The sequence below is a fragment of the Calliopsis andreniformis genome, chromosome 9, assembly GCF_051401765.1.
Source record: "Calliopsis andreniformis isolate RMS-2024a chromosome 9, iyCalAndr_principal, whole genome shotgun sequence".
In the NCBI taxonomy this organism is placed as follows: Eukaryota; Metazoa; Arthropoda; class Insecta; order Hymenoptera; family Andrenidae; genus Calliopsis; species Calliopsis andreniformis.
Genome location: NC_135070.1, coordinates 15,760,378 through 15,904,556, shown reverse-complemented (window position 1 = coordinate 15,904,556; position 144,179 = coordinate 15,760,378). Strand labels below are relative to the sequence as shown.

Below are 144,179 nucleotides of genomic sequence, written 5' to 3'. Positions count from 1 at the left end.
TGATATTTCAGAATGGAAGAGAACCGAAACGCAAAAATGTTCGTTTAGATACTAATAATGTTTTGCAATATCGCATTTCTATTATGATCTCACGTAAAAATTTAAACACGTGAAATTATTACTTTAAAATTAATTTCCTCGATTTTCTAAGGGGTTTGGAGTATTTCATGAAACATAAAAGACCGACTATAGGTATATACAGTACGACTCCATTCAAGAAGGCATCACCTGAAACCTCCCACCATTTCTCCCTCCTTCAAAAATATCTTTCCCCATCACCATGAGATCCGACGCACCCAAATCAATCGCAAGAGGCGCCTATCACCGTAAAGCAGTCATCTTTACGCGCAGGTACCCAGGAACCATACAGTGGAAGCATATTTATGACATCAAGGGATCTCATAAAACAGGCAACAGGTTACGCCTCCTAGGTCCAGGCTAATCTTCTATCTCTCAAAACCGTCTGCGCATCTGATCGCCATAAAAACGCAGTCGTAGAACCACGAGCCCCAGGACACATTGTCCAGCTTCCCCCGCAGGGACAACTTTAATCAAATCTTGAACCGTTAATTCCACTAAATCGCCGTCTCTCTCCTTCTTCTCGTAGGTCTGTGTCTTTCTCACCGCCTGGCGCACAGGTCGGTCAGAAACAAATGCCAATGTCTTACAGGCGGCCAGTACACGAGAAATTTTATTCAACTTCGCTGCGCCAGCGAGGAGAAGGCAAGTACTCTTGTTCGACGAGCAGGCTCGATCCACTCTGGTCGCCGGACTTATGGTTAGGTCGGCTTACAACCGGATCGGATCGATTCCCCGTGACACGTATGGCGGTGTCGCGCGTGCATTATACAGGGTGTTTCTTAATACGCGGGAAGTATCGTGACAGTGAATACAAGGGTCGAAAATAATAAAAGAACTCGGTACCGACACGTGTCCCGCGCGACTGTAATAGCTAAGAGAAATTAGTGAACTACAAGGCAAACGAGTTGCTACACAGGAATATTTGTACGAGGGACAATATACAATTAGCATAAAAATGTTACTCATTGGTATTAGACTATGAATCACCAGACTGAGTTATAGGGTTAGTGGATTGAAATTAAGTACTAGTCCAACCAGGAATTGCGAAATAAATTCGTTTTAATACTAGCAAATTTAAAAACAGTAAATATTCACCAAATTTACATAATTTTATACACATACCCCTCAACTCACGTAAGTCCCAAAGTCAACCTCCCATGTCCCCCCAAAAATCCTTCAGATATCACCTCATCCATCCAAAGTTAGTCAACACCTACCTCCAACATCTCTCCTCGGGCTATAAAAAAGCAATTGTCCATACACAACACGTCACATTTAACCCAGCTCCTAAATCCCTCGGCACGCCACTTCCCTCGCAGTAAGGAACACCCTGTAGAGCCGCGTCGCGTCTCGATCGAGGAGCGGGCAGCAGGACAAGGCCCAAGTTTAGAATTCCCGTGGATCGTAATACCCAGCGACGACGAAGCCCGGCGAAACCGTTACTGAGAAGTCGTTAAGCCTCGTCGTTAAGTCGATTATCCGCAGCCCTTGACGACGAGGATCTCGCATCGAGTTTCCTCGCCCCGACAGGGCCTTGGCCACGTTTATCTGGGTTGGCGACGTGTCACATTAGCTACGTTATCCAGGATCCCGCCGACGTTGGGTCCCTCGTAGATCCAGTTTTATCGATCGTGTTACGATAAAACGCGTTTTCGCGTCGGGAGCGTTTTCTGCGGCCGTTTCGCGACGTTAATCCACACGCACGTCGCCTGGGACCGCGATTATGAATTTATGGGCCCGGAACCAAGAGGGAATTTGTCGATCGGTAACGTACGACGATCGAGTAAAAAGTACACGATAGCCGGCACAACCTGGCCGCCCGATGATTCATGATGGTACTTGTCGCGCTGGACTTGTTTAATGCGTCATTAGCCGTCGAATGGTAAGAGTTCGCCTTTTTAATCGGCGTCGTAAAATAAAGGAACGCGGCGCGGTGACAGCAGAGGAATTTTTATTCCTTTGGCACATGGGTTTAACGTGGACCTTTGAGAAAGCGAATGAAATGGCTGGATTGAGTTGCCTGGTGTAGAAGTTTGTGAGTACAAGTTAACACTGGAAATGGGTAGGCTTTCGTGTGATAATTGCTTGGGTATCGTATTATGAACGGCTTGCGTGGTTCTTGATCGAGTTCGGAGAATTAAAGTGTATTAAGATATCGCTAGAATGAGATAGAATATTACACTCATGAATTATTACTAGTAGGGTTGTTTCGATTCATGCTCGATGGGGCACTGATGTTTCCTCGGATCTTTTCTCAGTCTGTACCTGGTCCTCGCCTTTGAAAATACAAACTCGAGGTTCTATATCGAAATTTCGGAAAATGAGGACACACATAATAATAATCTCACATTATTCAGTACGAAAACCTTCTCTACTAAAGGAAAATATAACTATAATCAAAACCAAAACCCTCGATTCTTCTCTGAACTTCCACTTTTCATCCACCTAGCATAGAAAGAGGAAGCAATAAAGAAATAGAAGCTAGGTGTCTTAAATCCCGCTGATATCATAAAGCATGAGAAGAAGTTTCCCTTTGGGACAGATACTGAAACATATATGCCTTGTCATAAATTCGAAAGAAAAAGAGTTGCGAGGACCTTGCGTACGAGCTGATGGGGCCCACCACCTGTCTCCAGCAGTGGCACTCGAGCTGTAATTGCCGAAGAGGGTCCGTCGTAATCGTCGTCACTGTCGCGACCGTCGTTGTACTCGTCGCTGACGACAAGGGTCGAGGCTCTTCGAGGAAACCTAAGCACCGCGACAGCAGCTCGTTCAAGTGGCGTAGAGTGTCATCAGCGGTTTGCAACGGCGACGACAACAGTCGACAGTTTTCGCGAGAACCTTAAAGACCGTCGACAGAACCGACGGACGTGCCATGTTTGCCATTACAAACCGGCACACTCGACCGAGAGGAAAAGGTTTGTCGAGGTTGTTCCTCGTCTCCGTGAGACATCCTGCCGTTAATGGCGAAGACCGGCCATCGGTGGCTGTCCCTCCAACTGAGGTATGTCGAGCGTAACCACTCGTGAAAATGATAAAGACACACACGATGTGCTCGAAAGTACTTTCCAGGAACAATAAAATTAGAAGAGGCGCGCGTTTAGGACGCCTCGATCCATAAAGCGCTGCGACCAGGAACACGGAGTCGGTTGATGTCTTTATGTAGCGTTATGGACACAGCGAATACGATTATCGGGCTGTCTTGAGACGGGTGAATTCTACTTAGGCTGCTGGAGTCACCAAGGGAACTATAAGTAAGCGAAGAAAGTGTTTTCAGGGAATTCTAGTGGCAAGGTGACTGAATTTGTGAAGTTAATAATGACCAATGATTTCTTAAGGTTGAATAATAGGCTAATATCTCAGTTGAAATGGAAATAAAATAAAGAGCAATATAATAATTTCCAAAAATTAGTAACTGTTTCCAAACTGAAGTCTTAAACTTCATACTCGAGAAAACCCCAGGATTTCCTGGGACGAATGAACAACTTGCATCGCAAGTGTGAAAGAAATTCATTAATGGGACAAAAGGGTGCAATTAATTAAAGCATCAAGTAAACAAGCTGCAGTCCCCGATCTTTGCAGTGGGAAACGTATTTTAACGTTTGAATTTTCGTCGCAGTGGGAGCCAAGCCTGGCCTCAAATGAGCGCTCGTTCTTCAAATACGTACCTGAAGAACTCCCGCTGGTAACATCTGCGAACCACGTAGATCCAGCGTGTTCCGCTGGAACGAAAAAGTACCTGCGCGCATCGCTTCGCGGTACAAAGAATTATGAACACACGCGGCCACAGATAGATAGTTAAAGCGTACCCACGGGATTTTCCTGGCAATGTTGTAGCGTATGGACAAAAGACAGAGTGACCAGACCTAACCCAGACCCTCTCGCAACTGGATGCTGCTCCCACTGCGATCAGGGGTCGTGGCACATGAATATATAACCCTTGGTTAATGTTCTGGCAAAGTAACACAATGTATACAAAGTGTACAATATTATCTATAAATTTTCATAAGTCCCTTAATTTCAGCTTTTTCCTAAAATATGCTATAATCCTCGCGTTTGAATATTTCTTTCTTTCTATAATATTATATCTACTCTCATTCCACATTCCTCTTCACCCAACTCATTTATAACAATTTCCCTCAACTATATGCCCAACAATAAGATCCAATAGACAATCGTGTTCTCCATCTCCTAATGTCAATTAAAATTCTCTTCAAACGCAATACCTCATCCCGCGAATCAGTCCCATCGGCGATCAAGCTCGTAAAAGGAATCGTGGATCGGTCAGCCTCTGAAATCGTTCCGCGAGAAAGTAATTCGCTTCTGTAGTTAGCGTTGCGATCTACAACGATAGGATCTCCCGCACGCTCGCTTTCATCTGCGCCACGTACAGGGGAAACCGAGCTTCCATACGTAGCACGCATGAGGAACAATTACCCGGCTGTTTGTTGGGGACCGCTGCCAGTAAATCGACGCCACGAATCGCTGCCGTGTTAGCGAGGTTTCAAGCGATTAGCTGGCTCGCGCTGCTCGCGGAGCCAGCGTGTAACCGATGAAACCTTTCCACGAAACCGTACCCTCGGTACACGGATGTGTATCAGTATCGAGGACCCCCTGGCGCATATCGACCAGCCACCGCTATGTCGACACACCATTGTACGGCTCTGATCTCGTGGAATCGGCATGTAATTAGCTGAGTATATTACCAGCTGAGCAATGAGTGTTGCACGCTAATGTGCCTCCAATGTCCTCGGTCATTCATCCCTTCCGCCCGCTTCGACGATGGGGGACCGCTATCGGCTGAGGATTAGCTTTTAGAGCTGGAGTGCTGGGTTCTGGTGTAAGTGTGGCAAGTAGAGGAAGTGTCAAACAGTACCTGTATCTCAGTCAATTTTGAGAGTAACTTACTTAACATCCTGGATCAGCTAAGGTGTAGTCCAGGGCTTTTGGGACCTTAGACCAGCCAAGAATGTCCAGGTTGTCCTCTCCTAGGGTCGCTTAGGGCCAATCGAAGGCTCCAGTGCGAGCAAGAAATTCGTGATTGTCTAGGATTACTTATGACATCGCGAGAAACATGAGGAACCAACGAAATAAGTTCTTGAGTGGTGGAAATTGCGAGATTAATCGAACGAAGACTGATCGTGTGTTACATTTTCAATAAAAACATTTATCAGCAAAATTCTTTAAATATGTATTCTATGATCAAAGCTAACATTAAGATGTCGTATGTACAGATAAAATTTCAGTAATAAAAATTTCTCTTTTAGGTCTCACTAAGTCTGATCTACACATCTTAATCTCCTAGCTGATCAGAATGATAGGTCTACCCTATACTTCCTTGATACTACTATCTACAAATACCTACAGACCATACGAGCTTGTGACGATAAGATCACGAACTAAAAATTTACTGTCATTCTTATATGTAATAACATACAGTGTGATTTATACGACGCTCTTGCGTGCACTCCTTCCATCGTTTACTGCCAGTTTTGCTCGGCGTAGATCCAAGGTTGGAGTTACGAGAATCGTTCGCGGATTTTTGCTAGGGAATGTTTACTGCACTCGCAGCGTTTCACCTTTGCGTTTTACTGTTGCCTTGGCATTCTTTTATTGACAAGAAAGTACGCAGTTTTCCGAGGAATTTTATATGCGGGAGATTATCATCGCTGGGAGATTTTTGCGAAGAAGAATTTTAATTTGCTGTTAAGTGAAATGTGTGAGACAACTTATATTGCTTTTTATTCATATTTTTCAACTCTCAGAAACGTACTCTTTGCTGAAGAAAAAATGTTATATTTATAAACTCACCTACTTTCGCTATTTTTGTAAGTGATACTGATCAATACTCAATCGATCCCCCAATCATAAATGATTAAACAGAAGAGCAGAAGAATATCACTCTATTTTCTCTAGAGTCTGCGGTGCTTCATTGAAGCTACTTCGATTCTAAACATTTAACAAAATAGATCATTTTTCATCCTCGGATTAGTCTGCGGCCCTGGAAGACAGACCTGCATACCTGCTAAAGGAGCCCATGGCGTCGTGCACGAGATTATCCTGCCTAGTTTGCCGCGTCGCGGGACCCTATAATGCTGTCAGAAGAAGTTAACAACCAGATGACCCGCAGAGACGATGACGAACGTGATGAGCAAAATAATCGTCCGCATCGATAAACCGAGTAATCCAGACGGAGGCTGAAGGGAGTACCTTTGGCAAGGTTAACTCTCATCAAGGACACATTAGGGAAGGACTCGATAGACGTCCCGCGGGGAAAGAGTGAGAACATGCTGCTACTGACAAGGAGAACTAGCATCGATCAACTTCACGTTCGTCTAGGATTAGTCTCTCAGGATCCAATCGACGTGGATAATCGATAAAAAAGCAGATGTCGAGTCATTCGATATCGTTTGTCCAAGCTCTGTAACCTGTTGACGTCGCAAGCACGAAAAGTAATTTACCATTAACGAGACGAGGAACTACTGTATTGACGACGTAATGGCAACTTTTTAGTCCTCTACTTCTCAATTCTAAAAATCTGTATAAAATTAACTCTGAGCAATTCTACTTGCGAAATGTTTAAACAATGTTTAAACAATCATTTTTTCGGAAATATCCATTTTTCGTAAATTATGCTTCGTTGGATTGATTTCACAGTTTCAATTACTGCCTCCCCCCACCTTCAGAAAGATATAAATACCCTTGAAAGACGACGAATTTCTCAATCGCTCCGGAGACACCGGAGGGTGCGGATCGTCCTGTCGATCCCCTGGACTACCCCTGGACTGTCCCTGTCCCTGTCCCTGCCCCTGCCCCTGCCCCTGCCCCTGCCCCTGCCCCTGCCCCTGCCCCTGCCCCTGCCCCTGCCCCTGCCCTTACACCTACCCTTGCCCTACCCCTGCCCTTACACCTACCCCTACCCTTACACCTACCTCTGCCCTTACACCTACCCCTGCCCTACCCCTGGTGAGTTTTAATCAAATTTTAAATGTAGTCCTACTTTTACCCCTACTTTGTATATACCCTACCGCATCTCGTCCCCTAATATTAGTATTATCTCTTTATTTGTGTTTAAGTACACAACACCGACACATCATAATGATTCTACAGTAATACACTATAATATTAACACCAGAAGAGTCAAGGATTAAAGAACCACAATAATTTTACTCACATTAAACAGAGACTTGGCGAGGTTTCTACACAACCTCTATCAAATGAACGCCAGAGGCCCCAGAAACTAATTTCTCGCTCGTATATTTGTCAGTGTTAGAATGAATCTTAATACGTCCGAGTAAATCACTATCTACAAGGCGGGGTCTCAAACGATGTATCAAATTTTGCCACGCTTTCACTTGCCGCTTTCTACAATGTTGCTGCCCGTCTTGTTTCGTCTGTAACAGGAGACATGAACGCTAAGTGATCGACGATCGACACTTATCGGCCGGAACAATCTTAAGGAAGTGCACCTGCTGAATCAAGGTCATGGACTGTGAATCGAGCTAATTCAGTTCCGCCCTTTCTCTCGAAAGAGAGCTAGTCAACAATCCTCTCTCCGCGCGCGAGCTTAATGAGTGGCGATCCAGGGCCCCTCGCTACAGAGACTTTTACTCGCTGACTTTTCAGCAATTAACGGTAGTTTCTCTAACTTGCATTACGCCTGCCAGTGATCAATCTTCGTGAAGCTCGGTGCACTGCTCAGCGGTTCCTGTTGTTGCCAACTGTATTTCTTTTTCTATTTTAAAACCTCAGCTTTGTTGAGAGAAGCATAGCGTTACGTAAACACCGCCGAGGAAGAGTTAATAAGAAAGCCTCTAAAGTGCATCCACCGAAGTGAATTCACGAGGATTGCATCAAAGAGTCTATAGTTCACCACTGAATAGGGTCTAATTACCTCTACTCTCCAGCAATGACCTTCCCTTTATCTTCAGCGTCTCTCATTCCGCGATTTGTGTCTGAGTACCTTCCTTTCGCTTAAAACTTGCGGTGGTTGGTAATGACCAATCAGCGGACTGACTGATAGGGTAATCAGTCAATGATGTGGTCAGGCTCGGACAAAGGAAAGTATTTTTTGAGGGACAACTTCGATAGGCAATAACAGGTACGTGCGAAAATAGATGATGGTGATTATTAAAACTTGTACAAAATGTGTGAACAACGAATGTAGTTAAGACCTACTGGTTCGAAGAATAAATAAATTAAATATAAGGAATTAAAGGATTGTGTGAGATACGTTGCAATGTATCACTGTTAATAATCCTCTTTGTCAGATTCTGCTTATACACAAGCCAGTGATGGACAGCATTAAAAGTGGAGGCATTAGCGATCACTCTGCTCGGTGTTCCCGCGCGCGTGCACGCGTGAACGAGCTGGAATTCTAAGAATCGGTTCTTGACATTCACGACCGACGCATTTCTTGCGCCGCAATGCCAACCGATTATGTGGCAGTGCAATCGATCTCCATCACTATGCATCTCCGTTCTCACAGGTTCGCGTAACGTAACCTTTCGCATCGATGAAGAAAATAGCCCGACTACTTATAAAAAGTGGCGTAACGGGTCAGAGTTTGCCATATTTTCACACCAGTATGGGTACTAGACAGGCAGTTAAAACAGCAGCTAGAAAATGATGAGATTAAAAGCAAGGTAGCCTATGAGAACAACGAGAAGAAACAGTGAAGCAAGAATGAAGGTACCGTAAATATTGGTATGCGATTTGGTGCTCGCGGAAGAGAACCGCGAGATCCAAAATGGTGGAGAGCGTGTAGCGGAACGTACGATGCTCTTCAAGGCCGTGTTAGACCTTCACCTCTTGATATGAGAGCGCGTTCGAAGGCTCGGCTGAATGTAGCCTGGAACTTGCCAACCGTACACACCCGAGTACTTAAGGCATACTTGACCCCAGCGACACCGGTGAATCAACTATACGAACAGCCATGGTAGTACTCCAGTTCATGAGATCTTTTTTTAAACTGATATTTCCTTGTAGAGTTTTCTTAAACCTCGAAAATTATAACATTTTTTCTTTTTCGAAGAAGGAAAATTGTTATTAGATATTATATCCTACTTTTTGTGTCTTACTAGTGACACACTTATTCTACTTCTGCAATGGCTATTCATTAAGCCTCTTCAAAATTTTTATTAAAATATTGTCTATTGCTCTTTTAATGCACTTGCAGTGATCTTACTTGTGCAGATAGGGAGCAGAAAAAAGCTGGACAAAAGAAAATTCGTGGATGGTAAAACGTTGCCAAGAGCACTAATCGTCTGGGACCACCTACCATCTCGTGATTTCATAATCAACGCTCGCGGCACGAGGATACGCAGCGCGGTCTGCGTGCGCCATTATCTTTGGCGTTCGAGTTTCAATTAGTTTGCAGCAGTACCTTACGAGAACGACCTCGTGCCGCGGGAATACAAATGAAATATCTCTGATTAATGTTTAAAAAGAATCGCCTACTTTATTGCTACATAGTTAGCCTCAGGTTATACTTTTTAAGGTAACCAGTTTGGAAAGATCGAGAACTGAGTTTGAATATTATAGGCTCTCTGAAATTATAGAGTAATTAGGGCACTACTAGGCATTGATTTCTTTCTGTGTAACCAATTTGTAGATATTCAAGAAATACTGAAGAAATACTGTTGAAGTACTCAAGCCTTTAAGACACCTATTCACACATTCAGTTACTTCGATCAAGTCCTTCGATCAAGAGTTCTCAGAGAGAAAGAAATGTTTTTCCAAGATGTATGCATTTTCAAGAAAAAATGCAAACATGCATTTCTAGTTGCATCGAAAGGTCAGTCCATTATCTCCTCTCGGATTAGAGAAGATTTCATTAACACCTGCTTCGTCGTGCATGCACAGCTAAGGGAATAAAACGTGTTTGATTTCTGTTTTTCAATTCCCCGAGTTAATGTCAAGATGTCAGTGCACACGGTCGACTGGTCACGCAAAATGCCTGCTAATTATCGTGATCACCGACATACGTCTATCCGCGGTATGCTCGCTCATAACTGATGTCTGATACAGTCATACGGTTGGCAAGCTTCACGCACAATTTCCCTTACGTTTACAAATTGGGGTCGTTGCAAAATATACCCTGATCAAACGCCAGCCACGGCATTCTTTCTCGATGATCCGACCTCCAACGCTACTGCTTTTGATTCCTTCCATCGTTTTCAAAATTTCGACATTCGTATGGAATCCCTTACATATATGTATACTAAGAAATTGAAGAATAGAATAAAATAGAAGAGCACTCAAAAGAAAACCAATGATATCTCAAGAAGTGGATATCTCAAAGAAATCCAAACTCTCACAAGATAGTAGATCCAGTCTAAACCTAGTCTTCATCACTACCTTACCACGCCGTTTAAAGGCACACCTGTGCAAGGCATTTCAAGAATAACTCGAACCTATCTGTAGCTTCCCTTTCACTCCTCGCCACTCGCCCCTGCGTTACCACCGACAGGGCGCACTTGAAGACGCAAGAAAATTCCCTGACTCCTGTGACTCCTGTGCGCAACCGGTGCCGCAAAAAAACTGTCGGTTCGGTTCTCGATAACTACCGTGCACGCTGGTGGTTACGCCGTCAGAAAGGGAAGCGGAGGGCTGGCGAGAGTCGTGAAATGGAGAGGATGCCTACTGGAAATACGAAGAAGGAGGGAGGAAAGAGACGGGACCAGGAGAGACCCTTCCTCCTAGTTGGTCCACATTAATTAACCTGCTCTCTTAATTGCGCGGCTTGTTTATTACATGGCCACGGCCATTTGTCGACGGTTGGCTTGGCCAGGCTGCTGCACCGCATAAAGCTATTATCCGCTCTCTCTACTGTGCTCCCTGCGTCCGGCGCACATATGTATATCGATTCCGCAGAGACCGCTGCAATCTACATACGGAGAGGGTGCATTCCTGTGCCCCCGATCCCGCCAAACGAAGGATATTTATTTGTCTCGAATCGTTGGCGTGTTTTCGGCCATGATACATGACCAGTGCTAATGAACCGAACGTTTTGCTGGGCTCGTTTCAACCCCCTCTGCCTCGGTATTATGCCGAGGAAATATTGAACACTCGTTTACATAATTTTTCTGATTAGCAAGTGCGGTGCAGGAGGAGTTGTAATTGCTGTATCCATTGGATGCAGGCGCTGTACTTTTTTCGTACTGGAAGTACATATTTGTTTGAGTACTTGATTTAATTTTGCTGTTAATGAGTATTAGACTCGCTGCTAGCTAAAAGAAATACTTGAAGAAGGAATATTTAAATATCTCAATTATTACCAGCTACCAGGTATCAAGAGAACATCTGCATAAATTGCAATTATATCTACAAAACTCCAAACTGCATCGTGTTAAGCTGTCTTCAGAGAACCACACCCTATAAACTTAAACACCTCTAAAGGGAAACACCTCTTTAATTTACACAGTGATTCCAAGCTTCTCGCCAGGCAGTTCACGCACATATATTTATCCCATATCTCGTGATTATAGAATTCCATTTCTCAATTATCCCAGGACTTCGGAGCCATTAAAACCTGCCTTAGGTGATTATGCAAATGGCGACGCAAAAATCGAGTAAAACTTTCGCCTTCTCGAGACAGTTCCCAGGCTCGGCTTATTTCGCTACGCAGACGACCAGGGTCCAATAACGACGACGAAATCGGCAGAAAAGGACGAGGGCCCAGAAGACGCGGCGCAGGTGCACATGTCTAATGAAGCAATCGCGGACAGGAAGGCCCCTGCGTTCGACTCCTCCTTTCCCCTCGAAATGCAGCCACGAATCACAGTAGACTGCGAGGTTCGTGAACTAACTTTCACGATTCACGAATGAAAAACGATTCTGGATCGGGGGAAGAAAGTGGCGGGCCAAGGTCAGAAAGTGCTGATGAATCAACGACGTGAATCGCTAATTAAGGCACGGTGGCAATTAGTAATTATAGTAGCCTCGATCGACGCCGGCAGCTCCAATCAGAGGGGCCACTTTCTGCAGGCCACCTTCGAATCGAGCCTTCTGTGCCCGTGGTGTTATCATAAGTCGAGTTTTTCATTGACGCCGGTAGCTGTGGGTCGAAACCGGTCCATGGAGGTCGAACCACGAAGACCAGCGACGACAGGGGCCACAGAAACGAGGGATCAAAGGAGAGACGACGGAGACGATCTTATTTCTTCGGTGACAATTCCATCCATAATCGGAGGGTACACGCTACTGGTGTTCAACGTGGAATTATTTCCAGAAGTTTTAATGCGCCATCAAGTGATTTAAAAAAAATAGTGTCTAGTACCTAATAGAAAAGGGATTCAATTGCAATAGCTTTTGTCTTAAAGATTGGAAAATTAAACCAGAAGTTCAAGAAAGAATTTATGGGTTCAATAGTTTGAGAAAAATAATGTGATAGAGTTGACCAGCAAGGATATATTTACGTACTTTATCATACAAAATGCCATCACAAGAACACAGTAGACAGAAAGAGGGACAGATAAAAGGAGAAGAGACAACTCCACTGTGTTACAGAGCAACGACGGCCTCGTGTGTTTCAACCAAGGCCTGACCATAAAATGCTGAAATGCTCGGGGTAGAACGACACGCGATATTCTGTCCTTTACGCCACGGCATATACATATATTCTTTAGCATCGGGACGAGTATCACCTGAGAGGAAGCTCGTCGATCAGTCCCCGACCGAACCGAAACCATGCACGACTTACGAGGCAGAACTGGTTCGTGGAAAACGCCTGTTTTTGAACAGCGTGTTTCGAAGGATATTTCGTGATGCCAGATACGAGTCGAGTTCTTCGAGACTGGGAATATTAAATGTGACTCATGCGAAGATGTTATTACTTCTTTGAGGAAGAAGAAGGATAAATTAGAGGGTTCGAATTGGAACTGACAATAAGTGATAAAAGTTATATATAGAGAAACATGTTGGGAATTGATATTTTTTCCTTTTTTCGGTGATCTACTTGTGCTTAATACATTGACATACGTTACGAGCACAAGCGTCTACTGAAAAGTTTTTACAGAAAAAAGATCGCTGAGAAATCAAGTGGGTCCATCGAAGAGCAAAAAAGCAGGTCTGAATAAAAATCCCCGAGAAACAGAGAGGACCGAAAGTGCTATGTACCGTATCCGAAAACAAACGACCTCTGATATCACCCTTCTGCAGAAGGGATAAGAATGAAGAAGAGGATTTAGGGAGAAATGGATCGCTCTGGATCGTGTCTCGTGCGAACTTCGAGAGAGTGGACGAAAGAGAGGGCAAAGGTAAAGAAGAAAGGAAACGGTGAAATGGAAAGAGACAAGTATCGAGTTACGAGAGCCGAACCTATTTTCGGTCGGCAAAATGCAAGCAGAACGATAGTCCCGTGATGCATCGCGGCATATGGCGTAAATCAAGCAGCTGCGACGACTGATTCCAGTGGTACCAACCCACGCTCGCATTATATCAGCCAGAGAGGCATATTTATTACCCCAGGCCGCTTAGATTGGAACAAATGCTGCGTTGCCGCAGACCCATCCGTACAAGCCACAGATAAGTCACTGAATTTTGTGTTTCAATGTTGCCTGTGCTCCTATCATCTTGTGATCCACGATCACTCTCTAAAATTCTGATGAGGGATTTAAAAATCACAGTTTACAAAAATTGCAACAAAACACTAAGCTTAAAGTTTCAGCTACAGAACACACGAGAGTCCTAGGCCAAAAGTAATCTGAATAAATTAAAACTCCTTTAGACCTATTACTAAATTCTCTCAAAAATTAATCCACGAGGAAAATTCTTAACCAACGACTTTCATAAATAAAAAATATATAGAATTAAAGCAAATTTGTATTAAGACCCAGAAAAGAACAATCGCTTTTTAATAGTATCTACATGAACACCTCATTTGCTGCGCGAGGAAAGCGCTAGCTCGTTCTCCTAGCTATATCAAAGAACACTCCAGAGGGATACACACCTCGTGCAAGTTTCATACGTGTGAACTCATATTGATAATAATGCATAGAGACGCGTATATGGACACGTGCATACAATAACGCGACGTGGCCTGGGGGCACAAGGAAGTCGAGATTTGTGGTACCAAGAAGCCATGATTGCCGTGGACCTCGCTGCCACGTTCATTACCGATCGCGCCATTAATCTGGGACGATCTGATGGCTCGCAGGCCAGTAAATATGTGGAACGATAACATCGGCGACTTAACATTCGTTCCACGGATCGGAGAGTACTGGTCCTCAGCTTTTCATACCAGGAACGACTCATCCTACCGGTGATCAACCTTCCAAGGATTGCTACTCCAAGAGAAAATCACTATCACTCGACTGCTCTGACTGGTAGTTCCTTAAAAATATTATTATATACGATTAAATCCATCTACCCCTCTATGCAATTCAAAATAGACGTATGTAAACCTCATATTACCAGATACAACTCTAGTTTCCTATTGAATTGGTATTGAAACTTTAATGAAGCTGAAACTAAGCAGACTACAATGAAAGAAAAGTTGAGGAAGTCATTCAATTAAAGGACTAGGTGGTGATATAAGAATTAGAAAAAGGTATAATAGTGACAGACTTTGTGAAAAAAGAGAAATTTAAAATGCCAAACCACAAAATCGTCACACGCTGATCTTGCCCAGGAGGAAAATAGGAAAGTCCGCGCAAAGTGGGTGTCATCGTGTATTCGCGAAGGCATTCGGACTTAGGTCAGAGTAATTAGATACCCCTGGAAATACGTTAGGTCCTGACCAGGCAGAGATCCCTCCGCGAGACTTTATACAAGAGCACGAGAAGCGTTTTGTACTCTTAGGGAATAAGCGATATTGGCTTACGAGATTGGGAAAGCGATAGCCTTGCCCACGGAGCACCAACTCCCCTTGTACTAGCTCTCACAAAGAACGCTTGTGCGTACACCGAGAGAGCCCGCTGTCCCGTGTACCAACAATCGTACGCATAATTCATAACTGGAAACTGTATTATTCTCGTTGTCCAAATGAAGTCGAAAGCATCTTATTCAGACATGCGCGTGTGCTGTTTTGGCCGACTCAGGTGGAGAGACCGAAACGATTACGAGATTAGGCGTACTCGTTACAGTCGACACGAATATCTCAATGATATTAAGTGTTACCGTATGAAATATGTTCTGTGGTCACGCACACGCGACACGATGAAAAGTGCGCGTTTTCCCTCGATCAACGTTTAACGTAGTCAGAGAAGAATTTCGAACGGATAAACAAGAATTATTAACATATTTATTGACTAATCCAGTCTGCGTGAAATGTAGAGATAAATGCTGGAATTTATTGGCAAATTTGCCATTTGATTTACTTCGAAAAAGTACATGAACGACGTGTTGACTTTGATACAGACTGGAAGAATTATGTTATCGAGTGAATCGAATAAAAGTTTAAATAAAATTATTCAAATTGTGATAGGCTGCCCCCTTCTCCTTGTGACATATAAGGACACCAGAAAGTCGAAGCACAGGTATATAGAAAATACTCCTACACTTGAAGACAGGTTTAAATGATGAGATCTGTAACTTGGAAGCAACTGGCACTAAATTCACCACTCCACTTCATCTCAAAAATCAACTGACAAGCAACCAAAACAAGAACCAGACTTCTGGATCATAAAACTCCCCTCTCTCCAATTGAACACCAACTGTAAATTCTTCAGACTCAACTAATCTGGAAGACGACACCTGTACCAGCATCCAAATCTCTTTTGCAAGAAGATTCTTGCCGCACGTCCAACAAGAAATCGACAGACAGGACTTACGCGCAAGCTAATATAACCCGATGAGCCTGAGTATGTCCCAGGAACGGGTACCCAATACGTTCAAGCCCGAAGTATCGGTCAAACAAATATCTGCAACATCGACTTGTAACAGATACTGATACTACATGCTAGAGAACACAGGGCACAATCCAGCTTTCCGCGCCACACGCACGCAGCCTATGTTTACGATACGTCCTGCACCCAGTCCGCCCCTTTCCCCCCGTAAAAGGGAACGGGGTATCGCGATACGCGGGGCAATTAAATCCCCGGGACAATAATTAACTCCCGGTCGTCGTAGGCGCCTCTGATGCACGGGGAATTGGAAAACGGGCTCTCGATCCGGTCGAGAGCGGGCATGAACGATTACGAGCGGGTACGCGAGCAGGGCGACAAGCGCGGCCGCGCGCCGCGGAATTATTGGCGAATTTGCATCTTAATGGAACTACCTACCTACCTACCCGTAGCATGCGGCCCACGTCATAACTCCTCGCCGCTGTTCGCTACCGTCCACGCCAAAGAGAAAAACGACGCCTCTGAAAATAGCCCCGCCGAGATACGACGGCGGCGCACTGTTTTACACGAAACACGCCGTTTTACACGGACGAGCAGGTCGCCTGGCCGTGCCGGGCCGGTGTCATTGTTCGTTGGTTCCGCGCGATCGGTTGGAACGCGGAAAATAGACCAGTCGCGAGGCTTCTCGGAGACTGGGGAGATGGCCTCTTGGAAACGGTTTAATCCATTACCTGACGCGGTACCCATTTGGGAATGGAAACACGGGTTTTCCTTCTATAGGCAGGCCGCAGTTTCATGTGGGTATACGTATGCTACATGGGTGGCTGAATAGGGGGACACGGTGTTCGACATGATTCCAAGAAATGTGGTAATGGAAAAGAGGGTAGGTTGGGTTTATTAGTGGTTGCGAGAGGTTTTGTACGTGATTCGTGCAGATAGGTGTTACGATTTCCTTTGAAGGGCTTCCGACTAGAGAGCAACAAGTGGAATCCTCAATTTTTTATACCCCTGTTTTGAACACATGGTCAGTAAACAATATGAATACTTAAATATTTGAATATTTGAAAATTTGAATATTTGAATATTCGAAATTTTGAATATTTGAATATTTGAATATTTGAATATTTGAATATTTGAATATTTGAATATTTGAATATTTGAACATTAATTGATACAAGGTAAAAACTTCAATGATTCAATACACATTGTAGAAGATGATGTGTTCAGATGGCGCCTGCTGTCATGCTTTACATACAGATCTTCCCTAAACGCATACTGAAACTACAGACATGTAGACGGAGTATTCACTGAAACATGAATTTGGAGTTTCTACTACAATATAATAGAAGGAAATAAAACTTGAGTTACGAATAGATCTATGAATAGCCAGCTTTCATTAGCACAGGTGCCAAGAATTCAAAGGAAAGAAAATGACCTTAGTTACCAGATGACTAAATACAAGTTCATAATGCGAAATGAGCAGGAAGCACGCTGATGAATAATACCTTCGGAATAAGCTGCCAGACGGAAGTGATCAACTGGTCACTTCACCGATTCAGGATTACAGAGGGCTGATTATCCAACAAAACGCTAAGAACTTTCCATTCAAACTCCAATGAGTTTTCATTCATATAGCCAAGGCAATTCATCTGAATATTCATTAAGAATTTATCAAACATTGATGATCTCATCAACAAGTACACGCAACTCTCACTATTCTACATATACCTTCGATACTCTGAAATACACTAAGATTACACTCCAAGAAACCGACATACCAAACCATCCACGACACACCTTAAGGTTAAAGATCCACACCTCAAGATTACTAGAAACTGTGCCTCCTCGGACCAAAGCAAATTATCCCGTCGAGTCATCCACCCAGGAAACGGTCACTTGAGGAGACACATCCATATTTCTCCAATCCCAACAGATTGAAAAAGTTGACAAACTTACAATAGGGGGGGAGCACTTATATTCCAGAATTCCCGAGTAGTCTGGCGCGTCTCGTTCTCAGTCTCCCGTGGTGCAAGAGGGGAAAATTCCGAAATAGAAATGCAGGAGAAACGAGCCAGGGAACCGAGAGACTATTTCGGGTGAGGTCAGAGGCTGAGGTCAGTCTATAAGGCCTGGTCAGCCTCCCACGAGTCCTGGAACCCCGCCAAGCGCGACACCCACGCGAACCAAGGCGAACAGAAACCTGCGGGAACTCGAGCAGCGTGCGTTTCGTGGATCATGATCTACGAGATCCGGCCGCGGCCGGGAATTCATCTTGGTACCAGCGGCCGCTTACCGTGTTCACCTATGCAATTTGTCGAAACGTCCGCGTTATTCTATAAATAACCCTCCATGTACATCGCTCATTAGAAAATAATGTTGGCCGTGCGTTGAGCGGACCGCGGAACATCCAGCTAACGATTACGAATTAGCGGAGGAAAGTGAATGCAAACGGTGGAATTGAAACTCGATATGCGTGTCACGCGGGGATCACTCTTGGCTCCGTTTCGTTTGCGTGCCAAGGGTCACCGCTTTCGATCCCCTCGCCTTTTCACCGCCGATCCGCTCCGACGGATTCCTAGGGAAGAAAGCAGAAAGATCGAGACGCGGGAACCGAGATAGGGGACTGCAATTAGCCGCGGTCCCCATTGACGGCCGAAACCAGGAACCTATCCGCGGCCTGTTCCCTCGGAGATAGTGGATCGATATTCGCGGCATTTCGCAGATCACGATCTACCGAATAGCAGGGGATCCAGGCAACGCTCGCGTGTCTACCATCGGCACGTGGGAGAGTGCAAAAGGTAAAGCACATCGACTCGCCCAGCTCGGGGATACGACAAAGCCTCTATAGAGGCCGATTGAAACGCCCTGTACGCTTCCAAGCGTACCCCGCGAAAGAATTTACTGCTACGTCGCGGTGAAATATGGTAATAGCTGTTACATGGCAGATATTAGCAACGATTACCTCTCGCGCCACCGGCTCCGTGTGTATAGAAATTTCCATCGCCTTCTGCGGGGTCGCTTTAACGAGACGTGAGTAACGACGATATTTTGCCGTTACGAAATGCGAAACACTCGATACGCTGGAATAATTCAGCGATAATGCCGGGAGGAAATTTGTTCTAGTTTTAGAGGATCGAAAACTTTACCCTCGAGGCGGTGTGAGTATCGTCTTTAAACGGTTTCGTGGAAGAGACATTTGCATGATGACCGAGTTATGTTCGACATTTCGCACTGAAGTGTGTGGAATTAGGGACTAATGTGAGTGTCGAGAAAGAGAAAATTACTAGTACGATTATTTCTTATTTTATGTTTATCGATACAGTATGATTTAATCTGTAGTTCATGTCGTGGAATCAATTATCGAGACTTGAAGTAGTAATACGAGAAATAAAAAATGGGAAATAAAATTGATTTCTAATTTAAAATACTTACGTGAAAATAACCATTGAAACGCAGCAATAATACTTCGGAAAAATTTTCCAATAGCTTTCAAACCTTGCCCAACATTTATTCTCTAGAGGCACCTTTAGCCATCAAACGTTTCTAAGCGATAAAAGCACACGGAATTGAAAGTGGTATCCGATTCCAAAGGGGATCGTGACACGGCCAAGAAACCGAGGATTTTCCTTCGAGGTATTACCGAACGCTATTCCATTGGGTTTCGAGCGCGAAGGCGACACCATTCGTTGGAGTTCGGCCAAGAAAAAGAGGGTGGCGTGGGTGACTCGCGTGAGCAAAGCGAGCTGACCCGAACTCGTCGCATGAGACTCGACCTCGCTCCTCTCCTCTCTAACCATCCGCCAGTCGTTCACTGAAAATAACCTCTGGCTGCCTCGTTTGACGTCACCGTCGATCCAATTCAACCACCCTCCCACCCACCCCCCGTCGTTTCGACGATTTTACGGCGCGATGAAAGCACAATTAACTCGGTTGCATCCTTCGCATTGCACGAAATCTGGATCTGCGATGGTATTTAAGGCGAATCTATACGAGGCAGTTCCGAACGACGACAGGAGCCGCTAAGTACTCCGCTGACAATGCACATATGTATGCCGGTTAACTCGATGTCGCTTGTACCGAATGTATTATGGACGCTGTCGGTGTAAAACTCCTGTAAAACGACGCCACGAGTGGCTCGCATTTAGCACGAACCGATGCTATTATCGCATAGTTTGAATTTCGACGTTGTTCGCGGTGGCAAACATTGAGTCATCGTTAAGATAAAGTGCTCGAGGCCCTCGCTATTTCAGATTTTAGGGTACTCTTCAAACACCTCTTCCCATTATTCGCAGATTTTTAAATTTCTAGATTTCCAAATCTTTCAAGAACCTAACATTCTAGTTCTCAGTATTTCGTAATCATCAACCACTTGTTCTCGTGTAAGCCAACTGTAACCAGAACACAATAGATAGTGTCTGTCCCGGAAGAAAGGTGAAATTTCAGGACAAGGAAAAGGGACATGAAGGGTCGGGGCTAGAATCGACACAGGCGTGTATCCGCGGAGAGAGGAACGAGATCGACACGGCGATCGTTCCCGTACCGAGGTCAAACGGATAGCGCAATTTCAGCCTAATGCTCCTACACGACCACGATCGGAATCGATAGCGATTTGTCGAGGGAAAGATGGCATGAGATACGTGACGGTGCTCTCGGCGAATCAAGGTACACAGAGGCCACGAGAACGGAGGAAATTGGAGAAACGAAGAGAAATCGAGTAAAACGGTCGCTGAATGATTGAATCAACGCGTGATCGGTTGCCTACTCTCAGGGAACCAGCTACATCATTTAATAAGACGTAAAAGCAGCTGATTTAAAGCAACAAGTTATACTTGTCAGGAAAATTAGGAGAAATCAGTACGGTTCAATGATGGATAGACAGAAGGTTTAGAACCACTCTTCGATTAATAAAGAAAGTAGCGATGTATAGGATTTTCAGGACATCAGTTCCAGAGCCTAAAGCCTAGGGAGGAGTAGCATCGTCGGTCCTTTGTTAACTCTATGGCTAGAAACGCGTAGTTAGTTAAGTGCTTATAGAAAGGGTCGCTATACATGTCAATAAATAATTGCTCTACTAGCGTACGGTGATGGCGTTCGAGTTCCGGGCTGGTTAATTAACGAGGCGGTTTACGACGTATATCGCGAACGTCACTAAAATGTACCTTCATTACCGGCCAGCGGCGTATCTGAGCGTGATCTGGACCATGTACGAGCGGATAAAGCCGGTGCAGAACATGAAAAATTGGTTAAAAAGCGGTGCCTTTTATAAGGCGGTCCATGCACGCCGCCAGTCAGTCTGATACTGAATGGCGGAATCTACTGCCACTTCTACTTCATTTTTAAGTAGGTGCAGTAATCTATCGGAAGACGCTTTTTCTTCGCTGCTTAACAGGCCTGTTTCTTCTGAGGAATTTATAATCACAGGGACAAGCACTAATTAACATGCGTCTAAAAGTTAATTTATAAAATTACGTTCAAGTAGGTACATCCTTCAATAAAATATAGGGACATCTCAGAAAATAAGAAGTTGAGACATTAACTAGTTAAGTGAAAAGAGAATATCTATCATAATCTTGTTTTTGTAGATTCATAAATAACTAGAATGTCTAACATTTTACTGTTTTATATAACTTAATTTTCTGAATAAGTAAAAAGAATTTGGCTATAAATATTTCAACCCGAACCGCTGTTACAGTTCTTCAGTCGAGTATATAATCAAAGAGTAAAATACATAGACAAATAAGGAATGCATGCACCGTGTCACGAATAAGGTTTCTAATTAGCATCCTTCAAACAGTACATCACCTCGAATTGAGCAACGGCATTACGGCCGCGTAACACGCAAATGAGCAAATGTAACATTAAAGATTCGACCAGCAATGCTATTCACTATTGGCTCGATTAATTAAACAAGATCCACTTGACTTCACAGAGATCTATGCATCGGTAGCAATGTAGCAATGAACCGTCAGCTGATCAACGTTCATGATATCTCCTTCGCCGTTTCCAATGCGATTTACCAGCATTTCGCTCGACGAATCTACCTCGAAATTAGTATTTTACGAACGATCTCAAGACAAATTGCCGGCGGGCTTGCTGCAGGTATCTACTTAATTAATATACCAGAGAGCGTTTTGTCCTAGCCACGAGTACGTTCTATCAAACCGTAACGGCCCGTCGCTGAACATTTCAATTAATTAAATAGCAAACGTGACCACCCACCGGTTTATCTAGCAGCGATCTGAATCAGCTTTTAAACCGTACACGTGTGGTGATTCGCAACTTTCGATGCAAAGGTCACTTAAAGCGCATAAGCGAATTAATACACGCTATATATCGCGGAGACAAATTATGCTACACCGCGTTGGCATTAGGATAGTCAACTAATACGTGCGACAGGCTATATTTCGACAGTTTAATGGTTTCGCGGGTCCGCTTAATGGTAGGCGTTCCAATTAATTAGAGTACGAAGGCGACCACCTGGCAGCGCGCGAACAGAGATAATTCGGAGCGACTTAGTCGTATCAAAAGTCGAGGGAAAGTTGGTTGGGATTAGAAGGTATTTGATTATCTATTGTGGTAGGATTTGGAGGTAACGAAAAACATGGAAATCAATCCATTTTGAATATTTGAACTTTTAAGTTTTTGAATTTTTGAATATTTGAATATTTGAATATTTGAATATTTGAATATTTGAATATTTGAATATTTGAATATTTGAATATTTGAATATTTGAATATTTGAATATTTGAATATTTGAATATTTGAATATTCGAATATTTGAATATTTGAACATTTGAATACTTTTCTCTACATTTAAAGGTTTTGTACATTTTTTCTCAAAAAGCAAGGAAATTGAAACTTCAATTGTAGGTCTCGACTAACAATAACAAAGATTAAAAGTTACAGTCCTCACAGCTATATCCCCACGACCCTTAACCTTCCAATCTCCTTTGTATTTTCAGAACGGAAGCACCTTTCAATTTCACCATAACAGATTAAGTGCTTCCCCCCATAAAAGCACTTCGCCATCTAAGAACCTAAACCTATCCGCACAACCGAATGGCATTTATGCAATGCTGTCTACGCTACGCAATCGGTCGAGACTCGAAATATCGTAGAGCACGTTATGTGCCCTACGATTAACCGTATCCTCGTAAATCAAGGTGTATCGAAGATAAACGAATGTCTGCATTGTCTCCGTCCATACCACGGATACACGTTCTCGTTTTCAGCCTTACCACCAAGGTAAGGAGCATATGCCTGGCGTCACGCACACCTGCACGCATCCCAATACGTACACGGCGACGGCGGATTCACGCGATACCGATTTCATGTACACCGGCAATCGTATAGATCACGGCAATTAATCTAAGCCCGTGAACGGGCCGCTCGAGTTTCACGAGAAGAAATTTACATCAGCGCCAGCGTTAGCCGCTCCTTGCGCGCTCGCGGCACTTTGCACCCGGAGATCGAAAAAAATCGATAAGGAAATCGCTATTGTAATTAACGGTGTCGATGCAATTCCAGACGATTTATACGGATTTTGCTGGATCGGCAATTAGTCGCGCTCACTGAATATGTCCTGCGCAGGACGTTCGTTTCTCCCACGATTCGCGCGAACTCTAGGAACCCTGACACTGGCTAAATCCATACAATTCAAACTAAGTGTCGGTAATTACATTTCGTTCAGTCCTAAAGAATTTGGCGCTGGTGTAACTCCAGTAGAACGAATGGGTACGATAATCAGTGTTTTGTGTCGGTTCCTACTGTTACAGGCAAATATCTCTGCCAAAGGGTGGACGCCAAGACAATCTATACTCAGTCACAGGGCTTCCTCCTCCTATTCTCTGTAGATTGACTGGCACAAGATTGACAGTTACGCGTATTAAAGGATTCAATTGTATTGTGGATCCAAGGCGGCTATGTAATCAATGCAACCACGGACACAATTATATCAGCGGTATGCAATCAATGCAACTGGACAACGTTGCATCCGTAGCGTGCAATCAGTGCAATCGTAAACAAGGTTGCATCCGCAACATGTGTTCTCGATTGGGAAACGCATGGAAAACCATGAAGCCCTACACTTATCATCAATCACAAACAGAGGAGGCTAATCAAATTTCCTGTAATCTGTTACTGGCATACTCTCTCAGCGGCAATCGCTATCAGAGTAGCGAGGATTAGCACGAATGGCAGTAGATATCTAGTAGCCGCGCATAGTATCAAACGGACAGACTCTTGAATATTTAGCATCGCGCGTGTCGAGGAAACAGGATATTCGTTCGGTCGCGTAGCCACAACTTTGCTCAGCGATAATCTTATCGGGATGCAAAAACTAATAGCGGAGTACTACGTACGATAACCAGAACGTAAATCGTGTAAACGAGCCGAATAGAAAAACGCGACGCTTACGGTCGACCACATCTGGAGGTACAAGAATATTATTAATAAAATGGCGGATTTTTCGAACGATCGCGATCGTTCGATCTCGCAATTACTTACACGACCCTGGCTGGCGAGAATATCGACGGCACACGGACACCAGTGCCACCTGAGACACAGAAATCGACGGTTGCAAGGGGACTGGTGCAACTGCATTCTCAGCGGTGCTTGGGTCGAAAGAACGCACGTGCTAGATGAGAGCCTCCGCGAACACCTTTTTCTCGCGTGGCTCTCGAAGTGTCACTTTCGGTTCGACACACTTTCGATTGGATATCAAAAGGGGAACGCCTGCCGGCGGCGAGCTGAGATTGTGGGCGGTGACCAAGCAGACAAGAATTCACCCACCGACGCTGTTTTCGTAGAGGCTGTTGAAGTTAGGAAAGTGAGTGAAGTGGAATAGAATAATAAGGCACTGGTGTTACATGTAGTTTAGGATGCAAGCTGATTCTTGGGGAAGCTGAATGCAATTTCAGACTGAGATCCCACAGATTGGAAACAGAGATTTTGTGAACTGACGTTATGGAAATCTCGTAAGTGGCAATTTCCTCAAACGCTTAACCCAACAGGCTAGTTTCAGCTTCGATTCATGCTACATTTTATGTATCCTTGTGATATCAACAGAATGCAAGTTCACGCACGGGTACTTATTCTCGCGACGCGGAATCATTAATTTCCCAGTCTTATTTTCTGTTTGGTACGTTCATGTACAGATTTCAGAGTGATCATATTACAGAAAAACGCGTCAATATTTCATGTCACCACTTCGGGCCAGTTGGAAACGTTACTGATAAATGAAAGTCATTTGTCATTTAAGATCGATCCTTTAATTGATGAGCTGTTCCAGGGATGCGGGTTTAGTCGTAAATAAGCGAAGGTAGTTAATTAGATATGGTGAATACACGGTGATCTCAGCCCCCCAATTAGTCGTTTTATTTTGCAAAACATTCCTCGTGGATGGAAAAATCCTGACGATTTGTGGAGCATTTCTCCACTCGTTTCGCTGTCATATAAATTTAGAAAACAACTGTCTATTTATAACGTAGGGACCGCGACGATTGAACTTGCGCTTTTACCTCCTGAAACAAGTCGTTTCAACAAAACGGATTTCGTTTTAATGGCCAATTACTGCCACCGCAGGATAAATGGCAGTGACATTAGGACTGATTATTTCGACACGATTTAGGAAATTAGCTACGATTACGCGTCGATTTGCTGGAAATTGAACGGAGTGATAAATTGATACGGAACTCCTTTTAGAGAAGATATTGGTACAAGACCCAATTGGTGACGTCTCCTTTTCCTTGGGCACTATGTCAGTTAGTAGGACTACGACTGGATTGCTGCTGAGTGGTGGGAATATATTACAAGACTTCTAATGTCATGTAACAGCTCATCTGAAACTGCAGATTTCGAGAAAATTTGTATGATCAATAGAAAAGTAGATACCTTGAAAAAGAATAATTCAAAAATTTGAGCTAAATCTTCGATAAATTTGAATCAAATCAACCCCACATGAAGAAATATCAGAACACTACTAATAAACCTCTAATTATCAACTCTACTTTGTTCCACGCAAACCAAGAACAAAAGCAAACGAAACGAAACCTACCACGAAATACATAGTAGAGACAGAGATTATCTCAAGATTAAAAGACACTGTAGCCCGCAAATAGGCCTCCAACACGATCTCCGCGACGCAGCCTGTGAATCATCCTGTACATCCCTGTTATTTCAATGTACACGCTGAACTATTTCGCCCCGGAGCGGTTTCGATTGGCCTGAATCGAGGAGTAGGGACGATTCGTGGCTCGCATAAACGCGACACGAGCCAGAAACACGTACCTCGGTTATCCCGTCGCATTAAGGCCACGCATAACCGTACAATATTGCCAGCATTCAGCGCAAAGGTGACTCGACGAATGCACCTGCAGCAAGCGAGCACGGGCGAACGGAGGAGACAGCGACGAGAGGGCCCACGATCCTCCCGAGCGTGTCCCGCGCCGTTCTCTCCCTCTGGCGTAAGGGCGCGCGTGGGCAGGCGTGAAATACTGCCGCACGACCAACATTTTATAGGTGGAAACGAGGCACGAGGTGGGCCGAGGTCGGGGCCCCGGCAGACCGATTAAAAGTACGAACACGGGGCCCAGGGGTGATAATTAATTCACGGCACTGTGCACGCCAGACGGTTTATCCGTGCGATCCGGATGGCTCGCTCTTTTTCGTTCCCCCCTCGCCACGAGCAGCTGCTGCTCCTTTTCGTCGTGTCTCCCTGCTAAGCGAGGATTTAAGGGTACGGTTCACCGAGCCGTCAATGGCTCTGCTTTTAATTGCACGGATCGTCGATCTTGATTATACTCGCGGAAAAGAATGTCGCCCCAGGGTCGCCGTTCCCGGTCCACTGCTCCGCGAGACGTCTCGTGCTGCTCACGATATTATATCCCTCGGGGGTACTTCGCTTCGGAATAATCGGGGGAATTGAGGTTTTACTCTTTGCATTTCCCTGGAGCTGTGGAAGAGAGGTGGTGAAGACGGAGACAAAGTTGGGATATTTGCTGTCGAACTCTGGTGTGACTTGTGTTGGAATCCTACAGAGTGATCGGTTTATTTGGAAACTCTTCGAATGTTGACAGCATTTATTCTAAATGATGTTAGCATTGTAAGTGCTGCTAATACCTATTAGAGGATGTTCAGTTAAATTGATCACCCTGTATAGGAGTATGGAGAATATTGACATTGGTAGATTGGATGTTAAGCAAATAGGATTCCAACTGGCGTTAAATTTGTGAAAGTGATATTATAGTAATATGATATGATAGTAGGTACAACAATTCGAGAGTTCCATTTAATCACATCTATCACGTCCATGTCGAACATTCAATTTTCGTCCAAGGACCACTCATCCCCCTCCGTCCAAAAACTTTCCCATGCTGTACCCCCAAAGGAGCACTAAATTACTTCGAAAATCGCTTAACCTCTCTCCCAGCTCTGAATCCTCGACGTAAATCGAAGGGGCTTGAACTGAGAGCCGTTTCATTGATCGCGGTCCCATTAACAAATTCTTTAAGTGAATTCCACGGTGGTAATTAAAGTCGAGACGAAGTTCTTTCTTGCAGGAGCAAGTCGGTCGCATCGCGACTGTGAGCAGATCAATCACTGGCCGCACGAATCGACTTTTTTTCGTTTCGGGAAGACGCACCGAGGCCCCGGGAGCGGCTCAGGATGCAAACGAGGATTCGTCTCGCCTCGGCCAGAAGCAGAAGCAGCGGCAATTGGATTCGCCGATTCCTTTTCGCTAATGAAGGAATCGTCGGTTCGACTTTGTAATTAACCCACCATGGGCACGACGACCACGTCAATGAAACTCTCGTTACAGATATACCGGACCGAGAGACTGGCTTCTTCTTCTTCCGTACGCTTCGCTCCTCCCTTGCTCTATCTCCTTCTCATTCTCATTCTACCGTTTCCTTCTTCACCCCGCGCTCCTCGTCGCTCTGTTCGCGGCTCTCAGATCGTGGCTCTCGGCACGGCCACGTCGCAGAAAGTAATTACAATAATGAATGTTTATTTTCGCAATCAGCTCAACCGCGGTAGGTAGACTTATACCATTCCGTAAGGTAACTTCTTGACTCTCTTTCTCAACCCCTGCGGCAAGGTGGTCCCTTGCCTCTTCGTCGGAGGCGAATCGACGTGACTCGCTGATCTGTGTACGCGCGGTTCGCTCTGCCGCTTGTCGATTTCGTTTTGCACTGCGATCTTGACAGATGGTCGAATGTATTGCCAATCTTCGATACCTTGACAAGGACACTGTATTACCACGGTGACTCTCGCGCGACCTTTTCATGTTCTTCACACCCCCTCATTTATTGAAGTATATGTTAATAGAAGAACCAATAGCCTTCGAGGTTCAGAGGTTCAGTTTCTATTATATTTTGTATCAGCAATATGTAAGTCTAATATACCCTAATATATCCGTCGGTAATTGATACCGCCTATCAAATTCCCAATTAACATCCCTCTCGCAGGATCTCCGCACTGAATAAATTACGCCAGCTTCCGCTCTCCAAAATTCTTGCTCCAATACAGTAAAAAATCGCCGAAGGGACCAGAAAATGAAGAAGTAAGAAATCATGTCCCCCGGGAGAGGTAGACGATAACTTGCAGGCAGAGTCCAAGATAGATCGCGAAATCAATTTTTGAATGAATTTACGAAATCACTTCTGCAAACGAATATCCGGCTTTTTTGCCTGCTGGAGATTTACGTGATTACTTATCTGCGGGTTCGCCTCGTTCGACGCTGTAGGACGCGACTTCTGGCCATTTATCCCTGCCGATCGCCGACGTATGTAAATTTACAGAGCCGTTAATTGCGGCGAACTTCTTTTGGGGCCCTTTCGAGCCAGAAAAACCGCCGACTCGTTGCTCCAAGGCATGCGCCGCCACTTATGCCCCCGTGTACCCGCTGCTACGCGTACTCGTGCAAGAAGTATCTGTATTCAGATATCCACGTTAATAGGGGATCGGAGCGATATGTTTGGAACACGATCGGGCTGAACGCAACAGCTGATTTTTCATTGATTAACTCGTTCTTTAGACTCGTATCCCTTTTGCTCAAACATTAGTTTCTGTTCCATGCGCACAGAATGATACTTATTAACGTAAAGAATAGAGAAATCGGTAAAGGATTGCAGAATATTAAGGTGTCTGTGAATGTTGAACAAAACTAAAACTTAAGTTATGGAAAAAGGAACAGACTATTATAAGATCAAATTTTTGAAAACTTAAAACAGTTTAAATTAAATTTTAGGGAATTTGATATTTAATAGACACCATTAACTATAAAAGAATCACTTCACTGACTTCATTTCTTACTCTTAATATACTCTTAAGGACTCTAATTATAGAGTTGAAAACTAAAGTAAAAGACTGCATCTTCCTTAATCATTAAAAAACCAGCCACTCATCCAAAAACGATAATTAGCAGCATTGAAGCGCAATATTATGCTTATCATCCGAATACGACATTGCAAAGGCGGCTTCTACTGATTTCAGAATCGGTGGCGACCTTATCATCCTCATCAACGATCAGCGCGTATATTCGAGAGTATCCATTACAGGCGGCAACCGTTTTGCGTTCCCAGCTATGCAATTGTATCGATAAAACAAAAGCGGCCTATCGAAGGTACTGTTCCATTAATGGTCACCCGTTCCCTTTCTTGCTTCTGTTACGCGATAATCCGCAGAGACGGCGCTATCCTGGCATTATCCTTTTGCATCCATTAGCGAGAGGGGGTAAACTAAGAAACTGTAGCGGCGGCGCAATCAAAAAACCACCATATGTTCCATGCGCGGTGTCGGAGTCGCGTCGCCGTTAAGCGGGAAATTTATGCCGAGGCGGGACAAAGCCCTTTGTTCGAAAATCCTGCTCGAACTTCAGGGAATCCCGTCAGTTATCGCCAGGTTTCATTATCTTTTTGGAGATCTGCGGTATTTCTAAGCATGAATTATTCGGATTAAAAAGTGTCTTTTTAATAAATAATAGAAGTGGAATAGGAGACTTAGGTGTCCTAGATAAATGATCTATACCCTTTTTGAATTATTTTCTGTTTCCTTTTTTTGACTTTAGTAAAAATTGAAATTATTTGATATTATTTATATAGTGTTTTTCCAGGTTTGATATAAAGTCTTCTTATGAGACGTAAGATCTTAAGAACCGTCTATAAAAAATTGGTGATAAGTTCGTATAGCTTTAAAGAACTTATCACGCTCAAAATATCGCATATCTTAATGCATCTTAATGCATTCACAGCGATTCAAAATCCCACAAAAAACACGCCGAAAGACAGTTCCGCGATACATCTGTAGCGGAACGTTAAATATGATGTGTGTCGGATAATTCCATTGAATACATTCGTTCGCAAACTCAGATACCTATCTGTGTTTCACTTTCCCTTTATATTACCTACATCGTACATTTCCTTTCATATTTATTTATGCTTTCGCGCGAGATCCCAGCCTTACAATTTGCTCTATCCTACCACGATTCATGTTCACCCCTCCCGCCATTGTTCTCGTTCGTACTGTTCCAATTACCACGAAAACCTAACTATAACTAGCATCGACCATGTTGTCTGTTAAAAGACAGCCGATAATCAACTCAGCTGTTAATTAAAATTCCTCTCGACTGCAGTGATCGATCTATTGATCATAGTAGCACGAGCGAAACGGTCTTTAGTCCATGATCGAACAGCAGATCGAAATATTTAAGGAACTCGTGTTTCTGATTATCGTTCACGGTTGATTCGATGTCGGCTCATTGAGGAAATGGAAATGGCAGGGAGCAACGAGGCGATTCTAAACGTCAAAATACTCGAGCAAGTTGCCAGGACGAGATCAGACGCTGTTCGTTCGTGTCGTTGCAAGCTCCATTAGGCGGGAGCGAGGAGAGAAGGCTACCAGTAGTGCACCTCTGCGCTAGGCAATATGCATTTGAACCAGTTGCACCGGGCTGGCGAGGTCGGGGTGAACGCCCAACGCCTTTAAAGAGAGCACGCAGATGCGATAGGATGCGCCTCGCCCTGCTTCTTCTATTGCCTCCAACCTAAGGGTGCGTTTCCACCGGAATTATGCATTTCACTGCAAGTGAATATATTGGTGATTGCACTCTTCAAGGGATCCTGATGAATTCTTGTTTTTGAAGCTGTGTTTCATGAAGCTAACGCTAATTCAGAGGAGCTTTGAAAAATCTGAAACACGTTCGTACATATTTTACTCAGTGAATATGTTTGTCTCTGACCATCAGCAGCGAAAAAATACAAGTAGCTAATGACGAAAAGGAATTTGGTCGCTAATGAAGACTTCACCATATTTGCCACAAGAAAATGAGTACAGTCTCTTCAATGTCCATGCTGATTACTAAATATAAATGAGATCCTCAGAATGTCAGTAACTAAAAAGGGTAGGAAGATTAAGATATCTCAATATTCCTGCACTTTATATTAAACATTAAGCACTGTCTCTTTAAAAGGAAACGATGTTACATTACCACACCTGTTCTTGGACTGATGTAAAAAAATCCAACACCTAAATTATACCACAAAAAATTCAAACACTTTTGTCTACATTTCAAATTACCTAAAATTACAATATCTTATACTCCATATAATAAAACCTTACCAGAATACCAAGTCTACCAAACCGCAGAATCCTCAACGCGTTACTCGCTTTCCAAACCCCAAATGCTACAAAACCCTTCCACTCGTCGTGGGTGTAAAAACGTAAAAGGAAGAGGGAACCAGGAACGAATGAAACGATATCGATGAACGCGAGTCGCGTCGCCATGTATCACGCGAAATTATCCTCGGAATAATCTGATGCTCGGTAACAAGAAGAAACCGAACGGCTGAGCAGGATGCACGCACAAATGCGCCGGTGCATGAGGAGAGGATGCAACCGTACAGGTGGGCGGTAATAAAATGAATTATAATGATGCACGATGGATCAGGATATTACCTACGCGCGTCCACGCTTCGTGGATGACTGACCAGTGGGAATGTGCCCTAACACGTTGCATCCGATTCTTCTCGGCCGCCAGAGACACATATCGCGCATCGGGCACCGCGATTCGCGATGCTCTCGGCTCGATGCGAGATTAATGGAGGATATCACCGACCAGCGCGCGCTTCAATCAACCAAATTGGCGAGCACATCAACCTGACGTTGCACATTCGTGCTGAGAGCACGGGGTCGAAGAGACGATGGATCCCTAGGTCGCTGAATCCCTAGACGGTTACGTAAGTTCGTACGCTTAGCTGGGCGAAACCCCGTAGAAAATCTGACAAGTGGCCTCCCATGATCTATGTCCTTCTGTGACTCGTACATATTTGCAGTGGAAAACTCTGAAGGTGAGTGATAGAGAGAATATGGGCGGCCTAAAGCAGAGGACTTGTAAACGGTTTAATTGTGAGCAACTAATTGGATCTATAAACCGCCGCGCAAAGTAAATCTCGGATGTGGAGCGAAAAACCGCAACAGACATCCGTGAGTACAGACCTCGTTACCATATCACACCGCTGATAAAACCGTGTTCTGTGATAACGATGGACGAGTGTCGTTCGTTCTACCGCTGACTACAAATGTGGAGGCGTAGTGTGCGCCAACCTTTTAAGAATGAATCAACGTGTCGACAAGTATTTCTAAGATGTCAGCTCGTAAAACTTGAGGAACATTACTATGTTAGTTCTAGCAAGAAGAAACGATATTTCCATAAATAGTTCCATACGATACACTGTGACAGGACTCAGTACAGGTTCTTTCTCATTTTATCGAGAAAAAATTGCCAACTATATTTTGCATAAAATTATAGCATGGAAACAATTTTGATTGTACCTCCACAGTGACTATCGCATACTGACCAACCATGCTCATATACATACATTATAAGCACTTGGATGAATGAGCTAAGACTAATCTCAGAACTAGTCAAGCGAGATCTAAGCGAGGGAATGAATGAATCTAATTGAAAATTAAAGGCCTGATAATTCATTCAAGTAGAATACAGAACCACGTAACACACTAACAAGAAAAACCAGTAGAATCAACAACAGAGTATACTGCTACAGAGGCGCGAAATTCAAACCCATGCCACAGAGATCCACCTAACAGAGAAATCCACGAGTGAAGTGTTAAGCAACGTGCCAAGACTCATACACGACCCTATAAGGGAAGGCTGGCCCGAGGAGGTGCGTGCAAGAAAGGAGCGGATTCACTTTTCAGCGTCAACAAACTTTCGTTCGGAATGGCAAAAGCACGGGTTCGGCAGAGGCACTCGTAATCGGCAGAAGCAAAAAGCAGCCGGGTCGAGCTATTTTCTTAAACACGTCTTAAATTCCAGCTAATAATTGAGCAGCTGAACGGCTGGGCGGGGATACTGGAATTATGCAAATCGCGTCAGATCGGGATCGTGTCCCGAGGGCGCGACGTCCACGAAGACCTCGAAGAGAGGGGAGGTGGGGTGGGGCTGGGGGTAGAGACGCATCAGGTAAAGAGGAAGAACAAGAAAAGGAGGCGAGGAGGGGAGAAAGAAGGGGCACGAAGAGGAGCACGAAGAAACGGAGCGAGGAACGAAGGAGCAACGAGAGCGTACATCACCGAGAGAAGGAGCACGGAGAAGGAGACTCGCCCCATTGTGATTGCTATACCCAGGGGCAGAATGTTCCTCCGGTGTGTGCCGTCTCATGCCGACCCGCAACCAAACCCGAGCCACTCTCATCCTACCGTTCCTCCGTTCGGTTCGCTCGTCCGTTCGTTCCTCGTCCCAGCAACGAAGCAACAGGTTGCACAACCTTCCACCTGCCCCTCTTGTTTGCCGGCCACCATACATACAGAACATCCACCATCGTCCCCTTTTGTACCAGCAGCACCGAAAGAGGCTGCTGACTACCGGCGCATCGACCACGGGTAGCACACCGTGTACCAAAAGTGTTCGACATGCTGGAGAAAAAGAGAACCTCCCCATCGAGCGCACCGTGATATTAGGCGTCCTCGTATGATGGATAATGAGAGGCCCGATAACGGGGGATATATTAATGGCGGGCAAGAATGTTAAGCACTTCTATTAAGCCCCCTCTCAGGCGTCCCCTGGGATGGGGTTTATGGATTGAATTTTTTAATTCGCGGTAGCGGGTGAAATAGGGAGCAATTTTCGCTAATACGTTCGATACTTTGGCCCAGGACCGCGCTATTTGAAATTGATTCGAAGGTGGGACCTTGCGATTGCTTTAGTGCTGATGATTGAAGGTTTAGAGGCTTTTTATTGGTCTGCAGTTGTGTTGTAATCGGGTATCCGTGTGAGATAGGATCGTTGGGTTATTGTTTTATGGTAGTATTAAATAACTCGCATTCGAGTTGCGCAATTAGAGGTGGAGAGGTTTGCGATAAAAGTAGGTGTAGATTGCGGCGTTTTAGCGATTGAAGGGGAAGAGACTGTTCGAGATACGCAAGAATGCTCCTATTGCATATGTGACTAAAAAGTGTGTACAAATTTCTGTAATATCTTTACATATTGCATAACTTTTTATCCTAAGATTCTCAGTCGCTAATTTACTCCAATTTCTTCTCTCGTCCACTTACCACATTTACCACGTTTCTATCGCAATAAACATCGAGCATCCCTTATCTAACAATTTCATCAGAAACGACCCGATGACTGATTGCACTATCACGCAACTCGCAGACACGAAAAAAAACCTCGTGTCATCACAGTAATCGGTTCGGTGGAATTCCAGCGATCGATCGAGCCATTCAACGAGTGCAACGCAAACACGGCCGTCTTTCTTGTCAATCGAGCTTTCCGTTGTCGATACGCACGCGAACGCGTCGCGATACACGATACGGGATCGTCCAACTAGAAAACGAGCACTACGAAGACGCCGAAGTAGAGGGAAAAACGACTGAGCGCCATTCGAGCCACGATCAGATACGATTTGATTTCCCGGCTATCACGCGTTCGCTGCATTTCCTGGAAGACCTGATAAGCCTTCTTTCTCGATCCACACACGGCTATCAAGGTAATGACGCACCGGGATAAGCGACGCGACGGCCGATAAAGCTTCCCGGCTCACGAGATTACTTCACGCTCTCCTAGCTTTTCTACCGCGATCGTAAATTACCGATGTTACCATAAAATCCGCAGACCCATCGCAGGGTGGACCCGCGGCGCAACAAGAAAACTCCTCAAGCGCACCTGTCGTCACGACCGCGAGTCGAATGAAAATATCGCGTCTGCGGAGCCGCGGAGAGGACGAAGAACCTACGCTCGCACGTGTCAGCGTTGGTCTCGAGAAATCAAAAAATGTCCAGTGGATTGGTGCCTTCAGCGAGAAATTATTCACCCGTAAGAACCACTCGCGACGGCACGGGGCGCGAGAGGGGGCGAGAAATCATCCTAGCTGGGCAAGAAACACGTAAAGCGAGCGAGCGAGCGGTTATGACGTTCCAGCCGAGCGCGGCGGATTTTTTGCGGCGCATCGAAGCACGACGAGGAGCGTCAACGGTGACGGAAGTCCTTCCCGCTAAATAGAAGAGGTGGACGTCGGTGCTCGAGCAAACGAGATTTACGTTGCAAAAGTGTCGGGCGTCGTGTAGCCTGGACCTCCGCAATGAAGAAACCACCACCACCGATCGGCCGCGCGCCCGACTCTGCGCCCTGCCCCGCTCCCCTTTTCCCTCCCCCTCGCCCTCCCTTTGCCCTGAAAATAAGAAGGAACGACGACACACGCCGGTCTCGGAACGAGATCGACGCACGCTGCTTCGGCTCTTGGTGTACGCGGTGAAGGCGTGGTCGGTGGACAAGATCGCATCTTCGTGGAACAAGAAGAGAGAAAAAGAGAGGGACGAGGAGTCAGGGAGAGAGGGCTCGGGGGAGAAAGAGAAGGTAAGAGGGATCTGCATGGCGGGGAATGCGAATATAAGAGGCAGCAGATGGTAAGGGGGCCGCGGAGGACGAGGACACCGGAGCCAATCCTGGAAATTGGAACGAGCGAGCGCAAAGGTAGGTGGGTCGGTGCACCATTCCGATGTAGACATTATAGCGAAGGTGTATTCGTCGGCCGTTCTGCACACGGCCAGGACAGACGTTCCGTGTCTCGCGCGCGCGATATCAGCCGCGGCGCACGGAGCAGAGGTCACAGATAAAAGGCCAAGATAAGAGTACCTAGGACGCAGGTGAACCAAGTGTAAGCGAGTCGATAACCGACCGCTATCTTATCTGCCCGCTCCGCTTCGATATACACCGTGCCTTGCCCGATAGACCATCGGGCTAGATTCTACGCCTCTACGATCGCGGAGGACTATAACATTGATCCTGTCTGATCCTAACGATCATCGTTTCGTCCACTTCCAGACACCGAACGCGTTTATGGACAGAACGAAGGGAATCTATGAAGCTGGACAATGATAGGACCGAATACGATGCGATAATTCTTGAGATTGTTACGAGCAACCACCGATTGGTAGATCGTACGGAAAATGGAGGAAGTTATGCTTGGCGATAGAGAAACTCTGACTTCGATTATGGGCTTGAAGGGAATGAGAAATTCGAGGGGAGACGTTACCTATACGTACTAGGTAGAGATCGGTGAAAGTATTTGGTTCGCTGATTCTGAGAAATCCTCGCGGAATTCTTGACTAAGTATGGACGTGAGAGATATGGAGGTTTATTTGATGATTATGAGCTTATAGCATTGGAAAGGTTGTACAGTCGTAGGCACAGTTCGAAACTGATTCTGTTATTTGATGTTACTGATCTAATTTCAAGAGTCTACTATTTTTTTAGTTGAATTTTGTAATTTCTTTTAAATTGAATAATATATACAATCTCCCTTGAGTGTATTACGATCCTGTACAGTGTAGTTCATCATTGTATATCTATACTCCAAAAAATAAGTCCACAGATAGTTTTAGAGAAGCCACCACTCTAAAGTCACAAGTATACCTTTGCAAGCTACCCTACAAAATTAAGAACTCCACTATGCAAATCGAAATATACATCTCCCGCATAAAACAAGACCAGCGATCAATACTGCAACTCATTTTCGAGCAGCATATCACATTCGAGAAACGTAACGTCACCGTCACAATCATATCTCCACCAACTCAATGAGTAATCAGAAACTGGACTCTGCACGTTTGTCAAACAACGAAGCAAATCACCGTCGAATCAATTACAAAGTAAAATGACCGTAATGAACCCAAATCTCCAGAAGCGAAAACCAGCATCGTCACTTCTAGTCACGAATTCTATGCAAGAGGCGTTCACCAAAATAACCTTTTCACCAGAACGTACACGAACGGTACGATCACGTATTCACGTCGAGTTCTGCTATCAACAGCCTGTACTTCCGCTAGTAGCCTCTGCTCGCGTAACCTTACGGCACGCGTTACATAAAATAATAACACACATCCTAACCAGCAACGCGTGACGCGTTAACACTTACCACTCCCGCCGCATCGAGCCATCGATCCGCTGAGATCGATCGAATTTAATGAAATTACAATACCCACGTGCACCCGAAGCCAGGCGCTACGCGAGCCGGCTCCGACTGACGCAAAAAAGTCAACAACCGAGCAAAGGTGGCAGCCATTGACAAAACACCGGGAGCATTGAAAGGCTCGGCATTCCAGCGGAGAAATAACAATTTTCGTGCTCCGAGGTGCTCGACAACTGACACAGATAGCCAACGGCCGAAGGCCGCCCCGCGTACCTTTCACGCTCCAAAACAATCGGCCACGCGGGGAATTCCGGGAAACGCGAAAGAACTTGGTCAACAGAGAGAAGAGAGGGGAAGGACAAAAGAGGACTCACCGGATCGATTCGAAGGCTCCTGTCGACTCGGCGACCTCGACGAATCCTCAGACCGTGTCACCGCTGGGTCCTCTCATTTCCCCCGTGTCACACGCGACAGCCACGGCGAGGTCCACACGCGCGCACTCCACACGGAACCTGAGAGCAGCGGGCCACGTGAACGACGGTCGCGAGAGGAGCAGACGCACGTGACGCGGTTCCCGTCGGCTAGATCTCCCAGCAGAGCGGAGGTTCGTCGGCGCCACGCGAGACGCGATTGTCGTCGCACGCGCGAAATCCCACTGACTACGTGCCAGTCACACGACCCGCCGGCGTGCCACGATTTCGAAGGTGCGCACGGATAACGAGCGGTGCACGCCACGAGCCGATCATCGGTCTGGCGGTAAACAAAACGCGAGAGCTGCGAATCGTTCTTCTTTCCAATCGCTGGCGGCCGAGGCCGCGAGTTACGCACGCTCTTCTATCTGAACGAAGCCGTACGAGCACATCCGAGAACCGTCATGTCGCGAGTATGGTTTGTGGCTCTTTCCATCGACTGCACATAGCACACGCGTTACTATGAAGTATTGCCACCACTGGGACCAGGGGAGCTGAGGAGATTCTGTGGAGGTGTTGAGGAGATTTGGAGAACGCTGAGTGACACACTGATCAAGTGGAGTCCTGAGTAGGTTCAGACAGAGGAAATGTTGAAGAGATTTAGATGATGTAGAAGCGTCTACAGTAGACCACTAGTGTTCTACACTTCTGTGTAGGCTCAAGTAGAGGATTGACGCTCCCCTGGCTGCGTTGAGTAGATATAGAATATATAGAGTTGATCTCTAAGTAGACATAGAGTAGACCAGTCGTGCTGTTCAGACTTGCGTAGATTGAAATAGCAGCTCCAATCCTCTCTGGCTATGCAGTGACGATCTAGAAGACATATCGATCCCCTCTGTCCGTCACACGCACTGCCTCATCAATGACTGACGTTTTTGCCAGACTCCCCTAGGGGTTGTAAACACTAGCAATCGAACGTCCTCGAGGCACCGCCTAATCCCGACCCAGTAGTCAGTAAACAGTAATGAACAGAGCTGGTGTCGTTCACCTTTTAATCGCTGGGCGTGTCGAGGCGTAAATGATCTCTATCATCAGGCTGATCGGTACCATCGCTCGTAACTAGTAGTAAAGGGAGCGGTGCAAAAACACGGCGACGCGATTATTGCACCTGGCCACGACTGCGCTTGCTTGTCTGCTGAACGACGTTTCCTGCCTCGATTTCAAGCCCGACAGGGAGGACGATACTTAGGTGCTAGATCGTAAAAATCGTCCAAGGCCTTTTCGATTCAGCAAGGAAGAGGACACGCGAGGCGGAGCGTGCACCTAGAGCGCGTATCGATTTATGAGCGGTCGTCGCGAACGGCGGTGTAAACAAAGCGATTCTGTCGCGCTGACTGCCTCGCGCGTCGGCCGTGTTCGATGTGTACAGGTCAAACAAGCACACGATGTACCGCTCATACGAAACTTTACGAACTCTTCCGAGCAGCGGGACACGAGGCGCACCGACGCTCGATTTGATTTCGCGCGGGCCCGCGTTACGTCGCGCGGCAATTACACTCTGATTAGAGCCAGCCTAATGCAATTATTTCGGAAGGCTGGCCCGCCAGCCAGCCACCCGATGTGAATTAGCTGCTACAACCGTGTCGGAGGGAAGAGTTTGTTTGATCGAGGCGGCTTTAATTATAGAACCGGCTGAATATGACGCGGTGCGCGCCGATCCAAGAAATGACGCCGAAGATTAGGCAGCCCGGCGCTCGCGGAAGCGGAACCGCACGAACGCGACCGAACGTCGACGGGAATTATTTTGGCGCGGACTGGATTATTTGAACTGTCAAAATAGCTCTGATTCATGGATCTGCCGACCTTTGTTTCGCGCATCTCTCGCTCTGATTCGCGTTGCCCGTGGTTTGCCGCTGGGAGGGGGCGTCAACGAGGTATACGAATGATTTATTCGACCGTGTTTCGAGCAGAAACAGGGAAACTGTGCGCGGGATTTCGTAAGCGTAACGGTTGGCTAACGCGGTCACCTGTCAGAGGGATTCGCTAAATAATAATGCTAATTGGATGTCGTGGAGAAGAATGCTTCACGTATGTGGGAATTTGGTGATTTAGTATGATTATTGTAAAGTGAAGTGATATTCAATTTGCTGAAGAGGTGGGGAAAATATTGGATGAAACTTTGGTTGATTCACTACTAGTGAGGTAATAATATTAAGTGCAATGCTCTTAAACATTACAGAATTCAATTATTTTATAACTGTGAAAAATAATAAGTAATTAATTTGGTCATAAATTATGGCGGCAATAATTCTATTAAATTAGCCAAGAGTTAAGGGAAATAGAGAGTTATGCAAAAATTGAATAGCGGTATACTCGAAAAAGTTTAAATCATAGACAACCTCACATTACATTCTAGTACATATTGAACCTCGATTAACATCGATCGCTATAGTTTCACTGAATTCCATCTTTTTCTATAATCCTACCAAAAAGATGAAAAACCCAAATTCCTTAGCAATCGACTTCAACTTCGGAATACCCACTTCGCAGTGGAATGTGAAAATGAAACACTGTACTGGCAGACAGTTGCAGATGAATATCCGTTAGAATAGCTGCGATAATTCATGAAAAGGAACGATTCGACGCTTTACAGGAATATAAAGAGAAGAGTGTAAAGAACGTCGATAAATGGAATTTAAAAAAGGCGAATAACCTATGTTCGTAAGCCGGAAAGAAAACAGATCATCTGCGCAAAGATGGAGCGTGATACATATGTATGGTCTGCATCGTAATACCGATTAAAGTCGTAAAACATCTTCGACGCCACTGCTGATAGCGTGCAAATGGTGAAATGGTAGGCCATTCGCAATTTAGCGCACGAGGTTCGAGCAACAAAGAGAGAGAAGTTATAAATTATCAACGCTACGGTACGGGCAATTGATTTATCGGATATATATAAATAAAGATACTGCGACCTGTACTTCCTGATACGCAAAGCGTAACGCGATTCTGATACGCCGAACATAGAAGTTTCTGTATACCTTTGAACATTGGCGTGACAATAGGAACATGTGTACATTTGATAAATTTGATCGATTAAACGAGTGAGATTAGGAGAAATCTGATTTAGTATTTCCATTTGGGGTGGTGGGGAGTAAAGAATGCTAAATCATTAAAAGCTCTAATCTTCTAAACTATTTTAACTTCATGAAATACTTATGTGTCTTAAAGCTATGTTGTCTTGTAAAAGAAGTGAAACTTTGGAACACCTAGGCATTCAAATATAATTTCTTGCATAATGCCTTTCCATCTCGTAAATTTGAAAAAATTTCGATCAGCCTTACATGGAACACTACTGGTACCGGAAGTACAGCAGCTCTCGAGTCTCAATTCGCGGACCAGCAAAAATGCACAACAGTAGTAATAAATTATTCACCATTCAGACACTTTTCATTCGTACCTCTCCCCGCTGCACGTGCTCGTTACAAGAATGTTGAACAGAATCGATTAATCATCGACATGACTGTTAGAAATCTTCATCGCAAGTAGACCGTTTGTGTGTGCGTGCCACCAGAAACGCTTGTCAAGAGTTCAAAATGTTTCCAGCCACGTTCCAGCAAAACATTCGCGCGAAAGAAGGTAACAAGAATAAATCACCAAATATTTAGGATTCGATGTTCCATTGCGCGCGCGCGCTCAAATTGCCAGCCGTTAGCCGAGATCTGAATTGCCGGTTAACACCGATTGTCGTGTCAGGAAGGCGATGCATGAGCGTGTAAAAATTAACTTCGCCAGCGTACTACGGTAGTTACAGTATACCGAGCAACGACTGGCGATAGTCATTCAGAGTGGATTGCCGCTGGGATACTCAATCATCACGAAACACTGAATCATTCCGAATGTTGCTGGACTGGTATTAGCCGAGGAGATTTCAGATGTGGAGTGTATCGAACGCAAAAGGTAATAGCGGCTTTTTCATTTATTGTCAGCGCAAAGGCCACTAAAAACGATACTCCCTGCTTTTTATTAGTTTTCCTATAATGGAGTGGTATTACCAGAAGATTCTGCACCTAGAATTATCCATCATCTGTATTTTTAAGTTTCTGACATCTTAATGAGAAACAGTAATTTTTGCCTACAGTATTTTAGTCTAGTTTTGAAACACCCTGTATAACTCATTCCAGAGACTGTTTCTTTTGCCTAATCCTGTTTCTAACATCTGTATTATACGGAAGTCTGAAAAATACGAGCAATCAAATTACCTAAAATGATCTAGCACTTATTTGAAACAGATTCTGCTCCAGAAAGATTGCGATCTTGTTCGTACTAAATAATGAACAGAATATCAAAGATTAAATAAACATTTCACGCTAATGTACTAATATTTATACCGAATATCGAACACGTATAGCGCGTTTCGTTTTTCATTACATGTGACTTAGCGATCCATAAACTCATTTCCATAAGACTGTCTTCCAACTATATTATGACTGCGGTACATTAACACACGAATGTCTAATTCAGCCAGGAATTTTCGCAGTGGAATCAAATTGGTACAAGTGCTGTTGCGCCTATCGCCAGCCGCGAAAGAAAAAGTTGATCGTGTGATAGTAGTAGTGGCATAGCTATGGGCAGCCATGCGGAATGGTGGCAGAAACGACTTCCACGTTTTCACGTTCCCAACGATGGTAGCGATAGATCGAATCGTACCACTGTTATTGTATGCATTATGCGTCGCTACGATCCGCCCCCTAACACGTTCTTTTGCAATCTTGCCGAGTGGACATGTGAAAAAGACGTAGATTATTTTAATCAGAAGTTGATACCTATACGTTAAAAGCGCACCGATGAAGATAATGATAATTTGCGGCAATCGAACCTATTTACACTATCGCGAACTCAATCTGAATTGCCTGGTAAGTAATGCTGTGAAGCTCGTTTATGAGAATCAACCATTTCGTTTCTCTCTGAACTGTCCTGACTATATCCCATCCGAAATCAACTCACGATTTAAATCCTCCAGGTGGCAGGACTCTCACAAGGCTGAACAAGCTCGTTCATTGTTGCGAGTGTGCACAGGGTGCCTTGCCGTGTATACGGTCGCTGAGTGAATTCGAAAATCACGTACTCTGGTAGATGTTGGTCTCGCTGTCGGGAACATGCGAAGCGTTGTCCGTGTGATGGCCGATCGGTGGAAAGGCTGTCGTTCGCGCCTCGTAAAATGGACACGATAGGCACGCAACGGGGCTAGGCCTTCTTTAAGCTACTTAAATATCGTTATCGACTTCTAACGGTCCCCTCTGCAGCTGCCTTCCAGCCTCACCGTCGAGGGAATCGGACGCACACGTGTACGATAAAACAAACAGAACGTGCAATTCGTTCGTTTGCATATACGGACGCTGCCTGTGAAAACCATAGGCAACACGCTTGCGATAAAATCTCCACGACAAAAGCCTCCGAACGGCTGCGTCAAGGCGCAGGCTGGGCTCCAGCGAAATAGGTGAGATTTTCGCGGAGAAAAACTTGTATTTTAAATGAAAAAAATATGGAGACTGCGATTGGAAAGTGCGGCCTCCTTTCACGCGAACCTTCACTCCTTCACATGTTACTTTGACCACTTAGCGAGGTAGCCTTCTTCGTTCGGTTTTGATGTTAAATTATTGATGACTCTAACATTACTTATGGGCCTGACTGAACCTAAGTTTTTGTCAAGAAATAGTGTTGAAGTAAATTAACGCGATACGTGGTATTTATAGAAACGTTTCAAGATCTATAGAAGGGATCCACCGTGTTTTCTAGACTCTGTTAATACAAATAGCCCAGCTCACGTTTTATCTTGCATGGATTTTGTCATTCTAAGATTATTTCTTCGGCAAAGAACTAAATCTCTAGTTTATGATGGAAATTGGAGTAACAGGTTGGAATATGGAGACCCAGAGACATGTTCTGGAAGCGTTATTCAAGCATTCATGGACGAAGATGAGGAGAAGGTCCTGCGTCGCCAAACGAGTTTGAAGCTGGCCGGTTGAGATGCATAAATAAATATTAACCGGAGTGGCCAACGGAGATGCGTAGATATATCGATTTATCTCAATGTCAATGCTCCTCTGCTCGCTCCGGTTACATTTATTAGGGTCATTAACATCCGATAGACGTGGAAGATTATCAGAACCTTCATATGGCCTGTCATTCGATCAATGGCTACCTTCCTGACAGCAGCTCGTATCTTCATCGACCAGCATTCAGTGTATCACTCGTCGGAGCATAAGGTCTAGCTACGAGGCTGGTATGCTATGAACGAAATAATGGCACCTGCATAATTTGCATAGCTGCTCCAAGTCATTAAGCGAGGGCTTCTGTAAAAGCTTATGTCCCATCAGCATCAGGGATTGGCTGCAGCATTCAATATGCAGTTACAAACCTATGCTTCACCATTGATTACATATGGATCATTTTTAAAATTCCTTCCCATGTATAGATATTTACAGAACTGGATTCTGTTGAATTAATCCAAAGAGGAGGAGCTAGTGCTCGAGATGATATCGAAGAGGATTCATTATTCTAGTTCAAAGTTCATAAATAATACACTTTTACATATATTCACTTCGTGAATATCCATTTTCAGTAATAAATTACACACTAGATACCTAAATGCTTAATTAATAGAGACTCTATGAACACGTTCCAGATATATTTAAAATTCAATTTAGTATTCAGACGTAAACTAGTTACGGCGGTGAAGTTAATGGCATATCAAGATTGAAGTTTAAGATCACACGCACCACCTACAGAAAGAAAAATAATCTTTACTCAAGTACTGAACTCACCACCTAGCCAAGACTCATCGTTAACGAAACATTCTACGGTACAGTCGCAATTAACGTGCTCCCCGAGCATAACTCGACGCCACATTAGAACAATCTCGAGCAACGATCGACGTTTCCAAAAACGAGCACGATAAAATCCAGTTTTAACGTTCCCGATCCAGGAAACCCTAATCCTCTCTGCTGTCGCTGTCACTAATCATCGACAGCCGCCCAATTTGAGCGAAGAAACCCCCGGTAAAAAAGCTAACGACCCCGTTCATACGGTCCCGACCGTGGCTTAATCAACGGCGAAACAGAGACAACTAAATTATCGCGGGAATGGATGCGCGGAATCCCGTGGAATTGGAAATCTCTGTGTATACGGCGGATGGTAAACGACGCGGCGCAAGAGTGGCTCGTTCCCCATCGTTGTCCGTAGCCTCCTAATTAAGTTCCGCTCGGTCGAAGCGTTATTAGCGCACCGCGCAATGCGTCGCTGTTAAGAGGGTCGTCTTCGCGGTGCGCCAAGGGGAAGGCGGGTGCCATTAAAGTCGACGCGTTGCGCCGTGGAAAATATCGCGCGACGTCGCATAAATATCGCGAGCGTAAGAGCCAATAATAAAATCGTAAAAGTGGCTCGAAGTTCAAAAGGGAGGACGCGGCTCGGGGGCCTCCTCCGTCCGGTTGAACGGTCGCGCTATTTAAGCCTGGTTCACTTGCTCGCTCGCTAATGGCGCAGCGGCAGCTTTTGCGCGAGAGCGACTCGTTAAGCATCCGCTCTTCCGCCGCTGTCCTCTCTCTCTCTCTCTTTCTCTATGTACCTGCGCGCCACGTAAGGATGCTTACGTATATCCGTGTGTATTTATATACAAGGTGTACCATTTTAATTATACGCCTTCCACGCTGGAATGACGTTGTTAAAAATGGAACTGCATGGGCCTGTCCCGTTTCGCGGCTTCTGACAGCCGAGGCTCGAATGATCGTACGTTTCGAGGCCTGGCACTGGCAATGGCTCACTGTAATGCCACTATGGATATCAATGCGACGGATATTGAATTTATGATTTAAGGACTCTAATCCTGGAGCTCGTGGTTTATGGGGCACTAGTACATTGCGAGGATAATTTAAGTGGAGTGAAAGGATATATGTACGATGTGTCGAGATGGCGGTGGTTGGAGGTGGATGTGCACTTTGAATATTATATGACGTAAAATACTGTTCTAGGGCTATGAATTTTGATTAAAGGTGCTGCGATTATGAGAGCTTAATTAATCAGTTAATCAGTCTCTGTAAATCATCCAAGGATATTCTTCATATCAAATATTCAAAGATGAGTTAGTATTAATTCCACCACGTCAATTAAGTACTCATTAAATTCTACTCATCCACAGCAGACAAATCTTGCATGCACCTTTCGAGTGCCTATCCAATAAACTCCCCCACTCGACAACCTAAACTACATCCTCAAAATTTCATTCCAATTACCAATAACGACTTCCATAAAATTTTGATTAAACCCTCCCCTCTCACATGAAATCTACTCTCACTAGGGCACCTAATGGAAACCCCCGCCGTTAAACAAGTGAATCGCAAAACGACTATAGAGGACCACCCATTCCCCATTGGTTCCCCAGAAATTCAATCGTACCCGGTCACCCCGTATAAATCCATACGTTCAAGAAACACGTGTACAGTAGCGAACACACGCAGAGGAACAGCGATGTGTGTACATGCGACCTCGGCCGCTCCAATTCGCCGTTAATTGGGCGACATTTTCGCCGTGCGCCTTCTTACGCTCCTGGCCTATCTCAACGAGCTTATATCCAGAAGAGCGGGCATAAATTACGGCGATTACCGGCGGCCACTGAGCTACTCCTCCCGGCAGAGCCGATTCGGCTCGCTAATTATCGGCTCCGTATAAATTTCCATCGTTTTCTACCAGCCGTGGCTCGGTGCATCCAACGGATGCCGCCGATAGAGAAATAAATGCCCGCGTTATGGCACCGTCGTTAATACGCCCCTGGTGAGCGTCTTCACGCTTGCATCGCTTTCCGCGCGACCCTGCTTCACGAAACGAACCCTCTCTTCTGGGTAAATGTTAACATCATTCGGTATTAGGAAATCATTTTTTGCTTTCGAAGGTTTAGGAGGAGTGCTCGCATCGTACCCCCATAAAGTAGGAACGGGGCGAGGATTCAAAGCTCTAATAAGGGAAGACTGGAGGCTAGTTTTTTTTCTCTTCTTTTGTTGAATATTACGGACAAAGGAGAAGAAGAAGAGATTAGCTCTTGGTTTATAATTATTTTTTTTTATTTTAGTCTCTCTTAGTCTCTCTTCAGCCCCTGTAATTTTCGAATCCTAATCTCTAAATTTTGCAGAGTCTTCAAGAATTTTATTCAATTTCTTCCTATAGTTCCTACGCTACACTTATGCACTTCGTAGTAGAAATAAAGGGTGTCTAGGTTTAGGCTGGAAAGTTGGTAGAGATTTACTTACACTTTAATTAAATATTCTATGGATAGTAATGGTGGTACATACATTACTGTACCGCAGAGGCACATCAAGATCGGAATTAATTGTGTTTCCCTTACGAGGATTGATGTCCCATCAGCTGCAGTTTGCGTAGACGCAATGCTGATGTGGCAAAGATTTATGTGCAAGGAGTACCTAAACTGATAGTCAACAGATGATTTGCGAATGCTCGAGCAAAAATACAGGCCTATGCTAGACTACTCACTAGAACATAAAATGATGGCACCAATTTAACCCTTAACCACCTATGTCAGATGCAATCTGACAGTCTAAAAAATTGAGTACCTATAACTAAGTACTAGATCTCAAACCCAATAATTTCAATCACCGAATAATTGAACCGACTATCCTTAGCTATCCCCAAGAAAACACTACCGAGTATACGCCTTAACGACGACAGGATATCCACAAGCAACCCAACAGCGCAAAAACTTTATGTCTTCCCCATGTCCTCACTTATCCCTTAACGAAGTTACGAATCCACGAGACTTAACTTCAGTACAACCTCTGTAAGTCCACAGACTCCAACTATCGCCACCACTCAAAGACCACCATTCGAGTCGACCATCCGCAGGTTCCAACAACGGTGACCCACCCAGAAAAAGGATCTCGTCTCCAATCACCAGCGAACTTTCCCGATACGACGCAAAGAGAGGCGAGAGCAAGACAGACAGATTCGTCTTTAGAAAAACGAAGTTACAAAGTATAAAACGATTTCTCGCCAATCGTCGTGCTCGACATAGCTGGCGCGCGCTGCTGCATTAGAAATTCCAGCCGCGATGCGTATCTGGTGGTTTCATTGAAAGCCTGATAGATTTTCTGTCGGTCTCTGTTAGGCGCACTGTCAGCGCGCGGAGCGGCGCGGGCGCAAAAACGTCCGCGACATGCCCGCGGAGGCAGAATTGAGGCAGAAACTCCGGGGATCCTGCGTAACGGCGTCGTTTTTTCCTCCGCGACGATGCCTCGCGGCATATATATCTTGGCCGGCACATAAATTTATCGCGGAGGCTGATCAGCGCTAATAAGACCGCAGCAGGCACGCGCTGTTGGCTGGCATCGTCGCTGGAGCGGCGTGCAACCAGTTTCCCCGATATAAACAGCATTTTTCATCGCTCTTAAAGCGATTCCTCTCGTTCCGGAGTGAGGCCCGGTGGCGGACGAGCCATCGACTCGGCGACGATCGGCTCGCTCGCGAGCAGTAGCCCTCTCGACTCGACAACAAACTCGCTCTTCGTGTCGTTCATTCAAATTGCTCGGTCGAACGGGGACTGATCGACCGAGGAGGGGGCCCACCTCGACGGGCTCCCGTGTACGTGCGAGCGTCGAGCATTCCCCGTAACACCATCCTTCAGCTCGGGCTGCCCGTCTTGATGCCTTTCCGCGGGCAGCAAGCCCGGAGGAGGCGAGAACAGAGCCGCAATTTGCGTAATTGCGATGCCTGCGTCCTGCCCCCTCCCTCGAGCTCGGCTGCCTGGGCCCAGGCGGGAGACGCGATGCTCCCGACCCGTCCCATTCGTGCTTTATAAACGCTTTCGATGGAAATTTCGCAGCTATGCGGCTCCCCAGAGCTAACCGTACGCGGCTCGTGCTACGCCAATTAGCTGCATTCGCGCCTTCGATACCTTTGACGGCTAATGCCTACCCTGGCCAGTGATTTCCGATCTCCCGTCGATTGTAAATCGAGGCCCAGCCGCCGATACACACCGGCCGCGTTTTTCTCCTTCCCCGCGCCCATACCCTCCGTGCATCTCGCTATCTGCATAATGCCGCTCCGATTTACAAGTCGATTTCGCTTTCTATGCGCGACCGAGCCGAGCCACCGACACCAGGATTACGTAAATCACTCGTTCCGCGGGGAACGCTCTTTCCCTACGAGTGTTGATTCTATTCAACGGCCGATTCTACTATGTTCTACAACCGGCTGGCAAATGTAAATTACAAGCTTAACGAGCGGCGGGCTGCCGCGTACGCTCCTTGTAAATCGCGGCTACGTGAGCTTACTCGCGAAATACGGGACACTTAACTGGAGGGGAAATGGGCTCGACGGCGCGACGATATATCACTTTTCCCGCGATTTTCGACGCTTGTGGTTCTGGAGTAGATGGATAGACTGATGCGGTGAGAACGGAGATCTGGGTTTGATGTAATGAGATTGACGGCAGCTCGGGGGAGATTTTGAGATTTGTGTTTATGGAGATGAGGCTTTGGTGCGAGGTCGAGTCAAGTTTCGTTTGAGTTATGTTGGCTAAGTGGTATAGAAGTTCTGAGGGAGGAGTGTTTTATGTTCGGGTAAGTGGTAGTCAGTGACAGTTCTGTCTTGATACTAAGAATACAAGAATTTAATTATTTATACTTGTTTCTGGCCCTCTGGTCGGGTTATTAAATCAATTTTACATCAAACTGATAATAAACTCTGACATAAAATCCAAAACAATATACACTGTTCTCCACTAACTCAGGAAATCGCCGTTCCTACACCTAGGTAATAACGGAAGCCTGATACAAGGGGCTCGCCAACAGGCAATGCATCAGAAGTATTAAAACCAGATCCCAAAGATAACGCAAGAAGAGACTCCTAACAAATCCACGAAGCAGAAATCATATCTCTAAACACACTTCCAGAAACTGTTCCCACTTACAAAGCTAATCAGCGGAATTAGGACAGCCGATAAGATAGCCAAGTTCCGGCGCAAGTGACGCAACCCTCGGCCACAGCCTTATCAAAGCCAAACTCTGGAAACCTAACAATGCACGACGGTTGCAGAAGGTAATCACGAGCGCAGCTTGCAACCGCGCCGCGAAGAATCAATCAAAATTACCGATAGATCGTGACACGAAGGTTCCCCTGTCCGACTCTCGCATTTCCCTGCTGGCCGATCATTGAAAATCATTTCTCGGAACGGTCACGAGCATCGGTGGCCGAGCCCTTTGTATACATCGCGTGCGTGCATGTGCAGGCTGGCAGTCGCACACGCGAGCCGACCGCTGCACTGCAGGCGTGCCCCTCGCAGCATCGTGTGCTGCACCGAGCGCATCCCTGTGTCGGTGCACTCGGGATGCGAGATCAGCAAATCTAAGATCGTGCAACTGGTGTCCAGTGGCGTGTCCGCGGCATACGTTGCCAATGTTCGCCACCGGGGTATGGACAGAGAGGGAAGGCACGAAGAGGTGAATCGAGGTAGGGGGATGGAGCAAGAGAATCGAGGGAAGAGAAAGAGAGAGGCTCGGAGCAGTTGGATGCGAACGAAGAGTGAAGGATGAAGGGGACCGACGGCGAGGATGGAAGAGGGGTCGAAGGAGCAAGAAGGAAGGGAGGAGGTGGAATGCGCGGTTCTCGAAGGAGGAGCTGTCGGCGGTGAAAAATCACGCACCCCGCCACCACTGCCACGGCCAGAGCATCTGCTCTACATACCCTGGCTCTCAACCTCCGCTCATCTTTCGCGCAAAACTCGCCAATAATCGGCTGCACCTGCGCCTCGTTCGCGGATACGCGCGCACCCGCGAGCATACCTCTCCCATTCGACATTGGTTTTTCGATGTTTGCCCGCCGGCTAATATCATTACGCTCCGTTTAGAGGGAACTGGTTCTCTCAATCGGCCGCTGATTCCCCCCGGACCGAAACTGGTATTCAGATTAAATTAACGTTCGCGATATATTCGCGAAACGGATGCGCTGGCGATTCGATGCCGACGGGGCGAACGGGTTTCAACTGGGAGTATAAATGCGCCGGATGATGGATTAATAATTGTGCTAATCAAGAAACCGGACGGTGGACTAGCATGATCGCGATGCTAGCATCCACGGTAGCTTTTCGTTCTTATTAGCGAGTTCGGCAGACGCTTGCCCCCGCGTGAATAATGATCATTATGGAGAGGGTCGATTTGTTAGTGTCCTTGGTGGAGAGATGGAGGGAGGGTTGCCGCGAGGGGGGATGAAAAATCGAGGGATTCGGTTTTATAATAGAACGAATTCATCAATGAGAACCTCGAAGAATCGGCGCGCGGTGTAGCAGAGCAAGATATACGCGCGCTGGCTGGGCTACCGGTCGGTCGGGTCGGGTCGCTGTTCTCCTGTGCTTCATCTCTCTCTTTTGCTCTGTTTTTCTGCGCCTCCTTTCGCCCTCCTCTTTTCACCTTCCTCCAGTATCCCGCTCACTCGCCCTTTCCACCTTCCTCTTTCTCTCTTTCTCCCTCTCGTGGAGCGCGCGCGACGCTGCTCACTTCAGAGAGTTGTTGTTCGACTGTTTTATTACTTTTATAAATGCCGCCGCCGCCGATGCTACCACCACCGCCACCACTACTGTCGTTCCGCCGGGCATTTCCTTTGTTGGGACACCACGGCCCATTGTTGCTCCGCAGAAAGATGCGAATTTTAATTCGATATTGTCTAATATTATTTATGTATGCACACGATAGAGAACCTGGCCATTTCAAAGCGTTCCCGAGCACCCTTGCCACGGTACCGCTTCCTTCCTTTCCACGCGAAACCGAGGGCACCATGAATCGACTCTTCTGCCGCGAACTGCGCCAAACCTCGGTCCCTGCTACCAATGCGGTTGTGTCTTCTTTGTTTCGCTTTCAAGCTTCTTCTTTAGAAGTGGTTCGGTGCTGAGTCGGTTTAGGGGCTCCGAATTCATGTGACGACTTGTACTTTTGTATTTATGTATATTTATGGTTGTGAGGCAGGAGAGCATCAATTTTGTTTCGCAAAGAGTCTTATTTGGGTCTCCTTTTTTAAAAGAAAAGATCCTTTGGTTCAGCTTCTTCTTCTTATATCTTATCTTCGAACCACAAATATGTGGCAAGTACTTGCACAAACTTGTTTAAAAATGCTTGGATTTCCAGATCCAGTAAACTATGTTTTTTCAAAGAATAATCTTGATGTTCGAACCAACATTGCACCCAGCTGAGAATTCTTAAAATGCACCACCGTTATATGTATATGCTGGTGTTACGGATCATTAGCCAACCAACTGCAATTTTTAATAGGCCAGCTTTGCAAGGACGCGGCTTACAACTGAAAGGCTGTAATAGTTTTAATTACAAGTTCTCTGAGTTGTAACAGCGCAGAGAATTTCAGAACTAACTCTGGAACTTAGTTACTTCTTGGAATACGATAGAAAATTCTCACTTGTGCGTTTCGTACGAGGAATCTTGAAAATCTTAAATAGTAGTGAAGATTCTACATCCTTTGTGAACAAATGTATAAAGAGCTGTATATTACAAAACGTACTATTACAAAGAGCTATAATTCCTAAACTTAAACTTTCGTCTATTTTCTTAACTCTCATTACAGAACTAAAAGCAACACTCCTAATTTAAAAAAGACCTAAAGTCTTGAAATACCGCACACATTAACATCACAATACACTCCAACTTTCCAGAACTAACTCCGCTCCATTGTTCATTCATAACGCAAGCCCGCAGCAAGGTTTATCACGCACCAAGAGTGCCCTATCGATTACACATTAACGCAGCAACAAGGTTAGGCACGAGCTTCCGTAGGCGTTGATTGTTTTACGGGCAGCTCAATTTAAACGGCATCTAATTACCGCCAAGTGTAGCTTCCTCGGCAGAGGAGGCACCCGATGAGACTTGCGCGTACGTGGCTGCCCTACCTGGAAATCAATATCAGCACGACGTCCAGGTTCACTTCGAACTGCAGTCACAACAGAATGCGCAACAGTTGCGTCTATACGAAAGATAGGGAGACATAGATCACAGTTGGTCCCATTGTTCAATTGATAGCGGTTGGAAGGTTCCCTGGTGTCCACCCTGAAGAACGGCCATGTGAGCCGAGGCCAGAATCCATCGGGACAACCGCGAGCGCGTTCCAGCCGAACGAGCCAACATGAACGCGAAAACTCTGGAACCCGAGTGCTGCGCCGTGCAGATACAACCTGCATTCAGTTTGTGAACTAACTCAATTACAAACTTCAACATGTCCGAGAAACGCATCTCGCTGGGTATCAACGTCAGCATCTTCATCACATTGACGATCTTTGGAGTGCTGCTGTCGCTGCCTCTACGGCTGCTGCTGAACACCACCTACCATAGTCGAAATCAGACCAAGAGTGAGAATACCACATTGGAGACGATGGAGAACGCAACCGTGACGGAGATAGAGATCCCCATAGATTATCGGAAGCTGAGGCGCTGCCCGAGATTGGAGTACGAGGCCCGAATCAAGTCTGTCTTCGTCAGTTATTACGATCGCAATTGCACCTACACGCGAGTCTATCCGAAGATCGACTTAGGTGAAGGTGAAGAGAGCAACGAAATGGACGATGATAGTGTGGATAGACAGAACGCCTCGAAGGAGAATGGTGGTGAGAAGTTGACAGAGAATACGGAGGAAAGTGGGAAAGATCGTCGAATGAAATCCGTTCCAGTTGCAGGACATATTCTCGTGACGATGCTTCTGATTTCAGCGATCGCTGCTGTCGTTGAAGTGTTGCGAATACGTTTCGCTAGAGACAAGGTATTACAGCGGCGACCCCACTAGTTTCTTAACTTAGCGTTGATCCAGATCGAGGGATAATATGATTTTCACGAGTTCCATAGTTTTGTGGTTGCAAATCCAATCAGTGTAGATTCACGGTAGCCACGTTTCGGAGAGGGATATGCGGAGATCGCACGACACTAGACGTGAGAAAACTAGCCAGTCTCAGAGATCCTATTTGTAGAGTATTCGTATCGGTGGAGAGCACGAATGAAAGTGATACCGGTAGAATGTTCTGTCGTAGTAGAATACCATTGTTTGTATAGTGTAATAGTGTATAGGGTAATATTTTCGGTTAGGGGTTGTTATATTTTTGTAAGAAACGATGTATAACGATGCTTTACACTGATTGATTTCACGTCCGCCAGTAATGAAACGATTTTTAATTCTATGTCCTCGATAAGAATAAAATAAATGATAAAAATAAAGCACCCACACATACACACACAAACAACAACACGAGTATACGAACATGTGCATATTTTTAAAAAACGCCTAAGGAGTCGTCTAAGGCAGGTAATGCCAGTTCAAGAAAAGCATCCACGGTCGAACTTCCCGTTCAGAGACGCTTTATACCGAGGCAACCGATGTTGAGTCACAGATCGTTTGAAATGCAAGGCATGCATCGATCTACTTTACGCCTATTAGGTAGCATATAATTAGACCAGCCCCGATAAGGTCGTGTTAAAGGCACCCTCTGTTAAATCGTTCCATTCGAACCGTAGGTGCCAGACCACCACCGCTTATTCGCCGATCATCATTCCCAACGCAACCGTCTAAGCAAATTGGCTCGTTAAGTGGTACTCCGAATAATCGGATGTCACGACGACAGTCAGCCGAGTCCGACGAAGAAATCGGGGTTCTTATGAACGCTCTTCATCATCGCACACGCCTGATTCGACGACATTAAGGTAACGCGATGAAATTTTATATTGACACTAGAATTGCCGAAGTACTTAGCTAAAATATGGCATAAGAATATTTATTACTTATGCTATTTTTAATTGAGATATTTCAACTTCCTTTAGGATGTATTTCTCATGTCTCCAAGACTATTTACATATCACAATTAGTGTTTAACATTATTATTCCACAAAGTTATATTCATAAAATATTCCACAATTCTAATGATAACTTTTGCGTTTATTCCAGACCAGTCAATATTTGAAATGTAATTCGCGTTAACACTAAAAGGGTACGCGTCTCAGACTAAATGGTATGGTTGAGAAAATATGTTCAGTAAATATTTGCAAACATATTGGTAAAATAATGCACGTATGGAATTCTTTGCTAGGTCTTATTCATCGCGCAACGATCGTATCTAATTTTATTGAAAAAGTACTCACCACTCTGGAAACCCCGCATCCAAAAGGACTTCCACCGAGAACGCTCTCTTTCACTTTGTATTTTACAACTTCGATAATTCTTTACTAGTAACTTCGCAACAACATTGAAGCTTCTCCGCTGCGAACCTGTGCAATAAATATTTTATTATTATTCACGATAATTTTACTTTGCTCATAAGGTAAGGTTATACATTCTTTTTATTTTTTACATTGTATAGGTCCCATATTTTGGAACGTCCCATATAATTTTAGTAACTTAAGAAACATACCTATATTGTCTTTTTTTTAGGTGATGCATCTGTATGAAACATCTTTGTCGAAGTGTAAGATTCGTTCGAGATGAAAAAAGGAATGAGAAAAGCTGCACATCCTTGCTTGTCGTATCCTTCCGTGTATGATAACTCTAATACAGCGCACAGATGAACGTGAAAGTACTGAAAGATGAATGTATTTTCGAAAGAAGTACGATTTAGAACCTATTTTCGTAAAATCACAATATCTCTAACAATGTACACTTTAACACTTCTGTGATTTCCATCGTTTCTCACGTAATACGTAAAACATTAACTTTAACTTATAAAAAATATATATACATATACGTATCGATGTTCAAGAAATAAATTCTATTCTGTAACTATAACACTTGTTAATCTGTATTAAAATACTTTAAACTATTAAAGTTCCTCCACGTAAATTAAAACAGTCTATCTTTCAAACTTTCCAATGAATCGAACATGGCGACCGGAAATCGTATAGCCAGTGACGTCACTTTGCTTTAACAATATTCAACATATCAGAGAATACTAAAGATAAGCTTTTCTAAAGCTAATACTTATATGCTCTCATCTTCATTTTAATTAAATCGTGTTATTTTTATAAGGAATGCACTTAATCATCATCAAATATTACTATTAATTTTCGAACTGCTGCGCGCAGGTATTGCAAAGGTTAAGGCATTATAAAATATAAGATCACAGAATTTTTACAACTTCGAACGAATAATTCAAAGGTTAAAAGCTACTAATCCAACTTCAGTACCTCAGTTAGACACATATAAAATATGTTCCAAAAATTCTGAATAGAAATAACTTGAAATATCAATTCATTCAATGGCTATTTTAAAACTACATTCTGTCGATTATCGTTCGAAATTCCGACTTAGCTTCCATACAAGAAATTACAGAATCTATGCATAAAACTATCGCTCCCGTATCGAAATAACGTAGAATAATAAAAATACTCAAGTTTTATACCTTTCTTCCATAATTTCACCGCGTTTTTCCTAATTCCACCGCAATTTCCGAGGAATCGTAAATCCACGTTCCCGCCATCGTTCCATGTCGAGGCCCAGGGAGAAACCAGCACCGCCGCGCCATCTAGTTACATTTGCGTCCCTGCCATTGGCAGAAATGCTCGACGCGGCAAGAAGCAGATGTCGCCACTTTCAAGGCCGTCGTACAACCTCACACGGGGGGAAACGCGTAGAAAAGTGGAATCATGAATTAAAGGTGTATCGATGAACGGGCCAGCTCGCGAATTGCGATAAAGCAGCGCGAGAAGTGTTATGCTGTTCGTGATCTCGATCGTGGAAATTGCGCAGCAGTGTGGAAACCGTGAATATCCGTGTGGAAGTGTTTCGCTTGTTGCACAGTTGCCTAGGCGACTAAAGTGCGTGCGTGCGTGCGTGTGCGTGTCCCACGAAAGTGTGCTATGAGAAGAGAACGATTGTCTGGACGGCGATTCCACGGCTATATTCGTACCAGCCGCTAATCGATGCTTCAAAAACAATCGGCCTGAAGACCGGAGTATTATGGACTACCCGGTTTTGGGCCACTACGACCCCTCCGTAGAGGCCACAGATGAGAGTGGCGGGGACGAGCAAGAGCTGCTTTGTGAGTACTTTTCGCTTTTGGCTCGATGCTTTTTCGTTTCTATACAGCCGGCGACAAATTCTGGTCACATCGATGGAATCTATTCGACGGGAGGTTCAACGATCCAGAAAGGCGCGAAACCTCTCCGCTCTTGTAACACTCGTTCTCCGCATCACGGTGCGCGATCTGGTGTTCTGTTAGTAGAGCTCAGCTTCGTGTTTGAATCGGAGATCTCTGTTTCATGTGTATCTTGTTTCTTATAGAGAAATTTGAGAGATTAGTCTTATATTTTGATAAAAAAGAGTAAAAGTTTTTAAGTTTATGAGAAACGTTTAAATTGGATATCTCTGTTCTATGTGTATTTTGTTTTTTTAGTAAAATTTGAGTGATTCATTTTTTCACTCAGAACCATGATCTCTAATTTGGAATTTTGAGGTAAAAGAGTTCATAGTGAAGAATAATGAAGGAAGAAAATTTTGAGCCAAAATCGGAGAGCTCATAATGGATTGTTACGTCTGTTATTACAGGGGAAGAAACAAGTTACGTCTTAACCACTGAAGAATATGTACCTGCAACGGAACAGTTTGGAGAAGATTTTGCTGGAGCAGAGTTTCAGGAAACTCGTACTCTGCTCGCAGATGGGGGGGATAGATTTGGAGTTTCGACTGTTACTTTTGATACTGTTGAGGAACTTATGTGGATGGGGAATCAAGGGGTATAGTAATTAATATTGCAATTAACTGGTTATGCAACCTGGTGGAATTAAATATTTATCAGAAACAATGTCTTATAGGGACATGTAACATCTTATTATGGGGCTGGTTTACAAAAATACACTTCTTTTCAAGTACATGCTACACAGGAAGTTCGACACATTCACCCATTAGATGAAGGGATTTTAATTTTATCACAGAGTTCATTGAGATGCCAATTGAGGAGAGGCATTCCAATATTTACACATACGTATGTTGACTTTGGTTTATAAATATTATATAAATAGAACATTATACGTTATAAGTAGAAAATTAAACAATAATAAATCATATTATAGGTCATCGAATATGGTGGATATGCAATGTATGCTCCAAATTTCACCAACAAGACTTCTTATGGGGGGGCACCAGGAAAAAATAATTGATTTTAATCTTACTAGGGGAAAAGAGACTGGAGTAGTGAGTTTCTATACATGTCTATATAAAATAATATCCTCTTACATGCATGTGTAAGCATTCCCTTTTTTTTTGAACTTACAGGTAAATGTAGGAGAAAGTGGTTGTGCAATTTTAAGGCAGCATAGTAGACTCATATGTGCTGGTAATCCTGCAGGGAGAATTGATCTTAGGGATCCTAATACATTATCAGTAGAACATACTTTTGACACCCACAGCGGTTCTCTGAGTGATTTCGATGTTCAAGGCAACTATCTTGTTACTTGTGGGTTTAGCAACAGGTTTGTAAAGGCGAAACTATTCAAAATTGTTATAGCTATGCTTTAAATGACATTATTAATTAATTGTGATTGTGGATTTAGTCGTCAAGGTCTCTCAGTAGATCGGTTTTTAATGGCCTATGATTTGAGACAAATGAGAGCTTTAAGTCCTGTTACGACTCTGGTGTATCCTTTCTTATTGAAGTTCCTACCCAGTTATTCCAGCCGCTTAGCTGTTGTGTCGCCACTGGGACAAATGCAACTTCTTGATACTATTTATGCTAATGTACAGCCACCTTTGACTTGTTTATATCAGGTAAATGATATATGCAAAATTTGCTATGGAAAAAAGTTCTCAGTTGTGCAGTATGCAAATAATTTTTTTATTGATAGGTTGCCACTGGTGGTGCAATGATATTATCATTTGATGTATCCTCGACATCTCAGTGTCTTTGTTTTGGAGACTCAGCGGGTTCCATACATCTTATGTCCACAAATACAGCAGAACCTCAGTTTAATACATTCTCTAGACCAACAGAATTTGCTGATCCAGTCGAAACAATTCAATCAATACCATTTGATGATGATATTACACCACTAAGCACAATACCTATTGTTTATACTGGGCATCCATTATTGAGTGATTGGCCAGAAGAATATCTCAAAAAAGTTTATAGGTAGGTAGTAAATACCAATTGATGAGTTGTAGTTAATTGGATATGTTTGAGCAAATTGAAAGAGAATGACAACAAAGGAATTTAAATACATATTATGATTTATTTTCTCAGGAAAACCCCGCCAATCGATCCAGAAATTCTACGCACAATGAAAATGCAAGGAACAATAGGTTATGCCCCAAATCCTCAGGCTTTTCGCAGAAATCAAGTGAGGAAACAATATTCTCCCACACTTCTACAATATGCTTCTCCAACTCTCCTAAAACTCTCCTAAAATCCGAATATCCTTCATTTTCATAGTACATGTGTCTCCAACAATTCCCCATTATAATTGTGTAAAATGAGTTATGCTGTTCTGGATGTTTAAACTTCTTGTTGTTAGTTACATCACGAATGAAGTAACAGAACAACGAATTATCACTGCTAAAAATTGTGAAGTCTGAGACTTCTTATCTTTAAATGTTAAGAGTTTAATTTGTTCCAAAGGAACTTTGTTTTGCTTATTCAATGAGAAATGTGCAGTTGTAAATGACTACAATTGCACATTTCATGTTTATTGGCACACACAGTGTGCTATTAATTGAACCAGTTGTGCAGCAATAATAATTATATTCAGCATTTAAGAGATATACTCTACTAGTGGTTTCATAATAACTTTGATGGAATAATTGTAGCATTAAATTGATACAATGAAACCAAGTACTGTACTAATCACAATAATTATATCAGAGTCAAGCTCAGTGTGATCAAAGCTTTTAATTTTGTAGAGGAACCAAAATGATATAATGTGATTAAGACTGATAACGTTTCGTGATAAATATTATAGTCCGTAACAGTGTTAAGAAGACGTAATATATTTTCATAAACTAGTTCACAGTATTTTAATGATTTTCTCTATACAGAATCTATGAGAGTAAATAAGACATTGAAGGTGTGAACTGATACAGTGTTAAAGCTTTACTTTTTTAAATTTAGTTTGTATGTTCTTCAGTTAGAATATTATTTCTAGGAACAAAAATTAAAATCTATAAAAAGAACATTCAATTGATCTCAGATGAAAACAATTTTTTTTTTCTTTTTTTTTATTAAGTCTTTATCTATATAAATATCTACAATGTGCCAATTCAGATAAAAATGATATGTATTGCAAAAATGTATATGCAATTGTATTACTTAATTTACAATGTATTTATGTTAATTGTTTAAATACATGTGTAGATCTGAAACAAGCGTTAAAGTTGAGTTTTAGTCTCGAGTTTATTGAAATTCTTTTGAATTTGGGATTTTTAAATTTTGAAACAGTTAAAATCTCAAATTTAAAAATTTGAAAAAGATAAATATGAATAATTATTTCTTTAAAAGTGCATATTCAAAAAGTACTAGAATGGAAGTAAAGCATTATGATTTTTAATTATCCGAAAATGCGAAAGTTAAAAAACTCCAGATCGATGTTTCAAAATTTCGAAGCTCTGTACCTTATGGAACCAGCGTGAAAATTACTACTGCCTTTAATCCCGCGTATTAAAGCACCGTGTGTGTTGTAATTGATGCATTTCATTTATTCCCGTTCAATGATTTGTGCTCAATAATTGATAGTCTTAATATGCTTAATAATCTGTAGAATATATATATTTCTGAAAGAATGTATAATTGAAGTTGTACTTAAATGAAATAAAGGTTGTAAGACATACACGTAAGCCTAACTTATTGGCTCGGTCCCACGCGTGTTCAATAGGTATTATTTATTTTTTCACGGTTCAAATTACGTTTAAATGGCGCACCGAATTACACAACGATTACTATTAAAAAAGAAGCAAAATATCCGACGGGTTGAAGAAAAATAAATAATACCTCTTTTGCAGATACCTTACAATTTGGAAAAACGACGTGGCGTAGTTGCAAAACTTTTCGCGGGAGACTCACGGTCAAAAACAGATGACGGCACCTTTGTAGCCATACCTAAGCGTTACCGTAAAATTGAGGTGAAATACTCACGTCTCGGTTATGATGAGTTCGATTTCGATCAGTACAATCGCACCAGCTTCTGCGGCCTGGAGGCTACACTCCCCAACAGTTATTGTAATGCTATGTTACAGGTAGAAGAAATGCTAAATGCTTTCCCGCCTGAAATAAAGTTCTTCACGAAATTTACATGCTGTCTCGTTTTTCAGCTACTGTATTACTGTGAGCCTGTGAGGATAGCTCTACTCTCTCACTCGTGCCAAAGAGAATTTTGCCTATCTTGCGAACTAGGGTTCTTGTTTCACATGCTGGACACTTCACGAGGACTCCCTTGCCAAGCTGCTAACTTCCTCCGAGCTTTCAGGACCGTCCCAGAAGCGGCAGCTCTGGGACTTATATTGAGTGATCTGCACCCGGAAGCAAAAAGAAAAACGAACTTAATTAGGCTCATTCAGGTACGATTATAAATGTAGTGTAATGAAGTTCTTTTATTAAATAATCATATGATCATCAACCACTTTAAAATTGATTTGTAGAGTTGGAATAGGTTCATTCTGCATCAAATACATTATGAAATACTGGAAACAAGGAAAAGACAACAGGAGGAAGAGGAAGCAGCGCGTCTTAAATCAGGTCCCAAATGCCCACCCTTTGTTTATAATGAGCAAGACTTTCCTGCCATTTTACAGGACATTGGTTCTCGGTACAGGAGTCACGACGAAGAGAGGAAGAAAAGGAGGAAGCAAGAGGAGGATGGTAAATATATGTGGATCACATCGAAAGGTAAACACAATTCATGTGTAACCTTTACATTGGGCACTTTTTGTGTTTATTTTTCATTTTGTATCCGATGTATATCGCACGTATACTGCAATTATGTTAACATATCCAAAGAATACCGAAGGCAGCTTAGCGTAATTCTTTTTTGTTGTATTTTTTCAAGCATTAATGTAGTTTCTGAATAACAACAAGCCTATATTTGTTGTATTCTGAGGATATTGTCCCTATACAATTTTTTATTCCTGATTATATTGCGTTTGTAAATGAAGCTTTTCTATTGCTTACCCTAGCGCATTTTTAAGTATTTCATTGAATTTTTTTTTTATAGGGAAGAAGACATTGCTTTCCATGAATGCATGGCCTATCTCTTAAAATAAATGTCAGCAATGCTATAAAATTGAGAAAAATTAATGAACTCGTTAGTTTGTGATATTCTATCACATTAGTTTTCTCATTAGTTTTAGATAAATTTATCGTTTTGTAGCATAGATCTCAAACATTTTACAATGCATTGCTGATATAAATACAATTCCCTTGAAATATATTTACCAAGATACTGGTAGATAAATCTTCACAAGAGTATTATTTTTTACATACTTTTATTATGAGCTTCTATCTAAGTGTAATCGAAGTAAATTTAATCTAATTCGAAATGGCTTATTTATTACAAACAGATAAGAACAGTAAAAAATGTATTGAAGAAAATGAGGTACGAGATGAAGAAACAGAGATCAGTCGACTTTTTGGATCCGAGCAAATGCACATACATCGCTGTCTCAGATGTGAACAAGAAGCTACGAAACATTCCATTATGCTGTTATGCAACTTAGTTTATCCGGAATTAACACACCCTTGTAGGCCATTTTTCAAGCTTTCCATTCTACTACTTATTAATAATCTTCCTTATCTTCTAAACAAGTACTTTTTACCTTTTATAGCAGAAGAAGTTCCGTTTACAAGTGTTCTTGCTCGCAGTTTAAGACCCAAGAAAATTACACCTGCATGGTGTGATAGTTGTCAGAAATTCACATCCACTCTCCAGTCTCGGCAATTGACTACACTACCTCAAATATTGGCTTTAAACTGTGGTTTAGATACACAACAGGTACATGAAATACATTCTATTGCATTAACTATCAAGTCCTTTAATTACTTAACATGGTTACGATTTCAGGATAAAACCTTTTGGCAAACTCAGATGGATATTGTCGTTCAGAAAGTACTAAGTGGAAAAGAAAGTAGTCCGTCTTCAAGTCCCGTCCCAGTTACCATAAAGCCCTGTCGATATGGTAACAACTGCACTCGAATTGGTTGTAGATTCAGACACATTGGCAGAGATCCAGGTACTCTCATTAATCTTATACATTTTTTAATCACAATTAGACATAACACCAACTTAATTATTCTGTTTGTTAGAAAACGCGTTGACATCACCTGTAACACCACCTACAACCACTACATCTGCCCCAACACCCCCTAGTCATTTATATTATTCCCATTCATGGATTCCACACAACATTGAAATTTCTCTTGATAGTAACGGTGAACTATTCGTCGAAAAACTGAATTCCCCAAAAAATGATTCTACCGAAAGTACTAAGTCTGTAACAGAAAAAGCCATAGTAGAAAATGGACAAGGTGATGGTAAAGCTCAAGCTCAAGACCCCGAAACTGCAAACGCGAATACCGAAGAAACAGAAACAGAAAATCATGTTACCGTGGATGCGGATAATGGAAATGGCGAAAGCGCCAACGCGACTGAGAAAAGTTTAAATAAAGTAAGCAAAGTGCAGTATAGCCTTAGTGCTGTTGTTTGTTACATTGATGATAAAAACAACGAAGATAGAAGGAATATCGTCGCGCTACTGCGGGTTGGACCAAATTATCATGAAAGATCAGCTGGGAGCGCGGTGTCACAGTGGTACATTTTTAATGACTTTTGGTACGTGACATGAAAGAAGTTCACTTATTTCAAAATGAATGATACTTAATTCAAAGTTTACTAATAAATACGCAAACTTGTAGCATATCAGCTGTAACGCCAGAGGAAGCAGTATGGTTCAATCTCGATTGGAAGATTCCCTGCGTCCTGCATTACACGGCTGTACCAGCACCTGAACCTACCCCATTTGTCAGTCCTCTAACATACGACGTATTCGGTGAAGACAAATGTGTTGCTCGTAGCGGAGGAACACGAGGCATCACGTTTACTCCACTAACATCAGACGAAATGCCGAAAAAAGGTTTGCAAAAAAAAACTGCGTTCTAAGAAAATATTCTTTAGATGAATGAGATACCGATGATTATAAATGAAATAATTATTACAGGGGAACTGGTAGGGATCGATGCAGAGTTTGTTACTCTGAATCAAGAAGAAGCTGAACTTCGGAGCGATGGAAAAATGTCTACTATAAAACCAAGTCATATGTCTGTGGCCCGCATCACTTGTATACGGGGGTGTGTAAAATTATTATTTATTCTTTAAGGATTTATTAACTATTCTGTTCTTGAAAACTATTTTTTCTGATTGTGAAACTCACAAATAGGCAAGGTCCTTTGGAAGGCACTCCCTTCATCGATGACTACATCAGCACTCAAGAACAAGTGGTTGATTACCTAACCAAATTCAGTGGTATTCAACCTGGAGATTTGGATGCTAATTTCAGCAGTAAACATTTAACTACACTTAAGTCAACATACCAGAAATTGCGGTTCTTGGTTGACAATGGAATAATGTTTGTTGGACACGGTCTAAAAAATGATTTTAGGCAAGTATTCAAACAAGAATGAATGATCAAATTGGAATAATAGGAATTGGATAATGGAGTAATTAATTTTCACGTCGAATATTACAGGGTAATAAATTTAGTTGTACCCCCGGAGCAAATTGTAGATACAGTATTGCTGTTCCATTTACCTCATCATCGTATGGTATCACTGCGTTTTCTAACGTGGCACTTCCTGGGCAAAAAAATTCAATCTGAAACGCACGATTCGACCGAGGATGCACGCGCTGCTCTCGAATTATATCGCAAGTACAAAGAATTAGAAAGTTCTGGAAAATTAGCCGATTCGTTAAAAGAGCTTTACAACATTGGCAATCAATTACAGTGGAAAGTAAGGGAAACACATTTTTAATAGTATGATTACTAGTCGTCTTTAGAATCTTATTAATTATATTTTCGCCTGCTTTCAGGTTCCGGACAGCTGATACGAGGATGACCCTCACGAAGAAGTACATGATTTAGTCACATCAGGTAACGATAATGCAGCTTAGATGATACTTCAAAGCACAGTGTGAATAATTTTAGAATGTGCTTTGAAAGACGTCATCTGATTTGTCGATGTTTCCAGTTTCCAATTTACGACAGAATCATACACTTCTTGATTTCGAAGTCCGTTTTCTCATAAGTAGAAATTAAGAAAAAGGGATAAGTGTGGCGATGATGTCGCAAAGATTAAGATTACGGGTACAATTACATTGTCATTCATTTAATATTTCTTTGTTTTTTTTTTTTTTTTGTGATACCTATTAGATCGTTCATGTCCGTCTTGCAGACTATACACATAATCGTTATGTGTAAATTATAAATCTTAGTTGATCTCCGTCTAATCAATCATGTAAGCTAGCTAAGGAAGCTAAGAAAAAAGTGAAATTCTTGGTGATTGTAATTTTAGAAAGATTACAACGTGCAAGACACGTTAATTCGTACATGTTTTGTACATATTGTCCAATAGCACATTAGCGTTTTGGAGAGCAGTATCAATCCCACACTGCCCGACCATACATGGATATTTATTTTAATTTCTTGATGTATCCCACTCGGAGAAAAACGTAATCCATCCTGTTCGGTAATTACATATATCATTGTATATGTATATAATTAGTCTATTCTAGCAATATTTCTGGATACGAGATCTGTATGAAGGAAACGTTTCACAATTTCCTTTTATACGTATCTTTTCTAGTATATTAACTTTTGTACCGTTTTACCTAACCATAACTGATGAGGAGAGGAAAAAAATCACGTTTTTATAACATTTACTTCGCTCTGGTAGATAATTTCAGTTCTTTTACGAGTACGCAGGCTATTTTAATTGATTAACAAACGTTAAAGAATCAGAAGTTTTCTAAATGGTCCTTTTCTACAAAGCTCTCGAAACGCAAAAATATTAACAAGATAGTAGTATATTTTACAAAATGATTGTACTCATAGATTATTTTTATATACATTTTATCAATGACAAAAAGAGAGAAAGAGTGAGAGTGAGAGTGAGAGAAAGAGAGAAACAAAAATATTGTCAAAATCTATTAATCGAATCAAGATTATTGAAGTGTCTATTTTTTTATATCTGAAAAGATTTCTTATAATTTGTGCGCGATGTAATTTACATGTTAATTCCAATGGAAACGTGATCCGTACAGTTGATGTGAAGAAATCAGTAGCACTCCACGTAACAGTAATCATGCATTTGTTTTATGTCTACATCATTGTGATTTTTCAATAAATGATTGTATGGAAAGTTAATCAGGTACTTACTTTTTATTGGTCCTAGTATGTGCGGCAACTCTATTTTCTTAACAGCTTAGATCTTGCTGATAAGTTTCTTAATCTATGAGGAACTTGGCCTTATAAATAAAACCTGAAATTTAGTATTAATAATATTATTTATACATATATTTTTTTTTAATATTACATCTTAAGTCTGTATGTACAAGTCAGTTCTAACTTCTCGATTTTCCAGGAATTTCTTTGCTCTCTACATAATGGTTATTGCATTAGCTATTTCTCCTTTATAATAATTTTAGTAATACAATTAATAATTTACAAGATTGTACACACATACATCCGAGGCAAGCCCCGGTTCATGTTACGGCGCTCTATCATACGTTACGTGTATATAGTAAAAATTTAATAAATAATCGAAGGTTCCCGTTCTCGAGTCCACTAGCGTATTAAAAAAAGAAGAAATATTGATTGCCGACATCGGCAACGAATGAGATCTATCGACGTTAAATCGTTAAGTCAAGACATTCGGACCGATTGTAAACGCTCACGATGATAAACGTTCACTCCATCAGCAAGAGTTGCAAATAAAATGCATAACATGTTCTACGTACGGAGTACCACGAAATTCCAGGATTTTCCTTCATAAAAATTATCTACTTTTTAATTGGATTATATACTTTCTATTTTTCTTGTAATGGACAAAGTGACTATTCAATGTAAATGCAAAGAAAAATCTCGAAATTTCGTCGCTGCACTTATATACGCGGACAATACTATTCTATATTTACAACACAGAATTAAATATTTAAGCAAAATACTTTGAACTATCTTGAAATTATTCAACAATAATTGCACCTCTCCTTCATTTCATTTATACAACGTTCAAGACGTTTATATGAATTCCTTATTCAATACTTATTATGCAAATACATTTTTTAGTCTCCTAATATTTTTGAAAATTTCTCCAAAAAAAAAGAAGAAGAAACAGAATGCTTAGTTCCATCACTTCTCTGTGAGTACAAAAGGAAGACAATGAAGAATACTTATCTTCTAACTTCAATAAAATCTCTTCCAATATGTTTATCCAGACTTTGACTCGCATCTGTAGACGAACGGGCGATTTAAGTAAATTACAGGTAAAAAAAATAAAAGAAAAAGAAGTCTCCTGACTAGAAACTTGCATGGTCGAGCTGCAGGAGCTGGAAGGAGTATTTGTGGCAGTAGAAGGGTCGCAGAATCGCTCCAGGACCTTTACACATTTTAGCAGTTTCTCAATTGGCCTGGAGACGAAGGCACTCGCGCAAATATTAAATAAAATTATGCTCGTTCTTCGCGACAAGACTTTACCGCAGTTCCATCAGCGTGACCCAGCGAGTGCATATCCTTGCTCCTCCAAGAAATTCGCGAGGATAAAGGCACTTCGTGGTTCGTTCGTTTGATCGATAACATTCGACAATTTTCGATTCGAGAAAAATTCCATCGAAGGAATCCTTGAACTTCACTCTTCAGTGATCGTCCCCATGAAAGTGGCCATTTCTGTTGAGTGGTTGCCTCTCTGCAGCGTCGGACGGTCTATTTCTCTTGAAGAACCCGCACTATAATTAGAATTAAAAGATATCAGTGAAAAAAATATTCAATACTCTGCCTGGGATAATAAACATTCCTCTTAGATACTGCCAACTGCAACTTTCAATAATATTACCTTCTAATACCTCCACTGTGTGCACTACTTTACTCTCGACAGCGTGTATTGCATAAACATTGCATAATTTGTATAAACAAACCTTGTGCAGCAGGAAAATAAGCAGCAACAGGATGATCGCTCCAGCGCAGGCTGAGAGAACCACAACCCAGAGAGGAATAACATCTGGTACAGATGGTGTTGAGCTTGGTTCCACGGTAGTCTTGATTTCGTGACTCTTGATCACCTGCTCAGCAGGTTCACCGATGAATGGTTGCCTAGTCACTCGCGCTACCAATTTGGTAGAGACCGTGACCTTCTCTTGGACAGCCACTTTCTTCAGGGTCCTCGCGTCTACTCTATACCTAGCCCCGATCCACACTTGCTCGTCTTTCTTCAGAGGACCTAGAACGCACCTCAGCATAACACACTTCGCTGTGTCGCAGGGACTAACCGCTTCCTGTGCTCCTAGAGTACTTCCATAATCTGTGTTCTCGTCGAACTCGCCTTCCACCGCCAGAGGATCTTTCTCCAAATCCCTAGTGCGTCTGCGAAGCTTCTCGAATTTCATAAACTCGTTCACCTCAACCATATCACTCTCACGCTTCAATCTGGAGGCTGAGTCTGAATTCGAGGCCCTAGTAGTTGTACCATCGGTTGCATCGCGATTGTCTCTTCCATAGACTCTGCTGCTGATTCTTCTGTCCTCTGTTCTCTTCTCTTCGTGAGTACTTGTGTAACTCGACTCGTAGTCTCTCGATTCATAGTCGTCTGCATCCCCTTCACCTTGGTAAGATTCATGTGGGTTGCTCATAGTGTATGTGCGTTTCTCTGTGTAGGTGAATGATCCCTGCAGAGGGAACCTGCGACCATCTTTCAAAACGATATATCCTTTTCCGGTGGAGTCGATCAATAGTTCACCTTCTATCCTCAAGAATCGACTGTCCCTGGACTCAGTGGTTTCTGAGACATAGCTTGAACCTCCGTAGCGATCTTGAAGAGGGAACATGGAGCCGTCTTCGAACTCTAGGTACTCCCTTCTGTCGCCTGATGTCCTGAATCGGCCCATAAATTGAACGTAGTGTCTACCCTGTCTATTGTACAGTTCATATCCTAGCCCAGTCTTCGACAGGGTTCCAAGAAGGCGTCCCAATTCCTGCGTGGAGCTGACATTACGTAGGTGGAATCCTAATTCACTACCTTGAATTGTTTCTTCTCTGTTACCCGAGATAAGACCTCCAGAACCATGACGTCTCTCCTGCTCGAGTCTGTATTCTTCTTCTTGTCTTCTTAGCTCTTCATTTTGCCTCCTTCGTATCTCTTCTTCCTGCTGTCTCCTTCGCTCTTCTTCCTGCTGTCTCCTTTGCTCTTCTTCTTGTCTTCTTCGGTACAGCAGACGCTCCTGTTCCTCCCGCTGTCGTTGCACAGCGAGACGCTCTTCTTCCTCCTGTCGCTGCCTCAAACGCACCTCTTGCTCTTGACGACGGATCTCCTCTTGCCTCAGCTGTTCCTGATATCGTCTCTCAGTTTCGTTTATCTCAGAGTGTATCGTTTCTGAAGAAGAAACAGTTCGACCTCCAGAGACACTGGTCTCTCCCCAGCGATTTTCGAACTTCGACTGATTCACGCGAGTGCCATAGTGTTCTTCAATACTTGGGATCCTTGAACCTAAACTGTCGTCACTGGTGCGGAAACCACCGCCCAAAGTTGTGGCTTCTGAGTATCCAGTGGACTCTGTGGGAAACAGTACACCTCTATTGCCACCAGAGAGGTCTCCAGTGCTGATAGAACTCGTGCCTGAGTTGTTTTGGGTGTATGTTGTAACCAGAACGTCTGGTTTATCCCCCGTTGATGACAACTGTATCCTCCTGGTCTGACTCGTGACTACGTTCGATGAAGAGGAAGACGAGTGACGGGATTTCTGCATGCTGGAACTGTCTCCGATATTGATTTCACTTTCTTCTTTTTGGTTAGCTTTGTTTCTCTCCGCGTCGAATTCCGTTTGCACGTTTATCGTTCCACCTGAGTGAGACTCATCCAAGATCACTCCTGAAGGATCCGAGTGATGGGAGAACGTCCTTCTACGTTGCTCCAACTGTAATCAGTTTCAATGGACCATGTCATAAGTATTTGAAGAGCTCTCTTACTGGAACCATCTCAACTCACTTAATAAAAAGTTTGTTATTAGAACCATCAAGAAAATTGTATCACTTACAAAGTTAAAATAAAGACAAGTTTTGATCTTTAAAAAAGGGAATGTATAGCGATCCTCAAATTAAAAAGCAACATAATTTCCTTGCGATCACTTAATAAATAAAATGCTATACAACATTATACGATACCTTTAGACTAAGATAATTCGCATTTGCAGGCTCACAAGCCACGCGTCCAGACGTCTCCGGCTGCTCCAGCAGATACATCAGTTCATTTCCAGCCAGAGTCTGTGCTGGCCAAATGAGAATAGCTTCAGCCTCGATTACATCCGACGGTCCTTGATTTCGAATCGTGTAATTGTGTATCACATCAGGCCCAAACTCAGCTTCTGTCGTCGCGTTCACATCACTAGTGAAGTTATCTGGATTGTAAAGCAGATTCTTCGGTCTGCTTTCCCCGTCCACGCGTAGATCAGTCTCGATCCAGATCGGCAGCATCAGAGTGTAGGTATTGTCATCGACAGTTGCTGGATTCTCGGGGTTGGTGGTGTTCACGTCCATCTCGAACTCGTAAACGGGTTTCATGCCGTGCGAGGTGACTGGCTGCAGCAGCACCTTGAACTTCACCAGGCCGTGCTTCTGTAAAGGATTGCCGATGTCGCAGCGAAGCGTATTGTTATTCGACTGCTTCGGCGCGGAGCATTGGACAGGCACTCCCATGGTCTCGATCTTCTCCACTTTTATGTAATCGATACCGGTCGGCAGTCTCAGGTTGTACGTCGACTCGAACGCGTCCTCGCCCATGTTCTGCACCAGAACGTCCAGCTCCAATCGCTTGCCAGAGCCCAACAGGTACTTGAGCACGTTCGAAGTCACGTTCATCTGCAGGTCTGGTATACAGATGTTATCGGGGCCGCAGTTTTTCCTGATGGATAGGGAGTCCTTTCTGGATGTCGTCGTGCTCAAGACTGGTCGCAGAGATTTCGTGGGATCCCTAGTCTCCCGAGAATCCTCGAAGCGCTCCTCATCGAGGCTCATTCGCATCTCAGCGTCGAGAGATGTCAGTTTATCGCGGATGTTTGGTGTCACATAGACCTGTAAGTATCGTAAATGAATTTTGATCTGTGAATCAAGAGATTCGTCAAGTAGAAAACTACGGTGTACTTATCATTTTGTACTAACCTGAACACTACGACAGAACTCTCGATCATAGTCTAACTTGATAGTACGATTCAACGTGTTCCTGCCTTCCAGCTCCAAGAAGAACAGCCTAGGACTCTTCGTCTTCTTCACATCCAAGACATACTGCACATTAAAATTGTGTCTGCTGGAGGCACCGTCACCATGGTACCTGAAACACGCTCTCAATGGGAAGCAGGTGACTCTACTTCCGTCTGAGAGCGTGCAGTTCCTGTCGTCCAAAGAAATCAGCTTCGATTCCAGGTCGAACGTCACGTAGGAGTCCATCCTGATGACGGGACGTGCTCTGAAGAACATTGCGGTTGCAGACTCGTAGGCGCCGACCACCAGATCGGGATAGTAATTCTGGTCAAGATCGAGGCCTCCAGCGACAGAGAACCCAAAGGTGCGCACAGGTTCTTCCAGGTTTTCGGAGTGGATCACCTGAGAGTACTTCTCCTGGACTCCTGTGGCAGAGCCGCGGTATATGTACACTGCGCCAAGGCCATGTGGACCACCATACGGGGCACCAACGACGAAGTCGCCGTACCCGTCACGGTCGATGTCCCCCAGAGAGGCCAGCGACAAGCCGAATCGTCCACGGTTGCTCTCTCCGTCCCTGTGCAACGATAAGTAATTATCGCGAGAGTTCAACGATCTGTACGCTGTTTGATCCTTAAGGCCATTTGGAGTTTCTAAATGTCTGACTAGAACTGAGACGTTTGTTGATCACCATCCACAGTAATGACTATTTAATTCCAAATTTAGCCCCAGTAGCCAAAGGGAAAGAGTATAGAGTTTAACATATTTTAGTTTAATGAACGCTGCAATTCTAAGACCTCTATTGTAGTAGTTGTTGTCGAGTACCTAGTATCGACTTTGCGGAATTTTTCAGGTCCAGCGCCTTGATAGATCACATACACCCTTCCGGTCTCGATGGTCATTTCCGGGTTATCAGGCACCGTGTACATAGGCGCGCCAACTATGAGGTCGTCTAGCCCGTCGCCATCGATATCACCGGAAGCAACAGCGTAACCAAAATACGCTCCCATCTGTTCCCCGGTGATATTACGTGGATTCGTCATGTTCGAGGTGAACAGGATCACCTGTAATCATGTTCTTTCATAATTCACCAACATTTATACCTAATGAAATTGTTCAACCTACTTTATACATACGCACTAAAACGCTGTGCTATGTCAAGTATGTGGCTGTTAAACGAAGCATGACAAAAAAGATTAGCTAAGCCAGATTTTTTTTCATGAAAGTAGAAAATTTTCCTCGCTCAGATTACTTTCTCCAATAGAATTATTTTAAATCGCGCATTCCTTCTTTCCCTCGCAATTACCCGTTAATATTTCATGAGCGTACTTTGCCGAGGAGATCGGAGCCCCGAGGAACGCCAACAGCCGTTCCGCTGTCACCATTTCCAATAAAGTCTCCGCTCGTGACAGAATAACCCAGGTAGCTATCGTCCTCCGTCGCTGGCCCTTCCTTCGTGAACATTATTCTCGCTCGACTATTCAACGGCTGTGAAAACGCCTGGCCTGTAAAGCAGTTAAGGTAACCATTGATAAAGTCGATCAAATTACTAGCCAACTTTCGACGTATACTTTCTCAAACGCGTTCTCCTTTCTGACCACGATTAGAAATATCTCAAAGTTGTAAATGGGAACTACGACTATTATTCAGAAGTCTATACTTTGGAAGAGTGATGCTGTACATTTGGTGGTCTACCATTTATACTACACACTATTTTTCTATAATAAATTAGTTTAGCAAGTCAATTTCGTAAAGAATATAATCAATTTCATAAGAAATCGTGGTCAGGAGATCGTTCGAGAAATACATTCTCGTGAATAGTAAGCTTGATCGTTATTAATATAGCGTCTAAGCGCAGCTCTATCGATAACGACGGTGACATTGTTCCGGTCGTTATCGCCAGGCACGCTATAAACTAACGATAAGTAGCAACGTTCATGTAGAGCCTAAGATCGATTAGAAACACTACAGTAGCTGGGGCTCCATGATTACTGGCGCGTATGGCTGTAGAAAGCAGGCCGGCACCCGTTAAACATTGCCACCCTCGATTCACCTGGCGGTAATTAATAAATAATAATAGCACACGGTGCATTAATCATCAAACCGGATATTAATCACTGAGGGGGAGGGGCTCGGAGTGTCCGAGAGACCTCAAACTGTCAAGCATACAAGATCGCGTTACGCTAATTGCAAGTCTGCCCGTTGGTCGCGAACAAAGAGGCTGTTCTCTACTTCTCTCCTTGCTCTCGTACTGTTTCGTCGTGATTTTCATCTTTATAGCATGACAGTTCCGCAAAAATGCTATCGTACTTTATTAATCGCAGATGTCATTTGTTAATCACGATCAAGTTGTATGAGTGGAAGCCGGATGACCGCGGGCAATTAATGGAGTAACAAATCGGGGACCAAGCAGATATGGATGGATCGGTGTCCCCTTGCCTTGGGCAACTCTTCAACACCATCGACGTCGAGATGCTATATTTGTCTTGGACGTCGATGCACAAATATGTTCAGTTCGAATGCGTGGCATTTCTTCTCAAACGATTCGAGATGTAAAAGGACTGGTAGAAATATTCAATTGAACTTCTTGGAATATTTTAAGATATCGTATACTCAAATCGACTCGTTTTATATTTTGAAATATTGTATAGAAATATGATGAAAAGAAGAAGTGATTTTTCATGTGAGATAAAAAATAAATTCAAAAAGTGACCAACATTTTCGCAATAATCAAAGAAGGTTTTATTTCTAGCTCACTTGAATTCGTATTTAGAATAATTTGTATAAAATTAAAGCCATGTCGTGTCCTTACATCTTCAATGGCTTGACAAGTAGCTACGTTCAAAAAGAACATAATGCAAGATCACTGAGCATCAAGCAACACTTGTTAATGAGAAGCCGTCGTTAAGAGAATGGTGACTGATTAGAGGTTTAAAGGGGGGTAATGGTTTCAGACGACGGCGTTGCTTGGAATGTTTGATTAGGGACGCCTGCACATACGCGGTACCTGATGCTTCTGCCTCGGGTGTGACTGACATCGTCGCTATGAACCTCAACCTCATAGCAGTGCTGATCGAGTATATCTGACCTGCAATCGTTTAACGAAAAATCTCCTCTAAAATCACTTTAATTTCCACAGAGCACCGGCTGTCGCCGTGAACCGTGCATCATTGTTTCGTCACCCAGGCGTTATCAAAGCTCCAACTTCGTTCCTTTCATATTAGTAGAGAAATGAATCTTACGCAGTCTAATCGGTAGAGGATAGTTTATTTAGAAACTTAGGTAAGCCCAATGATTTCAGAGCTAATTTAGAGACCCATTTGTGCTTGTCATTTAAATTATTTCTTTAAAAAACCCATTGTAATTAGTATTGATCCTTTGGAAGCTACAGTACCCCTTTGATAGAGATAAGAATTCGAGAGAAAAGTGTTGCAGCTGCAAAAATTTGAATATTTGGTAACCTGGAATTTTTTTAGAAACCAGAATGAACTCTATTTTTTCTCACGCATGCAGTAATGTAATTACGTGTCAAAGATAAGAAAAATTGTCTTCTTGAAAAATGGTATAATGTTTTAGTGTGATATACAGTTTTACTATACAAATTCATGTAATGAATTATACTTTAAGATAACTTGAAACATGTTTGGTGTTCGAAGAGTATCTCTAAAAGTGTAGCTTTCTCAAATTAAAAAAGATAAATGTATGTATCTACGAGTGACATCGAACAAGGTGTCGCATTTTTAAGGCAACTCTGATTGTGCAACGATCACTCGACCTGGATCGAACTTGGAAGTCACAGAATGTAGAAAGAATCTTACCTTGCCAGTACCAACTTCCTGGCGCCCCGATGAAAAGCCTCTCACCGTTCTGAAACAAGTAGAAAGGTGTGCCATTAGAGAAATTTTATTAATGCCTAGTACCTTTACTAACACTGGGACGCACTTAGACCATCCTTATCGGTACAATTTATTAAGCTTCCTTTAATGCCCGAATAGATTTATTCCTAGTAGCTTCACGATAAACAGCAATTTACATTCTCCAAAATAAACTCTCCTTTTTATGTGTCAACTAAATTCAAATAACTGTAGGAGAACTGATATCCAAATTCATAAAACACACATAGGAAATCGTATATCATTCAGGTTGAAGATTTTTATTATTCAGTGAATGCAAGTACAGCATTCTTGCCAACATGATTATCGAACAACAATTTTTCCCAGCCGCGGGCGATGCAACCAGGAAACGGACGCACCCACGAAAGTTCAATTTTTCTTTAATTCGCGAGATAATAGCGAAGATAAGGTAAGGCTCGTGCACGAGGCTCGAGATGCGATAAATTAGCTGCTCGTACGTATGCTGCTTGCGCCTCTATGCACTCGTGCGTGCATCGCGCTGTTGCACGCATGTTAAATCTGTTTTGCCGTGGCCTTCGCGATGCAGGCTTCTTAGTACGCGACGATCTACACGTGTTTGCGGAGAAATCATTGATTGTATTTGCGAAGATCGATAATTTATGTACTAGGGGAATTAATTTTGGCACTTTTGAAGAACATGTCGTAATTTGCATAGTATGTAATTGAATGCAAAATGTGCACATCGATTTTACTAGAAAATGACGCGTTGTACTATTGTCACAAGTTAATGGAAGACAAATTTTTTTGAAATATTACTAATGTTTGTCTAGCAAAAATTCAAGTCTTTACTTATCTTGAACGCACTTATAGAACTGATGATTGTCTTGTGAAATATAAATTTTTCATTTAGGCATCAATTATTCTACGATTCGAAGCAAGCTATGTACCTTCCATTAAGCTGTAATAAATATTAATGAATTATGAACAGTGAAAAAAAGTCGCAACATTCGTAGCCTCCGATGAAACAACACACTCAAGCCACGTTCACGCACGGTCTTCGATACTCGACTGTACTTAATCGGTGCATGAGTTACTCAAGTGCCACTCGAAAATCATCGACATACCTATCACGGTTCAACCTCCGTATCGGTCGTTCCCATGCACGCAACACACTAACTTTCACGCAGGTTTGCTTCTTGTCTGATATGCGCAGGTCTATACTACTTGTTCCAGCGCACGAACCGGGCGTGAGAAAAATCGGCATCCACGTTGATTTCGAGTCATGCTGACACGTTGTAAAATGAATGATCGATTGTGAAACGAAATACAATGAAGCTTTTCAAACATCGTAATTTGGAATGTGAGCTATGCATGATATGAAATGTAGGAAGGAACAGAGTTCATTGCAAGAACTTGCATTTTTTCAACGTACAAATTAATGGACTCTTTTTCTAAAAAATTTCAGCAGATTATTATCTGATTATCATTCCTGTTATTAAGATTTATATCAAGTACTTTGGGATGAAGAAGACAAACGTGTTTATCAGGCTTGGAAGTGTGTAAAGCGGATTCTTGCGCGTGATGCGTTTACGTTCCACACACGCTGTGGTACTCGTAACGGTAAGCCTCCCACAGTCTTATCTAACGGCGATGCAACAGTAGTAAAGATTATGTCTCGCATACATATTAATCAACAGTCTACTTGAATGATCGCAGAAAGCTGGGCGCACAGGCACGTTTCACGATAATATCATACAATATGAATGAGAGTCGAGACAGAAGAAGGAGCTTTTTTGAAGTTGCTTGATTGATACTGTCGATGAATGGGTCATTTGCAATTGCAGCGGATTCAGCTTGTTCTTCTGAGAAATCTTTTTATCTAGCTCAAGAGAAAGCACTAAGTTTCTATTCATTTATAGGATCCTATTAATCATTGACAGAATTTGAAAATTAAGAACCTTAAAAGAAGGAAATGCTGGGATTTATCTTTCACAGAGTTGCAGAATAAGACACAAAAAAATTCGCCTCAAAAAATTGGTTAAAAATAACTCTCCCGCAGTGAGAAAAAAGGGAACACAAAAATGTAAGCTGCTTGAGAAAGTTGCAAATAAAATGTTACATTAACGAAACATTGGTCCTTAATGCATTTATTTCTCTTTTTAGTTTCTGGTTCTACCAGTCTCTTCTACATGCAACGAAGCACAACACACATATTTTGCATTCCAATTGATGCACCCTGTGTATGCAAATAAAAACTACTCGAATAGCCACTTAACGCGAAATGAAATAAACAATTGCAGCGAAATGATCCTCGTTAATCCCAGGGCGCCACGCGGAATCGGCCGTTTGCGACCTTTCACAATACCACCCGCTGCATTGACCTCTGCCAGAGGTTACCACCAGCCAAGGTCCCGCTCAAATATCGCTGGGATCAAAGTGTTAATCGCGGGACAATGTCGGCGCGGCATCTCGCGATGCACCTACGCGCCAATGCAGTACGACGCCCACGCGCTATACACAGGGCATAGAGCGTTCCACGGGAATAAAAGACACGGGGATTCCGCGGATCGAACAAGGAACGGGAAGTAAGGGAAATGCCACGAGCCTCGGAACAGGGCACTGGCGAACGATGGGGAAACTTATTGCCAGACTCGAGATGATTGGTGGTTGAAACTGGCGAAGGGGTTTTAGACGCCATGGACAAAGGGCGAAGTTCAAGTTTACATACTGAGTTACTTAGAACAAAAATTACAAAATTCATAAAAAAGTGAAATATGGAACAAGATACCATGTACAGAATGACTCCTAATCATCTCCTAAACTATAGCTCCCCCGAAACAAGGCAAGTATTATTTAAAACATCAAATGGACCACCCTCTATAATATTTGTATTAACTACTAAACTCCTCGAATAAAAATGAACGCATTTTTATACAAAATACATTGATCCAAATATATTATCAGGCTTGACAATAAAAGACCTGACCTTTTCCCATTTTTAGGTCACGGATTCCTCGAACCCGATACCACTCAGACAGCGGTACAAGAGGGAAGGGACAAAGGAAGAAAAAAATGTTTCCCTGAGTGCAGGGAGGGTGAGAGGAGACAGCGAAAGCGGTAAAAGGCTGCGACGCGAAAATGTGACGGCACGGCGACCGGATTCCCCGGTTCCGTTCCGACGAGGGCCGTGTCTAGTTTCGTTTTACTCTGCTTATCATGAGAAATGGCGGCCGTTTATAAAACAATGCAGCCGCTAAGGGAGGTGGACCACCGGCGCGCGTAGGTGGCCTCCTCGCAACGCTGCCCGACGCTGAACACGGAACACGGTGACAGAACGAAATGTCCGTGCCTTAAATGGCCACCTGAGACTCTCCCTCCTGCCTGTTGCTGTTGCTGCTCGCCGCTGCCGTGTCGCGAGTGCCCTTTTTCCCTCTGGCCCGCCGGCTATCTTTCCACGGCAGGATTACGCGCGTTCATACGCGCTACGAACACGCGCGCGGACGTCGACGCGACAAAGGGTGCACGAGGCGCTACGGATCACGATTTTTCACCGAGGCGACTCGGACGAGCCGCGGCTCGATTAAGGGGCTATTCCTGTTTCGCGTTGCAGCCAGTTCTAGATACTGGAGGCTTAGAGACACTTTCTTTGGTTGGTTTTTAGTTTAGAGTTTCGAGGAAATAAGCTGAATACTTGACGCGTGTCTAAGCGAGATTTGACATATCTTTCAGATGGCTACTTTAGTTTGTTAAGATAACATAGAAAAATTGTATAATTTAACGAACGCGTTTTAGTATAAAATCTGTGGAAAATAAGGGATAACATAGTGACTTGAAAGTAATCTACTGGAGAAACCTGTTCCATAATTTTCAGACCCTTTAGTACTAAGAGGAATCCCAATACATATAACACTACTTAAAACTGCATTAATCCGCATAAAATAAATTCTGCAGTGGAATCAATATTGTAACTTTACTGACTGGAAATGTTCCACTAATTCATAGCAGTTGGGGATTTCACCTCGGTAAATCGTGAAATAAGAAGCAGTGAAACATCTCGCAGCGAGGTTCACGCGGCCGCGCCAGTAAGGTAATGTAAAGTCTAGGAAGAATAATAGCAATGCATTTTCAGTGCCCCCCCGATAAGTAATCTTTGCTCCATTAGGACCCATGCAGACGATACTTGTAAGCCCTGTCGTGTTACAAACGACACGCTTCGCGCTGTAATTCTGCCGGATCTCAGAGTTTATGCTGTTGACTCACTGCATTTGCATTGGCTTGCTTATTTTCTGCGGTCAAGGTGGCCTGTGGCCTGTGGCCTAGTCGATAGTCGAACCATGACTACTGTGGGCTTTGACACCATCCACTGGCCCACTGATCCCCTTTTCTAAGTTAACATCCTTTTTATTTCAAATATGTAGGGTAAACAGGTATTCCGTAATACAATGCTGCCTTTGTCAAATATTCTAAATATTCCAATTTTCCCTAGATTTACAATTTTTATCACTTCACAGTGCCACATGAAAAGATGGCTATCAGTCACGTAATCTAGTAAGCAAGATTAGGTAAGAAGTGAGCAAGCCTACTTATGGAAACGGCAACAATAGACCACTCCTCGTTCCTTTCATTCCTCTAATCCCCCGAGTTGCACCACGAAGAGACACCCAAAAGGTGATGCCATTTCGAAGAATCCCATGAGTAACAACCACCCAAAGAACTACAGAACCCTCCTTCCTCCCATTCCTCTAATTCCTCTAACTCCTAAATCCAGGACACGATGACTCAGAGTCACCGATCCTCGCGAGCTTCTGTCGCGAAGGAACAACTCCCTCTCCCTAGTTCCAGTCGCTCCTACACCGAAGATATTAGCGAACCGGTAGCCAAGCAAATACGTGCATTTGTCGAGCGAACTCGTACGACACGGCGGGGACACAGAAGCGGGGGCATGCGCACAGGAGGAGGAACCGACACGATGTACCCTCCGTAGGGGGTACATCGCTGCCTCCGATGCTTCTACACGAGAAAAATTTGCAACCGAGACAATGGCGGTCGAACTGTGGTCCGTCTACACGGGACAACACGACCGGCACGAGTTGTATTCTGGCGCCGATCGCGAGGGGGTAGGGGGCGACCATCCGAGATTGAAATATAACCCGTTGCTCAAATATGTATGGGAGCAGGATGAAATTTATGCCACTGGATAAGCGGATGAGCATGTATACGTATTGGCCCCGCCAATAAGTTCTTCGACGACTCCTCAGTGACTTCTGAAGAAGTCGACCAGTGTCCATAATATTCGTTTCTGAGATGGGTTGAAATTTTGATAGAGGTTGCCTCTTTAAAAGGGTGAATGTTTTATTCACTTAGGAAGGGGGTGAGAGACTGCAAGCTAGTTTTGTTAGGAGTTCTTACAATTATTTGAAGGAAGTGTATTTTTTATTTCATTATTAGTGCTTTTTATAAGGCAAGATTGAGTATAGCTGTAATTTAAACGATATTGTGAGCTAAACTTTATCTAGAGCTGCTTCAAAAATTGAAATAAAATCTCTCTGATGGTCTGAACACAGTCAACTTAAAACAGTACTTCAGAGGCATAAACGCATACCTATCGTGGAGCTTAAGAGTTCTTGTCGACGAAGTGCATGTCGAATGCAGTTCAGAGAGAGACCACGAACGTTCGACAAGAAACGGACCCCGATTACGGACAAAGCAACCAGCTGTTGCATTCGTAAGAGGAAAACGAAAGCGCCGTTCGGACGGAAGTAGTTTTTCTGAATCGCGAAAGCAAGAGTCCCTTTCGAGTGCGATAACGTGAAAGTGGAGTGGACCCTCGTGCAGTTTTACCTCGTCTTGTGAGGTAAGTGGAGGATAGTTAGAGATAAAGAGGGTAGTTTAACTTCTGTTTTGAAGAAGTTGAAGAGTCAGTGGTAGTCAAGCCCTACTAAAGAATTTTATCTATTCAAGCATTAAGAATACTCTACTCCACTTTACTCGAAGATTGAAATCTGAGAATCATTTTCAATCAAATAATCCACAATTTATTGGCCCCTTAGCCAATAGTCTCTATCATCGTAAAACATCAAGAAAAATTAAAACACTGCTTTTCCATAGCCTGTACCAATCGAGCACGTACGATCTAATGAAGAATGAAGATAAGTCTCTATCGAGCTCGATCTAAAATGATTCCTCAAACGGTGAATTTCGCTGGAACATTGAGATTTCACGCAAGGACCTCCCAGAGTTATTTTCGGACCGATAAACAAGGGATACGTGTTCGGTTCAAGACGATCGATGCGCGCAACCAAGTCGTATAGATCGGTATCGGTTGGATATCAATCGATCTTGACTAGATTCTCTGTAGATCGAAGGATAACGCGGAGTGTACCAGGCACAACAGAGGTAGATACCAGGAGCGGCGGTTTAACGCGAAGATCGATGGTCGATTGCATGTTCAATGGCATCGGGGAGACTTCTAAATCACTGGCTGCAAGATTTAGTGCACGAGGTGACTTCTCCAGTAATTCAGTTCGTGAACAGGCGGCTGGTTAGGGGAAAAAATTGTTGGAGATGGACAACGTCTTGGCGTTATTAAAAAGAGGGCCAGATTTATGATAATTTTTTATCTGTAAGTAATATATATTATTAATAATAACTATCAAAATATAATTCTATTGCAAATGTTAAACCCTGGATAATTACTTTCCCCTTTGGAAGCCCTCAGAGGAATGACCGAGAGATCAGGGTTGCAACCCTCTTATGAGGGTGAAAAAACAGAACATTCGTCCAGCTTTAAAATAATTTCTACTTCCAAACGACCTTCCTTTTTTCCTTAATATTCAATTATTTTCCAACTATTCCAAAGCAGATGAAACATAAAAAAAAACCTTCCAAGAGACAAGACTGCGAATCCTTTTTGAAGATCCAAAAATTTTTCGAGTCCTGCCAAAAGGAGGCACGTCTTCATCCAGAGTTAAACACGCCATAAAAATTCGTCAGGGGTCCCCGATTTGTTGGAGTCGCGACGCGACAACGCTCGACTCCGAAAAGCCCAGAGGATAAAGGCAATAAGGAAGGAAAGGAGCGGAGGGCGGAACGAGAGTAAGAATCGAATTTGCCTAAAATCATTGCGGCAGCGTCGTTTCACGGGGCTTCGAGGACCGTGGGTAAAAGCCACGATTGAGCGTTTCGATCGCGGGGGTGGGGTATTAACATTGAATGCTGAAGCGAGGTTAGAACCGGCCACGGACCGCGACATGCATTAAACATCTGCCATATAGCCAGACAATTCTGAATTATACATCCACGGCAAGATAGCCGGCTGAGTGGCCGCGGAATTGTCCCACAATTTCTTTGTGGGTAATCGAAGCTGTCCCGCTAACCGATAACGCTAACCGTCGCGCGGATTGAGCGAGTGTTTCTTGCACGCGGTGGAGATTAGATCGGTCAGAGATAGGCTCCGAGTTGCAGGAGAAAAGAGCAGTTTTCTAAAAAACTGGGTAGTTCAGAGAAGTATTTTCAAATGAGTCACTGGGCCCAGAAATAGATAATAAAGTAATTGGAAAATTGTATTATTGAGATAGGGAGAAATAAAGTGACTAATAATGGTGGGAGGTGGTTGCAGAAAACTGTAGACAGTAGATACTAATTGTAAAATTAGACACCACTTGTAAGAAGGACATTCAATCAGGGTTAACATCTTCGACTCCACGAAATCACCTGATTGCCCTAAACAATACAACACATTCCTAAACGAGCATTATAAAATGAGCGAAAGCAATTTATCCTCTGAACCAGAATACCTAACAGCATTCCAAATCTCCTAAACTCATTGCTCATACCTTTCACGTACGCCATGCATCTTCGCCGAGTTCGAGAGGGAAATAAACCACTGACATACCAATTTCGAATTCGTACCTATTGCCCCTGATACTTATCAGACGTAGCGTAGAGGGAATCCAAGGACGAAGGTATCACGTAGGACCGTGCAGGTGCAGCGGGCGTCGCGGGCTTTAGGTGTGCGCAGGTCGAGAGATGCATCTCGAAGGAATCGAGTAAAAAAGGTGGCCGACGCCTACGGTCCTGGGGCCCATCGGCCCTCAGGATCTGCCGACGGCCAGAAAATCGAGCTTTCGACAAGACAATCCTATACGAGTCGCCGATTGCCTCTATACCTCGCATGCACCACGAATACGAATGTCCCCAGTCAGAGGTGCGTAAGGTAGGAATTCACATTCCTGGCCATATTCGGGCTCTCGAGCCGACCCCTCGTGTCGCCTCTTAACTCTTTCAGAACGCGGCAACCGCCAGGACACGTGGGGTTACCGTATTTATATCCCCCGTGCCTCTGTTTACTCGTCGACTTAAACAGTTAGACTGCACTCACGGGAACCTCGTATTTGGCTTCTCTCGTTGACTTCAATAGTTTAAGTCTGAATTTTAATCCTGCCGCTCTACCCCCACGTCCTACCATTCTCAAGCTCTTTGTTGCACGGTGATTCGCGCGGTTCTACTGTTCCGAGGTGGGAACCGTGACTCTAGCACGCGTTTGGTGATCCTTGGAACCTGAGGTGAATCACGGGACTTGTGAGCTTGTGGATGGTGATGGTACTATGCAAAATAGTTGGAGGATTTCTAGAATTGACACATGTGCGATCTTCTCGAGGTCTACCTTTTTAATCGACCCTATATATTAATGGAACTATTTATGGATATCAAGGGGTACTGAAGATGGAACTCGAACGATGGTGTACAATTTTTTTTGCGAACAGAGCGATACAAATAAGAACACTAATTTTTCTTCAACTTATAGTAAAGTGAATATTGAAGAAATATCACCAGACTAAAGGTAGCATAAGGAGTTACTTATTTGAAATACAATAGAGTATTGTCTATATTTGGATCGCCCTATATTTGGTATCTAACACAACTCGAGAATTTATATAGGTCTCCAATTATTTTTCTTTAGACTTACCTCGGACATGGCAGCGCCCAATCCAGCTTGACACGAACCCTGTCTGTGGTAGCCCCAGTACCCTGAAACGGAAATACGCAATTATATCGTGGCGTCCCTCGCTATTCCAAACAGAGACGTCATATCTCGGCCGTTTCGTTTCAACAGACCCTTCCTCCGATAATTGAGGACGTTTCCTGATGGATCCTAGTTGTCGTAAGATTTGAACAAATGAAAGCTAAGTGACACAGCAGAGTCAGGCCTAAACCCAAGGCTCTACAGAAATGAATCCATCAGCTTTGGACCTCTAAGTTCTTCTAAATATTCCTCATTTTAGTATTGTTTCTAATCAAAGCAGAACAATTTACACCAAAATTGACACACACGATTTTATCATCTGACGAAAAAGAAATTGAAATCCCGCTAAGGAAAAGGCAAGGGTGAAACATTTAACGCGTACAGCCGCGGAACATCTTGTACACTGACACCAGAGGTCGTGTGTAGAGTTATCGACTAGGAAGTCGAGTGGGCATCGCCTTAAATGCCTATTGCCACGCACTCCCGCACAACTCCGAGGAATACGTGCATGGATCATTAATCCCAGATCGATCTTCTGGCCATGACGCCTTCGCGATTCGTTTTCCTTCCTCGGCTCGCGGGATCGAGGGATCGATCCATCAGCTCCTTAGTCGAGCCTCCTTCGTGTCGTTTCCGAGAAATCTTGACGCCCCAACGTTCCAATCAAATTCAATGCAATTATAATGTAATTTCATTTGCATTGGTACTAATTTAGAGATTATTCTTCTAAATATCATCGACGATATTTTTTACTTGTGTTTGCCATTTCCTTCAGTTCGTGCAATTTAAGCGATGATTTATAAATGTTAGCATTTAGACATCGTATCGTTACAGAGAAATACAAAAATACCGAACCATATCATTCAATAAACAGTTCATTCGTCTTCAGACACTTTTTCGTGATGATCATTTTGACTTCTCGCAATCGTGTCCAGTCACGCCCCGTTCCACGATAATCATTTTTATCGTTCAACCACTCTCACACAATTTCCTATAATTTTCAGTTTTTTCCTCGAGTAAACCAGTTCAAATCGTCAGAATCACGCGTGTGCACGAGTTTGACAGACCATTTTATCCACAACTAGATCCTATTTCACGAGCTGAGGCGGCAATTACGGGTCATCGGGAAAAAGCGAGGGTTATTATAGCCGTTCTTCTAGTAACTCGCTCTTTCCGCTTCGCGACTCCACTTGCAGGAATGCCCTTTTGCAATCGTAGAAATGTTCATGTCTTTTCCGTTGCCTTAGGCTTCCAATGATACTTCGCTGGAAAATAGCAGGCTGCTTCGAACCCATAGCAGAAAAGAAAGCGGAAACAGAAGAAGCTTTAGATGTAACGTGCGTAAAATTCATTGTCTCTATAGCTTCGGTCTTTATAGACCATTCTTCTTCCTCTGTTCAAAGCTTTAATGCTTTCAGAAATTCGAACACAATTATAGCGGGAAGTGGCTAAAAAGGTGGTTCGATAAACGCAACAAGGTACAAGAAATGAAGGAATCTCTGAGAGAAAGAGAAGTTTTAGTTTCATTTCACGTGCCAGTCACTTTATCGTGGAGTCTTCAGTCGTACAGAAGTTCTTCTGCGCTATTATATGTATATTGTATATTGTATATCGACGTACACATTGCGAATTTAAAATACCAATCGAGTGTATTATCTTTGTAGACTCCTGTCCTCTAACTGTAAGTTGTCTTCATGGACCACCATTAAACTAATAAATTACATTAATTTACTTGTCGGAATTAAATCAAGAACAGGTTTGACTTTTAAAAAATCCATTTCTTTCTTCGTTTATGTTCATTCTCAAAAACAGAGTATTTTAAGATCTCCTTCAGATTCCAAAGGCAATGCTAAACATGCCAATCAAATTTCTCACCAGCTCAATTAGTGGCTCCAATTTATAAAGCAGCAAAAGTAGAGACGTTCATAGAGGAAACAAATCGTGCTTTCACATTCCCTAGAGCTCGCACGTAAGATTGATCGCGCGAATGTGACCGACGCCAGAAAGATTAATCTTGTCCTGACACTCGGCATTAGCGTCAATAAGCTGTGCACACTCGTCAAAGCTGCGCTAACGTAATCGCGACGAGTCGCTGCCATTAACCGACAATCGGCCGTTATCGACTGACAGGAGCAACAAAACCCCGTCCCCGTGTGGCAGATTCTCCATTAGCTCGTCAAGGTTACGTCCGAGACGCTATAATTACTCGCCACCCATTAACTGGTAATTTCTGAATTATCAAACAGGGGAGAAGAGGGAGAAGAGATGACACTCGATGGGATGGGGTCAGTATTTACGCTGCCTTCTTTAACCTTTTATTAACTAACTTAATGAGACTCAGAAGTCAGAAGAATCCAAGACTCTACTACTTATTTCCCAATTTATTTTTTTACTAACTGTGTATATTAGTATAATCTAAAAAGAAATTCGAAGATGATGAATTTTAACCCTCTCTACCTCCACCCCTCCAGATTTCAATTTTCCATCCCCCAAACAGGTGAAACTGAATGCACCTTGAAATGATTCTTTTTTAAACCGTACGATATTCCAATGTGAAAAGGTTAATCGTGCAGCCAACAGAAGAGGCGACGCAATGCGAGCTGCAGGGCAGGCCAGTAAGAAAGCGACGCGTGTATAGGAGAATATCCGGTGGGATCCCCGTGCCTTCTACACGGCCACGTACTACGAACATACGTTATGAGCGGCAACGAAGGGACTCTGACGGTCGATCGGTCACTTTAGACGAGCTGCCAGTCACGCAATTACATCAATCGGTCCTCGGCGACGATGCCGTGGCCGTGTCGAGCAAGGAAAAAAGGAGACATGAAGCCATCGATCGGCGCCGACGTTTCTTCGCGTGCATACGGATGCGATCTACGTCGCTGAAGTTGGCCTTTAATTTTCCCTACGCGACGGGACTACAATTGAAACTCGACTTTGTGGTCTAGGGAAATGTGGGGTGAACAGAGTTCAATGATCTATCAGAGTGATAGATTAAGGATCGGTTGCTTTGGTAAAATTGTAGGCTTCGAGATGTGATGAAGAAGCGATTGTCTTGAGTGAATTGAGATATAGGGTTTTTCAAAATATGCAGACCACTTTTTAAGATTTTGGTGTTTAAAGAAAGAAGCACTAGTTTTGTAATTTTCAGCACAGTAAATTCTTTTTGTGGGACGAGGAACTCGAAAAAAAATGTATACAGTGTTATATGGTAAATTATTTTGCTTTCGTTAAATTGTTTCTGATTACTTTATGTGTCCAAAGTAGCTGTACTTCGTCGTGTTCACCAGAGGGAGACGTGTTAAGCGACAAAGGGCAGGTTCGATTAGGTGATATCGTCTCCGGTCGATCTATTTATAACCCTTCGTGTCTAGATGCTTTGCGAGGGTGCTATTCTTGTCAGTGAGAGAGTGCCCTGCACTCGAACTTGGACCCACGACAAGTGCCACGAGTGTTTTCATACAAGAAACGCTGGGCAAATTAAGAAAATGAATACTCGTGATTTTCAATTAGCGATTTGATTAAAAGTAGTTTTCAACTTTCTTCGAATTCTGGTCCATTAGATTTGAAAAAATATTTGTGAACCTTGGACAGTCAATATTTTGTACTATTTGAAAAGGGATCATTTTTTAAATAAAGATGATTGAATTTAAAAAATATTTGCAAAGCCAATAGCGTTTCAGAGAAAATCTTGTTGCGTGGAAGAAATTACAGTTTAGAAAGAAGTTAGAACGGTGAAAGGATTCGCACTGCACACGCGACCCTTAATCGACTTACGCGAAATGAATGGAGCTACTGTAATTCCGATTCCACGTAAATGTGTGTGTGTGTCGAACGATTAAATATCGTCTACTGAACTTATTTTGTTCCCAACAAAAAATGTGAAGGTCATTGCGAACGTTCAATCCACAACAAACTCTATTACAGCACAATGATTAATATAATTGGTCACTAATTATCTAAAAAAACCCAAGCTTCTTAGAAAACTAAAAACGTTAATACCCAATCTCATCCACTCAAGACAAAATTATAGTTCAATAAAACCGAGAGACATCTCAATCATTTCTGTCTCGTCCATTTCCACCCCCATTCGTATCCATTGCGAAGCTATCGAAGAAAACTTATCCGCACAGATAAAGAGAAAACCGAGTTCGAAAGAATCGAGCAAAAACAGCTCTCGAGACAAATTAAACGCCACGATATTTATCTTTCTCAGGCAATTCCAGCCACTTGGTGGACGTGGCGCATGCCGCAATAAAATCGCAATAAAAACGGATCGTTCTCGTTGCAAAGAGGAATTCAAGATCCTGTCCCCAGCATTCCACTCTTTGGTACATACTTCGTGCCCGTGATTTTTATTGGCCTCCACGAATAATAGCGTCGGCGGTCAGCGGCAATTCGTTTTAATGGAACCGCGGCAAAGAAGAGATCCACGGTGCCGCGACGCGAACGCGGGAGATCGGTAACGCGATCGTAATTCAAACAGGATCAAGTGTTAATTGGCCTTGTTGGGACGGTGTGCCGAGTTAGTGGACCCCCGAGGCAATGGCGCCTTCTAATTACGATTTTTTTTCCCTAGGCGAGACACCGTCAAGCCGCCTTGACGAGTGGGCGGCTTTCATCGAGGAATGCAGTTAGTGCAATTCATTGCCACTTTCACTTGACGTCAGCCACGTCTCCCACAAACGCTGCGGTCATTGTTTAAGTGCAACGATTATCGTACAAGAACGCTATGGTGGTCGCACAGTGATGTCAATCATATTGAAATAGGGGTAGTTTTGTGGTGGTGTTACGGCTAGGGTTATCTTTAAGGGAAGTATGATACCAGGTTTTGCAGTGGACGAAAATGATTATGCGGGTTGGATAAGGCTGTCAGCATAGTTTAAGATTTTGCAATTTTTTTAATGATATGGTAAGGTATTGGAAAAGATTTTAAGAGTGTCTCAGGTACAGTAGTAATCAGTAGATGGATGTAGAGTGATACAGAATGTGTCAATACCTAGAGGCTCTAGGGAAATTACAAACCATTTACATGAATTCATGGAATAATACTAAGAACAAGTGCTAATAATGTAATTACGATTAAGGAGCCACCGTATAAGGCTCCGTAAATTGATGTTCATTGACACAAGCTCTGAAGAAGTTTTCTGCTTCCTGGTCGACGTAAAAAGAAACGTCTAATGCACGATACCAAACTTAGATGAAATGGTCGACCACTTAAAGGGGAGTGCTAGAAACTGCACGGCGTAATAACAGCCTGATTTCCGCGGAATCGCTGTTTCAAGAAGAACAGATCGGACTAGTTCTGCTTTCGTCTCACTGCAATCACTGTCTTTGCACATCGAAGGTAATGGACAGAGTGTGAATCATAAATGTCGTGTTCATGCCGCTTCGAGACCTCCATCGTCGCTCTAAAAGCTCTTTTTACATGGTAGCGGCTAACCATGCCCCTCTTTCCTCCTTGTAGCATACTTAACACTTTGCACGCCATTAGTCGACTGATCGATTTTTCGTTCTGGTAGTGCAGCTATAGAAAACAGATCGTCGATATCTTGTGTGCAAGAAAACAACTTGCACAACGGTATCTCTTTAAGCAGTACGTTAACCTTAAACGTAAATTGGAAGCAAATAAAAAATGTTACGAATACCTACACCTGGATAAGGTTAAACAATAATAAAAAAGAAGAACGTTCGTTTCTAAGAAATAATTAGCAATAAAAATAGTTAGACTTCCTTAACTAGATCTTTCTTTTTTCTGTTATATGCATGTTACACTGAATTTGTGAGCTGTTCTCAATGCGTGTTAAGTGATATACAGTAGTTGACATTCTTGAAAAAAAATGTGTTTGAACGTGCCCGTACAAAAAGGTGACAATTGCACGTTTATGCAGATAGAGGTGTTTCCAAGTGTACTTTACGACAAGCGGAAACTGTGAGTAAACGTACAGAAATAAAAGTTACGTAGTCACAGATGTTTGCGGATATCTTTGGTGCAGGCTAAACGACGCAGTAAAAAATAATGTACAAAATGCGATGACAGTGATAGCGAGATGGTGAAACTGGACGTATAAGATGGAGTTTCGTACCTAATTTTACGATGCTTTAAATAACTGAAAGAGCCTCAAATTACTGAATAATCTCAGAGCTATAAATATTCTTCTTTCCATTAATAATTTCTTTGGAAGCTACCGTATTTCTTAATTCATCATTTTTACAATCCTACAATTACAAAAGTGTCCCATAAATCGTATTTCATCACCGATATCAAATCAGTAAGCGATCTAATTATCCATACAGGTGAACGAAGAATCGAGCACTCTTCGATACCTAATTACCAACAATGGAGACCTTCGAAGGATAATGCGAGTGTCTGGCAAGTACTTAGCAGCGTAACGGAGTATCCGCGCCGAAGGAAATTACAGCTATGACATTATGAATGCGGACAAATGGTTGACAGTAGTACGGAGAAGAAGACAGATAAGGGGACAGAGGAACACGAGCACGGCAATTCCCTCCAGGAAAGGCAACAATGAGCGACGCATAGCGAGGAGCTATGGTTGCGACAACGAGGCACGGCGTCATAAGCTGCAAGCGATCCAATGACTAAAAACGCGCTACGATTCTCGGGAAAAGCAACAGCAAACGTTACCGTTTGCCTCGCATCGCTCCTACAAATTGTTTAATTGCTCGATCTTGCCGCGGAATTTCTGGACGATGAGCTCATAACGTCGTCGGCTCGCTGCATTTCCGCGAGGATGTAGAGGCTTTCTTCAGTACATATTTGTCTCGTACAATGGGCGTGGAATGATCGGTTAATGTGTATCAGAAGATACTGCAGTTATCAGAGGTGATTAATTTATAGATTTTCAAATTGAAGTCTGTGCTTATCTTACTGATATATTAAATCATAAAAATGAAATTCTGGTAAAAGTTGGAATCGATAAAAAAACTGAGAAAGTTACAAATTTTCAAACTTTCAAACTTTCAAACTTTCAAATTTTCAAACTTTTAAATTTTCAAATTTTCAAACGTTTAAATTTTCAAATTTTCAAACGTTTAAATTTTCAAATTTTCAAACGTTTAAGTTTTCAAATTTTCAAATTTTTATAATTACCAATTTTACTTGTAATTGTAGTAAAATTTATTTTTGGACAAGAAAAGATGATTAAACGGAAAGACTTCCGAAACATCTAAACAACGTGGGAGACACGCGATACTGTACCACACACAAATAACTTCCGAAATCTGCGCTGAGAGTCTGTTCTAACGGTGATAACCAGCAGATAAGACAAAAATGCAATGCATTCCAAGAGAGCTTATCTTTGACAATGATGAACATTATCGCAAAGAAGAGAAGAAAATGCACTTACGCGCTGGATGCTGTTATTTCAGAGATTTACGCAGGAGTCTGTTACGTACATAAACTTTCTTCAAAAATAACGGAGCAATAACTGTTGAACTTTCGTGTGATTTCAGTAGTAAAGTTGAGAATTTGTAGAATATTTTGAAATTCATGCTACACGCTAGAAGAAAATAATTTACGGAGCACGAAGAAATAAAAACTCTAAAATAGTGTTTATTTATGACCTTCCATCTTCCATGAAATCTATTCAAAAATCGCTTGGAGCACCTCCAAATGCTGATTTATAAAAGACTATTATAAACTAATCAACCTTAGTCAAAAGGCTTGTCTCACCTAATACAAAAGTACATAGTTTGAAACAACAGGTCAACTCGTTGAAATCGATTCGGTCAACAGGTACTCAGGAGCATAGGTAGCATTCTGAAGCAAGCGCTTCGGAATACCCCGCTTTCTAAATTACCGTAAACAGGCAACCATTCACCGACGAAAATCGATACGCCTTTCCTCATTAAAACACCACGGCAGACCTACATGGGACGGCAGGAAATATCCTGTTACCGAACGTATTTATGTTCGCTATACCCTGAGAGGACATGACCACATGTCGCAGCCGATCCTCCTCGCAGGAAATTCGTCCCGTGAGATTCCTTTAAGGACACATGATTTACCTCCCAAGAACCGAACGCGCTACCCTCGAAACTTCCAACTTTACGAGCCGAAACACGCGAAAGTGGAAAAGGAAACTGGGTTTCCCGTTTCCAGGCGCTGTTTACCAGTGTTTATACATAGCATTCAGGGTGAACGCAACGTACAACAGTGATTCATCGATTATTCTATTTTTCTTCTTTTTCCGCGAATCGAGTTAACTTTGGAACGAGAACACTGTGTACTCTATAAATTCTGGGAAGCTTGGTTAACGCGAGTGCCAAAACAACGAGCTAGTCACAGGGTATATTAAAGATTTATAATTCGAACTTTGGTGGGTATTCAAGATTGGAAAATTGAAATCTGAGTGGATATAGAAAATTTGAAAATTTAAAAGTTATTAAGTTACTGTATTCCTTGTTACTTTATAACAGAAAGAAATAGAACTTACTGGTCCGACAAGGTGAAAATTCATGCGACTCAGTGAAGTTGCCATTAATGACCCAGCAGGTGCCGACAGGTTCCCTTCGATTTCCAACCACCGAGTCCTTGCCCCCTCGATTGTCATCGTACTTCGACTGCGACAGGGAGAACCAGATGTACCTGGGGGCGCACGCCTGTGAACATAAAACAGGAACGTTTGTATCGTTAATGACCGTTCCATCGCAATTAGACGTAACAACCGGCTGGTCTACTCGTTAAGCACTCTCCTCCGATCTCTGGGAAGGAAGGACTTCCATGTCGATCGAAGTTACGTGTATGCGCAACGTTGGTCACACCTTCGAGACTGATTCTCGATATTTAGCTTGGTGTAACCAGATCAGTAATTGGGAATATCAAAGGTACCCAAGGTACTCAAGAATTGAATTACTGTTACTCAGATAATGAGAATCAATTTTTAAGCGACGATGCGACATTAAGTTCGAGGCAATCACAGCTTGAGATGCGTCGTTGCGTTTAGCTCAGTTACGCAACAGAGCTCGAATCACTGCCGCATTTAGATGTTTAGAGAACCTCTCGGTGCAGTCATAAGTGTCTGCCTCTGGAATATATTTCTGGTGAACACAGGAGCTGAGTGGTGTAACATGTTATTTTCTTTTGAGAGGGTTTCCTCCCTTGTTTATCTTCTTCCTGGAGAGAGAATAGTATTTGATCATTTTTATAAGATCTTAAGTCGTTAAAGAACTGTATCTATCAGCTTTTCTTCATTTTAATGAACAATCAGAGCCAAATAGTTTCTAAATGATTCTCTAATACTTGCCACAAAACTAACCAAAGCCTACAGACAATCCTCCAAGCAAACGTCTCGCAACTCAAGAGAATGATTACAATTTGCGACAAAGCCAAGACGACTGGGCCTACGGTGCACTCCTAACAAGATTGACACAGCCATGAGTCAGAAATCTCGGCCGCGAGACACGAATTAACGTCGTCGTCGAACTTCCAGGAATTCTATAATTAATTTAATTTATTGCATTTGTGCATGTAAGGGGCGCACCCCGTAACAAGCTTGCGCTGTAATGAGTTTCAAGGAAATTCTTCGATGCAATTCTGGTCGATGAAACGTAAAGCGAGCCGTTACGTATGTATATTTATACGACGTGTTATTAAGGTCATCAGTTGCTGGACTCCCTGGTCAAGTACAGATAATCGACGTAACACGAGGATTGTGCGTGAGAGAACCTTGTCCCAGGATTGGGACGCGCTGAATAAATGGTTCCAACGACTGCCCTAATCGCCAAAAATACACGTTTCATTCTGGACTGTTACGACCGACTCGCTAAAAAGAAATGATGTAATACTGTGTTACAATTTAGCTTCTCAATGTTGGTCCACATTCAACAGACACAAAAAATAGTAACAATAACAAGAATTACATTATACTATATTAATGGTATCTTGCATTAAAGTGTCTCTAAACAGAATTTTGCAACTAGTTGCAAATATGATCGTCATCACTAAAATAAATATCACAATTTTCCAAAAATAAACGATTACTCATTTGTCATTACTGACAAGTGTTAAATGATAATCCTAAGCAACTTGATAGATTCCTAAGTCATAAGGGAACTCTGTACACTGAATCGACAAACCTATAAGTTTAATTTGAACACTGAGATAAATCAAACACGAAAGGGGCGATGCATTCTTAATGCAGATTAAGGCTGTATGCAGATTCATGGGAGAACAAACGCATCGTGGCGACTGGTAACATTTTAATCGTTTCTCAAGGTCGGCCACGTGTAAATGAGCCCTAACGAGCAGCATACTGATACCGCATGCACCCGGATCGTGTGTTACATTGCAGCGCGACCGGTCCACGCAACATTGCATTATTAATTGCAAGCCAATTAAGGCGGGTTACAACGTTACATCGTTCCACCACGCGGATGGGATGCTGCGTGATCGAGAATCGAAAGGTGTAAGTGTACGATTATCGTTCCTCAGTGTAACGAGATGGATGTAAAAGTAATATGCAAATTAGTTTATTCGAGGTGTTAAAAAGAGGTGTAAAATGAAGAAGAATTATTTATACATGTCGAATGTTAAATAAATGAGAGAGGAATTTAAAAATTGTGAATATAGTCTCATATGCAACATATACAATGCCTGTTGGTTTATAAATCATTAGATTTCTCCGACTCTTTAAAGACGAGAGATAGTTGACTACACAACAGAGTTACCACAGTTATTAATTACATCACAAGGGATCCCATCTCTCATTCAATAGAATTAATTTACTGTCCATCCAATAGCAAAGGTATTCTTTGTTTTGCCAGAGATACGATCACTCAACTGGCATGATCATTCGGTGCACGTAGAAGCTTTTGAAGGAAGATCGAAAAGTCGTTGAGTTGTGACTTAATTGAACGTAACGATCGATCGACGGTGAACGGCAGGAACGAGGAACACGAAAAAAAGAAGACCGTGTGTCAATGCGTACCGCAATTTATCCATTACGCCAGTTTAGCTCAATCGCTCAAGGATCACCGCTTGAAATTGCGCGTACGAGACTTTCGAAACGGAAGGGGCTCAGGGCTCTGGAGTAAGCAGATACTAACTCGAGTACTTCATCTGCTGTATTAAATCATAGACGCAATATACGCAATTTCTCCTCTAAACCACATTCTAAAACAAATTGTTCAATCTGAAGAAACTCAAAAACTAATTTTTTATCCCCCTCCCCCTCCAAATATTGTTAAAAAATAAATACAAATTTTTTCACGTTAAATAGATCAGTGAAAGACAACGAAGCAGCTTCTTTCCCGTGTCAAAAATAAGTGAGCCAGCGAATCGACTGACGAAACAGCTGCCAGAATAAACGGGACGAGGGGGGATAAAAATATCCCCGAATCCAGTCGAAATGTATAATAGCACTGGACAGCCGCAAAGAAATACAAGAATGAGTTTGGTCATCGGACGTTCCGAATAAAGCAGTCCCTTAGCGAACCCCTTGAATGCGCCTCGTTGAGCAGAGCACTCGACGAGGAAGGAGCGCGATCAAGGAAGAGAGTAGATGAAGAGGGAAGTCGGGATTATCACGGTTACAGCTGCTCGCGGATCGATCGTGACCGAGCCGCTTTAAAGTAAATCGATCTTGTACCTTGACACGAGGCCCAGATGTATCTTGATCGCGATACGATATTAAAGAATCGACAGCTGATCGACGCCGCGTCGATGATGATTGTGCAGCCCAGCACAGATTGCTGAAAAAGCAACGAGCAGGAAGACCTCGATTCTCTCTTTTTCTTCTCTTCGAAGAGATTAAATGTAACGAGACATGACGCGAATAGTTTCAACGTTGTTAGATGAGCTGTCGATACTGGTTCGAAAGAATCCCCTGCAGGAGATTGTAAGAATGTACATACTTTGTGGATATTATTTAAATTTAGCGATCTCTTCATATTTTACTGTCAATTGAGAGAATCAAAATTCCACATTGCAGGTAAAAATGAGAGACAAGCAAATACGACAAATATATACACGAATTTTTTAAGTTATTATCACATCCCCAATTCACCCCAAAATTTGTCTAAGGAACCCTTCTTTAGGATTCCACGCGACAGCTCAGGGTTTCATATTCCTAATGAATACTATACAAAATCATGAATCCACAACAACGGACTATAGACTCGAACCACGAGAAATAAATTGCCATTGAAGGATGCTCAATCACGCCGCATCATTCGCAAATACATCGTTACGTAACCCCATTTTCGTTCTGTGCGGATTTAACGACAGAAAGGGAGACGTTTGGCGAGCGGCACGCAGTGAACGCAATTTGCTCGTCGTCAGAGAGCCCGGAAGAATTTAAAGCCGCCTAATGACACGCTTCCAAAAGGCGTTCCCTTCGGCGGTAAGAAGCCAAATCGTGCGGCCTTTCGTTCGCGCAACGAAACGCAACGTCCCTCTTTAATTGCGCCGCGAGAAGAGGGCCGAGAGAAAAACGTAAGAAAGGGAACAATAATAATTCGAGTGATGACCGTATTCTTCTGGCGGTGATTGCGCCAGCTGAGGTATCCGAGTTCGCTCTTCATTAAAAAGGACCACTCGAAGGAACTCGAGCTCGACTAATGGCATGGTTCCTTTAATGTCTTCAGCCGACCACTTTGCAGCCTTTCAACGCGTGTATCGTCCGAGAACGATACAAGTTTTTTCGATCCATATTGAACGCGATACAAGGGATCCTTTGCTCGATTCCTTCTGCATTTTCCAAAGGAGAGATAAGCTTTGGAGTAAAAATATCTGGAATCCTGCGAAAACACAATATTTCTTCAAATATCTCCTTTTCTCGTGAATTTATACTTATAGCATAACTCTTGACAACTCAGTACACCATACGCCTCTTTCTGAAAGATAAGGATTATCTTCTAAACTATAGAATGCTTGTCCAAGGGAGCCCAGCCACCTAGCTATCAGTGCAACTCAACTATTTTATTGATTGTCGTTTAGTATTTTTACAATTTTTGTGATTTCTACGAAATAAAGATGAAACAATCGCCGACGAAGCTGATCAACCTACTGTAAACTCTTTCCACGGCCGACCTTTATTGTTCGAAACGTGTAATGCACGTGTGCACGCAGGAAATTCTCCAGGTTCAAAGAGAGCGCGCTGACAAGCGGCGCTATTATAGTGCGGCCGTATCTTTCATGGAGAAATAGCACCGTAAATTAAAACAATATACCACTATTTTATCGGACGCAATATTCCCTGCAATACTTAATGCATTTCCATTGTAGCTAGCTGGGAAGTCGATGCCAATACGGTTGCTGCCTCTTTGCTTTTTCTGCAGAGATACTGGTGGACTTAATTTTCTACTTCAGACCTTTGCCTGACCATAGGTATCTGAGATAACGCTAAATGTATATTCTCGGCTTATAAATATTTAATGTGCATGTTTTTATGTCTTCCATACTCTTCTTTTATATCTCTATGAAGATTTCCATACGTGATACACAGATTTCTAGGTACTTCAGATGATTATTTTGTGCAGAATTTTACTAACCACTTTGTAGTTTTTATTTTCTTTACTTATTTTGACTATTCATAAATAAAAGTTCTTCACTTCCACAAGAGAAAATATAAACTTCTTTATCAAAGCTGTATTTCAATGTCTCTTCAGTTTTCCTTCTTTTTTTTCCTTCGGTTTTCTCAAATTGATCAATAAATTTTTCAAGAAATGTCTGAGAATCGTATCGCTTACGAACGAAGCGGCAGGCGGGCATAGTAAGTTATTCTTGAGCGCGAATGAGGTCATCTCGGGTCGGCTGCGCCCAAACCTAACCAACGAGGATAGATCGGTCGTATTTTAAGGGGGTCGATATGGAACAACTTCCGTGGAATCGTCGACGGTTTTCGGGGAACTTGGACTGCCCATTTTGTGTGACTTTGAAGAATCGATGGCACAGAATGGAACGCTGACAACACTGTGACCGTGATTACACGAATCGCCTGGAATTTGCAACGCAATGGGAGCGTCGATTTGTATTCCCCACTATCGTATTTGTGTCATGGAAATAAGTTTATAAATATTCATAATGAGAGAACAAATTTTGTAACTTTCTGCTGCTGACTGCTCGAGATTATAAAAACTCTACCACCCACTTACTTCGTCTCTCCAGTTCTCATGCGTAAGGACGTTTATTCTCTTCCGTAAGGACTATAAATCGCAGCAAAAAATAAATCCTCGTAAATCATTCACTCGACCTCAATTAAAGATACAAACTTAAGTAGCTTGCGATTAATTTTGATCCTTACAAAATCCTCTCACAGAAGCTACTCTTTAATATAAAAAAAAAAATATTTTCCGTGTTTATTCAGTTTACGACACCATAAAAACAACACTCCTCAGCAGTATATTAGTCCAACAAGGGCACGTCGTACATTATATACAGCGCGAGACCGTAACGCCCCGATTTCATGGTAAATTGCCGCCCCAAACGAACCCACCGTTCGCCAGATCTTAATCCGATTTGTCATCCTCCCTCGTAACGCGCAATTTAACGCATGATCCTCGGCGGAGAACGGTCGCTGAGCCTACAGCCGAGAAAGAAACTTCAGAGCTCAGCGGATTAACGCGAATCAGAAACAGGAAGAGACTATCAGACACTAGGAATGAAATCAAGTGATTTGCAAATAGTTACGAATCTTCTACGAATGCTTTAAGAAATAAAGGAAATGTTATTCATAGTTGCTACTTAGTGAAAAGATAATTTAATCAATTTTTAATTTCTGATTTTACCTAGACCCTCCTCAAGAATGAAAACAATTCTTTTCTCTACTTAATTAAAAATTGAATTTAGCAATCTCAAATTCAATTTTTTTAACCCTCGAAAAACCCACCACCATTCATCTCAATAACCTTGACAATGTCCATTCCAGGCATAAAAGAGCCAGACACGCTCGTGTTTTAAAATGGGCCAGCCAAGAGCGAGGGGAGGAAAGAAAAAAGTAGCCAGCAGTTGTACGAGAATGAAATATTCCAGCTAAATTTGTCCGTGCGCCGCGACAATATTTTTCACCTGGCTTCACCCCGTCGCTCGCGAGCCAGGAGCTCTGCCGTGACAGGATAACAGAGCACGACGCCACGGACGGATATTTACGTCACGAGAGACGGAGGTGGTTGCACGGAAGAGTCAGCACACGTTCGCCTCGGTTTCGTCGTTGACTCACCTTCTGCACCTTCTGAGTCATTGCCTTATTTATACATGGCGCGATCGTCTAGCGAGAAATCGCCAGGAAGGAAATCCCTTGGGTCGAATGAAAGCGAGGATTTGTCAGGAGGACAAAGACCGCGACTTGTCGCGAACGAGTCGCGGTTTGAATGCGCTTCGATGCATGGGGGAACACCGGCTGCAATATTTCAGATTTTCGAGGAGAAAGGTGTGAGTTATCGTGCACCCTCCTGCTGCACAGTGTTAAGTTTGACGGCTGAAGAGCGGGTTACATTACGAGGACCGATGTCGGAGCTGTTCGCCAACGCGGGGGACAATGTGACTCCTTGTGGCAGGAGCTCCTGTCATTTTGCTTTTCAGCTGGGAGCTTGTTGCGCGCTTGTTGGAATTTGTCCCGCGGTGAGGATTCATTAGGGGTTATTAGGCTGAATGGTTCAGTCCAAGCCTTAGAATTGGTGATACATACGTTACTTCCGCCTGTGTGATCGGCTAAATTGTGCACTTGTGTTGGGCAGACTGAATCCGATTTTGGAGGCTGCAGGATCCATTTTTGAGTAATTTGGTGACACCACAATAGCTGTTCCATGAGTTCAGAATCAAATTATTTCACTCGATTCTAGTTCACTTTGGTAAGAACATCAGTTCAAATTTTATTCTAAATTAATTTTTACTTGAGTTCTTTTTCAGAACCTCGAACTGGAATTCCATTGTCCAAATTCCTTTTCACAGTCAACGTGCATAAAAGGTGCACCACGTAGATTTGCATCGCATTTCTCACTTAGAAATGCAGGTTGAAAAAAGAACGCAAAACCCCACAGTTTTCTTTGGGTTCAAAATTAACCATGATTTGTCATTGGTTCGTGTGAGCAATTCCGATCTCGCCACGGTGCTACTAATCGTAATTAGAATCGGCCGAAGTAGCCGGTCCATGTGAGTGGGCCTAAGGGCACGAAAGACCGCCGCGAGCAAAAAGCGATCGTTTAACGGACGTTGCAATTTGTCCCGTCGACAAAACAGACGACTGGAATGCGTATTGTCTGCCCCTTGGATTATCCTCCTACTTCGGTTCTTCTGAGCTGCATCTCGCCAGGAGGAAGATGAAAGAATCGCTGGATGAACAGATAAGCTTATGCCAATATTAATTCTCTAGTCGTGCTTCAATTATTATCAATGGCTCTTTTACTGAAATATATTCTTCAACAAATAAATCTCTGAGCGATGTCCATTTTCTACCTTTTCTTGGCATTGTGAATGATCAACTTCTTAAGAAGATATTTGAGTCACACACCCTATATCTAACGAAAACTATTACTAAAATAAGGTACTTAACTAATAACTATCATTCTTTGGAATATCATATATTATCAGCTCTATGACCACCAAAAAAAAATATACTAAAAAGAAATGGTACAACTTTTTACTTCTATTTTCTATCTATTCTGTAGTCACAGCTTCCCTCATCCCCTGTCCAGGACCATCCATCATAAATCGTCGCCCACCGTAATTCGATTCTAACCCGAACCACGTCGAAATTCCTCCGTGAAAGGGAAGAGGCGATCGCGGGGAATCGGCGGACAACACCGCGAGGGCAAGACCAAAAAGACCCGCACCCCCTGGCCGAGAGACAGAATGATCAACCGCTTCTCGCAATATCTCTCGCACGGCCACGAGAATTTCTCAAACATTGTCCTGTCGATTCCCTCTGACAATGGTATTTCCATTCTGGCGGCCGACAAACGTTCGATCTACCTTGGCCCCATCGATCCCGACCGGCTCAGGGTCTCGGGAATCCCTGCTAGATCCCCCAAAAAGGGCGATCCAGCGAGGGCGAGGGCCGAGAACCAGCCAAGGGAGGACGAGGATGGGAAAGGTCGCGGCTACAACAGCGAGGGAACGCGAATTTCGTATATACAAGACTCTGCTCTCAGGTTGGGTCGTCGAGGTCGGGACAATCGTTTCTGGCTGGATAACGCACCTTAACTTTTAATCGATGCCTTTTTACCAGCGAATTCTCCAGCACTCGCGACGACGCAACTTTATCGCGAGGACTCCGCTGTATTTTATTGCTAGCGATTGTTTCTGAGATCTCGTTCACCGTGTCCCCATGATTTTTGCCTTTTTTGGGAGTTTGCTTCTTGACTCAGTCTTTCTTTCAATGTTCTTGTTGTTTTTTATGTAAGTTGGAATTGATGTTTATGGAAGCGAGACTGCTGGTTGAGAAAAGTGGGTGAAGTATATTTTTGTGTGGAAAAAGTTCACAAAATTTTTTCAGATATCCTCGTGAATTTCTTCTTAATATCAATTTCTCGTGATACTGATATCCAAGGAGAGAAGATAAATTCTGCGATTTCGGAATTAACAGAGAAGTAAACAAACTTATTTTCTTGGCAATGGCCATTCTCTATTAAAAAAGTAAACCTGTTTGGCAAGAGCAAGGATACCCAATTTCGCGACTGCATTTTGTCATTGCACGTCCCGATCGGATCGGGTTGGTCTCGTGCAAAGCAAAAACGCCACGATTCTCTTATTTGGAGAAAGCAGAAAAGAGGAGAAAGGTCGGAAGCGGGAAACATCTGGCTGCAATCAAGAAGCTGTATCTTCGAAGCGTCGGCGAGTCGCGAAAGAGACCAGAGGAGGCACGAAGAAGAGGAAGAAGAAGAAGTTGAAGAAACATCGGTGAATTGGACAGCTGCAAAAAGCGAGGCAGCGACAGTTCAATGGTGGATGGAAATATGAGGCCAGTTTATTTGGTCGAAAAAGAAGAGACCAGGTTATCAATCTAAATGGTTGTTTCTTTCAGCATGTAATTGAGGATATGATTTTTTTTTAAATGATGCAGGAGAAGTGCCTAATTTATCTCCCTTCGATCTTCATTTACTGTCACGAGTTATCATTATCTGTAGACTATCAAATCTAGACGCTCAATGGGTTTTAAGAACTAAAAAAAACTCAATAGCGACTAAAAAATACAAATCAACATTTCTTTAAGAACCTGTCGTCTTGATTACTATGTACTTCAATAGAAATAACTATAACACCTTGATTTTTTATTCGATCCTATCTTTGAAACCTCTCAGACAGTAATTCATAAATTACAGCCGATCCCAACTTATTCGAACAAGTATTCAAGGAGAAATTACATAATTTTCTTCTTGTTCGATCGAGTAACTGATAATGCCGTCGGTTATTCCTGTCAAACAGAAGCGTGTATTCACGCTCGTATTAATATGACGCATCGATGCATCGGAGTGAATTACTTCGGCTCAGGAAATGGGCGTCCTGCAGCGATCCTCGACGATCGAGCGCCGCGATTGACGCATGCTCAAAGAAATAACTTCCCCAGTATCCTTTCTTCTGCGATAATGTTCCCACAGCGCTACTTGTTCATGATTGCAGCGACGCATATTGTGTAGGTAATTTGTCAACGATGTACCGTTAGTAAAAACTGCAATATGTCTACTTAATAAGCTCTTCTGCTTTACACTATACTTCAAGAAGAAGATAATTGATAGAAAAAAGTTCTGAATGATTGATTAATTGCCTCAGAAGGTGTTCTCATCGAAACAATTAAGTTAACTGTGAGTTAGAATAAATACTAATTTGAAGAAATTGAAACCCACTATTTTGAGGAAGTTCGACGATGGCAGTGTAAAAAAATGTAATTCTAGTTAATTAAAGAGATTCTCTTAAATTTGGGGGTTGACTTATGCCTTTCAGCGTGCATCAACTTGCAGGCAGACGTCACTCATACGTGAGAGGAATAATTTCTTCGAACAATATCGATTTAGCGCCATAGATGACGTGTTGCAGCATTCGGCAAGATTGCACATGTGACTCACGTATGCACCTCCGGTCGTAAAAGGAGACAGGACGGAGTTTCTACTTGGTCACACTATTAATTAACAAAAACTTGAATCTCTATATAAATACCCTTCCCGAAATTCCGATCGTGGTACTTTATATGGGCTTTTAGAAAAGATGACTCTCTTCTGCTCTTGTTTACGAGTGTTACCAGATAAACAGAAAAAAAGAATATGGCTCACAGAAAAATCTGAAAATTCCCAATTTAAAAACAAGCTTTTCTTACTTGCATCAATAGTAATTACTTATCTTTAATTCGCGTAACGTAGTTGAGAAGAGAAAGCGAGAAAGAGAGAGAGCGGAAAAAGCAGCGCGGCATTTGCCGCTGGAACGTGTACTCGCATTCTGGAGTAAGTAGATAATTCCCACATTATGCCGCGATCAGGGGGATGAGAATGTCCGATGGCGACGTTTCGTTACGGCGAAAATCACTCAAGCATGGGAACGATAATCGCTGCTAATAAGTCTCTCACGTAGAAAAGACGGGCCTTTATTTATAAGCTTCTCTATTGTTGGATTACAGGAATTCCTCAAACACAATAGATTCCCCTATTCCCTTATCTCCTCCCATTCTCCATTACGTAACCCTTACAGTCTGACGTCAACATACTTCATTATCCAAAAAAATATTTGACGCACTGACTTAGTTCTAATACACTCTTCACATAAAACTTTTTCTCTATTCTATTTTACCAATTTCAATTGCAGCTATTCACCTGACTAAATTACTAACCATTCAAATTTCAATTCCAAGCCTACAATATTCTGAAACACATGTGTAAGACATTCAAAACGCTTGATGTATATGTCCAACTTTATGAATATTAAAAAGGTTAACACTCTAATCTCCCTAACATCTGCGGAAGCACTAAGACCGACAAGCACCAGCGAATAAAAAGCAACCACCGCTCTGGATTCAATTACAAGCCGCTAGACAAACTGCCGCGAATCCGTCGAGGAGGATCACGGCCGAAAAATCGCAGAGTCGGCTCTGCGGTCTGCTCCTTTTGCCTTTCTTCGCCTGTTCAATCTTCCCGCACGGCGCACCGCAACCGCGCGTGATGTGCATGCACGCATGCGTACGGGATAGATTTGGTCGCGCGTGTGCGCACGCGGCCAAGTGCAGCGCACGTGAAGATAAGGCCGACGCTACATCATAGAGGCCTGCCGCGTCCTGGGGGAAGAGAAGGGCTCGGGGCCTCTGAGAAGGGCCAGATCTTCGCGTTAGATTGATGCTCGGACCACACTCGCGATCTTCTGATTGCTAAACGCATCTGCGCGCCCGTCGGCGGACGCATGCGTGCAGAAATCGGACAGCATGCTGGCAGAAAGCTAGACTATTATGAAAACTATTTAAATAATTCTTTATTGAAATTTCCTGAGTGAATTATTTTCTTGGTTACCTATCTTATTATTGAAAATTATAAGAGTGCACAGGAGCTTCATAGATGTGAGGTCTTGACAGTTTTTGTGGACATGGAACGCGTGTACACCGAGATAAATTTAATTGAAGATGGTACTAGTGTGAAGATAGAGGAAGTTATATGTAGAAATGATTGAATGCTTCTGAATGTTAATGAAACAACCAGAAGGATATCTAATTAAAGCGAGGTTTAAATTCGTCAGAACAGAGGGAGGTTACCAAGATGGCTTGATGTGTAACGGCGAGGCGTTTAGACGTCGCAACGGAAACATAGAACGAAATGGGAATTCGTTTGTTTTCGATGCCTGAAATAGAAGGCACGGTCTTCTGGGAACATACATACGCCTGTAATTTCTCATAAAACCCCTTCGTCTATTCGTAACCACCGCCTTTTGTACCTTCATAAATTCCGTCAAGTTGTAAAAAGGAAACATTAAAGGGGTCCTGTGTAACAACTTGTATTTACCCGTCACCCTCAACTTCCTCCCTTAGAACTTTTCCCCCTTCGTCAACTTACACGAGTAGTTTGTCTGTTATTCTGTTTCATTATTCTAAATGTGGATTCAAATATGCATTACTTAAGTTCTTTATGTAACTATTATAATGAATCACTCACCAAAATAGGTCCTTCCTCCTTGCGCGAAGCCGAGACTGTGGCGCCAAACCACTGAAGCGTTTTGTTGTCAATTTGGCTGAGACCACTTGGCACGTTTGGATTTTTTACATGATTATTCCCTGAAATTGGAAAAATCCAAAAATTAATAATATAATATTCGGAAATGTTCACTTTAAAATATTATTACAATGTTCTATACCGTTTTTAATTATCATATAACGTTGGAAAATAAAATAGTTTTCAATGAACGACGCTTCCTAACGCATCACTCAAGGTATTCTTCTAAAAACCGCACTTAAAGCAGGTGTCATCGGAGAAGACTCTCAGCAACTGCACCCTGCACTTTTCTTTCTCGATTTTACGAACGGAATGAACCCGTTAGCCGTATCGGTCAGACCAGACCCTTAAAGGGAAGTTGTCCTTCGCTTCCCACCCTTTAACTCGCGAACGCTACTAAAGGAACGCGATTATGTCGATACCAGCATACTGGAAAATCCTTCGAGTGTTATACACTCGTTTAAAATCATCTCTACTTTAATAGAATATCAAATCTAAGATTTCCATCGATGATAAATTCAAGAATCCTTTTTAGGCTTAATCACTTCAGATTTTTGAGCCTTCTCAGTGCACACAATCTCAACTTCCAACCCTAAATACAACAGAGAAACCAGCAGCAACCAATTTCCTTAATCACTGCTTCAGGAATTTAAATCTCCTGCCACTGAACCACATTTGCAAGGTGCTCTCGATCGTTAATTAAAACAACGATAAATTGAGCACAGAGTTGTCCTTAATGATACCAATTCTGAATTATCGACAGGGGCAGGCCTGAAAGTGGTCGCGTTTATCACGGCCCAATTATGTCACCAGTTACCACTCTCATTAAGGAGGGAATATCAATTAAGCATGCGGTATCGGGCGCGCGCACCGATGCGTCCGACCTTCCCCGAAGATCCTCAGGTGGCATTCAGCAAGAAATGCCGAACCCTCGTCGAGGCTGGACCGTAGGTAGAACGACCTTACGGTTTTCTGTATTAGGTAGAAGCGGCTTCTTGCTCGGACGTGGTTCCCGGTATCTCGAGACAGGCCACCACGCCACACCGACACTCGCCACTCGACAGGGTGTACCTGGAGGAGTTCCTCGAGACCCCTCAGGTCGAGCACCCGAAGAAGTGAGTGACCTCCGCGAGACCTGCGCGAGATCAGAGTCGCTTCCTCGTACGCAAACGGAATCGCAGATATGGGATGGACAGCGGGCGTTTGGCAGCTGAACGCGTTTCAGGATTCAAGATTTATCGATATGGAGTGCTGAGAGTACGTGGCATGGTTACGTTTGTTAACACGATCGATAATTCAGGCCTGCATTCAGGAAGTTGGTACAAGTCCTACAGAATTATTAGAAATATGAAATAAAAAGAGGTAAAGATAACGTACCACTATTAGTAAGAGTATATTCATAAGGAATCATTATTTAAATTGTCCTGACCCATATGTGGGACATGGGTCTGTGAACATGTTGACCCTCCTCTGATCGGTTCTGAGACCCTACAATCTCAATTTGATTTAAAAGCGAAGATACAATCTAACGACATGAAAATATATAAATTTATGCTTGAACTCAAGAGAAATAGAGACTGTGAGAAGCTGTGTTCTCAAAAAGAGCACAGAATCTCCTGCAAAATGGTGTTTCATTCGGAATGACTGATACTAAGTGATTAAGGTAATTTCTCGTTTAAAAAGAGCACAAAATTGAATGCAAAATGGTAGGCCATCGGCATGTGCGCGAGCAACGAATGTAATAAATGGTCGAGACCATCGAGTAAGACTATAATTGGACAAGATCGAGACAAGATCGAGCATTCGACTAGGCTAATTATCGATCAAAGCGAAGTGTCCGGGCGAGCAACGTTGACTAAGGAAGAGAGTCGACTAATTGGACGTGCAATGGGGCACGATCCTGTGTATGTAGTCAGTGAAAACGTTTCTTTATTAAGCGAGAGTGCTTCTGCTGGCATTACGTTAATAAGAAAGAGAGAAAATGAACTGTCTTACTTATTCTGCTATCTTACACTGTGGCAATTTTTGAACCAGCAATTTTCTTGCATCTAATTATAACAATTTCATTATTTTATACACAGATTGCATCTGTATGGTAAATTTACTGTAAGGTTGTCAGTTTTTCCTAAAACCTTGAAACAAGCTCACAGTCTATGCCAACTCATCTGTTACTTTCGAGGTAATTCCCTAGATCATCTCTTCCCAATCTAATACGATTACTTCCCACTGTCACAACAAATTAATTAATCTTCCCTAACGCGAGAGACATTTCCAAATGACGAATTAACCCGTTTTCAGGCAGCTAATAAATCAGGACCCCATAGCAGTCGATGAAGAAGACGTTCCTCAGGCAGCATTCTTCTCTCCCTCGGGAAAGCATCGTTCCGTGACGCCTGGGGCAACGAGGAGCGTGGAAAAAAGGAAATGGCGAGCACTGTTCGCGTCTCAATCGACGCTTTATCTCGATCCGGCGCTACCAATCGATCCGACTCGGTGCTCTCGAGATAACGCGGCGCAATGGCCAGCGATTTCCCGCCGATTGCTTTCGACCAGTCAATTACTTTCGCGCGGGCAAATTACGGGCCCGGAATCGTGGCCGATCAGCCCGAGATACGGTCGTTACGAGGTGTGTAAGCACGTCTAATTCGCGCCAGACATGATTCCACTAATTTGCATCAGCGCATTAGCGTTGGCTCTATGCTTCCACGGCTCCGCCGAGAGATCGTATCGCCGAGCGTGATTATTAATTTGAATGGTTGTCCACGAAGAAATTTATCCACGCTCGTGACTTGGTTCCGCCCTCCCTTTTCCCTTCGTCGACTGTTGCGGATTAAGCCATTGCTGGTTCGTTGGTTTTGGATCGCAGCTTCCTTTCATGGTGGATAGTTTAACTCTTAAATACACGAGGCGTGATACCTGCTAACGTATCTGTATTCCTTAATTACTTTTGTATAAATATTTGACTTACAAATCCTTCGGTAAACCAAAGTTTTCTTCAGATCCTTCAATTATAGGCTTCCTTCATGAGTCACGCGAAGCTTGATAAAATCGTGATTTTTCATATTTCTTAATTAACATTGGTAATAATCTAAAGCCTTGAAATAAGGAAGGGTCAACGACAGGGTGGGCGGAAAGTCGCCAGGAATAGAGGCGTTCTATAACCAGTCGGTTGGTTACTTCTCGCAGAGGGCTCTGACAGCGGGTGGAAAGCCAGAATGTGGGTCAGCGACTGCGGACAGCTAGTGGAGCACGAGATATGAGCCCACGAGTGAGCGACACGCTGTTGTACCTTTCAAAGCCCACGGCAAGTGCTGAGGTACAAGTGGAAGAAAGAACCGGAAAACAGATATCGGATTGAGACTGGAAGCTCTAATCCGTTCGTGTTCCCAAGACATCGTACGTTCTTTCATTATGCATAGGATTCTTCAGAAATCTGATAAGAGAAGAGCAATACTTTTGCTCTGAACTCGCTGTTCAGAATTAATGGCTTGCTTTTCTCTTTTACAAAGTCCGATGAAAGAGACATATAATATTCTCTCATAAAATAATATTTTAAAAAAGCTGCTCACCTTTGACATCGAAATGAATCATCGAGCATCGGTCATCAGCCCTGGTGTCGCATTTAAACACTGCGCCACCTCTGTAAACGTCGGTTTGGGGAGTCTGAGCCTCTGGTGCACCCACGATCGCCCTGCAAAAAGAGATATCGAAGTTCCATAAAATCGTGTTACAACGACATCAGTAACGTCAATAAAATATAATAAAATTGTACAAAATCTAAGAAGGAATTACGTCAGATATCCTACATGCAATGTTAGCAGGTCATTGTTTGATATAATACTCATTGTCAGTATCGAGAAAAGACGACAATGATGCGAACGTATTTCCGAGATCGAGGTCAGTGGTCACGAGCTATTTTGATCAGTGGCGCAAGAGTCAGTAACTGATCCGTTCAACCGACGAGTTATTAAACCAGGTAATGCAGTTACTACCGCAGTTTTTACTCCGACGATGGTAGCTGTGCAACGCTAAATGATAGCCATTTGGTTGCAACCGAACCCTAAATTAAAGAAACCCAAGGTGTCGGTTTACAGACAGTTGCTGCGCGATTGCCTAAGTGCGAACTTGCTGGTGATGGATGTGTTCTGTTCTAGGCGTTGCGGAAAAGTGATAAATGAGTCTCTAAAAGGTGAATCGATTAACCCCGCCTACTGTATCTTTCTGAATTTTAAAAATGGGAAACTGTTATAGCATTAGCAGGTTCCTTCATTATTTCTGATCATTATATTTTGTTCCAATTTCAAATGAAAAATTCTATAGAATTCAAGAATAAAGATCGTTCATTTTCCACGTTTTTCATTCTCTAGAGTTCATTAAGCAGTTAGCTAATCTTATCTTCACCGTTAAGCGAATTATCGTTCAGTTATGAACCTAAAAGTAGTATCAGCTTAGTGAAGGCCTAAACGCGTTCAATTATTTTAATGATCATCGTTTCGTGCGCTAAATTATCTAATTGTTCGTTCACTGAAGATTTAACGTCTGTCCCACTTTTCTAATAAACCATTCTCCCATCGGGTTGAGTATTAAAAAGTTGTTAAAGTTATTAGAAGGAAATTGATATGCGAAAATAGCACGAGCACAAAACACTGCAAACAATTATTTTAAGCAGTTAATGACTCATCATGCTTCATCATAAAATCGATTTACGTAGAGATGGGCGTGTACAGGTAATATTATAATAAGTGATGAGTAAGAAAAAATCAATCGCGTAATCCTCTTAAAAGATTCTGCCAAGAGAAAGGTTTAAATCGCTCTAATTCCATGATGCGATTAAAACTAGCTACCAAAACAGTAGGAGGACTAGTTAGGTACAGTTAGCTTAAATGAGTCATTCTGAGTTATTGTACTTGTACAGTAATAATGACCTTGCTACTATATTCTAGCTCACCTTGAACTTTTCTGAATGACAATGAATTATGGTTTATCGTAACAAGAACATTATTTCTGTCATTCGAACTGAATACTATTTTACCAAACGAGGAATACTTACGAATAACTTAGAGAATTTTGTAATAATTTACAAATGAAAAATGTCTTAAATTGGTCAGATTTATGGAGAAAAAACTGAGGACTTTTTGTAGGAAATGTTATCTTTGTCATTTGAAATATAAAAAAGTCATCGTTTAAAGAGCAACCTTGGCATACTCTAGCAATAGCCTGCAGCATGAGCTGCGTGTAGGTAAAAGTCGCACACGCGTGGATGAACATGCGCTAAACGACTGGAAGGAGAAGAGCGACGATTATGCGAGTTATGTAAGCGATTCGCAAGTCCGTGAGCGACGCGTCGTCGGAATCGCGAACCACCGCTTTGATAACAATAAACGCCAACCAGCGGCAAATTGCAGAGATGAATCAATTAACGTGGTAGCGTCTTTAATCAAGATTTCCAGAGGCACACTTTACCGCAGACAAAAGGAGCTTAATTAACGACACCTAGCCGACAATTTTTATTGCCTCGTAGGCGCGAAAATTGGTAGCTATTAAGTTGCAACTTTGTATTTTTTTTCTAAATTAAATATAGATCCATATAAGTTCTTTAAATTATACTGTTTAGTAATCTGTAATTTTATCAATTGATTACAATTGAAAGGGACAGTGGTCATGATTTAAATGGCTTGGACTCGATTAAAATCATACAAAAATTCTTAACTTCGTTTAGTGTTTTCTGTAGCTTTGCATTTCTAGAAGAAGTGAGATAATTCAATATGGAAGTGCATGGAGCATCTCGAATGAAACGGGGTCCATTTTCGTCGAGCTTCAAGCGAAGTTGCACTTAAAGGAAATTCGATATAGGTATATTCACAAGCTCGTTGTTCAATGGATTTGCGAACATGCCCCGTTAATAGCGAACGTGGGTCGGTCCTGACGAAGACTTAAGCTCGCCCACTCCATTTTTTCACCCTTTTTTGCAATCACAAGGAACTACGGTCACCGATATGTGACGCATGCACCAGAACGGGAATGCAGGGGCGAACCGGTCCCACAGGATACCACGAATACAGATGCCTAGAGATCTCTTTCTTTTCTTCTACTATCGTTATCCTTTTTCCTCTTTTCAAAGAGTTTCTTCGAATACTTCTTTTTCGTGAAAATTTTCCACTTTCGTGTGACCAATTGTGGCAAAATTAATATCTTAAGTTACTTCTGCTCTCCAGTCGTTTAATCTGAGGAACAATTGCCTTTTGCAATTTCTTCAGCATTGCACAAAACTTTTTCTTGGCTTAATTCTTGAATTCTATTTTCCTTCATTTTTCCCTCTTTTTCTTCAATCATCAATCGCCTTTTGTAATCCAGTTTTTCCCGTTCGTTCTCTACACCGTTATCAACACTCATAAACAAGATTCGATGACAGGAATCAATGAGGTAATTCAACGGTTAAGCTGTGACAGTAGGCGGCAAAGATGGACCGTCGTAAGAGGCAGGTTGAACGAGAACAGGCAACCTGACTCGACGTCGAGGGAAAGTTGAAGTGCATTGATTTACAATGCCAGTCCAGTTTGAAGAACAATTTAGATTCCTTTTTTATTTGATCGCGACTCGGCTCCAGTCTCGCGCACAGCTAGCGATAAGAACGACGATTTTGAAAACAATTGTCGTTGGAAACTGCTCGATTGAAATGGTATATCTTGGTAAACCTGTATCGGTAGGCAGGAACAATAGAACAGAAAACTCAGAGCAACCTTTCTCTACGAGTAATGGTACTGGAGATTGTGAAATTTGGAAAGTACAACGTTTTGCAATTTCTTGGAGGAGTGAAGAAATCTTAACGAAGATGGAAGAATTCGATAGAAGAGTACAGAGAATAGAACAGTGGGCTTATAACAAGGGTATCATTAAAAATCCCCAAATGGACACTTTTTTCTAAGATTACTTAAATCACAGTAAATTAAACTACCCCCATTTCCCTCAAAAACATTGATCCCTCTTCGAAATCTCAACCAACACTAACTCTCCCACCAAGAGATCTTCAACAAAGAACCACACCGCGGTACTTTTCCATCTTGCATTGCCAACACAATCAACTGCATCGCGAAACATATATCATCGTCGGCGTCAGCACACCCGACGTCCGACTTTCTTCGCGATCGGCGCGGACAAGCGCATCAATGGGCCAATAAATAAATCCATCGAGCTGTCTCTGGACGAGGCTCGTCCGCAAAACACCTCTGCATTACGCGCTACTCTGCCCTTTTACGCGGTCCTGGCTGAGGCTAGAACAGCGGTTAGAAAAATCGCTGCGTTGTTAATCCGTCTCGCATAAATTAGAGAGCGTGTCGCGGCGAGCGTGATTCAGGCTTCATCGCGATCGAAGAAGCAAATATCGGCGTCCCTTTGGCCGCGGCACGCGAGGCCGTGCGTCGTATTGACTTATATCGCGACGCGGGACAGACGCGCATTTGTAAGGCCGTATTTGGCAAAATCGGACGGCTCCATTCGCGGCGCGTTGCTCAATGCAACGGGGACCGTTTCCATGGGGAATCTCGAGCTTTGATCTCTGAAAACCGCGGATCCGAGGGCACGTACGCGACAAATTTATATACAGGGTGTTCGTCGACGCGTGGGAAGAGGAAGGTTGAACTCGAGGACCGTAGAAGAGCGAAAAAGGCTCGCGTTCGATGGGTATCCTCGATCCTTGAGCTTGAGGTCGATTCGATGAGCACTTGCTCGTGATGGAAGTTCTTCGAGTGGTCATTGCTGGCGTGGATGAAGTGGAACGTGCTTCATTGTGGGCTGTGAGGTGTTGGGAAAGATCGTTGCTTAAATGTTTTGTTGGACTTTTTAATGTGGGCTCTGTATGAGAGAATAGAGATTAGAACCCACATGAACAGTTGTTATGAATATTGCATGATTTCGATGATTGCCTTTGTTCGTGATCCTTGATGAAGAGTGTCGCTGGGTAGAGAATTTATTTATGTGGTCATCGGGGATGGTTGAATCCATAAAGTAAATACTATGATTCCTATTAGTAGAGATATTAGTCAAGGTTTTGGTCATGTCTGTGTTCAATGGTTCAATATGGAGCAATATGATCTCAAATAAATGCCTCTATAAACAATGACTTATTTTCAGACCCTGAATCGGTTCTCACGGTATTTCTTACATGCTAGGAAACACCCTATACATACGTTCACTTCATGTAAAGTCAGCCGTGAGCAGAATCCTCCGAGAAGAGTACCGGTACGAGAGATTGAAAGTTTAATCACGGCTGTTTTAATGTCCACAGACGACAGTATGATGGAAAATTCAAGATTATTACTTGAGGAACCGGTAGCATCAGTGACATAAAAATTCATGAGACAGTTGAAATGTGACGTGCTAATCTGATAGTTTTACATCGTCGTGTTAAAAATTAGATATAACCCTTAAAATGAATTCAGAAGTTCAACTCGAAGAAATGAGACTGTTATAAGAGTATCCTATTCCTTCAAGTGAATATGGCAAAGTCGCGTATGATGAAAAAATGTCGTGTGATTGGTTCACTTCCGCCACAACTATTATAATCAAGCAGAAACACGTGTATCTGCATAAAGAATCACGATTGTAATGCAGTCGCGGTATTTCAAGCCGGAAATCACGTAACACTTTAAGACCCTACAAAGGGAAGTGTACCTTGTGTACATCCATGGAAAGTATTACGCGCAACCCAACAAGTCACGTGAAATCTCACGATGTCCCGGTCGTAGCAGTCGTGGAGACATGCTGAGTATCAGAATGAACATAAAATTAGAATTTTTCATCTCTGAAAGGTAGAAATAAATAAGTTACAGCAAATTTAAGATAACACTGTCTGAAATATCACTTAAATTTAATTTCAAAAAGTAATTGCGCATTTACAATGATTGAACAATGAAAGTGTCCAGTTACACGCTGATACCGCTCTCTGGAGATACTTCCATCATGGTTCAGTGATAGAAACGTTTACATTGAACCCTCTTTCAACTTTTCTCGCTCTTATTGCTACATCTGTGGTGCAAGTATCTCATTCATCGTTCGAGTAAAATCCATTTGCACTGCCGAGAGGAAACTTCGTAATCGTTAACTCTTTCACTAATTATTGGAATACTAGAACCTCGAATACATCGATATTTTCTGTTCAGTTCTGCTCATTTTATTTCAAAAAAATTTTCTACGTAAAGGTACTTTATTTTTGAAAATTTTTGTACATAGCATATCTACAGTTTCAGGAGAAAGCTCAAGAAAAGGTGTACATGCGTTTGCTGGACTGAGCAGTGTGTAGCCATCTAGTACTACGATATTAATCACTGAGAAGACTGAACACAAGCGAGGAAAACATCGAAGAGGTTTTTGGAGTAAAATGCTCGATTAAGGTATAGAGTTCAGCGAACTTGGAATCTTCTCCAGGAACGTGCATATGGTAATGAACTCGTGCGTGCTAGGAAATTTAAAACCAGGTGGAATACACCTTCCACACTGTATGCACATGCAACATGGATACATTATCACCGAGCATAACGAAACTCCGCTACGCCAGTGACCATCCAAATTATTACGAAATATTATTTCTTCGCTAGTTAGTATGCCTTATCCAATAGAATTCTAATGAAGAGATATCTTTTCAGTGTTGAATAAAACGTGCGAGGAAAAGAATATACAGAGTATTTCAAGACACGTGGGCGTCATTAGAAAGATGAATTAGGAACATAAAAATAGTTATCCTATTTGTTTTTGAGTTATAAGCAGTTTTGCAATTCAAATATTTTATTGAGAAAAGATCTCTGCAGGAGAGCTACGTTTTGCTATCATTTTCGTCTTAAATATTTCATGACCATGTTTCATGTTATTGATTTATTCTCGACTCGAAATGTCGTTGGAATGCATTAAGATACTGTTTTATCTCATGTTTATACTGTAGACTACTGTAATAAATGCGAGTCAAGATAAATCTTGTCTTGACTAATACAGAAAGGAGAAAAAATTGTCATAGTGGCTTGTATACTTTCTAAATCGATAAGTAGGAAATAAAAGACTCCAAAGACATATTGTGAAAAAATAGGCGGCCTCAACATTTACTCCGAAATTAAGTTTTCTAAAATTTTTTGTTCCAAAATTTAGATGTGTCCTCAAGTTTTCATAAATTAGATTTTTTCACCGCAAAAATCGAGTAAAAAATCTCACAAATACTGCAAACTACAATTGCCGTGTCAGCCAGTAATTTCAAAGTCATATCGAGTGAAAAAAATTCGAGGGACACGCAACACGCATCTCGACGCGCGATCAGTCGATGACGCAAGGCGAACGGAGGCGTATTGACGTCGAGGCTTCGCTACTTTATAAGGAGCACCTCCTCACCAACACCAAGGCTTTTACTGTGAACAAGGCTTTGATCACTCCAAGCGAAATCGTGCGTATTCCAGTGAGTGACACACCGGTTCATTCGAAGTTCGATTCGTTTGTGCCGCCAAAATAACCGCTACGTAAATTTTCAGCAGCTGACGCGATTGGTTTCTCACCATCTGTCGACGATGGAACCAATGATATCACATAGACGTATGGATTAAATTCAAATTAAATATGATAAAAAAGTATAAAAAGAGCAACCTGATAGAAATATTAAGTAAAAAATACTGAAAATTAGGTAAGGATTAAATTAAAAATTACATGGTAGCTTAGAAAGTAGTTCATAAACTAATAAAGGGATATCAATTTATATGCACGGCTCATCTGGTCAAAGAATACGGTTCATCGCGCTTGGAATTGATTTTCATGACGCAAATCAGAAGGAATATTGAAATTCTGACTTACTCAGTCATATTTCCTGCTGATACGATCGAAAAATTACCAAGCACCCGGAAATGGTTTCTTTGTCGGCTGTTAATTAGAATACAATCCGCGCACCGATGCATCGCGATAATTTCAGTATTGCTTTCACGTATTCAGCACGTGACTTAATGGACAGTTTACCGAAATTTTAGTGTCCCTCCAGTACATAAATTTCAATAACTACTTACCATTCAATATCTACTTCATTACTTTTAACAATATATTTTTATTAATTTTTCTAAATATTATACAAGATTCTTTAACCAATCATAGAAATTCAATTAAAATTACTAGCGAATTTTTTTCCATTTACATAGTTCCCATTCTTTACTTAATTTTCATCAAGTCTACATTCATGCAAAACTCGTTGGCTTGTAGCTCGTTAGCTTAATAACCATATAATTCGTTCCAAGTTAATACAGAAACAAATTTTCACGTGGAAAAATGCCACAAGTTTTCCAGGATTGTAAGGTCTTCGGTTATTATGTCGGCCACGAGCAATTATAGAGCTAATTGAATATTCCTCAAGCGTAATTTACATGAGGCGGTACTGTAAGCATGCGTGGCGGGGCGTATGTGTCTTTGAATGAATTCAAGGCCATTCAGTGGTTTCGATTAGCGATCAAGATTAACAGTGTACTTGCGTGAATTTACAATTCAAAGGTAACAACTTGTTAACCGTGTATAGTTCCTTTTTGTTATCTCACCAGCAGTGCCAGCCTTTGGTGACACAAACTGTATCAAAGAATCGACTTTCTTAATGACCTAGGTACAACAGTAATATTTTAATATTTATAACATATATGTAAATTTAGAAAATGTTAATTGAAGAGACCATTTGAGTGCTTTCGCTTCAATATTCAATATATTTCAACGTCAAAGTACTAGAAACGACTGTGAACGAAATTAACATATCACGAATGGATTTCGTTTCGAATAACACGTCCTACAGCAAACGCTGAAATTCAAGAAAAACGCGTAGGCGTCAAACGACTTTCGCTTTCGACCTGCACACGTATCACTCGAATGGCTTTTTTAGACAAGCCGAAGGAAACTGCCAAGAATGGTCAGAAGACGTCCATCTGGCTGCCAGACTCGGTGAAACTCCGTAAAATGAACGTTCCCTGCGTTGGTCGCGCTCGAAACAACGCGAATTCGTTCGCTTTCCTGCTGCTATCCTTATCAGACAGCTGCGTTTATTTATTTACGCGAAGCCTCGTCGCTAATTAAAGATATCTGTGGCAAACACTTGAGACTCCTTTGAGATCACTTCTTTCGTTAATGTTTGCTGCTTAAATGGTTCGTGGAGCTGTAGGAAAACCTCTGCTTGACTTCTAGTTCGCAGAAGAATGTATTTTTAACGTGTTGGAGGATTCCAGTATACATGATCTTTAAACAATGAATCACTATAGAATGGTTCCCACTTTAACTAGAGAGATAGAGATTGAGGAAAATGAAAAAGAATTTCTGAAGTAATAAAAACAAATATAGAACTAAGAGATCATTTTTCTCTGAAGAAAGAAGAAACATAAGTTTATCAGCTGTAGTAAGCTCAATAGATAAATGACCGCAACATACATGAGATGGTACTAAAATTGGACTGGAGTCATCGCTGAGCGAGATCAATCACGGAAGGAATTGGGTCTCGACAAGCAACTTAATTGGCTGATCTTAATCGTATTAATGAAAGAGCAAATTAATCAGCATCGTTTCATCTGGGGTCCCGATGCGTACGACCCACTTCTATCGGCGGGGTCGGACAATGCAATTGCAGTTGCATAAGTATGACATCTTTTACAGTCTTATTTGTCTGGCTTATCAGTTAAGCGACCAATTAGACGAATAACCACTCTGTGCTTTCATTATTGATTTCAAAGAAGCGATTGCGAGCATCCTGTCTTGTAGGAGCATGTCTCCTTCCGCTTATCAAATAGATAAAGAAATTCACGAAGAATAACAAATAGAATAAATCATGAGGTAATTAAAGTACACGCACAATGTGTATTTTTTAATTATTTTTCTCGTTCTCCTTTACTCCAATTTTATTTTCGATAAAGAGACTTCAATTTCCTGCCAACTCATTTAAAAGTATTAGAAAAAAGTGAACGTTTGTGTGCGCTCACAAAAATAATTTCCTCGGGGCATTGCTACCTAATCAATATGACTAGAAAGGAAGTCCGAGAGGAACTATAAATCTTCGACGCGGACGTCCATAAAACGCTTTTCCCCGACCTTCGACTCACGTTATTCTCATTTGCGGCACGCACAGGAAAGAAACACGTGTCGAAGAGTCTGCAGGCTAACAATGCAATTTTGTCAGGATGACGCGTAGGTGAGCGCTTCGTCGCCATATGGTGGACAGAACAACTGACAAGGAGAAATTTCGGGGAACCGACCCTGGATGGACGGAAGACAGGAAGAAGGTATCGACGTGATGGGGAATCCCAGTTACAGACCTTTCATTTCCAGCTTTCAAATGCACGGGTACCATTTTTAGGGGGCGATAAGTGCAATATATCATTCGAAGGGAATCCCTGAAGCCTTTAGTTTCTCTAAGTATTACTGTCCCATTTTTTTGGAGTCCCAGGCAAAGTACCTTTGCTTTGAAAAGCACAGTGTTCTAAGCTTCTGAAGATAAAAGAAGCTAATTCCACATGTGACGTGATTTTTCCTACTTTAGAACCTATTAATATCTCTAAAGAAGTTAAACCATCCGCAAAGAACACAAGTATGTGTTCATGATACAAAGTATCGTTCCAGCTTCCCGCACAGTAGTCACGTCGTTCTCAGTTCCGAAAGAGTCGTGTAGTAGAGTCCACAATAGAAATAGCCCTGGTACACCTACACAAGGTGCGCCGAAGTATGTTTACTGTACAGAGCACGTATGCTCGGGATATTCCCGTGTCGACACACGTACTCGCAATTGTGATTTCAAGTGTATCATGAATCACTCCGCGGAGAAACGTGATACCGACACGCGATACCCGCTGTCAATTCGTGTTACTACCAAGGATCCCGCCGGTGGCCCCCGTGTGCCGGTGATCTACGAATTGATATGAAAACCGCGACGAGGCACCCCTGTATCACACGCGAGAGACACGTGTAGGCGTTCCGAATGGACCGGCGGGAAATGAAACGGCGTGCTCTAATTGCACCGTTTGCGCTTTTATCCTCTGACGATCTGCGCTTTTTGCGATCGACAGACACGCGCGAAACTAATTAGAGTGGCGAGAGTAATTCGAAGTTCGATAGGGATCATTGACGTGACTTGAATTCCTGATGGTGGGTGTCACTGGAATTTTCTTAATTAAAACGGGTTAAAGTAGATCGACATATGACGAGTTCATTTTTAGGAGATTACTTTTTGTAGTATTCTTAATTGAATTGTTTTATATTTGTGTAGAGACTTATATTAGTGTTTATAATTTACTATCAGAGTTACTACCACATTTTCTGAATCAAAATCATCAATGAAAATTCATTGAAGCTAGTATGCTGGCTAATTGCCGGGTTATTGATATTACGAGTAAGTTGATTGGCCTATTCATTGATATAAAAATTCCGTGAAATAATGTCACCGTTTAATAGCATCGAGGCTCTAAGGTGGTCAGAACCTGTGCCTTTAAATCACTTAACAAGCCGTTTCAATTGCACTCTCACGTTGCCGATGCTTAATGACTTTCACGTACCGGTCATTACGTCACTCACGTCACTAGGAAACGAGCGGAGCCACGCACGTGATGTAAAAATCTCGTAAATACACATTGACTATCATCTGTTAAGTCACGTTTAGCGGTGTGTAGTAAAATAATTACGGAGCATCAGTCAGAACATCGATTAATTACAGAATTTAACCACAGCTGTGTCTGCCGAATCAATGTATGATTTAACGAAGCAATCAGGAAAATTACAATTATGAATACTCAATAATTGCTCAATGAAATTTACAGCTATTGAATCGGTATATTAAAGAAAAAGATGTGTACCATGAATCACTGAAATAATACACGACCATTGAGACGAAAAATACATTTAGAAAATGAGTATGTTAAGCTGCACCAAATAAAGCTGCGAACATGGACACAAGAACGGTGTGCAGTAGCAAAACGGTAACTCATTTGCGAAAGTTCTGTTTCTCTTTATTTTAGCACCCAGAGCCTCAACACCTGGCCCCGCACAACAGTCCTGCACGAACGTGTTGCGCACGTGTGTAAGAGAATTTGCACACGTGTTTGCATGCGTCCAGGTAAAGGTAATAGGCCCGAGGCTGTCGGTTCTTCTCGGGATAATGACACAGGCAGAGGCTTCAGGCACGTGCCTCACGCGATCCCCATTATCTCGATTCTCCTCCTCTTCTTTTTCTTCCTTTTTCTTGGGGAAGTTTGCACACACCTTCATCGCCCGTTATTTCGCCCATTTTTTCCAAACGTATCGTTATCGCCAACAATTACTACTGTATGTTATTTTAAACTAAAGCTGCTTTTGAGTAGGCTATTTATTAAGCAGAAGGGTCCTCTGCTTTGAAGAGGATCAATTTAATTTACTCATGAAAGGTAGGTACTTTTACACACTGTACGGTCCATAGAATGTTACAAGTGATTTTTAGATAAATTCACAATTTTTTTCAGTGCAATTTACCTATTCTCATAACTGCAATACTACTAAAACTAAAAATATCCCCCTTATACTTTGCTGGATCGTAAACTCAGCTATTATAAATCTCTTCAATTCTTACTTCCTTTTCTCTGGATCGATTCCTCCTCCTCACCATAGCCCGTCTGTTTAACAAGATCATTTAAATCGACGAAACCAAGCAGACCACGCTGATGTTCTGAATGAAATTAATAAATCGTCGTCCTAATTAGATTCATGCCCATGAAGAACATCTTGACAGTCGTTGACAGGAAAATGAACGAATGAAGCAATCTGTATCGCAGGGATCCATCAACATTAACGCCGTCTGCGTGCGAATCGATAATCGATCGAAGGGTGTGTCGGCAGGTATGCAAAGGTGGGCGGCAGGTAAGAGAAAAGAGCGATGGGAGAATAAAAAGCGATGAATAACGCGCTGTCTTTGGAGGAGCCTCGTACACTTAACTCGACTGAAAGATCACGGTGCTCACGATCGTTCACAGCTACCGTTTAAATCTTCGTTTACATTGCTCTTCGGATCGTTCCTCGCGCGATCATCGTATATCACGGTTTTACTGCATTGCGAACGAGTAGCTCCTTGGCGCCGGGTCGCCTCGAAAAATTAAGAGGAGATCGGTCTGTTCGTACTTAACCTGGTTGGTCTCAGCGAAAGAGTCATTATTGGAATTCAAACGACTGGTCACCTTTGACCCGGGAAATCAAGATTCGACTGCTAACCATGGTGAGAACTCATAGCAGGTAGGTCTCAAGATGAGAGAGCACGATTGAAGCTTGAAATCACTTCTCTTGGCCATTTTTCATCATTTTTCTGCAAATTCTCTATAGTAATTGTATAATTATATCTAATGTGACTTTTTAACAGTTTTGAATTTTTAGAAGAAAAATTTACGACTTAATAAGAGAAGTTTCTCTTATTTCCTAGAAACAATGCAATGTGCTTCATACCTTGCAGAAGGACTCGAGAAAGTATGAGTATAAAAAGAGAGATAAGAAAGAAACGTACTACGTTTTGCAGACTAATTACTTAAAAGCAGGAAAGTGTACAACCGATAGCTAGTGATCCACCCTAACCTTTGTGTTGTTCCACCGACCGGAAACGAGGAAATTGAATCCTCGTTTCCTCTTTCACGGATACGCTTCGTGAGCACACCAGTTTCAAACGAACACGGAGCAACATAATATGCACTCGCAGGACAACAGATTTTATGGAGAATGTATGTACCCGTGGGAATGTCCAAGATCGTATGCACAATGAATATTAAAGACAAATTAAAAATTCATATTTATGCAAAGTGAATTAGATAGGTATTGCAGCAAAACATTTCAAATAGAATCTGGTCCATTTACTTACGATTAGTCGAAGATATCAAATCTCGTGTTTTACCATTTGCCTTCCTCGAGCAATATTCAGTAAAGATTCAAAAAAATATGGAATAATTACGACATGAAAATTAATTCAAAGAAAGAGAAGACACGGAGGTAGCATTTTTCTACATTCCCACCATCAAGACACAAGATATTCCAGAAAACACAAATTCAAATGGCGAATTCGCAAGCCACGACACAATCACTATCAAGTGGAGGCGGGCACTGATAAAGAGCACATGCTTCCTGGAATTCCTCTGGAAAACTCTGGTATAATAGAAATTTAACAGACAAAGGAAAACTAGATCGAAGAAACATTCGACGTTATCCATCGAGCAGTAATTAATTCGACTGACAGACAAACCAGAAAGATGGAGGCATTGTTATCTCGCTCTTCTCGGTCTTTTCGATAGTCGACAGCGAGTTTTATCGTTGCGCTGCTCGAGAGAAGCGTCTTCTGTGCGTTATGGAATACATAATTCTTATGCGTACATATTTAGTACGCGCGAATTCGACCAAGCGAGTAATCGAATCCTGGAAAAGCACGAGTCATCGAGTTATCGCACATCGATTACCATTTGCACACTTAGCTGAGGTCATTTCCATCTCTTCAGTACGTAAGATCATGAGTTACTTTTAAAGGCTCGGACGAGAGAGAGGCTGACTCATAATTTGGTTGCAGAATCTTTCGTGTTGAAAAATATACGACCAGAACCAGGGCTACAACCTGTTCGTCATGTTTAAAATTACCTTTTGTTGGCCTCACAAGCGTCGGTGTAACTTTCGGCCGACGATTTGTGTAGCTGTACCTTGCGTTTGAATCTGATTTTGCGATTGGGATACGGCTACTCTAGCGCCGTAATCTATTAAGTCACGCGAGATTGTGACTTAATACTTGGAAATAATTTTATTTTATGCTTTGTACTGTTTCGTCTAAGAAAAGTACTTTGCAGGTTGGTCATAGAAAATTAGGTATTACAATAATGTGTTTCATTAAAATGAGCATTTTGAAAACATACAATCTCCACACTGATTTAAACCTCTCTATGACTCAAAATAAAAGGTCAACTATATTACAAAGTCGCACCTACACCTATTTTGAATCATCCTGTACAACAATATACATAGGTACTACGAACCAAACCTTAACAAAATGCACAATCTTCAGATAATACTACAAGGGGCAACAGACGCATACAGTTGAGGGTTCGAAGGTTCAACTATACCTATTATAAAGACACACACAGCCTATCAAGCAACGTATTCACAGGATCAAACATCTCAAACTCAGTGACCCGACCTAACACAACGATGATCCTATTACACGTATGCGAACAATCTCCCAGGGCTTAGGGGAGTGCTCCAGCCTGGCCCAGATATGAAGAAGATTACGCAGCTCGATGTCGCGGACGGTCCAGCGGACAGATACGTCTGTAGATTAGATGGCATCTACGCGAAGTATGCTCCAAGTCGCATGCATAAGGGAAGTGCGCCACGGGTGGTCGGTTCTCAATTTCATGTTCCACAAAGAGCCATCCAATTGGCGGAGGAGAACGAAAGGCAAGGTGGTTCATTGAGGATCGGCGAGGAGAAAGAGCGGTGTAGTAGTGAAATAGTAGATCGAACGCGGAGATTAACAGAGTATTAATCAGAGCAAAGCGCGAGCGAGCGCAGCCGCCCACGTAACGGAGCAACGATGACCTAACATCCTGTATCACAGCCAACCTCATGCTCCGAATCTGTCGAACGTGTTTGCTCTGACGGATATACATAGACGTGTTCTATCGGTGGAAAAAAACATGAGGAACGATATTTTATGACAGGGTAATCTGTAATTCTTTGACAACATTATATCTAACATTTGGCGTGTAAGTTTGATATGATTGGAAAAGGTGAGAGGGATGTAAGCTGAGACTGACAATGAATGAGGGATCAAAAAGTTAGTGATAATTATGTTGTGGTAGAGAAACTTGTTCTTGTACTTATTATGTCTTAGATCTTCAATAAATTTCTTGTACTATTTCAGTATTAAATTGTAGGAGTATGAATGTGTAATGAATTGTAATAAATTGACTTAAAATCGCTTCAGATTTTTATTTGCACTAAGCCCTTAAGGGATTCGTGTTTAATGTCATGAAATATATCAGCGATGATTTAGCATCCTATATTGACTGTGATGTAGCGAAGTTCGTGTTCGGAGTGCTGCAAACGTGTCTGGTTAAATCATTACACCTAACGATCTGTATTTCTGCCCATGTATCATCTGGATGGGATGAAGAAAATTCATAAAGGGAAAGAGATGATCCTCTGACACGCACATTTCCAAGTGAAACGACGCACACTGTTCCTAATGCAGCGGCAATAAAATCATAATAATTCAAAATGAATATGTTCAGATAATAATTTCAGCAGAGTTTACAAGCTCTCAAGTAGAATGAAGTACCTATTTGACCGCTATCGAATTACTTCAAGATTAAAATTGAGCGAGGAATTTCTGTTGCTGACGAGGGAAATAAAATGCCACATCGCATTCGCAGTCTGAACACATTTACGTGCTATCAAGTGAAATAAAATACTTTGCTGCCAGCGGGTTATTAAAATGAAATCAAATATTTTGCTTAAAATGCTTTAACCTTAAGAATAAAAAATTGAGTTTCCATATAAAATTATTTTCAGACAAACAACGAAAGACAACTCTAAAGAAGCCTGATGCACATTCTGTCCTGACGAACGTCAGCAAAATTTTTGATTATGTACACCACCTATGGTGCCTATTTCAGGAATTAATGCGAGAAAAGGACAGTAGCAACGCAATCGGGTGCGTTCGCCTCGCGTTAGATTAACGAGGACGTATGCTCGTAAAGCTTCTACAGGCTGGCCTAAATATAAGCGCCCACGAAGCTTCTCTTGTAACGAACGAGATGTAATCCGGACTTCCTGCGGCTTTGGGTATCCTGAACGCGAGTACATTTTATCTTTTATTCTTCCCGGATCACGGCCGTCTATTGTGTTTCAGAAAACAATGTACGAAGATTCGTAAGTAGTCGGAGCCGAGAAAGGAAACGGATTGTGAAAACTGCTCTCGCGTCAATACTTTGTGTTCGCCGTTTTACGAATGATAAATATATACTTAAAATTCAAAAAATCCTAGAGGCAGAACAGTTTCAAATTTTCAAACTTTCAAATTTTCAAATGTTCAAACTTTTAAATTTTCAAACTTTCAAACTTTTAAATTTTCAAAATTTCAAACTTTCAAATTTTCAAATTTCCATATTTTTCATATTTTTAAAATTTTTTAATTTTCACAGGGAATTACTTCGTGTCTATGTGCATGTTGGGCCAGATTCAAGTGAACCATCTGTACTCCGCAACTCGCGCGAATTGTTCCAATTAAAAAACCGTAACTTCAATTATGGAAAGTACTACTGGCATACACAAATCAATGAAAGCCTGTTGAACTATTCAAGATCCAATTACCTACTCCATAAATTCTTCCCAGTAAACGTTCAACTGAGTCTATCTAATCGTGAGATGTCCATCTCCCGTGACCACAAGAGATGATCGGGGAAATAAACAAAATCATGAATATGTATGAACTTTTTGCTCTCCCAAATAGAACATTCAACTAATACCTACTCAAATATTTCAGAATTCGACTTAGACATATCAAAAACTTCGACAAGACCAATCTAACAGTAAGCATAAGTGGATCTCGAGGCGATCATAGCGCAACTATCGGCTTCAACGTCCGTTAGCTCGAATAAATTACGCGGCCAGACCCTGTTGACCTTTCGCGCAGATTTTTCCGCGGATGAGCCGAGCCGACGTAACCGATGCCATTACCCGCGTTTCCTCGTTCTGTCGGCATTATTTATATCCGTCGTCGCCGGAGGAGCTGGAGCAGAAACGTTTATTCGTGGCCCGCGTGACTCACGAGACTGCTCGCGAAGAAAACGAACACCTTCTCCTACCCATCTCTCTGGTTCGCGCGCCGAACCTCAACTCTGGCTTCTGACACGCCAGAGGGGTGGCCAGAGGCACGCGAGAAGAGAAATTGTGCTCGATCATGCTTATCGCTGACAGATGAAAGTTTATCGTCAACCGAACGATTACGAGAAGATGTTCGCAATGAAACGGAAGGAGAGCCCAGTCGGCTTGCCCCCCGAAGGGGGACATAAAAGGAGAGCGGTTCTAAGCTCGTCGAAGCACCTGTTCGACCTCACTTCGACCACCGTCGCGGGGAAATCTCGATGGAAATGGGCCGTGAACGACGTTTCGCCTTCGACCGAAGGATTTTTCTTTTAATGGCGAACAATCGCAGTTAGCCTGAACGATTTGTGCTACTTTTATGGTGTTGGCGATAATGGACTTTCGAAGAGCGAATGTGGAAGACTAACAGTAAGGGTTATAGTTATATGAATATGAGTTTTATGCGAAGTTACGAATACTGGCTTGTCTAGACAGTACTGGAATTATTAATGATTAACGTATGCTTATCTCTGTTGGGGTAATGAAATGATGGGCTCTTGGAGAAACATGTGATTAGAAGACATAGATTTCATTTGTGGGATTTTATATTTTTGAACTATGGACTATATATAAAATTAGTGAACGTGTGAAAGAGAAAAGTACTAGAAGTTGCTAAAAGGAGATCGCTTTAAAAAAGGAAGACCTACAAAATTAATAATCTTCGTGTCAACACACTCATGTTCACTTTCTTGGACGATATCCAAATTAATACAAGCGCCAGATGTCGTTTAAAATACTGCCTATAAAACCCCGTATTTTGAAACAAGTCTACAGGGAACAGCAGCTCTGCTCTAAAATCTGAAATGAAGCTTTAATATCAGAACCTTCGTTTCTCTCAAGAATAATTAAAATTGCAATAACGAAAAATCATAACAACAAGATTTCACTCTATTGAGACATTGAAAACTGCCTACATCCTAATAAATTATACAGAGTCGAACACACGACACTATATTCGTCGGTCAGCTAATGGAAAAAGCATACTGCGTCATGGTTGCTTCTAAATCTCCAGTATCATGTTACTCAAACACGCAATAAATTTAACAGCCCTTTTTTTAGCTCCGCTGTAAGAGAAAATTAAAAGACACGACATCGTCATTACCGCCCCTCGTTCACGAAACTGAAGCCACTTAAATTAATATCTGACTTCGGCATAATTACGAAGATCGATTCTAATGACTCAATGCAATGGGCATTTGCGAAAGAAGAAATTACACTTTGTGGTAATGATCGTCGGCGAATGAAAGTCGATATTTCATTATCGAAGCCCCGACCAACGCGACGATTGGAGCCACCTTCCCCTGAGTCTTCTGGGACGAGGACTTAAAAGGAGAGCGTGGTCGTCCTAAACTCGTGGGAGTACTACTGTCGTTTATGTTTCAATAAACTTTGCGAGTTTTGACATGAAATTCACGATATGCCCTTGTCCTCCAATTTTTTTTTAAACATATGCATCCAACAAAAAATATTTCCTATCGAAAAATAATATTTACACATGGATGTGTTGACGAACAAACAACTATCTCAATTGCACCTGATTAATTGAGTGTTACTCATGACTTCTTTCGTAATGAAGCAAGGTACACCTACGGAAATAACACTTGCGTATTCACCGTTCCTTCCGTCATCGGAATCACGTTTTTTAACAGGAACCTGTATGAGTCAAGTGGACGAAGATGATTCAGACTTCTGAATTGCTTGATACCAGGAATTTCGGTTTCAGCAATAATGTGGGTCAAAGCTTATTGATCAAACTACTTACAGTAATATATTTGAACGCAAAGGATTCTTCAGTGACAAAAAATATCACTGGTGAAGGTATCAATTTTTCTGATACAATAGGTAAAATACTTATTTCTTGTTGACACATATACCTGCGTACTGTCTATACTCTGAAAATGTTGGAGTAGTAGAATAGTAAGCAGTATGCACAAACTTATCAGTGACCCATTTCTCAAAAACCTCTGAATCATGCGTTAGATGACCTTTATAAAATCGATAAGCTAATTCTTCGATTTTATTGATAACACATATGAGTGTTTCGTGATCCCTAAATACACATTTATATCTTTTGTGGATATCACTCAAGAGATTGGAATTAGGAGAATTAGAATCTTACAATCAAATCTGTAGTCGTAGGACAAAATGGCATAAGTCACATAGGTATTATTTCCACAATAATGATATAAAGAATTTTGATTCTTAATTCTACATACACTATGGGCTTGCACTCTATTATTTTCTTTCTTTTTTTAAAGAGGGGAACAAAATTTTTTTAATTCAAAATAAAAACTCAAATTTCTAAAAAACGTGACTTATGACATTTCGCCATGACTACAGAAATACACACCAAGACTCCAGTTATATACCCTTCACGACAGCCCCGTTGTCAGAAGGATCAGCCCGTCGAAAATACTCAGTAAAAAACAGAAAAAGTACTCACCAGCCTCGGTATTTGCCGCGGTGCACCGACACCGAGAATCCGAACATAGATTTGGTCTCGTTTCGGTATACAGTGTAGTGTTTCGTCTCCACATTAAACGCATCAGAGTACCAGGGTGGCGAACCAACGAGGATCAGACCCAGAAGGCCCACTAACATATTCGGGAACCACATATTTCCTGTCACTGGGCACAGGTTCAGTCACTCTCATGCACAGTGTCTGATGGAAACTGTCACACGCGATTGCGATCTTCGGATCGGCTGCACCCGCGAGTGGTGGCTGGTCAGGGTGCCGGTAGCAGCTGCGCCACGGACGACATGTGGCTTCTGCTCAACTGAATGGCCCTCGAAACACCGCGAAAGAAACACACACTTGGTAAAAGAGCGCCGAAAGAAAGAGGGGGCAAAGAGCCAGAGACGTCTGCTTGAAGGACGGCCGCGGACAGACTGAGTAGAAGTCCGTTCTTTCAGTTACTCTTCACTCTCTTGACTCACGGGGGCTGTAACTCCCACCCACTGCACGCTGTTCCGAAGTTGCGCGCCGCTCCGACCTGCTTGCCTACCACAACCAGGCCTTCTGCCCTGCTCGACGATCGCTGCTTTTTCCATGGTTTTCCTTGTTAATTATTGGCCCACTGATGCCATGTGATTGTCTGAAGAAAGAAGTAAACACTTATACAGGTGTAATAGAAATCATGCAGGTGATTTGTTTAAAGTGGGTAAGTATATCTATAAAGCTTAATGTTTAATTTTCACTAGTATAGTTTTAAGAAAAAAGTGCTTTTTTTAACTGAAAGTGAATATTCATTTTTAAGTAGACTAAGGAGTTAGTGTAAGTGGTAGTAGGATTGATGTACTTTGGAATCCAAGTTTTAATATGTGATGAATAGTTGATAGATACGTAAATTGTAGATTATATTTATTGGACAAGAAAAATGGAGTTGAACTAAACTATCTCTTAGGATGTAAATAGTTAAAAAACTTTTCATTTTTTTTCATTCTTTTTCGTTGCATTGTTCAATACTTCTTTTCTAATTTTTGCAAATTTTTTAGACAAAGCAATAAGTAGCATAATAAGTTTGCATACCTTTTTATGTGGTGCAGGTAGCTCGAAAAGTTAGGATGATCTATTTTTAATTATATGTAGAAAACAGTATTTTCTGTATTCAGCTTCCATTTTCTGATCTTCGGAACCTCCCACACAATCTTTATTTTACTTTGTTCTTACTTGTAACCTTAATTTTGACTTTCTTCTGTAACGTATCATATTTTTCGTCATAGATATTGACTTCCTTCATATTTCCGAAGATCAACGATTTTCTTCTATAATTTTGTTTAAATATCCACATTTTCGTTAACTATCAATCTTTTCTTAATTATTTAATAACACGCAATGAGAACTGATTTCAAACCAACGCAATGCACGCTTGCATTTGAAATAGCAGTGTGACCAACTGCAGAGAAATATATACACGTTCTATACACGTTATGCAGTCGTTAAACCTTTCGAGATCTCAATATCTTGAAACAGAAATATGGTACCTGCATTATAACAACGTATAAAATTTAAACAAATAATTATGTATGCTCTTGCCATAATTATGTAATGTAACCAAATTTTACAATTGCGCAATTAGCTCAATGGTCTGGAATTTAAAATTTCCCGCGCTTGCGCAATTCGATCAAAACTGTAATAGGACATGCGTCACGCATCTGAAAAATGTACGTTACAAGTTGCAACTTGCAACAATTTTCATTAAACGAGGTGAGTTCTTTGTGTAAAATATTATCAAAAAATCTATAAAATTGTAAGATAAATAACAAAAATTATATCTAGTAACTACGAAGTATTAGACTTAGAAGTGTCTTCAATTTGAAATCTAGGAAACCGGATGCAAAGGTGGTGTACTGGTTCAGAAGCAGTTAGCGGCTGTTTTTTAGCACAGATTGTTCAAAGAAGTTTTGTGCAGTAAAAAATTACAAATTTTGTCCATCCACAGTGCTACAAATTAGGATCATATGTAAGTACCTTATTATTAACATCTTTAACTGTTTATTATTGATATTTTTTGAGAATATACATATTCTAATTCATGTATTTGAAATGCTATATTTCGTAAGGAAACGGTCCTAGTTAACATACTATGCCTTCAGAAACAGAATTCTCTTTACGAATTCTTTTTCGTAAAAAGCTACTTTCTCGAAGAGATGTATACTAGTAAAATTATTAATTATTACGCAAAATAGGTTGGAAAAATCTGAACACTATGCTTTTACAAAATTTTTAACATTTTCCTTGTTACTAGTAATAATAGTTAAACGCTGATATTTAAGTTAAATAGTTTATTTGTTTCTCTTATTTACAAGGTTTAATACATAAAAATTTATATGTATCTCTTTACTTTTTTATTCCGTAACATTTTTAAGTACATTAAATATTTAAACAACGTTCAACATGTTCTTGTAAATGTTGCATATTGCTGAAAGTAGATTCACATACTGGACACAAATATGTTGACAGCAAAGGAGGTACTAACGTGGTTTCTGCATCCTATGAATTAAATTTTAATGATAGACAGTATTTAGTGTTCAATAATTTAGTTATAAATTTGTAAATCACATGAAGAGTATGAAAACTTACATGGTCACATGAAGTTCGTGCAATATCAACTTTAGATTTCAATCGACCAATTTCTTGTTGCAACTTTTCATTAAAATCTATTTGTTTCTGCAAATCTGTATTAAGTTTACCCTTCTCATCTAATAAGGATTCCTTAATTTTTTTTTCTTGTTTAAAATCTTCTTCGTAAACATTTAATTGTGTCTGTAGCAATTTGACATTCTCCAACTACATTAGAAACAGATTCAAAAGTAAGCTACATGCTCAGGGAATGATATTAGGCGTTAACTTCTACTTACGAATCAATACTTACATGTGAATCTATTTGTTTTTGTAATACTTTTATAGTAAACTCTTTCGTTTGTATGCACTCGTGTAAGGTACCAATTTCAGTAATCAACTGACTATACTTTGCTTCGTATTTTTCTTTTTCTGCATCTAATGTTTTTTTATAATGACTTTCGTATAACTGACTTTGTTGATCAAGAGATGACTTCTCTTCATGCAGACTTATTCTTTCTTGATGCAAAAGTTCTTTTGCATCATTGAGATTTTTATATTCTGTTTCCAAACTCTGTTGTTGACTACTAAGTAACTTCTTTTCTTCTTCTAATTTCTCCTTTTCTTTGGTAAGCAATATCTTTTCTTCTTCTAGTAATCCTTTACCTTCATTACTCTCTTTCTCTGTCGTTTTCTGAACAGATTCAGAAACTGTGCTAGTTTTCGAATTTTCTTCAGCTTTCTCTCCTAACATCGTTTCTAGTTCATGCACAATGGAATTACAGTCTAATAGGGCTTTATGAAATTGGCACTGCACAAGAACAGTATGTTTCTTGCAAATAATAAATTTTTGTCGTTCCTCGATCAGTTTTCTGTAGCAAGAAGACAGCTGATCTTTAGATTTATTTTGTAAATCTATACTTTCAGATAACAGCCAACTATAATCAGGTTCATCAACTTTGATACCAGATTTGTTTAATGTTTCATTAGCTTCCCATATCCTTAGAAGTTCTTTCAAGTATTCCTCTATACTTGTACAATGAGCAACTTGCTTATCAAAGCAAGCCATTAATTCTTGTAACTTCTCATTATATTGTTGTATCTTTGAAATATGCTGTTGACGATACTTCTTGGGATTTATTAAATTCTTAATGCAAAATTGTACAGGAGCAGTTGCCTACAAATATTAATGTGGTTAAATAATTTGTTAGTAAATAGACACTACAAATTAATTGAAATACTTACATCTTGCAATTTATGTTCAAGCATAACAATAGATTCCTTTAAAGAATTCATTTCTTTATCTTTTAGTCTGCATTCCTCACATTCAGTACATTTTTTTAAGCTTTCAGCATTTAGGGAAGCACTATAATTAAGAGAGGGGTTGAAATAATTTGTATTATCTGACACTGACATTGCAGACTGTATATCCAATTTCTTCATATTAAGTCTTTGTTCTTGTATGGTAGAAGTTGCCTGGTTCATATAGGAGGCCATTAAGTTTGAAATATTAAGTATTGTTTCAAGATCAGTAGATAACTTATCACATTTAAGTTTCGAACTATTTAATTCATCTGTTAATGAAGATACCCTTTCTTGAAGTTCATTTATTGTGGATGACGAATCTTCTTCTTTCTTGCTTGTGCTAAGAGGCTGTAAACAGTTAGTAGTATTATTAATTACTACATAAAATAGAATGAGTAGCAGATACTAAAACTCTAACATACTTCTTCATATCCTATTTTTGTATCATCAGAATTTTCAGAGGAAAGTTTCATCTTCAGTTCTGTATTTTCCTTCTTAAGATAATTTATCAACTCTCTGGTTTCTGCAAATTTCTTTTTATGGTTCTGATGCACCTTCATGATTTCCTCCTGCCAACTAGCTAAAGTGTTAAATTGTTGTTTCATAGCAATATTATTTTGTTTCAATGTTTCTTTTAGCTTCCCATTTTCTTGCAATAGTTCATTCAATTTCTGATACACCTCTGCTGAATCCAATGATGCTATCATAGAATTGTAATCCTGTGCAAAAAAGTAAATACTTCTTTTTGGAATATTCTCCTTGGATAGAATAAGAAATACTTACAACAGACATGCCCTTTTGTTGGATATCAACATATGATGCAAGGGATGATGCTTGAATGGAATCTAACGAGTCTCTACCTAATACTACAAACGATGCTGTATCATCTGTATCAACAACACTGAAGTTTGTTAGTGCAGCATGAGAATATGAAGGTGTATCATCACCCAATATAAACCTGGCCTTTCCATTTTGCATAGAAAAGCCAAGGCTCTGCAAATGTGTCTCTGGTTCCAATGGTAGTTTAGAGTTAATACTCGACTTTCCTGAGTGTTGTTCTTCAGGTAAATATTTCTTCTCCATATTAGAGTTCATATTTGAAACTGTTCAAAATTAATTTTGTCTCAATTTATATGTATGATGATCCTACAAAAATAGAAACATACAGATATTTTAATAATTTTAATAGTATTTAATATTATTTCAAAATAAACTTATATAAGAGTCACACTGAACTTTAATCTTAAATGGAAGAGTATGCCTTTCACCACTGAAAAATTTTAGTGTCATTTTAGAGTGAACCTACATTTATAGAATATTTTTAAAAATATCTCATAAATCAGTGTAATACAACGTACTATACAGATTCATTGACAAAATAAAGTCAGTTTACGATTAAAAGTAGGAAAAAATTTTGGGTTTAATGTGCGTCGTAGATACTTATTTTTATTTTGCATGGGACATAGGCTTACCTAAATCGTCTTGTAAACATGTCAGAAGAATGACAATAATTCGTCGCTATTTCGTTTTCAGTTTGTTCATAATTATGTGAATGATGATGGCGTCACATCATGATCATTCACTAAAATAAAGTGAAGGAAGCTTGAGTATTACTAGTAAATGTTACGACACTTCACAATATTTGTTAATATGACTTAAATTTCTGAGCCATTGACTTTGTTCACGATTATATACGCAATACTTGTGCACCAAACGTAAATACCCTAAAAAAACTAAATTGTGTCGTGAAATGTCAGACTTTTATTACCAACTATAAGAATTATCCACCATCTAGTGGAATTTCCCCATCTTTCCCCAGGAATTTTTCCACTAGTCTCAGCTGATCTCTAGTGATATACAAATGTCACTATTTCTTAAAATTACACAGTTAATTTACCAACATTTTTATTTTCGAAGCATTTTTCATGATGCTAATAGTAAGATAATGAGATAGTTGGCCAAATAATATTGTAATTGACATCTATGGAACAGATTCGTAAAAATGCGATAGTTATTTTTTGAATTGAGTGTTGGCAGCCCTTCTTGTTTCTGAAACTCCTATTCAAATTTTTCAGTACTCAATTCACGGCTGTATTTAGATTTACCAGACATCACAAATTCAGAAAACTATTTTCCTTAAACTTTACACTTATGAATTTTTCATCGAATGATACAAAATATTCAAAGGGTATCCTAATATTTTTTAACAGATTCAAAAAATATTTCCATTATCATTTGAAACGCATTAAATTTTAGAACAGTATTATACAACAAAAACAATTCCATATTTGTACACTTTAAATTCTACACGCGTAGTTTAAGAAATTGTCTGAATGTATTCAAAACTTTCTCTAAAGTTCATCGATTGAGAAGGGGGAAAATTCCGAGGCTAAAGTGTCGATTGAAATTATTAAAGATCCAATTAATCCCCACTTCCCTCTGGCTTGACCAAGAATTTTAATTTATTCGTTAGGAGCAAAGGGAAGACAAATTTATGCGTCCTGTACGAGAACCAGTCGACAAATTATCCGCGCTAAGCGGTGAAACATGCATAAGAACCCTGCAATCAAGCATATTGTTGCAAATTTGCCAATTGAACGGGTAAATTTATTATTCCTGTCTCGAGCAATGCAGTGTCTCGTTATTATCGTCTGTCTATGGACTAGTTTATTTATAGATATTACGCAAGGGATATCCATTCTGTCGTGGTGAGGTGTTGCGTAAAGCTCGCTGTGCTACTTAGGTGGACTTCAGGTTTATCGTTTCAGGGATCACCTACTATACACTTACGCCAGTTGTCTATTCCAACCCCGATATACTATAAACAGGAGTTACACTAACTCCGATATGAAGGTCAATTCGCGGTATTATTTCTCAAGTTACGATTACGGGCCTCTGTCCAAGACAGCTTGTGCGCTTGCCATGTACCACGTCTTATCGAATTGGAAAATTGTACGTACGGTTCAAAGGAATTCCCTCGTGGGAGTCCTGTTCGACGTCTATTTGTTTCACTCTTTATTACTAGCTATGTTGAAGTTTTATTATTACACAATATCGAATAGAGATCCAAAAGTAATTGAGTATATTTCTAAATACAATAGAGAATTTTTAAAGAAATATATTTTACATCAAAATATTACAGTAATTCTTTTATTATTATATATAGTGAATATAATATTTTCTGTCAATACATGTAGATCCATTTTATCGTAGATATAATAAAAAATTATACAGATAAAAATCATGATATTGTAATAACAGTATAACTTGTCTGAAACTGATACGTATCGAAAGTGGTGTGGTAGGCATAAAGGGGTTGATATATGATAACTTATTACACACATTTTATAAATATAGTTTTATTCTTCTAAAATATTAACAAACCGTAGAATGGACATTTACAATTTCTATGCTCGTTTGCATAAAGCGTTTAGAAAAAAAGGGAATTGAAGTAGCAGATAGGAACTTTCTCAATTAATCTTGGTCAACTAAAAAGTGTAATAAAGAGTGGCAACAGATACCGCAACCTGTCTAAAATTAAACTACGCGGAAAACATGATAGCAGCGCCGTTCTTATCACGAATAATATACTTCGTATGCACGATATGTTGGTCGATGTATTAACAGTTTAAACTCGATGCTGGTCATATTATCAGCCCGATGGTTTAGCGTGGAAAGTTTAGGTAATAACTAAGTTGTAGCGTTATCAACTATCGACCCAAAACTTTCAACAATGCTGGCCGAAAATGCAGTTTCGGAGCTGTTCCAGGATTGTAAGGTTCATAATCTTTTACGATGGCAATGTCATTCTGCGCTTAAGTATCTTTGTCCAGGATGCACCGGTTGAGACGTTCCGTTTTATATGTATAGAACGTGTTACAGGATGCTACAACTGGTAACGAATTCTTGTAAATTATGAATATAACCCTTGGAAGGATACCTACACCCTCATGAGGAAGAACTAGAGAGAAGATACTATTCCAAAGAGAAAGAACTAGAGAGGAGATTCTATTTCAAGCTTACAAGGTTGCAAATTTCTTTATAATTTGTTATTTAACAATTATAAATGTTAATAATTTGCAAGAACTATTACGTACGATTGTTATTAACAATATGTGTAGAAAAAATTGTTGTTGCAATGATTATTTTTCGTTTGATTAGTTTCCACCACCCAATGACTTATTTCATTGGTTGCCCCACTTCTACTCAGAGGGTATAAGTACCCCTAGAGACGCGAGAATGTCTCACTCGTGCTCGGGCCTCTGGCGGGTCCGGATGACCCTGGAGGACTGGCCCTTCTACCATCCCCTTCCACCATACCCTTCGACCATACCCTTCGACCATACCCTTCGACCATACCCTTCGACCATACCCTTCGACCATACCCTTCGACCATACCCTTCGACCATACCCTTCGACCATACCCTTCGACCATACCCTTCGACCATACCCTTCGACCATACCCTTCGACCATACCCTTCGACCATACCCTTCGACCATACCCTTCGACCATACCCTTCGACCATACCCTTCGACCATACCCTTCGACCATACCCTTCGGACTGGTTGAAGACTATCATCCTTTTAATATTGGTACTTAAATCTAATGAAATTTTATTTATTTTACATACAGTCATTCTTAATTATATCACACTAAATGATTGCGGTCGGAAATTAACTGCTCTTCTTTCTTCTAACCTTCAAGCCTGACAGATCGGCATGATTGCGTACTTGTTGTTCTCGCTTCATCTGGATATTCTTCCCTTATCCAAATTTACTTGTTGATCCCAACGCACTCACACACCTGAAACTTTGCTCACCTTTATTTTCTCAAAAGTAAGAGAGCACTGAGGCCAGGTAAAAAGCAAACTTCAGGCGTAAGAGTACTGTCGAGGACTACTTATTTATCAGTGAGTAACTATCCTGCAAGTTTTTCAGATATTCTTCTCCTAATATCGCTCTATCAGATATACAAGATTAGTCACGCAATTCGCAGAAAAAGTCTAAATCGAAAATGTAACTATTTTGCATCATTTTGGTATATAGGTACTCCAATTGTTAAGTAGTGTTAATTTCGCCTCGTTATATTTAGTAAAACATTGAAATCTTCTGATATAAACTTTAAATTTCGAATTGCATAATTTGCCTTGCATTTCACTGATACGTTGTCCAATTCTTCGTCAAAAGCTTGATGTTCCAGTGCTCGAGTTTTGAGTACTCTTGCATTCGAAGTCTGTAGAAGTCAAAGTGAACGCTTTTTGACCATATTGGTTCGTCCAGGCTTCCAAGATTCACAACGATAGACGGCCACAGACACACCTGAAACTTTGCTCACCCAGAGGAAAAAGTACGGGCAGAGCAAAGAGTCAGGCCCGTCCGTAACGTTCGAGTTTTGCGCGTATCCGTCCTCGGTGTCGCGTTCCTTTTTCCCTCAATTTATGCAATCACGTTCCTGCGACATCCATAAGGACACTAGAACATAGAACTGCAGATTCTTCATTGAGAAAAGACCCGGGAAAACGGGTTACCGATAAGACGGGGGCTCTCAAGAGCCATTAGAAGCCGTAGGAAAATAGGGTGCTTGCGAGGAAGAATGGAGGAAGAAAGAAGTGAAGAGTGTAGAGAACTCCGAAGCTGCACTCAGCAATGGCGGCCAACGAATCAAGTCTGTTCACGGATCATCCTACTTTTGACTCTTTCTTCCTTTTCCCTCGAGACGACACTCGAGCCTCCATTGTTCAGCTCCGTCTGAAACAGAATTGAAAGGACGCGTGATATTTACCAATAGATTTTATTTCGGCTGCAAATATTTCATGGGTACTCGCTTATCATCGGATATACTACGGGTACACAAATCTTTGATCTTTGAAGACTACTTGAACGAGAATATATGAAAATCAAATAGCTGCTCAATGGAGAATTCTGAGAGAAATGTTATCTTAGTAAGTCTATTATTTTCTGATACAAAATTTTTCAAATCTATGAAACATTTTAAAAGTAGAGCAGAAATTTTACGTTTTGAAGCATCGTTTAATCTCATATATATAGAATGGTTAATTACTGATATAAAGGTAGATTATTTTGTTATCGAAGAGATCACTTTTCTTGGCGCAACAGATTATTTCGTTTCCCCGATATTAGAATCCGGCATGTAATATTATCGTTACATGCACTTTACTAAATATCTGATCGACCGTAAACGAGGGCCACTAAACCGATTACCACAGTTTATGCTATGCTACCAGCCATCCTATAAGTGCATCTAATAGCAACTTAAATGTATCCGAGGGGCTGTTAAAGATCAATCAATCTGAAATTAATCGATGGATATTAATCTGTTATTTTCTAGATGATGGAAATTTATATTGAAATAACTCTTAACATGCTACTTGCATATTTCATCTCAATTGATCGTAGAAAATCTTTAACGCAATAATTCGATCATATCAATTTCTCATACAAATTTGAAGAGAGGTAAATTAATAAATTCTAAAGCAGGATATCTTTTGTCCTACTGCACTGTATCTTTTATTTCATCGATAAAAAATATTTACTTAAAATCCTCTATTTAAAAGAGTGTCTATTTTCATAGATACTCCCACCCAATGCTTATCATAGCTGACTAATGAAGTTACTATACCCTTTCACCAATTTCTACGCTCACAAAACCCCCAACTATTTCAAATGCATTCCCCAGCCATTTGCAACGAGCACATCGACACCGAATCTCTGTGTTTCGATCAGCAACCGAAGCGACCAGGTTCAATTAAAAGGACACACGTGCCTCGGAGGCAACCCGACCCGAGCGTTCCCTGCTTTGTAGTGCAAATCCAGAAAATGGTGCAAAAGAACCATCCGGCTCGGCCGTTGCTTCCGCGTGAATCTCGCATTTTTCCATGCCACGGACACACATCTCGTTATCCAGCTCGTGCAGCGGAGGTTGGACGAGGGCAGCGGGAGAGATCGTGAAAGAGAGGCCCGGGCAATTTGCAGACGCCGACTGTCAGAGGGCAAGTCGGTGTCCAGGAGAAGAGAATATAGCGTCACGGCTGGATGTCAGTGACCGGAGCATAACCTCAAGATAGTTTCACCATTACCATCGTCTACCTTCGACTCGCTCCTTCCTGTCGGCCCCCTACATCCGTGTTACAGTCTGCTCGCCCGTGGTCGTCCGCAACACCTGAGTATCTCCGATTGCAAATGTCCGTGTCAACGAGCTGGTTTCCCTGTCGCGGATCTTCTCGATCAAACGGGCCATTCGTTTCGCCACTATACAGGGTGAATCGCTCCACTGGGAGGGATCGTTGCTCCCTTGATGTAACAGGATTGCTTTCTTGATGGATATAATACACAGGGTGACTTGGAAGGAATTGAGAATCGGTCGCTCAAAGGAAATGGGGTCGTTTTGAAGTAAGTTCCATGGTTCCATAGGGTGATAGATTCATAGGGTGATAGATTCATAGGGTGCTCCAAAAGGTGGATAGAATGTTGGAATGCATGAAGGGGATGTCGAAAGCAGGAGGGTAAAAATATTCTAGTGTTTTTACTTCTTGTTCAATGGATTAAAATTCTGTTTAAAAATTTGACTAGGTTTCAGGTCTCAGTCATCTCTTATCTCTTGAACCATTATGCCTGAAGACACAGAAAGTATTCTGCGAGTGTCAAGACGCATAGATATAATTTTAGCGATAAATTGAGAACATGAAGGTACTGAAGAAAGTTCGTATATACATTTGTCCAATTTGAATTCCTTTCCGACTTGCTAGACATGAAAAGATGGGTTTTATCACAGTATTCAACGGTCTCCTCTATCATTGTCTTTCCAGCTGGAACAGGAATAACGGCGCGTTCCAATTTCCTGGTCCACCCTGTACATCTGACCGATGTCCGTTCGATTCTCTTATCGGCTCGGCCCGTTTCCATTTTTCCAATCTTTCCCGATCAAAATCCTCACCCCGATTCGCCGCTTCATCCTCCTTCGGCTCTCCCATTTGTTTCGTTTCTGGCTCTCGTTTATTTCCCTGTTCCTGTTTGTTTTTCCTCTTTTTTTTTTATCGTTTCGCTGCAACTCGATGGAAATCTCGACCGACGATTCTTTCACGCACCACTCGGCCTTCGGCTGCTCGCTTTCGAGCGATTGATTAATTGCTCTTCTTCCCCTTCCCCTCGTTCTTCATCTCAACCCCCTTGGATTCGTTAGATCGCAACAGTTGCCGAGCATAATTTCGCAGCGGAGGTTCGCGTTTTAGTTTAATCAGGTTCGTGATTTTCATTAGCGCGATCAGGATCTATTAAAATGAGGGATGAACAGCGAAGTGGTTTTGAAGCAATCTCGTGCCGTGATTCTGGCTTGATCGAGAGCTCTGTTTACGTGATTGATTTGCGGAGATCGGTTCTTGAATGTTGAGAGATTTTAGATTACCACTTTTCGTCTGGTGTGTTAATTATTCTACCGTGGACAATAGTTTCGAGTATTTTGGATATTGTAGTGAAGTACCATATTTCAATAATTTGGAGTAAAATAAATGCTTAGGGATCCCGTGAAAATTAATTCGAGTATTAATTATGTTGTATTAAAGAAGAAATGGCTAGGGTGTATTTAATTGCAGACACGTATGAAATGCAATCGACTTAAGTTACGAAATTTATGATGCAAAAGTTTCAGCCTACCCTGTTTCGTATTACGCGCAACGCGGCAAGAGATCCGATCCAGTCGAACCTTGTGTAATTGGCACACTTTGTATCGTGTTACTTACGTAGGTACTAGCGTAACTTCATGCATACTAATAATGATCATATAAAATTACAGCGAATTTAAGACATGTAATTTTAATCGTAAAACCGGTTAAAACTGCAATTTCCTACTGGCTAGGGTGGAATTTATGTAAATGTGAACCGCAGGATTCTTATTAATTTAAATGTACGATAATGCGTTTTACAGCAGGTATACATTGAAAGCTCCAATCTGTGCAATTAGGATTCAATTCTACTTGAGCATAATCTTTTTATATTCTAGAGTCATAAAGGAAATACGTAATAGGATATACCTACTTCAATTCCCATCACCAACAATTTCCAGTTAAATTTCATTTTCCATTAACGATATTACTAAATTCATGAACCTCTTGAGTAATAAAATAATCCATCGGCCGACAGGACTATTCTTCATTTCTACCAATTTCATATAAAGTCGAACCTACTCAAACCCGCTATTTCCTCTCGATATCAAACTCTTCATAGACTTCAGTCCCATCCACTCTCATTCAAAATTTAAGCCCACTCACGACGCTCTCGATTCTACCACCGTCCACAGGATCCCCCAAACTCTGCTCCAAACACCCCCAAAGACTTGGTCGTTGCGAAGCCAAACACCGCTGGATTGTCATTATTTTTATGCTATCCAGCGCCTCTGGAAATCCCGATCGCGTCCCAATCGCTGTAATGAGCGGAACGTCGAATTGGGCTTAACTTTGAACGACGCCAGGAGCGAGATCGGGTCGCGGTCGATAGGCTGCCGCGGAACAGTTCAGTCCCGTGGCGTCGTAAAAGGGTAACGACCGCGGGCAGTTTGGCAGGCGTTCGTGAAAGCGGCTTTTCTTCGGGGTTACGCAGCCGAGGATCACGCGATGACGAGAGCGATTATGAACGCGCCGGCGAACGGATCAGCGGATAGAGTGGGCATTCATTTCGTATGCGTGGATGCGTGCTCGCGCGAACAGAACGGAGGACAGAGAGCAGAGGAGGGTCATAGGCCCGGGGAGCAGAGGAAAACGAAGAAAAGAAGGCATCGGAACTGAATGGAGGAGGAAGAGCACGAGAGGCTGAAGAGGAGACACGGTGACGCTGAAGAAGGGAAGAAAGCTGAGGAGACGAGGTGAGAAGAAAAGAGGGGGAGGAGCAGTGGAAGGAAGGAGGGGCAGGAGACAGGAGAGAAGGAAAAGTAGAAAATGGAAGTGAATAGAAAGACTCTGTGGAGCGAAGTGAAGGGAGCGGGAGAGTGATAGGAGAACACGCGAGGCTAGGAATGCGAACGCTAGGAGAGACGAGGGGTTACGTCAGACCCTCAATTTAAATGCCCGGCGTTGCTGAAATTGATTTGAAATGACCTCGAGACTCGTTGTCGTCTCTTTATTTAACCCTCTTCTGTCCGTGGCCAGACACCGTGAGGTGTCTCTGGAGGCCCCTCGGATAAAAAGGTGGCCAGAGTCGGCGCGAGCTGCACAAAGAGAGCACACGGGGCGAGTTGCTCGGGGGATGGGCGAAGGGGTTTGGGAAAACATTCGTAATTATACGATCATTTAATATGTCCGGGATTTCCACGGTCGTTTAACGTGCAGCACCGAAAACGGGACGGTGAATGCGCCGTTAACAAAGGGTGAACTGTGGCCGACAGCAATTTCGGGACTTCGGGGGTGATTAAAGGGAAAGAAGGCGGATTTAAAATTACTGGATTAACTGGACGCGTGAAGTACCGCGAGAAACACCGTATGCAAATTTCCCCATTGTACTTCTGGCCTTGTGCAAATTATGCTGCATGCTGGAGGAAATTATCGTTTCTGAAATATTAGCAGAGCTGTTCTGCTGCCTCCGCGCAAGCACTTGCCAAGCTGATGACGTTCGAAATTTCTTGGAAGTAATCGGGAATATGGATTTTAGCCTCTTAGACGGTGGCGAGGAGTCTATTCATTCGGAAAATTTATTCGTCGAGAAAATTTAACGGGGCGTACTTCTATGTGCAAAAGATTATGTGACGAAATAGAAGCTGGTTGAAGGACATGAATATAAATTGAAGAGCCTGATGGATCTCATTGAAAGGAATAAGGAAGCTTTAGCGAATACATATCAGAAAATTAATGCATCGTAAGTTGTTTTACGACATGCAACATGATTGACTTATTATAAAGTGTACCAACACCGCAAAATACAGCGGTGCTTGCTTTGTGGTCACAGGATGAGGATACTATTGCAGTCAGTATTGAAAGGCGATAGAATTTCAGAAGCTATCGAACTAGGTCACGGTCTAGAGTGAAAAATATTAAATGCAACCGGGATACTATAAAATATAACAATATTGTTTACTCTGTGGAACCAGTTCTCCAAGAACTATTGGAACTTCCGATATATTCATCAGACAGTATAACACTCTTGCTATTATTTAGCTTTTATACTTCCTCCTGGCCAGTGTCGTACATTTAATTTCAAGCTGAGAGCAAAGAAGAACTTCAAAGAAACTAGGACCTCGATCTCGAACGTAAACTTCTAGGAGAGGTAACAGAGACCTTAAGCTCCAGAGAGTTCGATAAATTATTGAAACAATAGATTCAGAAAGAAAGGATGCGAAACAAGAGTGTCTCGTCGACCGTTCCCTACGACGTCGCCGGGCAATTAGATTTAGTGCTTCTTGTTCGTGCACCCCCTCCTTTTGTCTTTCCATTCTGAAACTCTTCTTTTCTCTCGCATCCTTGTACACGCACACGGACGGAAAGAATGCTCACGCGACCGAATGAAAAGGCGCGCAGTTTCGTTTATTCTCATTGAAACGTTCCGAGCAAATCTCCATTTGTCTACTCGTGTTCTTTCGCCCCCTTTCTTTCCTTCGCTGGTATCACTCATACTTCCCTGCATGTAACAGCGAATTTCAGACTGTTACCGGGCTACGTCAAGTCTTTAATATCCAGAAACGCCGTCAGCCTTCCGTTCCAAAACGAGGTCTCAAAGAACCTT

At 42.0% G+C, this 144,179-nt stretch overlaps 4 protein-coding genes across 9 annotated transcripts; 2 read left to right on the top strand and 2 right to left on the bottom strand.

Moving 5' to 3' along the window:
* Positions 1 to 52,692: 52,692 nt before the first annotated feature.
* On the top strand, positions 52,693 to 55,588 carry LOC143183807 (uncharacterized). Of its 2 annotated transcripts, none has more exons than XM_076385537.1 (6): positions 52,693 to 53,527; positions 54,049 to 54,196; positions 54,274 to 54,459; positions 54,701 to 54,764; positions 54,843 to 55,073; positions 55,184 to 55,588. In XM_076385537.1, the coding sequence occupies exons 1-3, from the start codon at positions 52,988 to 52,990 to the stop codon at positions 54,456 to 54,458; spliced, it is 873 nt and encodes a 290-aa protein (XP_076241652.1). In that variant the 5' UTR covers positions 52,693 to 52,987; the 3' UTR covers position 54,459; positions 54,701 to 54,764; positions 54,843 to 55,073; positions 55,184 to 55,588. The 2 variants fall into 2 exon arrangements, with proteins under 2 accessions (XP_076241652.1, XP_076241653.1); XM_076385538.1 differs by having other exon boundaries at positions 52,988 to 53,527; positions 54,049 to 54,166.
* A 774-nt stretch (positions 55,589 to 56,362) lies between these two features.
* Positions 56,363 to 66,142, top strand: Pan2 (PAN2-PAN3 deadenylation complex catalytic subunit PAN2). Of its 3 annotated transcripts, none has more exons than XM_076384866.1 (20): positions 56,363 to 56,786; positions 57,293 to 57,480; positions 57,559 to 57,728; positions 57,817 to 57,937; positions 58,019 to 58,215; positions 58,297 to 58,510; positions 58,588 to 58,871; positions 58,983 to 59,079; positions 60,734 to 60,967; positions 61,043 to 61,288; positions 61,370 to 61,589; positions 62,288 to 62,467; positions 62,552 to 62,718; positions 62,788 to 62,956; positions 63,030 to 63,555; positions 63,639 to 63,856; positions 63,941 to 64,070; positions 64,160 to 64,381; positions 64,469 to 64,730; positions 64,810 to 66,142. In XM_076384866.1, exons 1-20 carry the CDS (start codon positions 56,705 to 56,707, stop codon positions 64,822 to 64,824), a joined length of 3,942 nt encoding a protein of 1,313 aa, XP_076240981.1. In that variant the 5' UTR covers positions 56,363 to 56,704; the 3' UTR covers positions 64,825 to 66,142. The 3 variants fall into 3 exon arrangements, with proteins under 3 accessions (XP_076240981.1, XP_076240980.1, XP_076240982.1); XM_076384865.1 differs by having other exon boundaries at positions 61,370 to 61,616; XM_076384867.1 differs by lacking the exon at positions 62,288 to 62,467 and having other exon boundaries at positions 61,370 to 61,616.
* Positions 66,143 to 67,581: 1,439 nt separating this feature from the next.
* Positions 67,582 to 128,918, bottom strand: If (integrin subunit alpha inflated). 3 transcript variants are annotated; one of them, XM_076385039.1, is made up of 13 exons: positions 128,532 to 128,918; positions 108,769 to 108,890; positions 105,143 to 105,261; positions 92,518 to 92,683; positions 84,002 to 84,063; positions 74,998 to 75,046; positions 74,187 to 74,267; positions 72,509 to 72,684; positions 72,005 to 72,243; positions 71,141 to 71,756; positions 70,148 to 71,053; positions 67,909 to 69,900; positions 67,582 to 67,719 (listed from the first exon to the last, which is right to left on the bottom strand). In XM_076385039.1, exons 1-13 carry the CDS (start codon positions 128,702 to 128,704, stop codon positions 67,630 to 67,632), a joined length of 4,791 nt encoding a protein of 1,596 aa, XP_076241154.1. In that variant the 5' UTR covers positions 128,705 to 128,918; the 3' UTR covers positions 67,582 to 67,629. The 3 variants fall into 3 exon arrangements, with proteins under 3 accessions (XP_076241154.1, XP_076241155.1, XP_076241156.1); XM_076385040.1 differs by lacking the exon at positions 74,187 to 74,267; XM_076385041.1 differs by lacking the exons at positions 84,002 to 84,063; positions 108,769 to 108,890; positions 128,532 to 128,918 and having other exon boundaries at positions 105,143 to 105,240.
* A 1,940-nt stretch (positions 128,919 to 130,858) lies between these two features.
* LOC143184109 (uncharacterized) lies at positions 130,859 to 134,137 on the bottom strand. The gene is made up of 7 exons (XM_076386105.1): positions 133,928 to 134,137; positions 133,239 to 133,601; positions 132,878 to 133,174; positions 132,396 to 132,803; positions 131,464 to 132,327; positions 131,172 to 131,378; positions 130,859 to 131,081 (listed from the first exon to the last, which is right to left on the bottom strand). Exons 2-7 carry the CDS (start codon positions 133,548 to 133,550, stop codon positions 130,962 to 130,964), a joined length of 2,208 nt encoding a protein of 735 aa, XP_076242220.1. The 5' UTR covers positions 133,551 to 133,601; positions 133,928 to 134,137; the 3' UTR covers positions 130,859 to 130,961.
* Positions 134,138 to 144,179: the final 10,042 nt, after the last annotated feature.

Bases quoted from the DNA above. Each gene is read 5' to 3' on its own strand.
- LOC143183807 (XM_076385537.1), top strand. From the start codon at position 52,988: ATGTCCGAGAAACGCATCTCGCTGGGTATCAACGTCAGCATCTTCATC. The intron at 53,528-54,048 runs GTATTACAGCGG...AAAACGCCTAAG, and splicing joins TACGTTTCGCTAGAGACAAG to GAGTCGTCTAAGGCAGGTAA. The intron at 54,197-54,273 runs GTAGCATATAAT...TTCGAACCGTAG, and splicing joins ATCTACTTTACGCCTATTAG to GTGCCAGACCACCACCGCTT.
- Pan2 (XM_076384865.1), top strand. From the start codon at position 56,705: ATGGACTACCCGGTTTTGGGCCACTACGACCCCTCCGTAGAGGCCACA. The intron at 58,872-58,982 runs GTAGGTAGTAAA...TTATTTTCTCAG, and splicing joins TATCTCAAAAAAGTTTATAG to GAAAACCCCGCCAATCGATC. The intron at 61,617-62,287 runs GTAAACACAATT...TATTACAAACAG, and splicing joins TATGTGGATCACATCGAAAG to ATAAGAACAGTAAAAAATGT.
- LOC143184109 (XM_076386105.1), bottom strand. From the start codon at position 133,550: ATGAACTCTAATATGGAGAAGAAATATTTACCTGAAGAACAACACTCA. The intron at 133,175-133,238 runs GTAAGTATTTCT...TTTTTTGCACAG, and splicing joins AACAAAAGGGCATGTCTGTT to GATTACAATTCTATGATAGC. The intron at 132,328-132,395 runs GTAAGTATTTCA...TAATATTTGTAG, and splicing joins TTGAACATAAATTGCAAGAT to GCAACTGCTCCTGTACAATT.
- If (XM_076385039.1), bottom strand. From the start codon at position 128,704: ATGTGGTTCCCGAATATGTTAGTGGGCCTTCTGGGTCTGATCCTCGTT. The intron at 92,684-105,142 runs GTGAGTGATTCA...TTATGTTCACAG, and splicing joins AGGAGGAAGGACCTATTTTG to GCGTGCGCCCCCAGGTACAT. The intron at 71,757-72,004 runs GTACTCGACAAC...ATCGTTGCACAG, and splicing joins TTCCGCAAAGTCGATACTAG to GGACGGAGAGAGCAACCGTG.